The following is a 143,136-nucleotide window of genomic DNA, read 5'->3' as shown; positions in this document are numbered from 1 at the left end:
GGAGCTCAACCATTTGAGTATTTTCTTCTATGTTTCTTCTTGGATATCCAGACTTGAATTTGCATTTTCAAGCACCTAAGTCCCACACTTCTGCCTCTTAAGTGGTAAGTGCATGCCTGAGGATGAAAGCATGTGGGATAACAAGTGTATGCATATCATGCTGGGAGAAAAGCAGCTTGTTCATCAGCTTAAGTGCTGCTTAGTCTTTGTAAGATGCTCTGACATGCCAAGAGTTAGAACCTACTGCTTGGGGAGGATGTGGATAAATCCCTGTGGCCTATGCATCATGTCTGGGCAATAGCTCTTGTTATCCAGCAGTTCTAGCAAACACAAGAAGCAAGCCGGAGCAGGGCCTCCTGGTATATTCCTTGGTGTGTTCCCACAAAATCACTTCCATTCCTCCTTTGCAAGAGGAAAAAAATGCAAAGAAGGCTCGCCCCCCCTCCCCCTGCTATAGGTTGTAATTTATATCAACATCAGAGCAGCCATGGTGAGTCTTGTCCTTTCCAAGTCACTTTCCTGATCCTGCACAGTGAGAATTTCCATGCAGTGGGATGGTGCTTTCCCTGCTGGGACAAGTGTTTTGGTGAGATGACAGAAAGGAAAAGATGTGCTTATAATAATGGACTTAGTAAGAATTTGCTGCAACTCAAAAAGCCACTCAACTAGATAAAACCAAGCCAGAGGTAAAGACCCATTCGTGGGGGCACACTGGGAAAGGAAAGAGTTGTTTTTAAGCTTTTAAATTTATTTTCCATCTGGCCTCGTCACTCTGAGTTCCTTCTCTTTCAGAAACATAGTTATTCAAGTTTATATTCTAATAAAACCAGGATTTGGAGTTCAAAAGCCCTTTCGATCTTTGGAGAGAGAAAATGTGTGGGCAGATATGCCTCTTGTGCTCTGGCTGGCGCAGGGTTCCCATATCAGTGTGCCCTGCAAAAGCAGCCGAGCACAACACCCCGTTCCAGTGCAGGCACGTGTGGGTCCCCTGCGAGGCTGGTTTGCCGGAGGAGGCTGGAAGGCTGGAGCAGGGGTGCGGGCACAGCTGCCCGGCACAGACCGAGGAGGAGCAGGAGGGTGAGGAAGCAGCCACAGGAGCACGATGCTCTGGGTTATGAGGGGTCTGGGGAGCTGCTCTGGCTCAGATTAGCTTCTTGATTACTGCACTGTGTTCTCATCAGAAGAGAAGAGGGTTTGATCAAAGGAAGATTACATCCAAACGGGAAGAGGAGGTTTCATTAGAGTGGCTTAGATGATGTGAAGTAACTTAACTCATCTTCTGAACAGCTCAGCTTAACCCTTTGGGAAGGGTTGCTCTCTGCTCCTGCCTGTTTCGGCAGGCAGCTCTCAGCACAGACAGATCGCTGCCCTGAAGGGGGCCCTGAAACTCAGAGATGCTCCAGGAATGACACTTGGCCCCAGATGTCTGGCCTCAGCTTGCAGCATGCACACAGGCTCTGTCTCCTTCTGCAGTGCTTAATCTGGGCAAGAAGACTCTTCCAAGCCCACTCCTGAAGGTTAGAAGTAGCAATTCAGCAATCTTGTGCACTTGTTAGGCCAAAACCCAATCAAAGACTGTGTGTGCAGTGTCCAGCTCACTGCTGCTGCTGATCATCAGGAATCTCCTGCTCCTGTCCCCTTGGTATATAACCCTGAGGTGTGCCTGCAAGAACTGTTAGGTTTGAAGACATCACCTTCAAGGAGATCCAACAACTATTGTTCACCTCCAGAGCCTGGTATATTTAAAATGGGAAATAATTGGTTGAGTTTCATCTGCCTGAACACAGCTGTGTGCAAAGTAGATGCATTCCATTTTATCCTGCTCTCCAGAGCTTGTCATCTTGGTTGCCTTTACAGTTGAAGGAAAGAAATTGGAACTTCTGGGGCATGGGGAATCTCTTGCCATGAGAGATGTCTGAAGAAATGCAGCTGAGCTGCTCCCAGAAGCACCACTGCTCCCACTGACAATGGCAGTGCAGACAGCTTGCTCCAAGGAGGCAGAAAAGAGGGCAGTCTGATGTTTACCATGGGCATCGGGTCAAGTTTGCAATTGCAAAATGTGGAATGAAGTTATGAAACCACAGGAAAGTGTCAAAAAATCCTAGAGCAGACCTGACAGCAAAACCCCTCTGTCTCCTCCGGAATTCCTCACCCAGGGTCCCCGAGGCATGTGTCAGCCACGAGAGCTGGAGCCACCTGCATGATGGTCCCTGCCTGAGCTGGAGCTGCCCAGGGAGCCGGGACTGCACTTGGCTCAGAAACTCCATCTTCCCTCTCTCAGTTCAGAGTAGACTCTGTCTCCTCACCCTGCTTTCTTTTATTTATAAACCTGATTCAAAGTGCTGCATGACAGAAATGTACCAATAGCTTCTCTTGTGGGAGCAATATCTTTGCTGTTCAGAGGTCTCTCAGACTGTTTCCTTACACTGCAAACCATAAAAGTGTCCACTGTGCACATGTTTGGTCAAGCAAACAGGCTTTAATTTGACTATAGAGGGTGTCCTTCACAGTATGTTCAGCACTAGGACAGGTTTGGAAAGAGGAAGTTTTGTCCAGGCTACCCCTGGATTCAGGTGTGCTGGACCTTACACTCTCTGCCTTGGAAGAGTTCTCAAGGCAAGCTAAGTCCTGATGCAAATCTTTACAGATGAGGTGAGGAAAGGGCTCAGGACATGAATTATGACATTTCTTAATATCTGAGGGCTTCACTCCGCAGTGTGAATAACACCCTCAGCGAGGTATCCTATATGGAGCATCCCTTGGCTCCATATAGGTTTGGCATACTTCAGTCCCTATCTCCAGACTTAGGGCACAAACAGGATTTTACAGCGAAAGGGAGGCTGTGTGAAAATCTGAGCTGTCAGAAGTCTTACAGAGCTCTCCTCTGAGATCACAGAGGGCAAAGCAAGAAATCCAGACTGGAAACAAATGGACAGACCTTGTCATGCCGTAGGCAGGGCTGAATTGTTAGAGGAAATCCAAACATCTGTTGGTTTGTTTTAGGATACTTTTAAAAGAGATGTAAAGAAACGATCCATCAAGACAATGACAGACTATAAGATATGATGTCTGCCATTTTTAGCATCCCACTACTGGGATGAAGGAATCTGTCCTTCCATCATCCAGCTCCTGATAAACCTTGCCAGAAATGGTCGGTTCAATACCGACCTTGTGTACCTAAACCAAGCCTTGAAAACGCTGGAAACACAGTCTTTTACTGCTCTTGTCCCTTTGTGCTTTTCTTCCCTTGCCCTCATTCCTCTCCCTCTTACTTTTTGCTTATTCCCCTCTGCATAGCAAGGATCTGGCTTACCTGGGTGTAATTACATCCCTTGCGGTGTTGCTGTAAGCACCCAACCAGTGAGGCAACTGAAAGGGTTAAGCAACTTCATGGGTGATGTGAATTTGCCAGGTCTCAGAAGGATGGATCACTGAATGTACTGAACCATGTTCCTCCAAGAGTGACTCGCAATTTAATCTCTCACTAGAGACATATTTTCTGTTTTGCTGTTCTTTTTGGCCATGTTAATGCATTTTGAGCCTTGTTTTTCCTTATAGAAAGCAGAATCAAATTCCAGCAATGATAGCACCTTAGCCTAATATAATTCGATTGATTTATTCCCCCACCCCAGAAAGCACAGCTATTACTTTCCTTAATAACATCAAAGAGGCTCTCAGACAAGGGACCTTTCTCTATTAAGGTTTTCTATTGCTGAAGAAAAGTTAGAGATGCTGTTATAAGAGAAGGCTTACTTAATACATAGCAAATGCTTTAACTACTGTTCCTTATTTTCCCCCAGAGCTCCTCACTGAAGCTCACATAGGCTCTTGATGGTGCTCATTGCCCTGAGAATAAATATGCCTAAGCCTTTTTGTGCTGAAAGACCCACAAAAAAGTCCCACTCTGGACTGTGGCATGGTCTTCTTCATAGTTTTTGACCCTGGAGACCCTGATGTCTTTGACCCTGAAGAGGGCACAGGAAAGATTTTGGTAGCCAAGGGATTTCAGCAAGTGTGGCGGGACTGTGGCAGAGGCAGGACTGAAAAGAGAAGGTGGGACAGAATAGCTGAGAAAGGACCAGGAGCTACAGGAAATGCTGGAAGGTTCATGGCCACCAGATAAAGATAACTAGGGACTCCTGGAACTTCCCACCCCTGAGCTCTCAGCTGCATTTCTTACGCAGTAAGTCTGTTTTCTCGCTGAGCAGCCCTTGAACAGACTGGAAGGCTGACCCTATATCCCCCAGCTTGTTGGTTTTGCCATCTTCACCCTAGCCTGGGCTAGCAGGATTGGTCGATTGCTCTCACTCCTGGTGCTTAGCCAGCCCTGCAAACATGTCCTCTGGAAATCATAATGTATGAGCATCCCTGCCAGAGATCAGTCACTGTGTTCTGTTGGTAATCTCACAGGCTGAGCACAGGGCTGGTGTCTTCTGTGTGCAAATCTCCTTGGAAGATGAAAAATCAGAGGAGGGGGATTTATTAAACGAGCTACGGATAAGGGCTTCAGATTGATCTGTCACAGGCAGACATGAAATTGATAGAACTGGCCATGCTGCACTAGGGAGCAGATTATGGTGCTTCTGCTGCACCTCCACATCCTGCCGCAGCTCCCTGACTCCATGTCCCAGCTCTTTCTGTCCATCCCTTGGACACAGATCATCTAACAATGCTGAGATCAGTCGTCATGTTTGTTGGGGACTACGGGTATGTTTAGTGGGTAGACCTGCCCTTTCTCAGGAGAAAATTCTTCTTTTCTTATCTACCTGCCACACTACACCTCTGACTGCAGTGTCTTCCACCTGAAATGGTCTCACTTTTAATTAAATCAGTATCTCTGCCAGGGAGGAAGCAAAGCAGTGGGATTCTTCGTCCAAGCTTTTGGGACACCTGGGGTAAAGGGGCAGCTGGAGCTCCTGATCCTGCTCCTGATCCTGCAACTTTTTCTGCAGTCTCTCCAGAGCTTAATTCAAGGGAAACAAGATGCCCAAAGAAATAGCAAAACCTTTAGATGGACACCTTGGCTTTCCCCTTACCAGTATGTAACTATGAAGTAAATGTCATGTGCCTGTTGACCTGAGACAAACATAATGATCACAGGTCATGGAAGAGTAGCCTGTTATTGCAATGTACCCATGTACTGAGACTCCAAGTTCCTCTCTGTTTCCATTGCCCTTCTTTCATCCCTGTAGAATGGAAGGAAAGAAGAGCAATGGAGACAATGCCACTATAGGGGCGAGATCTTCATTTCCTCCAAGGACAACACACAGATCCCAGCAGGTTGCTCAAGACCAGATAGGTGCAGAGGAGACCAGCAACTACTTTCCTCTCTGAGGAGTTGTCTATTCTTCCCCGCAAACTGATGCTGACACTGATTTCTCAAGCTGGATTGGTGCTTGGCCTTGGAGGTCTCTGGTGTTGCTCAGCTAGTCAGTCTCTGTCAGCAGCTCCACTACTTCTTTCCTCAGTAATTTCACCATCAAGCATACTCCAGACTGGATGTCAACTCTATCCTGGCCATCAACAGCAGGAAAATGCAGATCAGAACCTTAGAAAATTCAGGTAAGGCTGTGGGAAGAGGCAGGCAGGTCTGGGATTCCACCTTGTCACACCTTGTATGCTAAAGGTACACAGGGCCCCTCTGAAGTCCCCAAGGGACTATGCCCGGGAAATGTCTTTGGTTTCTCCCCTTCTTCCTCTTACCGTCCCCTGTGGAGGGGGTTTTGGTAGATAAAGACTTTGTTGATGAACTAGTCTGGCTCAAGGGAATCTCAAGGCCACTTCGGGAAGCTGAAAACAGAGTCTGCTGTGGGAAAGAGGGACGTTCCACAATCACCGGGGTCCTGGCGTGGCGTGAATCATCGGACGTATCATCAGTGAGACTCCAGCGCATGGACAGCCCACGATACTCATTTAGCATATCCATGCTTGGAGCGTGGACGCGTGATTAGAATATAGTTACATATATTAGGAGACTTGTTTCTGTAATAAATGGCTTTAGCGTGATTCACATTGAATCAACTTGTTTTGCTGAGTCCTTATTTCGCTCCAACAGTCCCCCATAGTGGAGACTGGTTGGGATTTCCTACAGCTCCTTCAGGCAGCTCAGGCATGAGGATGAGGAGCTACATCCCCACCCCTCCGAGAGGCACAGAGGAGAAATCACAGCTCTGTGTGTGCTTATGCCAGAGACCTCGTGGAGTCAGGAGTCAAACATAGTTAGCATTACTGCACATTAGAGACAGTAATTTTCTCACAGAAAAGGTATTGCACCCAACATGAGGTAATTTATTTTGGATCTCGTTATGATGGATAAAGATGAATTAATCACCATGCTGAATGTTAGTGGTTGCCTAGGGACCCATGATCATGACCTGATTATATTTAATATGGGCAAAGAGAGAATAGTCCCAACCAATTCTATATATCTATAGACATACACACTCACATCGTGCTTTAAAAAGACTCATTTCCTAAAGCTGGGGAAAATTATGAGTGGAATTAATTTGGAGGGAAATTGTAATACAAAAAAAAAAAAAGTGAATGAAGATGGGAAGTTCTTTAATGAGAGCTTATTAGGTCATAATTTCACCTCAAAGAAAGAAGACAATTTTGTCTAGAAATCCACACTGATTTAGTGGCAAAATGAAGGAGGCTGTTAGAAACAAAAGTGCAACATGAAAAGAATAGAGAAAGGGAAAGAAGCCACAGCTTTTTGCAACAAGGAAAGGTAGGAAATTTTTCAGGAAAACTGAAGACAACAAAAATTTATCCATGGCTGGCAGGTCAGTGAACCACAAAGAGTTTCTGAAGTGGTTTAGGAACACAAGAAAACACAAGTACGAGTAGACTCTTTCCCAAAAGGGAAGAGTTACAGGATTTTGACCTGTAACTGGTAATGTGGCAAAGCAGAGCTCAATCAATAGGATGCCTCTGCCCAGGAGTCCCACACTTGCTGCCTTGTGAAGCCTTGGCCCAGTGGTGGTAACTCTTGACTGGCTCTAGCAAAGGAAAAGACCCTGGAGATGTGGTAGATGGTAATGCTGGACAGCAAGCAAAGCAATGCGACCAAGGGACTCCAGGCCAGCAACTTCCCTTCCAATGGAAATAATGGAGACAGACACAGGGGATCTGAGTGCTCAAGGAATGGATATGAAACCATATCCATAAATTGTTCTTGGTGAAGCTCATTTGTTAAGTAGGGCTTCACTTCGAGGTGGCATAAGCCAGCATTACTGCTAAAAGAGGCAGTCTTGCCTACCTCACGCCAGGATGTATGTTCCGGTCTGGTGGCATCCTTGTTGACACCAGGATTTGAGGCAAACTGGGTCAGTTTCATTCTACGTGAAGTTGACCCGAGAGCTACAGCTGAGTGGTTTGTTTTAAGCCAGCTCAACTCCCCAGTCTGGCAAACTGCCTTTTTTTTTTTTCTTTGTCTTTCCAGGAGCAGAACTTACCTACATGAGCTTAATTTGTTTCTCAAACTGGGAGGGTTTAACATTTTCTTGGGTGTTTGATTTACTGTCATGCAGTATTTTGTTTAAAAAATAGCTCCACAGGCAGCAGAAATGATCACGCTTGGCTTCCTGTGGCTGCCTCCTGTGTGCTTCCTCATGTGTCTGGCAATTTGGTTGATCTCAGAATGAAGCCTCTCTCAGCAGAGCACCAATTTGGGTCTGTTTGCTCCAAGCTGGTTACATACATTGATGGTATTTGTAAGAACACACATAGTAGCTCTACCTCTCAGCTGAACTTGACGGAAGGTGGCAACAGCAGGATGAACAGGCAGTAGTATCACATAATTCCTGCTTCCTTAGGAAACCTGGCTGAAATTAGCACCAAACTGCATCAGTCAAGCACTTGATAAATGGACTAAGAACTGGCTGACAGCTCTCACAATAAGAGTTCCTGGAAAATCAGACTTTCTGCAGATCAGGATACGGATTAGCACTTATTCAACACTTTCTCTCAAGATCTGGGGGCAAATAAAAAATACTTTAAGGCAGATGGATTACAAAGACAGTGGAAGCAATGGGTCATATCAGCATCATTACGGGGTGATGGGAGCCCCTTGTTGTTTGTGCCTTAAAAAGCAAAAAATGTGTTTTACTATGGCAAATTTACCAACAGCCAAGAGTTCAGATCAGCTCACTGCACCTTGGAAGGGAGATGTTGGGGTGATGATGTTGGTGTGATGTCAGAAGAGCTCATATGTTTATGGTCAAGCAATGCAGGGTGCTCAGGAGGAGCACCTCTCTGCCTATGCCACTGGGGAGACTGGCACTGAAAAACTCCTTTTCTGGTGCCCTGCTTGGAAAACCACTTGCCCTTTGGTGGGTAGCAGTATGCACAAGCCTACCTGAGCCCTCAAGGAGTTCTGGTTTCATGAACACTTTTCATTCCTGCTTGCTGTGTTTGGTTGGCTGTAATGACATATTTGGACATCATCTACATTTCTGTGTCTCCTGACTGGCAGCATTATTTGTACCAACGACACTTTCCAGCTGGTGCACCAAAGTAGTTTCAGGCTAAAACAAGGAGCCTTACCCAGAACTTCTGCCAATTTCTCCTCTTCATCCCCTGTACACGGTCCAGTACAACCAACTGACCCATCACAAAGTCTCCTATCCATTTTATGTACATCTTATCTGGCCTGAAGGCAAACTTTTCCTGCTTCCATTCTGCCAATCTGCAAGTTGCTAACCTCCCAGGGACTGTGAGACCACATGTCCCTTCCTGCATGCCTTCTGAAATGGCTTATCTCCCTCCTACAGTCAAATTACCACAAGACATGGGACATGACAGAAGTCTGGCTCTTGAACACTTTGTATTGTACAAATAATCCCAGCCCTTATGTTCTGGGGACTACAACATGGTTTATCATGCTCCTGACAGGGACATGTGGAGCAGGTAGTTCCTGAAAGGTCCAACCACTGCCTTTCCCTCCAGAAGCCCATGAACTGGTGCCATGTGGCTGTCAGATCGCTGCCAGATCTGGAAGCAGCCATGTGGACCCTGTGACAGACAGGTCTGGATCCTCACTGCTGGACCACTGCTAGTGAGGAGAGACCAGGACCAGAGCAGGTGAGTGCTGGCAGAGTAAATGGCATGTGGCAGAGATGCAGTGTTGGAGAAGGGTGAGACAAGGTCCAAACTCATTGCCAGAAAGTGCATGGTTCCAGTTAACTGTGTGTGCTGTGGACATGGGGTTATGTGCAAAGAGAGATGTGAGCCATCAAGGCTTGGTGCCCTGGGTACCAGTAGTGAAGGTGGTTTGACACCTGCAGAAGGGCAAAGGATGGGAAAGTCACTACTCACTACAGTGGGGCTCAAGAACGATCCTTTTTTCTGGTGGGGTTTGAAGGTCCCTTCCAACCCAAATTATTCTGTGATTCTATGATTCGTGCACACGACCAACTTTGGGCCTGCCCTGCAAACATCAGTGTTTCCGTGCTCCATGAGCAGCAGCTTCGGGACGTTTCAAGTGAAACAGTGCTTCATTCATGACCTTGTTGGCTTGAGCCAACAGCTTTACCCCTCCGCCAGCTGCAGCACGGACTCTGCTGCCAGCCCTGGGCACGAGACCCAGATCGGTCACTCGGAGACAATTTATTCTGAAATGGCAGAAATGCACAGGGATGAGTTAGGCTGGAGCATGGAGGGCTGAAAAATGCTTGAGCCGACCCTGTTCCCAGCTCATGCTGTGGGCTGAGTGGGAAGGAGCAAGGACTGTGTCAAGGGAGGGATTTTCCCAAGTGCACTGGCAAATTTTACTGAGCAGAGGTGGTGGAAACTTAGCCCATGCAGCCAAAGCTGCAAGCTGCTACGATGTCCAGGGTAAGACATGGGAGTTCCTGGGAGAGATGAGAGCCCTGGGTGCAGCCCATACATTTACCGGGTTAATCAGTGACACTCAACTTGGCTGATACATTCAAGCATACCAGTCTGGACCAGTTCACTTCCAGATGCAGTAGTCTGGAATGATCCAGAGAAGCTAAATCCCAAAGCTGGTTGAGGCTAATCCTGAACGCTCTGAAACCATCTGCAATCTACAAGTTTCGTTCAGCAGATGGTGATCACAGCCACTGCCTAAGCAGGAGCAGTAGGGCTGGTCAGGTTGGGGTTGTTCCTGGCAGTTCTGCAATATTGTTTTAGTCAATAGCTGACAAGATGCTGCAGGCTGTGAATTGCCAATAAAACATTAATGAGCATGTAAAAAAATACAGGGCTGAATTATTCAAAGTATGTGGATGGAGAGACAGCTCCCAGGACATGCAGACACACACCTGCACCAGGACAGCTTAGGAGATGTTAGCAGTGGGTCCTGGAAGCTGGAGAACAGACCTCAGGGGACAAAAGACAAACCCTGTATTTGCCCTGTGGCTCAGAGTCTGCCTGCTTCCTCCAGGCTGTTCTTAAGCCCGAAGTCTCATTATGGGCAAAAGGGAAGGCACTATACATATAGAGCTAAGTCCAGTTAATATTTTGGCAGTCTAATTGTCCAAGTCATCTAATTCATACAGAAACCCCATTTAGTAATGTAATCAAAATTGTTATACAAAAAACTCCCCAATGTCTGTCTTTTTCTCTGGTGCTATGCTCACCCTTTCAGTGTTCCTCTGGGTCTAAGTGCACTTAGACCTGGCCCAGAGTGCCAGGTTTCCTCAGGCAGAGGTGGTGGGGAGTCACAGAGAGCCTCCAGCATCCTCAGTCCTTTGCTGGGAGAAGTCTAATGCTCATGGCAGGGTTTCTTCTTCCTTGGGGGGCCCCGGTGCTACTCTTTGATGCTCCTTCCTCATCAACTGCCAGATACAGTTTGAAATCTGCACAGTAGCCTCCCACAGCCCCACTTAATGTAAAGGGTTCTATTTCATGGATTTGTTATGCCATTAATGTATGTGATATGCACAGAGTTTAGCTAAAATGGTAATAGTTCTGTAATTCCTAGGCAGTTGTTAAAACAAGCTAAAAGCAGCTCAGGCCAAGGCAAGACCAGACCAGTCCTGAGACTCCACACTGTTAGGTCAATAAAGCACCTTTGGCTTTCTACTAGGAATGAGAAAAATTATATTTACTGGGCTACTCTGCCATCATGATCAGACACACACACAAATTAATGTTACCATGACCTGGCTGCTAAATTTTGTGCCACAAATGGATCAATGTTTTTCAGCCTCAGGCTATATAGAGCACCTATTTCATTGGCATTATAGACCCCATTATGCCGTGAGCTCCCTGCATTTCCCTGCAGGCACAGGCCTGGCATAGAATGAGGCCAGGATGAGGGTGATCAGCACCAGATCAGGATAGGGTGCTGCTGAGCCCATTTTCCTGGCCAGTTCATGAGTGGTGAGCAGGGATCTGTGATCTCCTGGTTGCACCAGATGCTGGCAGATTGCTGGGCACAAAGATGTGGATGTGAAATGTGCAGTTTTCTCTTCCTTCCCTTCTCTCCACCTTTCTTTCAGAAATTTCCTGTAAATCTGTTTTGAATCCTTGCTCAGACCATTAATGCTTACTTCAAACCTTTTCTTTGAATTGTACAGTACTCCACACATCTTACGTTATAATATCCAGTTCATTTTCAGTCCTTACTGAAGACTGTCTACCCCTCCCTTTGTCAAATCAGAAAGACTGTCTGATAAAAGCATGTGCCTTGTATCCTGAATAATCCCTTCCAGCAAAACACCCTAACCCACCTGCGAACAACGGGCTCCAGTACGATACAGGGAAGCTCAGAATGCACGGGTCTTGTAGGCAATTCCTACTGAAAAGGCCCCTCAGCTTCCCACTTGCTCATGACAGAGCATGAATTTCAGAGGGGAGATGGAGGTTGCAAAATAAGCCCATTCCTTGTCAGCGTGGCAATCTCTGAGTCATTGCACTCATTGCTGTCACCTGAGGACACTGATCCAAGAGCTCTGCTAGCTTGAGGGCTCCCAGGGATGCTCTGGGTGAGGTGAGTGAAGGATGCGCTTCTTTTTCTCCATGCTGTGTTTGAACTGGCTGCAGTGCCTTTTCTGCACAGCTGCTCTTTAAGTTGCTCCTGGTCTGCTTCAGATGCTGGTGGTGTCTGTCCACCACACAGCCCGGCTGGCAGCACTGACAGAGAGTATCGGGGCACAGGAGGGGCAGGAGGAGGGAGCCCACAGCGTGTCACACAATCACAGAATCACAGAGTGTCACGGGTTGGAAGGGCCCTGGAAAGCTCATCCAGTGCAATCCCCCCATGGAGCAGGAACACCCAGATGAGGTTACACAGGAAGGTGTCCAGGCGGGTTTGAATGTCTGCAGAGAAGGAGACTCCACAACCACCCTGGGCAGCCTGGGCCAGGCTCTGCCACCCTCACCATGAAGAAGTTTCTTCTCAAATTTAAATGGAACCTCTTGTGTTCCAGTTTGCACCCATTGCCCCTTGTCCTGTCACTGGTTGTCACCCAGAAGAGCCTGGCTCCATCCTCCTGACACTCTCCCTTTCCATATTGATCCCCATGAATGAGTCCCCCCTCAGTCTCCTCTTGTCCAGCTCCAGAGCCCCAGCTCCCTCAGCCTTTCCTCACACGGGAGATGCTCCACTCCCTTCAGCATCTTGGTGGCTGCGCTGGACTCTCTCCAGCAGTTCCCTGTCCTGCTGGAACTGAGGGGCCACAACTGGGCACAATATTCCAGGTGTGGTCTCCCCAGGGCAGAGCAGAGGGGCAGCAGAACCTCTCTCACCTACTGACCACCCCCTTCTAATCCACCCCAGGTACCATTGGCCTTCCTGGCCACAAGGGCCCAGTGCTGGCTCATGGTCATCCTGCTGTCCCCAGGACACCCAGGTCCCTTTCCTCTACGCTGGTCTCTAATAGTGTCCTTGTGAACCAGTCACAGATGAGGAGTGCACCAGCTCCCTGCCCTGCTGCTCCATGCTGTGCTGGGCTCAGTCCTGCTGCTGAGCCAGGCTTGTTCTGCCCAGCTCTGCAGGCTGGCTCTGCCCCAGCTCTGCCAGGCCCTGTCCTCACCTGCTCCCCACCAGGCTGAGGTGCAGGGGCAGATGGGGGCTGCACAGACAGCAAGTCATGGTAAGAGCCACTAAACTCAATTTTCCAAGTCTTAATTTCAGCTCCTGGGATGCTGAGGTGTGTGGATGTGCCATGCTTTTTGATTCAACTCCTTCTACAACCTTTTATTGGAGACAAGCACTCTATCACACTAAAAAAAAAAAAAATCATATGCACCAGCAACATATCAGAAACACCATCAGGGAACAGACACACTGGATGGTGGCTTTGAGACAAGCCTGTCTACAGCTCATTATCTGATTGCAATGAATGTGGGCAGCAGAGCTCTGAGACACTCGGCAGCTCCCTCACCAACTCCTGGCATCCAAAGCACTTGACTCAGGTCTCAGAAAACATTATGCTGTCCAAAAATAATGAGATTTTAAAAATTAATAAACTCCAGCTCTGTTTATTTGCCTTCTATTTTTTGGAGCTATTAGGAAGCATGTTTCCAGCTTTTCTCTGCAGTCACAAGTTTGGCTTTGATACGATTTTCATTCAAGACCAAGTGTCTTGTGTAATCCCCTGACTCCTGCAGCTGGGGCTGTAAGAAAAATAACAGCTCTCTGAGGACTGAATCGTCAGAGCTGCCAACCCTGGCCAACCTTTTCATGTTGGTGAAGTAGTGATGGGGATGAGGATGCTCTTACGGACACTACTGACTTTGACTTGGAAACTAGTGAATTATTTTACCTGTAAATGCTTCCCCTGTGGGATTCATGATCCTTCCTGGGACACAGGGGTCTTTTTCTGCTCCTTAGCAAAATCCCAGGGCATAGTTCCCCATGATGGGAATGGTTCAGAGCATGAGCACCGTACCAACTTGCTGAGCAGTGTTTGAAGCTCTCACAGGGATGTGAGAAGGACCTGGCTGGTGCCATAGCTGTGCTTGCAGAGAGGCAACTGGCTTCTTTGCCTGTGATGGCAAAGCATGTCTGTCTCCGCTGCCACCTTTGCTGCATTGTAAGGCTTGGTCTGGGTAGGTGCTTGGGAACAGCCAAAACCATCACTGATACTTGAAGCTTGATAAATTTCAGTAAGTTCAAACATGTACCCAGTGAATAACATCAAATTCACACTCGTTTGTCCTTTGCTCTTCTTCCACTGACGGTTCATTTTCTTACAATGCCAGCAGTGCTGCTGTGAAAACTGTTTCTCCAAGGCAGCAGAGCAGGACTGGCTCCATAGCTGTCCTTCTGGCTGTCCTTATGTCTTGTGCTGGATCCAGGTCCAATGTCTTCCAGAGTGTGCACCAATCCAAATGACATAACTTAGTTCATGTGCTTCTCCTTCAGCCCCATGTAAGACAGATTTGCTGAAAAGTGCAACAAGTGAATTGATTTTTTTTTTTTTCTGAAGGCTTAAGAAAATGAGAACAAGGGCTCAGTATTCTCTAGTGAAAAATTTGTGCATGCTGATGCTCCCCAGTGTCCAGCTCTCTGTTTGTACTCAAGAAACAAAGAGGCTTGAGGGGAGAAGAGAGGTTGCTACCATCGTGGAGAGCTCTGCATTCCCAAGGTACTAACAAGGGTGTTCACCAAGGCTCCAGGGCTCCTGACCAGCGGCAGGACGACTGCAGACACGCACCTTACCTGGGAGCGGGTCTGACTCATCCTGGTTTGGATCAACTCCACAATGTCTGCACAGTCACTAGAGGAGAGACCTTAAAGAAAAGGATCTTCAGTAAATGTGAATGTTTGTGCACATATTGGTTTCCTGTTTTGTATCTCTGGCAAACTGTGAAATCGAGGTTTGATCCATGCTTTGATGGATTAAAGTAACTTTCATTCATCTTTCACTTTGCCCTGCTGTGAGAATGATTTCCAGGTAATGTGGATTCCCACACACCAGCATGTGCCTCTGGGAGAAGAAAACCCAACATCAGACAGACCAGCTGACTTTCAGGGTGCAACTCACTGCAAGGCAGGCAGCTCGCCAGAGCTGAAGCACTTGGTCTGGGGTTTTCCAGCAAGCGGCGCTGGAAAACCAAGGGTTTATAAACTCCATAAATTTTGCTTCTTTATACTGAGGCCAGCTCTGGTGGATGAGCCATGGTCACCCTCTCATCAGATGACGGACACCTTGCTGAAGGACACATTTGCACAGGAAATTGTCATTAAAGACCAGCTGAATCTTCAGTGGGTGCACTGGGCATCAGCAGGTTGCAGAGCAGGGTGCATGCAGAGAGCTGCTCTATTGTATGCTGTAGCCTGCGATGTAACCTGTTGCACTGAATATTAGCAAGAGGAGCAGGAGAGGCTTGCACAGGTCTGTGGTGTGCAGGGGGATGTGCCAGGACAGAGAGACAAACCAGCACTGACAGGTCACAATCTAGCAACCTGAATCCTGCTTTTCTGCACCCCAAGCTGCCAGCTGAGCCCTGCACAGCGTGTGGTGCCAGCCCCATCTTGCCTCACATTCAAAAAAAAAAATGTAATTTATATCACAGCTCAAATCAGTGTCTTAAAGGCTGTATAGGTATCTATGTATACAATACATAAACACATACATATATGCATTACATAAATTATATACGAGTATATATAATAACTCTGTTTCAGATATATGTTATTTCAATGAGGGTGAAAAAGGACTTTCCCTTCTCCTTCTTATTTTGCAGATGATCAAGAAAACAAGGCGGGCCCCCATCCAGAACAACCGCTTTCACTCCATAATGAGCATGGTACATGGGGCAAGACCGGGCTGGCACCGCACACTGCACGCTGTGCAGGGCTCAGCTGGCAGCTCGGGGTGCAGAAAAGCAGGATTCAGGTTGCTAGATTGTGACCTGTCAGCGCTGGTTTGTCTCCCTGTCCTGGCATGTCCCCCTGCACACCACAGACCTGTGCAAGCCTCTCCTGCTCCTCTCGCTAATATTCAGTGTTCTCTACAATGTCAGTCATTCTTTAGGTGAAGAAACTGAGGGTACATAACAATGACATGCTGATACAGGGCAAGGTCAAACAATTATTGTTTAATAATTTAGAGAGGACTTCTTTTCAAGACTGTTGGGGGGGCAGCAGCTTTTCTTAGATTTTTTTTGTTTTGTTTTGTTTCTTCCCTCCAGCAGTTTTTGTGGGCTATTTTTCATTGTTTTTTATTCATTTAAGTAAAGGGATTTTGGTGTTTTTCTGTTTCTTCTTTCTTCTCCCACACCTCACATGCAGTTTTCTATGGGTGCATTTGTTGGTAGTATTATCTGTCTGTCCATCTAACTCTTTTTATCTCTATTTTTCTATCTGTTTATTTTTCTTAAATCCAGTTTGTTGCTTCTGTTTTCTTCCAGTATGAGTTTCTGCAGCTAACTGCTTCTGTTGGCTGTTTTCCCAGCTGACGGGTCCTCATTAAAAGGGCTTGCACCAGTGGTCTGTAACTGCAGGGAGAGGCTGATGCCCCTCATGGGGCTGGGAGCGATGGTGGGGTCCTGAATGGGAGGCGAATGCCAGCTGAGATGCTGATTTGGCAGATGAAGGAGCTGTGGGGGCAAGGAGCAGACTGCACTTGCAGGGAAGATGAACACGAGAGTGACAGGGTCTTTACAGGGATCTTAAAAAGACAAAAAAGCCTGAGGTCTGTGATGCAAAGGAGGAGGGAGAGCAAGGGGTGAGGCTAGAAAGAGTTGTGGATAAAGATTTCCTTGATGGGGAAGACTGGCCACTTCTGACTTTATACAGCATGGGAAATGACTTTCCTCTGCTTGCTGATCAGTGTCAGCAAATTGGTGCAGACCCTCCATAGCCAAGGCAGGGGACCAAGCCCCATGACAGGACATTTCATCCAGACCTGAACAAAGCATTAGGAGCAGGAGGAAGCAGCTGGTGCTGGTCATTACGGGTTCCCTCCTGTGCAGAATGGAGGGACACATCTGCTGACCCGAGCTATGACGTAGATTTGCAGGTTGGCAGTGACCTGGATCTTGGGTGTTCTGGAGATGCTGCTGAGGCTTTTTGGCCTTCAGACTGTTATGCCTTGTTGCACATGAGTATGGACACAATTCTGCTGCCAAGGGATACCTGTAAGAAATCAAGAATGACTGTGGGACTGCAAGGGTGAGATACAAGGTTTCCAGGAGAACAGCTTTCAGTAGCAGAGGGGGATCCAGTCAGGAATCTTGAGAAATCTCAACCCAGCTCAGTCTAAGGACAAGGCAGGATGTGTCAAGGGTGCTCAGAAAGCCAGCTGTTGGCAATGTCAGACTGCTCTCTACCTTCTTTAAAGGGTGAAAGTGATCAGAACCGGTCCCCAACAACTGCAGAAAGCCTTCTGCCACAGACAGTTTCTGAAGAGAGGACAAAGAACCTGGGAATTCACTTCGGTCCCCAGGAAAGTGAAGCAGAATGTATAGAAGGTGGAAGGACCTGGTGAAGTTTGCACCAGCTGCCTCCATCTCTGAGCCAAGCTGTATCTTCCAGAACTCCTCTAGGAAGGCAGGGGAGGACTGAAATAGGGGAGGATGGACACAGCAGTAAGAGGGTAAATGGCACCACTGGCTTAGCCTGGCTCTGATATCAGAAATAAGAAAGAACAAAGTACAAAGCCTTCAGTTTATAAGCATGTATTATATCTCTAGGTGATGGAAAAGAACCATCTGGGATTTGTCAGAAACAAATCATTTCAAATTAAACCAATTTTTTTGACAGTAACTGGCCCAGTGGATAAAGAGAAGCAATAGATGTGAAATATATTGACTTCAAGGCTTTTAACACAGTGCAACAGGATATTCTCTGAGCAAACTATGGAAATATATTCTAGATTTCTTAAGAGAATGGAGGGGCAAGTAGGTGAAGGGCTGTTCTCAGAGAGCTCCTGACAAGCTCCCTGTCAAACCGGGACGGCTGTTCAGATACGTCTGTCCCGAGACTGATCGTCTTTTGACTTTTGATTTACAGGACAGAATTGAGAGGATGCTTCCACTCCTGCAAATAATTAATTAATCCTGGCTGGAATGAACAGCACAATCAAAACTAGAGTGGCCATGATAAAATGCAGAAATGGCCTGAAAACAGTTACCTAAAGGGTGGCTCAGGACAGGATGGAGCCAAGCTCTTTCCAGAGATGCATAATGAAGATTAGGATACAATGGTCATAAGTTGAGAAAATTGCAATTGAGAAAATTCCCACTGGACATAAAGAAAATATTCTTTGCCTTCAGGACCAGGGAGGTGGGATCTCCATCCTTGGAGACTGTGAAAATACATCTGTGTGAGGTGCTGAGAAACTGGTCCAGGTTTTGTGTTAGCTCCTCTTGGGGCAGAAGAGTTAACCAGAGATTTCCAGGAGGCCACTCACAACCTAAATCTTTCTAGTATTTTATAATAATGGTTTAGCTGGTTGTTTGCCAATATCAGCTGTTCTGAGCCAAAATAATGACAGAAATTCTGAGAAACTCAGGGGGCAAAGAGAAGATAGGATGTGCAAAAGCCAAAGAAACTTCAGAGAAGCTGAGACAGTAAACACCAGTGCATCTGAAAAGGAACAATCCTTCAGCCTAAACAGACTGGCTGCAGGTTTTAATTTCCCTCCCAATGGCTGTGATCTTGGTCACTGCTCTTTAACTGACCTTATACATCATCACTAAATAGTACCCCTCGTTTGGAATGCAATGGCTGACTGTAAATGAAATCGTTACCCTGTTAGGAGACATTATCTAGTCCACTTGCTAGTTTTCACATCTGTGATTCTTTTAAGCTCTTTGGCCTACTTGCATGACAAATATCATGAAGTTTTTTGAAATGCCCAGCTGTAGCCCTAGATTCCTCTTCTTCAAGGCTGTGTGTGGTTGGTTGGATAGCAAAAATTCTCTCCCTAGTTCTGCTTCTCCCAGGGATTAAGCAAAGAAATTATCAATAATGGTCAGGTATCTTTCAGGTCTTTTGGGTTTGTTGTTTTTTGTTTGTTTGTTTGGTTGGTTTGGTTTGGTTTTTCTTATTTGTTTGTTTTGTATTGTTGTTTGTTTGTTTGTTTGTTTCACGGTGCCCAGGGTTGTTCACAGGGACAATGTAAGAGGCGACAGAGTTCCTTAGTGCGCAGGATCACAGGCTGCAGCTGGGTTTGGAAAGGCTTCCTGAGGAGGTACTTTGGACACAAGACCTTGTGATGTGACATCTCTGCAAGCTGGCTTCTCCACAAGGTGAGAAAAGCACAGATTCAACCAGCTGCACTTGTCTTTGGGCTGTGGAGCACAGGAGAGGCCCTGGAGGTGGAGAGGGGGAGGCAGGATGCGGTGGGTGAGTCCTGTGCTCAGTGCACCAGACATGGCAAACTGGGTGGGCAGCCAGTCCTGCTCCTTCCAATGGAAATCCCTGGTCAGCTCTTAGGGGGTTCCCTAGGGCACAGGGACAGCCGGCACTGCACCTTTTAGCAGCAGGATGGACAGAAATGCCCAAGTCCGTGAGATCTGTGATGTTGCTGAGCTGATGCTGGAGTCAGGCTGCCTGTGATTTCATTGACTCCCCATACGGAGGGCTGATACAAAGGACCAAATGCTCTGACATGTCCTCCCAAGAGACAGGTAGCCTTGATCCCTCCAGGAATCCACCCTTCTCTCCCATCCTGCACGTGAGGCTCCAGGTAGCCGTTGTAAACCACCTGCTCTATCAAGTAACAAATCCCTATTGAACGTCTTTTTTCTTTTTCAACTTCTCTCTCGCATTTGGCTAAAACGATAAGAGAGAGTGAATTCCCCAAGGTCTCAAGTCAAATCGTAGCTGAGGGCTTATCTTCATTTCCTTCCCCAAATTAACAGCAGTGAGATAAATCCTAGACTTACACACTGTCTCCCAGGTTTTCCAGGAGCAGCAGAGATGCAGCACCACTCCATCGCCAGCCTGGCCCAGGGAGAGCTTGTGTAACATGCCCCTCATCAGGGCGCTCAAAGACAGCCCAGCTGGGACAGACTACAGCAGCATTTGTTTCTGGACTGCAGATTACAAAAGGTTCTTAGGAAGGTTTTGCTATGGAAGTTTTTCTAAATCTTTTGTATTCTGCTCAAATGGTGCTTTTCTCAGAGCAAAGCAAGCTCCCTCTCCCCCCCCAGAAAAGGAAAGGTCAGGCCAAGCCTCTGCACAGATGAAATCCCTGAAAGAGCTGGTTTCATTGTGCAGCTCAAATGCTCCATTTGCCTGACTAAGACACAACCATTCCTGCTGGTCTTTTGCACTGGTCCCAGGAGCTTACAGTGGATTGCCACTAATGGCAAGTGCTGTAAGAGAGCCTGAAGTCCTTGAAGGGAGCATTTCACTAGGGCTGCAGACCAGCAGACACCTCCTTTGCCTTAATTGCTTAATTAATACTCTGCGCAGGCATCCAGCAGCATGAAAGCAAGCAGGTGTGAGGTTGTGAGCTGCCCTGCGGAGCTCCTTCCCATTAACATTCACTTGGCTTTCTGCAGCGGGAAGCAAAAGAGCACGGCAGATAAAGCATAATTAAAGGGCCATTCATTCAAATGTTACATTTCCATCTACTCGAGTGCTATCAGGAAGGCTCTGGCCTGGCGCGGGGTGCCAGCATCTTGATTAAATTTTCAGCCGTGCCCACTTGGATGGGCTGGCAGGGACTGGGTCTGGGAATGATGCTGACCCAGATGGGACTGGGACAGTGTGGGAGCAGCCTCCTTCAAAACAGCCACCGAGGGGGAATTACAGAGCTTGGAATGGAAATGTGAGTGCAGAGAGAGAAGTTTAAGATGATTTTGTTCATTTGTGGACAAAACTGTAGCTAGCCTTTATGCCTAATGAAATTAGTGCTGATGAGAGGAGTCACAGCAGCAGCCGGGCTGTGCACGGGCTCTTCTCCTGCAGCAGAGCTGTGATGGGCAGCGTGAGCTCCCCATCTTCCCCCTGGTTCTGCTCTGCTCAGCATCCGTGGTGGGGATGGTGAAGGGACAACCTGTCCCTGCACAGAGCATCGCAGTGACACCTGAGGGGGCTGGCTGCTAGCCCACACTCTCGCACCCCTGCAGCCAGTTCACGCTGGCTGCTGGCCCAGTTTCATCTCTCATGAGCAAGATCCAGAAATACAGAATCACAGGATAGTTTGGGTTGGAAGGGACCTTCCCATGAGCAGGGACATCTTCAAGCAGATCAAGTTGCTCAGAGTCTGCTAATTGCAGATTCTAGTAATAACTGAAATAACTGTGGCCATCGCAGTGTCCTGGTGGCATCAGGTCCTGGGTTGCTGGAAAGCAAGGCTGGATTTCTCTGAAGCTGATGTGTTGGGGTATGTCCACATTGACTGTGTGCCGCGTGTGTTTTCAGGTGTGATGGCTGAGGGTCGCAGCCCAGAAGACATCTTTGTGGACACAGCTGGCAACTGCCCGTGAATCTCCCCAAGCTGTCAAATCAGAAAGAAGTCCAAAAGCAAGCAAGCACCTGCCTGACTGTGTCAGGAGGCAGAAGAGCTGAAGTTGTTGATATTTTTTTGCTGAATAAAAGACACTGTGGGAGTTTTCCTACCTACGGAACATGTTTTCCCACCTACAGGCTACATTGCAGAGATGCAGTCAGTGACACACTGCTCCCTTGAGTCTCTGCTGTTCCAGGAGAAGCCCCACACAGAGCTGGATTAACAGCAAATGCCCAGTTGGCTTCTTCCCTGCTGTCAAACCCAAGACAGACAATTTCTGCTTGGAAGTGGCAGAAGTCTCTTCCCTGGACCTACCTGCCATAGGAAAATGCTGCCTGTCCTTTCCCTTCCCCACCTCCTGGGGACCGAATTGTTCCAGAGCCACCCTGGACCACCTGCAGGCACAGGCTTCCAGGAGATGGGCAGATTTCTTCTCACTGCCCATGGAGATAGCTGCTTGTAGGTCAGAATCCTGACTAAACCTGATGGGACTGGGCGTCCACTGCCAGCAGCAAGGAAAAACAACCTCTTTCTCGGCAGAGGCAAAGACGTTCCTCTGTTTGCCTTAACACTCTCAAAAGGGGATGGGAATGTGGCAGACTTTGAGGAGCACAGAAAAGAACTCAAAGCTCTTACATAACCATCTGATAGTGCAATGTGGAGGAAAAAGGATGTGTTTGCCTGTCAGGTGGGCTGGTCACTTCCCAAAGTTGCCTGTGTTTTGTCTGCTGGAAATACCACCTCCTGCATCGGTGGCCTTGCTGTGTGTCTATGTCATCTGTGAGAAGGCTGACTTTTAGAGTAGCATCACAGGCTGCCTGGATGCGGCCAGGAGCCCTTTCCCTGTGCGGGAGAGCAGAATGCTCCACACGACCGGCTGCAGGACAAGGACAGGGAGCAGCTCTCACAGGTCCAAGGGGACAGAGGACACAGCAGTACTGAGTGGGAAAGCTGGTGAGAATGAATTCACTGAGAAATGCAGTGGAATTAGAAGAAAATTTATAAATATTTGAGTTAAAAATAAAAATAAATTAAAATAGTATATTCCAAACATCTTTCATTTTTATAATAATTGTTCCTTTTTTTTTTTTTACTGAAAATATTTTCCACTGATTCCTTGTCTCATAACCTTATTTAGTCATGCCTGTCTAGCATGGGAGCACTGAATGGACGATGGAGCTTTTCTTGGAAATACTGAAGATGCTGCCACCCACAGCGGTATGGGCTGTTCTGCATCCTGCTCCAAGCACAAGGCACATTTCTGCACTTTGCTCCCTCCGAGAGAAGTGTAGACATAGCTTGGAAATACGGACGGTTTCTCCTTGAAACACCAGGCTGAACAGGCTTCTGCTTTGGGACAGGATGACAAGACCAAACCTACTGCATTTCACATTGCCTAGTGCGCTGCTGGAAGGCACACCAATATGATTGGGAAAGGGTCTGCTGTAGGATTCAGCAGAAACCAGAGCAGACACAAGGGCTGCAATGTCATTTCACAGCTTCAGCCACCCCCAGACACAGCCACCAGGCAGAAAAAGACAGAAGAGCAAGATGTTGTTTTGCAAAGGTAGGGAGTGCTTCCACCCCTTCCTCAGCACGGGCCCATTAGCACAAGGCCAGGACTAAGGCAGCCCTCACGGATCACTGTCCAAGGGTGGAATAAAACAAACGGGCACTGTCTCAAACCATGGCTGCCTGCCTGCAGCCATAGGGGTTTCCACAGGTGTTTGCAGATCCATGAGTTACATCTTCTCACATGTGTGCACACAGAGATTATATGCTTGCAAGGACCCAACAGGCATCTTTGCTAGGATCAGGAATCCCAGCTGCTGTAGAACAATAACAAATCAAAACCGTTGAAGGAAGAGGGGAGGGGGCAGCAGCGAGACAGAGAGCAGCAGACACACAAATGGTATCTCAGAACTCCCATCACTTTGCACTTAAAGAAGTGGCCTTTTGCAACAAAACAGATGGTTGTGCTCTGCTTTTGGAGGTGCTGGGGGAACAGGCAATCTGGGGCTAGACTGGGGGAACTGTCTCATCTCTCACTTGTGGTCACACTTGCATGGATAACTTCATTTTGGTGGTGACCAGCTCCCGTACCATGTCAGTTCCAGCACTCACTGCAGGGAAACATTTCCCATGACCCCCATATCCCTCAGTCCAAGTCAGGAAAGACTGTGGAGCCTCACTGCAGAGGAAGGCATGCTGTGAAGCCAGTGAGCAGCTGCATGGTGCAGGGGCACTTTAGTCTTTGAAAAGGCTAGCCAGCTTCCAGGAAAGTCTTGGGCTCATTTATGTGACAAATCTGCCAAGGGGTATTCACCAATACCAATGCCTTGGTGTGCCAGGTGTTGTTGAAGAACATTACAAGGATCATCTGGTGCCTGAAAGCTCTCCTGAAAGAGAAGGAAGGTGTAGAGGGGAATGGAGCTATTTTCAAAAGCATCTTATTCCCATTGCTCTAGGTGAAAAGCTTTCTTGATGGTCTCACATTTGGCAGGTCAGTGTCCTGCAGAGGCCTTGGACCATAGACAAAATATGTGTTGTTTGGTCTAGATGATGGAGAGTCTGGCTGTCATCTCCAGAGCTGGCTGAGCTTCTGCCAGACATCACTGGTTCTTTCGTGTCCTGCTCACACTCAAACCAGCTGGCTTCCCACCAGGTCCCTTCTCTGCTAAACTCTCCATCTTGGAAATGTAATATTAAGGACAAACATCTCCTGGTGCTGGTATAGAAAGCTGATGCAGCCACTTTAGGTAGGTGTGAGCTCAGAGCGGCATGAAATCCAGGCCTGTGACCCAGCTGCACAGTGCTCATGGCCACGTTTGTTCCTCTCTGGATGGGCAAACAGCACACTCACACTTCTGGTTCCTCCTTTGACTGTTGCCTCTGGCTCTGAGGCAGCAGGTGAGCACATTCACACCCTCTCCTTGTGCTTGGGAGCAGGTGTGGATCAACCCTTTGAGGTGTACATCTGTATGGTGATCTCCATCAGTGCTTCCTGATTCACAGACATGAATGCTAGACAAGTCAGTAACAGATGTAGCAGAGAGAAAATACCTCTCTTCTCTCTCCTCAGCATGTCCAGCTCCCCAGCCTTGCCAATGCAGTCTCCTTTAGCTCCCCCCTGCCTTCCCAACAGCTCTGCTTTACCACCTTAATTGCCCCTGTGCAAACCCAGCAGAACAGTATAGACACTGTACAGATCTGGGACCTGTCATGCCAGTCCCGCAGCCCACCCTGGGGCAAGGGAAGCTTTCTGGTCTGATTCCTTTGGGATTCGACACCTCCACAAGCAGTCCAGGGGCAAACATGGACTTAATGACTTGAAGAGCAGAGATCAGTCTGGTGAATGGCAGAGGACACCAGGAGTTTACCAAAGACCTACTACAAAGTGACAGACAGGAGAGAAACTGCTACCCCAGCTCTGGAAGCTGCACAGCCATGGCAGCAGGGCAGGGTCCACCACTGAGGAGCAGGTCTGTGAGATGGGACAGCATTGCTCTGGTTTTGCTCTACAGCTCCCAGGGCCCCAGGCAGCTCTGGAGCCTGGGTGAGCCCTGTGTTGAGCTGACATTCACAGAATCCCAGAATGTCAGGGGTTGAAGGGACCTGGAAAGCTCATCCAGTGCAATCCCCCCATGGAGCAGGAACACCCAGATGAGGTTACACAGGGAGGTGTCCAGGCGGGTTGGAATGTCTGCACAGAAGGAGACTCCACAACCTCCCTGGGCAGCCTGGGCCAGGCTCTGCCACCCTCACCCCCAACAAGTTTCTTCTCAGATTTAATTGGAACCTCCTGTGTTCCAATTTGAACCCATTGCCCCTTGTCCTGTCACTGGTTGTCACCAGAAGAGCCTGGCTCCATCCTCCTGACACTCCCCCTTTCCAGATTGATCCCCATGAATGAGTCCCCCCTCAGTCTCCTCTTGTCCAGCTCCAGAGCCCCAGCTCCCTCAGCCTTTCCTCACACGGGAGACGCTCCACTCCCTTCAGCATCTTGGTGGCTGCGCTGGACTCTCTCCAGCAGTTCCCTGTCCTGCTGGAACTGAGGGGCCACAGCTGGACACAATATTCCAGGTGTGGTCTCCCCAGGGCAGAGCAGAGGGGCAGGAGAACCTCTCTGACCTACTGACCACCCCCTTCTAATCCACCCCAGGTACCATTGGCTTCCTGGCCACAAGGGCCCAGTGCTGGCTCATGGTCATCCTGCTGTCCCCAGGACCCCCAGGTCCCTTTCCCCTACACTGGTCTTTAACAGGTTGTTCCCCAACTTATACTGTCCCGCTATTTCTGCACACCCAACTGCCCTCCTGCCTGCTTGGCATATGCTTAAAGCTGGGAGAGGCCTTATTGCCCCGTGATGGCCACACACAGCCCCTTTCTCTGCCAGTAACACCTGGAGCAAACAAGCATCACGTCTTTACAAATGCCCTTCAGGATAAGAGAACTGGATACATGTGATGCTCTTTCCTCCTGTTTCCTAAGTCCAGCTGCAACATATTGATTGAAGCCATGACCCTCCTGCCCCAAGCACCACTTATAATAAATACACAAGTGCTTCAAGTGTAAACGTATTCCCTCAAAGACCAAAGCTCTCAACTTGCTGAAGTGATCCCCAAATAAAAAGCAGAGCAATAATGGGATGGATGAGTTTGCATCAGGCACAGTCAGCTTCGTAATGAACACCTAGGGAAGCATGAGCATGTTAAACGGGGCTCGCTTATGCTCTATGGGGTCACTATTACATGCCCTTCATTATCGGAAACGTGTAAAAGGCAGATGCCTCCGTCTAGTGTGAATTAAGAAAAAAAAAAGACATGACATTTATGCTGCTCACGGCACTATCATTTGGAACCCAAAGAAGCATTCTTTCAGCAAGAACTTATAAAAATAATGAGCAGGTGACTCTCCTTGCAATTTCTTGACATTTATTCTGAATGTTCATAACTGCCTCATTTCCCAGAGCACTGACAGTAGCACTCACCTGCTCCAAGCGGGTATATTTCTGAAGCTTTTCTTCCCAGTGTCAGACATCCCATGGAAACCCTCCAAGAATGAATCTGAACGGGCCAAAGATTTCTGGTTTGCATGCAAACCACCAGAAACCTTCAGCAGCTGTGAGACACACTGCAGAGCCCCTGGTACATAGCACATGTAGCCAGCCCAGAGCCTGGCTTAGAAAAACTCAACCCCAGACTCTGGGCAGTGTGTGGATTTCATCAAACTCATCGTTACAAAACATCTGCGGGCACCTAACACACTGAGTCTGGCCAGAAGGGAAAGGCTAATGCCAGAGACATCTGAGGGATTTAGTTGGGAAAAAATTACTTGGCTTTAAAGCCTGGGTTTTTAGCAATATTTAGGTATGTATTTCCAGAACATCATATGGTAGATGGCCAAGCCAGAGAACCTCTAGATCCATCATTCTCTTCCTGGACCCACTACCAACACTCAACACAACCCCATCTTTGCTCTTGTATTGTGGCAGTCATTGACACAAGACCTCAACCCCTGGCAATTTGCTATTGCTTTGCCCACAGTGTCCCTAGGACTTTCTTCTTGTCTTTAAGTGGAGTCAAATATCTCCCAATTTTTCCAGCCGACCTCAAGGGCAGCTCTCAGCCTAGATCGTCCTCTTCAGACACCCTACTGCCCTACTCCACAGGCCTTCATTCCATCTCCCTCCTCACAAGCACTCACCTTGGCCTACTTTCTTGTTGGATTATACATCAGGTCATGTCTCCAAACTCACTGGCAATTGCCTCCTAGGCAGTGACAGTGAATAGCTTGGGTTCTGGGTCCCAATTTGTTTTGAGATTTTTCCTGGTAGTGGAATCAGTTCAGATCCCTGTTGAGGTCAATTAAACTCTACTGCTGTAACACACAGAGGAGCCACCCTAAAACACACCCACATGGCCACCCAAGCCCCAGAACGTGCAGGCTCTGAAGTGCTTTCCAGCCGGCAGGGCTGCCAAGGCTCTTTGCCAGGTGGGTGCATTAAATGCTTCATCCCAAAAACTTATCCCAAGACATTGTTCAGCCTTGGTCAGCTGGCTCACTATCAGATATTCCCACCCTACAACACCTTCCTCTGAAAGCCTGGGCCACCCTCATTCCTCCTTCAAGCTCACTAAAACACACCATGATGGCTCATCTTAAACCTTCTTGCTCCCAAAACCCAGTCCTCAAAGCTTTCCCAACCTGCTCCCCAACGAGGGCTCAGATCCAAACCCCCTGTGGTCAGTCTGCTGCTGCCCACCCTCTGCTAACCTCAAACTCGTGTCCTGTACTGCTGCCCCTGAGTGCTCACACTCAGTCATGTCCCCAAAACACATCTGCTACATAATAATCATCTACTCCTTGCTGAATTCTGTCTTAAAACTGCAGCCCAGTGAACTGCCCTGGAGTGCTCACACCAGGCTGTTCCACCCCACCAAGTTTATTTCGGTCTGTCTGAGTGAGAAGGAACCACAGCAGTCTCAGCGCAGACTTGACCTAAGGGGAGAGAAAGCTGGCGTGGGGGAGAAGAAACGTGGTAAGAAACAGAAAGGAGGAAAGAAGGAGATAGATTTGTCAACAGGAAAGCTGAGGAACCGAAAATAGGGGATTGTGTATTAAAAGGAGGGCAAATGCAAACAAAGGTGAAAGGGGAACAAATTTGCCAGTGAAACATTTGTAAAAAGGATCAGTTGGCAACAATGGGAATTTAGAAAATAATACAAGCAAGTAAGAAATAAAAATAATGAAACACAAAATAGTTCTTTGCAGTTGACAGCCATGAGACAGCTTGACTTTTTTTCTCTGAAACTTTTCTAGAGGACAGAGTTTGTCTTTTCAGTCACATTTGTTCCTGCGTCTTGAGTAGCTTCAGTGCTCAGAACTTTCTGTTTCCACAGTAAACACTGACAAAATCACAGAAAAGGGATCCCCAGCTTCCTCCTTCTGCCCTTTGTACACTCTGCGGGATTAGGGGAGAAAGTGGTGCAGTTTTCTACAGTTTTTGCTGTAATATACTAGATGATAAGGGACAACAGCAATTACAATATTCAATGTTGATTCTCTCTTGGGTCCCCACAGATGCAGCAGGTGTTTGGTTTCAGAAATCATGTCTTTTCCTTTCTCTTCTCATCCCCTGGACAAATAATTCAGGGTGGTCGGACTAATCTGTGAGTGGGTGTGCACCCCCAGGGGAAGGTGGGTGTGCAGGTTGTTCCAAGCTCTGGTCACTCCTCCAGTGACAAGGACTCCTGTGTTGACCCAAAGTCTGTGCCCTGTTGACAAAGAACACCTTAGCCTGGAGGAAAGGAGGCTGAGGAGAGACTTCCTCCCTCTCCACAACTACCTGAAAGGAGGTTGGAGCACGGAGGGTGTTCGTCTCTTCTCCCAGGTAACAAACGACAGGACAAGAGGAAATGGCCTCAAGTTGCACCAGGGGAGGTTTAGATTGAATATTAAGAAAAAACTACGAAAGGAAAGGGCTGTTGGGCATTGGAACAGGCTGCCCAGGGCGGTGGTGGAGTCACCATCCCTGGAGGGGTCTATAGAATCATAGAATTATAGAATGTCCTCAGTTGGAAGGACCCACAAGGATCATTGAGTCCAACTCCTGTCCCTGCACAGGACAACCCCACAACCCTGTGTCTGAGGACACTGTCCAGTCTCTTCTTGAATAGAAACAGATGCAGAGATGAGGTTCTCAGGGACATGGTTTAGTGGCAGAGTTAGGTTAACGGTTGAACTCAATGACTTCGAGGGTCTTTTCCAATGAAAATCATTCTATTCTATGAGTCTATCCTACATTCCCCCAAAGCAGAGCTGACCACCTGGGAGATGTTTCTTCTGATGTGTCTGGCGGGGGTGGAAGCCTTGCTCTGGTGCTCCCCAGCCAGTTCTCATGGATCGAGCTGCTTTGCTGTACACGGCTGCTGATGGTCCAGCAAACAGGCTGCTCAGCTGCTGTGCTGCTCCAGAACAAGAAATGAGAGTGTTCAGCAGTTTCTGCACAGCACAGAGGAGAGGCAGTGGCCTGAGTCATTGGTGTGATTTGTTCCACTTGGGACACTGGAGGCTCGGTCGCTCAGCTGGGATCCCTCCGAGAGAGGAGCAGGATCCTGTGCCCTGCCAGGGCATGGACTCCAATTTGCATCAAAATTTACAGACTTACTGTATGCTTGTGAAAATGAAATGGCCCTCTAGCATTTACAGAACCGTTTGTTTTTTTTTTTTTTTTTTGTCAAGTTTAATATTATTCTGAATATTTTATTAGTATTAGGATTGTAGGATCACTTCGTTGTGGAATGTACTCCTAGTTTCTTGCACAGAAATGGGAGATGCATAGATTTTGAAGGGTAAATACAATTTTTCTTTGCTATTTACCCAGAATTTTTCTGTTTGCCTTGTAAAAGCCTGGGAAACCTGAGAGTTCAAAAATTATTTTTAAAATGGTCCTAAAAAATTAGGAAACTGACTTAAAAATAGTTAGATTATTTTTCAGAGACTGTTGCAAATTTCCTTGAGTATTACAGATTTTTTTTTTCTTCTGTCCTCTTTTCCTCATTCCTGCGACTTAGCCCTTCTGCCTTGACAAAAGATAAAGCAGCTCCCCAATAGGCACAAACATTTGCAAATTTAACTCCAAGCTGTTCGGACTATTTGTAGTAATTGTGTTGACCCTCCTGATGGCGGCAACCAGGGCCCCTGAAGCAGAAAATGAGCAGCATGTCTGCACCACGCACCAGCTGGGGACTCGTTTCTGCGTGAGCCTGTGGAGGTCCTGAGTCCATCTGGGATGACGAGGCCAGAACATAAAAGCTTCCTATCTGGAGACCATCCTGGATGCTGCTCCACTCCCCTCTTTCCAGACTAACGGTTGCTTCTTCTCATGTCTAAGAAGTCTCCTAAGTGCAGGAGCTGAGGCTTGGGCCCATATTTGCAAACTTATTTCAATTAATATCAGTCCAATTAGCTTCAAACATAAAGGGTTGTATTTTTTTTTTCCCTGTCATTTTATGAATTTTCAATTATATTCCCAGTGGTATAATTTGCCCACAACTCTTTTGACTACTGGAAGGCATCTCAGGCAACATAGTCAGTGCTTATTTCTCCCGAATTGCACAGTAAACAGCCCATTACAGTCATAGCTCAAACCAGTGCAAGGAAAAGTCCTCCCAGTGCTTGCTATGCCAGGCTTGGGCACTTGCTCAGGTGGCAGCTGGCAGGTGGTTCCTGCTGGCAGCAAGGGTGCCAGCCACTGAGCAGGGCTATTTGAGAGGAGCCTGAGGGTCACCCAGAAGAGCAGGACACCCAGCAGAGAAGATGTGTCCCCATGGCTCCTTGTGCTGTCCCCTGCAGACTGACCACAGGAGTGAGGTGCTCCCCTCCCTTGGGTCCGTGGTCTTCTGAGCTGGGTGGGCACGTGCTGTCCATGTCTGACAGACAACAGCGGTGGCAGCGCCAGCTTTTCTTGGCTTTGACTCTCCCTGCAGCTCTCTGCTGCTACTATCAAGCCATCAGATGACAGCTGTCCAAAGGGCCTCAAAGTCATGTGCTTAGGTGGAGGCAATGCTTGTTTTTGGGCATTTGGGGCTCTGCCTTTGCCCCCTGCCATTAGGATATTTGACAGTCCAGTATTTGGGGTTTTATAATAATCCTTGCTCTAAAGAGCAAACCCTAGAAGTTTTAGAAGAGTGGTGAGACACAGCTGGCATCCCCTGGCTCCAGTCTCTGGAACTGCCCCAAATCTACCACAGTTCCTGCCATGTACTCTGGATACTGCTGGAGATCCTGGGTGACCTCAGCTGGTTTCAGGTTGGCCGGGTTGTTTATTATCAGAGCCAACCTGGTCCCTCCATTTCCCCTGCTCAGGATGTCGCAGATGGTCAGAAGTGCGGTGCAGAATCGATTGCCAGTGCAGGGTTGGTGCCTGGCAAAGTGGAGCAGCTGAGCAGGGAAACGCAGGATGCTTTCCCAGCTGGGAATCCAGTCTCACAAAGCATCCCTGAGATGCAGAAGGGAAAATGCAGGTATCCGATCCACTGCCAGTGGAAATGATAGCACAGGAGAAGCTGTTAGTGGGATGCACAGAGACACTGTCCTGCTTGGCACCATGAGGAGAAACAAGCCTCTGTGGGAGAAAGTTCAAAAACACTGAGAGCTCAGAGCAGAGTCTAACTGCCCTCCACATCACTGGAGTGACCGTGTTGTAATGGGAGCTGCTCTTCCATGGAAAGATAGTAATCTGTTGTAGATAAATTAAATCCACTAATCCCTTAAATGTGTCCAGTCTTTATCTCAAGATGGCGTGTTCTAAATGTGTACAATTTGGATCCTCACTGAGCTTCTCTTTGGCAGTACCAGGGGCGATGCTGCAGGTGAGATGCAGATATCCAGTGTGAGAACGACCCAGAGAGGACACACTGTGTGGCACTATGAACCAGCGTTCCACTGTAACACACTTTGCATCATTGCATGTGATGTGTGATTGTGGTTAAGTGCAAAGAGTTTGTATCTACACATTAGATTATTTATTAAGACTTCTTTTTTTTTACATATGGTTTCCTTTGTGCTGGACAGCTGTGGGGGAAAGCCTCACTAAGTCTGCTTAACCTCTGCACAACTGTTTGCACCAATGTGCTGCTTCTGCTACTCGGTGTATCTATGGCAGTTGGATCTCTCTCCTCAAGCCTTTGTGCTCTGGGCATGATTGCCCAGAGCATCCCCCTTCCCACATTTCAGCTCCAACTGCAATGAGTAAAGCCTCCACCGAGCCTTCATTGTTTTCTTGCCCTTAGTACACTCCACGAGCTTCATCCCCAGCTGTGCTCTGGGTGCCTTTGGTCTTGGGTGTATTACACAACCTGACTCTGAAAGGAATTGGTAGGAGATACCCTGTGCTGGGTTGTTGGTGCTCACACTGAGTTGGATAAACTCTCATCTCTTGCTTTGGTGACTGACAGTCTCTTCAGTTAAGTTTGCCACGAGTTCTTAGTGATGCTTTACTAGTTCATAAAAGGCTGTTTCAAATAACACAGTTACTGAATGCTTCGGATTAGACCAGACAGCTTTTGGGTGGTGGTGGTGAGTTATGTTCTGGTTTAAAAATCACAGAATCCCAGAATGTCAGGGATTGGAAGGGCCCTGGAAAGCTCATCCAGTGCAATCCCCCCATGGAGCAGGAACACCCAGATGAGGTTACACAGGAAGGTGTCCAGGCGGGTTGGAATGTCTGCACAGAAGGAGACTCCACAACCTCCCTGGGCAGCCTGGGCCAGGCTCTGCCACCCTCACCGGGAACAAGTTTCTTCTCAGATTTAAGTGGAACCTCCTGTGTTCCAGTTTGAATGCATTGCCTCTTGTCCTATCACTGGTTGTCACCAAGAAGAGCCTGGCTCCATCCTCCTGACACTCACCCTTTATATATCTGTAAACATTAATGAGGTCACCCCTCAGTCTCCTCTTCTGCAAGCTAAAGACACCCAGCCAAGACTACTTATGACAGAAAGGTAAGACAGACTGCTTTTCCTGGACAAATTCCTATACTCATTTCTATTTCCTGAAGCAGCTGAGAACTCTGCAGAGGAACCACAAGCTCTTGTTAAAACAAACAGGGAGTGTCCTGAGCCTGGAGTCCATCTGAGGCAGCACAGCCTCGCAAGAAGGTTTTTTTCTGCCCCAAGGATTCTCAGCATGGGCTGTCTCTGGAGATCAGAAGACCAGCAGAAACATGGGTGATGGTGCCATACCTGGAACGGGGTGCCACTGGGAGCCTTGGGGTGCTACCAGAGGTAGCTCACCATCAGGGATGAGCAGCCTACAGCAATACAACCTCCTTGGCTTGTTCTCTGGACTGCTGCACAGGAATTGTACCTTTTAATAGCTAAGAAGCCTTGTTGACTCTCTGCCCAAAGCTTCAATGAAGGAGGCTCCATCTTTCCGCTGTACCATCTTTGACAAATCAATACTGTCTGGGCATTGGAGATTCCCAGTAGATGAAGTGCTAATTATTAATTTAATAGACAGAATAAAAATCTCTCAGGTCATAAAGATAAAGGCACCTCCGCCTCAAAGGTGAATACAGCAGAAAGCAGAACGATTAATAGAGCTAATATATCACCAAAGAGCTATACCATCTTAACAGTTTTTCTGAAAATGCTGAAGGCACCTCTTAGCCCTTTCTCTTATTTGGGTACTGTCTACATTTGGTTTCTTAGATCCAGCAGCTTTGTTGTGAAGCAAAAATGTATTGTGAGGGAGAATGTTAACAGCAAAAGTTCAAGTGATATAGTAAAAAATCTGTTTCCACTCTTCTTGGAAAGCCCATGCAAAAATACATACATATGTAGAAACAAAGCTAAGAAATACATCACTTGGAACCAGAAAACTAAAGCTAAAAGCTGTGGTTGCTCTGCATCTTAATCCAGATGCCTTGGCTAAGGTTTTATTTTGCATTAGTGCATTATTTAGCAGCTAAAACATAACGGAAGATGTAAGCTGCAATGCCTAACACAGCCTCAGAGAGGCCTGGTCTGGCAGCATTTACAGTGCTGTGCATGCAGACCAGCCACCTGGAAAGCTTACTCCAGATTTAATGAATCACCAAAAAATTAAGGCATACCTGAGCATGAGGTTAGAGATCCTGAACATGTGAACAGAGTGAGAAGGGACAGTCCAGACCTACATGAGTATTTTTGCTGTGTAAAGTCTTAGCCATGTATGGCGTGAAGCCCCCAGTGGAATCCCGAAAGCATTTTCTGTCTGTCCTTCCTGCATCTGAAACTCCCCCTGCAGAAGGAACTCCTTCTGCTGACGCCTGAGGTCCTTCTCTCCACGCTGCACTTCCCTCAGGAGCCGAGGTCTTCTGCAAAATGATCCCAAAGCAAAGTACCACCTACTGAACAGGGGAACAAATACCAGTGCTCCAACACATCCTATCCATGCTCACCTGGAAGAACCACAAACAGCCTCCATCTTTACACTCTCTGGCTCTCACCCTGACCATGACTGTGTAGTCATGGCTGTTGAGGAAAACCAGAGCCCCTGCACTTGGTTTTCAGTGCCTGGCATCTTCCCAGCCAGCCAAGAGCACCGGTGTTCCTGCAGTGTCTAGATGTGATGGTGAACTGAGCCACCAGGGCCAAAGCAAGACACACCAGTGTCCAGAGAGGAGGCATTGCTGAGCTCTGCACATGAACAGGTGAAAGGCACCAAGAGATTTTCTTCTGCATATTTAGCCCCTGAAATCTCTGTTCCCTGTCTGCTGGGTGTCAGGGCTGCCTGAGCTCTCCCAGCACTGTCAGGCAAATAAAACAGCAGTGGCTGCAGTTGTGGATATTGATGTGTGCCTGTATTCATAGCTCCATAAAGCTATTTTATGGTGATATAATAACCCTAAATATAGGATGTATTGGCAACAGAGAGTTAGCAATTCTAAGTGGTATATCTATAGTGAAATAAATGCCTCCCAGTTATCAATAGAGGAGCTTGATGGAGTCAAGTAAACAGCCACTTTTCAATATTTCTCTCTGCCGCAGATTCACGAGGTATCAATATATCTATTGGAGTCCTTTGTGAGTAAGACATAAATCCAGGCGTTTGTTTCCTAGGAACAAATGCTTTATTATTAGCAAATTGTAAAGCGGGGTCTAGGCACTTTGCTAACAAGTGCACGATCTGCAATTCTAATGGCAGTTCATCTCCCATTTCACATACACATGCATTCACACACACACGCCCCTCCAGTAAACACCTCTGTGGGAGTGATTAGTATCCCCTGATGACTGATAGCCAAGCTTTCTTCTCCCGCTTACGCTGCCAGTTCAGCTGCTGAAAATAAGATTTGCAGTTGCTCCAGGCCTGGCAAAGGAACACGTGGAAGAGCTGGGCAACGTTCTCCATGTAGAGAGTGGCAGTGGAGCATTTTGACATTTTGCCAGGTTTCCTGAAAAAGGAAGGGAAAAAAAAAATCCATTTCCATCGGTCCTTTTCTGTTCATTGTTATTAAAAGTGAATGGGTAGCTGTGTTTGTCAGGAGCCTCAAGCCAGAACGGCTGCTCATCACTCACGCAGTACAGAGGACAGACAAAGCCTGGCTGGGAGATGGACACGGATGTCCTTCGGGGCTCTCCAAATGAGCCCACCTGCATTACCTGCTTGCAGTATGGACACCCAAAATGACCTATCTGGGAAACCCCACGGGGCAAGACTTCACACCTGGGCGGTAGCCACCATCATTTGTCAGCAGTTCTGGGAACTTCCCTCAGTCCCACTCCACTTTCACAAGTGCTCTTCAACTGGAGCCAGCAGGAAAACCCACTCGGTCCTTCTTATCCCTGTAAAGTGGAACTGGCCCAGGAGGTTGACACAAGATCCTGCCAGTGGATGCTGAGGGATGTGCCATCTACTGTTTTTCTGTTTTCCCAAGGCATCACTATCCCTGGTGTGGAGGACAATCCAACTATGAGCTCTGCAGCAGCTCATCAGATACTCTACACAATTTGTAAGGCAAAAATGCTCTTGTGACCAGGAGTTGAAGGGCTGTTGGGATAATATTAAATGTGACTTAAGAAGGCTTTCCTCCTGGAGCTCTCCAGCAACATGCAGACTGCGGGGCTGTCATGTCAGGGACACTGAAGAAGTGTGGCTTGCAAAGCTCTGATACTCACAGCAGCTCCTTGGGAGCACTGCAGAAAGGCACCTACCACCCACTCCTCTTAGAGAACAGCAAACACATCCAGATATTTGGAAACTACCTTTGTAAAGCTTTGAAACAGTTTCTCAAGTAAATTTTGATAAACCTATCAGTGATTTTCCTCACTCTGGAACAATTTCATGTATTTCAGAGCACATTATCACACATGCACAGGAAGGCACCCTTCAGAGATGCCTTCTCAGTTACATTTGTGTGACATCAAATTGTCTGTGTGATTCACAGACCCTCTGGAGCCTGAAGAAGAGAACAGAGCCAAGGTCTGTCCAGATATCAAAGGTCCTTCCACACCCAAGCAGTGGTGCAAGAACTTCCCAGCCTGCAGTTTTCCAGTGCACGTGACTGACAGCCCTTCTCCACAAGGTATCTGTTAGGCCAGATCAGAGATGTTTGCCATGAAAACAGCTGTGGAAGGTTGAGGAGTGTTTACATGAGGACTTCCCCTGCTGCTTTGGTGGGAACTCAGCCAGGGTTAGTGTGGGCGAGACAACAAACAAGACCCAGATTAACCGCTGGGTAACCTGCTTAGTCCTGTGGACCTGCTCTCTTCCAGCTTCGATGTAATCAGCTGCACAAGACGAGCTAAAGATGGATGGGATTCATCCTCATACAGGCTCCTTCATGGATGCAATTGTTGTCCTTGGCTGCTTACAGCTATGGGACTGCAGCAGAGGTGAAAACTGAACCAAGTGCCACAAAGGGAAGAGGCAGGACTGTGAAGTGTGGGAAAGGCATTGGGGTGGGTGCGTTAGCCAAAGGGGTCAGATGGGCTCTGTGCTTTGGGAGGAACGAGGAGTCAGCACCAAGTCCTTCCCTTCTCCCAGTGGCAGTAGCAGGGAGCAGACCTCCACCTCCATGGTCCCAGGTGTATCCATTGTGAGGTCTTGTGCCCCCCAGGGCAGCTCCTCTCACCAGATGCCATGCACAGGAGCAGAGGTAGATCCTCCCCCCAACACTCAGGGAAGGAGCTTCCTTCTGTGTGCTGAGATGCTGAGGCTTTCCACAGAGCCCTCCCACTCCTCACTGCTCTCCTTTGCATAGCAGCCTCTGCAGGGGTGGCTGGGGGTGAGAAGGGCTGGTCTCCTCCACACCGGCCCTGCTCCTGTACTGCTCTCCTGCTCGCTGTGAGATGCAGCTCCGGCCATGGACAGACCCAGGAACACGTTCCTCTGCTCCAAACCAATTCACAGGGAAGGTGCCTTCAGCCGTGCCCATCATCTCCAAGATGCCCAGGACAGCAGCCCATTTTCAACACTGCCTCCTGCCTCCAGCCCGTCTACCGCTGCTTCAGCTTGTGCCGAAGCCAAACCTTCAGTGCTGAGCAAATATAGTAAAAGTGGTTATTTCCAGCAGACTGTGGGCAAAGTTCCTGCCCTGCAAGTACCACTCACAGAAGAAAAGAAGACAAAGTTGCAGCTCCTGCAGCATGGAAATGCTCAGGACTGTCTTGCCTGGTACTTGCAGCTGTCTCTCAGCCTTGTGCCCTGTGGCTGGTGGCTTTACTTGGTGTCCCCATCCTCACACAGGTCAACACACACACACACATGATCCATGCCAGGCACCTGGAGACCTCATGCCAAGCTACTGAAAATGCTGTGCTTTGAAGGAACGGAGGCAAACAGCAGAGCAGAAAGCAATGTCCTGCCCTCATCCTGCCATCCCTTCTGCTCTGGGAAGGCCAAATGCAATTCCTGTTGTCACCGCACAGATGGCGTTGAGCTGTGCTCTGCAGTTGCTGTGTATGGCTGAGCAGAGCAGCATGCCCGCATGTGCATGGGTTTGTAAGGCCAGATACATACACATTTATAAATGAAATGTTATGTTTTGATAGTGATCAGCCATCAGTGATTTGAATGGTTTCTCTCTGTTTCGTGCTTAGCTCTGCTGTGCTTAGAATTCACTTCACCGCTGTCACCCAGGGCTGTCTTCTGCTGCTTCACATCTCTCCTTTTTATTCCCCCTAATAAGGCAATATCATTTGTACCTCTGTACCCTGCTTAAGTGCAGTGATATATCTCGCCTTTGTGCTGCTCACACCATGTGCCTGCACTGATGCTCTCTTGCTTTCTCCGTGACAGCATGGTTGGATCGCCAGCACCCTGCCATGCTCCATTTTCTCTGCCAGCTCCCCCCAGGTCTGGCCCACTGTTTCCTTGAAACTTGTCCTGTACTTTACTTTGAATGCAGCAGGGAGTCAGAATTACGCCCACTGTTCCCTTCTATTCTTGGCCCTCTGCTTCCCTCACCTCCCAACCAAAATCTGTTCGCCTTCTGAAAATGGCTTGTATTTTCTGACTATGAGAAAGCATCTCTCCCACGGGGGTTGCGGTGCCGTTGGCTGTCACACTCCGGAGCCGAGCAGCCGGGGCAGGGTCTGTGCCCTTCCTCTCCCTGACCCCTCTCTCCAGACATGCTCAAGAGGCAAGTGGCTGATCTGCCTTGTGGCAGCAGGTTTTGTGGCTCCTCCAATCACTGTTGCATTTATGGCTTGCTTTATGCCAGCATTGCTAAATTTACTGGAGTTGTCACCAGGAATTATTGGTGTGTCCGTATTTCTCTCCTTTAACGCTTGTGATTGCTGGGTGAGGCGGAACATGCTATTTGTCCCCTTTCCAAACAACGTCTCTGTCGAATCAACAAGAACAGATTACTCATCTGCTGCAGGAAGCTAATTGCAAACAATTGTAAAACAAAATATTATTTAATTGCAAAGTAATGGACAGCACTGTCTCTGTGCCATATGGCACCCTAGTTCAAACACGGCCTGATCTGGTCACCTGAACACAGCCCTTGTGCAAACCTTCTCCCTCTCGCTTAAGGGGTATTCACCTAATGGGGCATTTTCCTTATCAAGGCAGCAGCAGAGTGATGTTATTCACAGTCCAAGGAGAGCACCTGCAATGCCAGAGCAGGGTGACTTGCATCTGAGGAAAAGCAAGAAGCCCCAGGCTCACATCAAGGCACAGCTGTAGCATCTGCACCAGCTCACCAGAGCTTCTGAATCTCTGCCTGCAGCATGGGAGTGAGGTGCTCTCTAGTGCTTTGAGATCTCTGGAACAAAAAAAAAAGCAAAACCAGCATCCTCGAGTTGCACATTTTATGATCCTTAGCCAAGGGGCAACAGAAACATCAGGAGTCAGAGCAAGGAGGAGCATCATGGAGGCAACTGGAACATCAAGAAGGAACAATATTTCTGACCCTTCAGTTCAGAAACGTTGTAGCAGGGTTTTGCTGGAGATGAGGTTTGCATGTCTCATTCTCACAGCATCCTCCAGTACTCATGGATGGACCTCACCTCTTATGATGCACTGTGACATCTACCCTTGATGAGCAGCTAGCATGGTGTGAGTGTCCCTGTGTGCCTTCACCTGGCCAAGAACGGTCAGCATGGCCTTGAGGAGTCTAGTTTTATAGGAGATGGGAACAAGAGATGTTGGTTCACAATTCTTACTGCTGCTGCTGGGTCTCTAAATCGAGCAGCTGGTTTTCAGATAGTCAAATTTTCAATGAGAACTGATTTCCATGGGACGCTGAGTCTTCCCACAGAGAAGCATTATGTTTACCTCCAGCCTTCTGTCTTTTCCTGAAAACCACTTTCTTTAGGAAATTACGTGGGCACTTTATTTTTCCTGGGGGCACACTATGCAAGAACAGGCTTTTAGTCATCTCTTCAGTCTCTTAACTGAGATATGAAAGAACTGATGACTGAGTGGCCACCAGATCAGTGGGGTTCACAAGGTGGCTTAACGATAGGACATCTTCTAGGCTCAGGTCACTGCCAAGACCATCACCTCTCTCTCACTGTACATGGCAGGGTTTTTTTTTCCCAAATGCTCACTTCCATGAGTTCTCCTTGCCACTTCTCCATTTACCCCTGTGAATCAGGCACCCAAAACTTCACCTGCCTTTTGTCAACAGAGCCAAGCCATTGCCTTGGCAACGATATTTGTAAAGTCTTCCTTCAGAGCTGGTTAACAATGTTGCCAGCATTTTCTTTGGGTTACTTCTTAAAGCTGAAATGGTCTTGAAAAGACTCAATAGCTTCAGCACACATCTTCCCAAAAAAAGTGGTGGTCCAGAGCAGCAATAATGCAACAGTAATCCTGTTGGCTTGGTGATTAGTGTTAGCTGGGCTGAGATAGGCAGCTCCAAAAGGACAAACACTGGCATTTGGGAAGATCACGGTACTTTCGGACAATAGTTGCCAAAATGGATCAGGGACAAATCCACCAGATTTGAGCTCTCTGTGCAAGTATTACTGTAGTTCCTCAAATACAGAGCAACTTTTAGGACAGAAAAAAGGTTTGAAAAAGTCCAGCTGGCTGCAGATTCTATCCAGGTGATGTCTGGGGTCACGTTTAATCTAAAACCTTCATATATTGTAAGCAACACATTGATCCTCAAGTCTTCTGCCCAGTTTGGCATGATCAGGGACAGAAAATTCTGCTCTGAACTTTGCTCTTCCACATGTCTGCTCAACATCCCTAACCTACGGTTTCAGGAAAATGCACACAATAATTTTGTTTAATTGTTTGATTCTAACAAAAACAGACAATAGTGCCTCACACCTGTGAAACACCTTAATGCACTCCAGTTCAGTCTGTTGTTTTACATGACGAGTTTTGAAGACTTGTGATTGCACTACAGTTTTTAGATAACAGAAGATCCATCCTGTGGCATCTGAAGATCCATGGGGCACCAACAATCAAAATGACAAAGCTGCTTAAGCCTGGTCTGTCCCAGCTGAAGGTCCTGCATAGGGGGACTCATAAACAGCTCAAGACACTTCAAAGGGAGCAATCTTTGCAGATGACTGAACAAATAATCACTGCCATATCCCAGCTTCCCATCTTGCACCTTCCTCCAGCTCCATATGTTTCTCTTTACCATGTACAGTTTTTCTGCGCTTTAGCCAGTTTCTCATGCATCAAGCCATGCCAAGTCCTAAACTCATCAGAAAGAATGCATGGACATGGGACACTGAATCCCTCATGCCATTCAAACACAGCTTGCTCATAGTCCTCATCGCCTGGGCAGTCTGCCTGAAGTCAGTGGTGTTTGTTTGGTCAGAGGTGCCCTCAGGAAAGCTCAAACTGCTCTTAGGGAACTCATTCTTCTTAAGGGCAAATTTCTTCTCCCAAGGCTGTTTGGAAGATTTCCAAAAGATGGCTGGGTGCAGTTCCTGGTTCAACACACGGGTGGGCTCCAGCATCCAACACACATGATGGGCACATCTCTATGTCCCACACGGTTTGGTCCAGCTTGCAGTTATAATTTGCCTCCAGGCTGGCCTGCTCCTTCATCCCTCAGCGGTTGGGCTCTCCTTCCCCCTCAACTCCCCATCCCACCTCTGTTTTGTTTCCTGCTCCAGGGCAATTCCCATTCCTCCATCTCTCTCTGACGATGTCAGCAGAGAGAGGGGAAGAGTACAATTTTTGGCCTGGAATAGCCTCACCTTCAGTGTCTCTGGACAACCCATGGAGTTAGTTCATGTTTGGTAGCAAATCCACATTAGTTGGCACAGATAAGGGCTGGACAAGTGGTGACAGTTCACCCCTCTCTGCCTCACCATCATTGTGTCTGCCCCCAGCACAGCACTGCTTATGGTACAGGAGCATCCCTGGAAATCTCTGCAGGCCCTGTAGGATTTCAAGTTAAGACATGAGATGGGAGAGTAATCTGAAATGAATAATTTATTTTGGTGAATTTTCTTTCCTTCTGTTTACAGATTGTCTAGGAGCAGATTGCAGCTTTCACACCTCAATTCATTATTGGAAACTATTTGCAGATAGTTCCCGGTCTGCAACTCATTTGCTAACTCTGTTGGGAGTACTGCAGATATGAAATCAGAGCTGTTTTGATTGGTCATGTGGTACTGCCATGCTCTCTTTCCTCCACGAAAAGTATGTGACGTTAAGAATCAGGCTGTAAGGGCAGATGCTCCTAGTCACGAATTAGATGTTCATTTTCTGCCAGTGCTCTCCAGTAGCCCTTCTGTGTGTCCCTACAACTGCCCCTGACAGGACACTCATCAACATCAAGAGAGTAGGAGTCAGCCTTAAAAAAAAAAAAGAGTAACTCCGTCTCATCTTAGACTGAAAAACAAACAAAAAACAAAAAAACCCCAAACCAAGTGGGAGAAACCATCTCTAGTAACTCAAGGCAGAGAAACGATATGCAGCAGCATCCATCCAGGATTGGCACCATCATAGTGGGGACACTGTCAGCTTGGAGGAAAATAAAAAGCTGACCTCTTTAAAGAATATATGAGCTACAGCCCACACCATCACTGTGCTGTATCTGGGAACAGCAGAGCTCCTGACAGGCAGAACTGTGACCAGTTACAGGACCCGGAAGGTCACCCAACCTGAATCATACTGGTGTGGCTGTGATGGAGCTGCCATTCTTCAGCTTCTGCACTGGAGACTCTTCCCACTCCTTGGGCACTGTGTTCAACATGTGTCCTGGTGGTCCAGGGAAAGCCACAGAGTATGTGCAGGATCTGGTCACCAGGTCTTACTGAAGGGACACTGGGAGGGGTTACCACCCCAAATACCTGCTTGTTTTGGATGCTTTGCTCTTCTGGAGAATTGGCATTCATACAGGTGTGGATGAGAGCTGACAGAGAGCAGCAGTGCAGAAATGGAGAGGCCATGACTCTGTTGGGCTCTTCTGGGCCTGTGGGAAGTGCAGCCATGCCAGTTCAAACCAGCCCTCATTTACTCTGCAGTCAACACACATGGGGTGCACAGGGGTCCCCTGCTTCACTTCCATGGAGGAGCAGGTTTTCCCTTGGTCCATGTTTGGACTTTTGCTGCCCTCTTCCCACACCCCCTGGTTCAGTCTGATGCTGATGAGATTCTCCTACCCTCACATGGTCCACGCAGTCATGAATCTTATCTGGTTCATTATTTGGAAGGAAAAAAAAAAACATTCAGCTCAGAAATCCAGGGGACAAATCTACCCCTTGAGCTGTTAATAAGGCCAAACACTTGGGATGCAGATCCTTTCTCAGCAGAGCCTATAAGTATCCAGAGCCATCCTGGAGTACCATGCTTTGAATCAAGAATCTGACCAGGAAGACACTGAAGAAACCTCTTAGGGCTTTGTGTTTCCTCTTCTTCAAAGTTCATTTAGCATCTTTTACTGTTCCCAGTTGCTTCACAGTCAGTGCAGAGTGAGCTCAGGGCAGCTGCAAGACATGTGCAAGCTCTCATCCAGTTAAGTCCCCCTAAGGCTTGAAACTGAGCAGTTTTCTGCAAGGGATGTCTGAATAAATCTATGGTCCTTTCTGCATTGCCCTATGATGCTCTGAAGGATTCTTGGTGCATCCCAATCTCAGCAGCACCGCCAGGACCAGGTGGGAACCTTTTACTGTGTGAAGAGAGGGGATTGATGTGTCAGGACGAAGCGAGTGCTGAGATGATTTACAGGAACAACTTGTCCAAGCCGACCCTATTTCTCAGGCAGAAGAGGCCTGAAATCTGAGAGAAATCACGAAGCAGAAGCTATGAGGCTCATAATTCACCTTCCTGGGAGAGGCAGCATCCGTGGGGAACCGCTGGCTGTGCAGGAGGTGGATGCACTGACAGAGGGGAAGCTTTTCTCACTCTGCCTTGCTCATACAGGCTCTACAAGGCTCTGGTGCAGTTTTTCATGGCAATAGGAGCAGAACAGCACATAAGAACAACACAGACATTTAGTGCCTTTTCCTGAACTAACGTGATATGGTAATGAGCTGAGACAATAGACAGAGATGGAATGTCGTGCCCGCTGTAGCGGGGTGGATGGTTCAAGCCAATAAAAGCTCACACCAGAGTCCAGCATCTCCCTGGGATGACGCCTCTCTTTGCAAAGGAGTCTAGGAGCAGCCAGCCATGCTTCAGTCTTCTGCTTACTGGGCTCTCCCCACAGTGTGATGTTTGCTCATGCAGCCATCTGGGGCATTCTGGTACCCAGCACACATTGCTCAGTGGGATATCCTACCGCAGGCGACAAATCAGACCTGATGTGTAACCTGGGACTGTTTATATAGATATATGTGTATTTATATATGTATTTGATGTGCTGATAGGGTGATCCAATATTCATGGTTGTCTTGTCTGCTGGAAGAATCACTCTGTCAACATGCAACTTATCTGCCCACCAGTGTGCACCAGTTCAAGTCTTGAAAATGGAGCAGTATCTACTTCGGGTATCCAGTTAAATCATGCCAGTACAGCATAGTTCATCCTCATGTGTGCAAACCTGGCCAAGGAGCTTTGCTGATGTAGAGCTGCCCTGTGCCTCCATGTTTGGCCCATCTGCAGGGGATGTGTTTCAGCTGCTGAAAATGTCCAGGAGAGACCCATGATCTATGTGCCCTTCATGTAAGACAATAGGTATAATATATAAACTATGTCAATAGCCCCAGTGTTGGTGGGGTTAGGGAGCCCTTTCAAATTTGTATTCGAGGGTCTGAACCATTGCATGCCCATGCCTGTCCTCAGAGCAGGTGAAAACTACTTCAAGATAAGGTCTTCTTGGATCTCCAGAAGGATGACTTGTCCAGGGGTCCAGAGGAATTCTTATCTAGTGGAGCAGGTAATATTCCCTGACCTGCTGATTGCCTGTGCTGCATTATGCACCACGTGCTCAAGTCTGCTCCTGTCTCCTGCAAGCACAGGCAGTTCCAGCCCTGTCCCAGGCACAGCAGCAAACCAGCTGCTCCTTTAGTGCCCTTTTTTCTGCCTCCTTGTTCCTCCAAAAGGTATTTCCATTGGTCTTCTTATTAGCACCGAGTACAGCATCCAAGGAAAAATATGCAGGCAAAAACTCAGAAAAGTACAGCCACCTAGAAGAACTTAGCTGAAAGGAAAAATCACTAAAAGTGAACTGGTCTTGTTTCTAACAAAACCAGGACAGATGCTCACATCCACATGTGACACAGGACAGATGCAGTCACAAGGCAGTGGGGAAGAACGGTACAAAGGCTTTATGGGGGTAAAATTTTGGGATTCAGGAGTTAGGAATCAACTCCATTAGGTCTTATTCTAAAAATGAGGTGGGCGTGAGCATGGCAAAGGGCAATGGTTTCCCATTTTATGTGCCCTCTCTACCTCTCTGCATCCACCTCCCTCTTCCACCTTCTCTTCAGCACCCTTAGACCCACGAATGTGCCCCAAACGCATGTTAAAGCCACTCTGCTCACAAAGGAGGGTTAGAGAGAGCAAGTGAACAGTTGACACTTTGCAAACAAGACTCACAACCTAAAGGAAGAGAATTGATCTAAGTGTGATTAAGCATTAGGTAAAGACGAACATGTAATTATCCAGTCAAAGCAAGGTGTCTCTTGATCTCAGTGAATGCTGGCTCCTTTCCAAGCTGCAAATGAGCTGCACAGAATTACTCACGCTATAATTGCAAGCTACCTTAGATCCCTCAGGAGAGGGATCCTGACTCCTACTTGGGAGACTCCTTCTCCTTCACCCAGTCCTTACTAGACAATGCTCGGATGTGTTGGGAAATGGAAAGCACAAATGTCCAATGTGAAGGAACAGGAGGAGAGCCAGTCTCCTGTACTTTGTAACATAAGCTTAGAAATCCAGCTGGTGCGAGGGCACCCGCCATACTGTAAAGCACCACTTTGCATGCCAAGGTCACAGCCACCATGTTATTTCATTATGACCTGTGTGTAACAAACTTTTGGGTCTGAAACCAGCCCGAAGTGGTGCAGAAATCTGCAAGAAAAGTCAGTCACAGCCCTTTACAGATGTGCTCTCTCCATTTTAAGATTAACCTTTCAGAAATGTCAGCCAAACAGCCACACACAGCCAGCTGCCTTCCTGGTAGAACCTGTAATTTTCAGCCTTGTGACTGTAGCTTCAGTTAACTCCTTTGTTGCTTGTGTTCACCTTCCAGCCCTTTCCCAGGCAATTCCAGCTCCAGAGTCCTTTTATTTGCAGTGATTCTCTGCATGTCGGTGACCTCTCTCTCCTGATGCACCACTTGGGATGGCCAAGTCAGAGGGCACTACTGAAACACGAGTGCTTGAAGTGTTTAAAAGTGAGGAGGAGCATATTCCTTACCTGTGGTACTTGGACTGTCACCGCAGAAAGAGCAGGGCATGATAGGATCATCCCCCTCCCCAGAGGATGTCCACAAATCAACACAAGGTGTGCTGCCAGCTGATTGCATCAGAATGCTTCTTGTCCCAGATCTCTCCTTTCCTTTACCTCTGACACCCCCAGTCATCCCTCACATTGAGCAGGTCTGCCACAGACTGGCCCACGCATCCAAAAGAGACAGCCGTGTTCAAAGCCACAGTCTCATCTGAGGGTCCCAGCCTTTGACCTTGTGGGCACAGTGCTCCCTCAGCAGCAGGTTCATTAAGTGCTGCCTTGGGCTGTGTGCACAGGACTTGCAGAGAAGAGGGAGGCTGTGTGGTGCCAAGCTCTAGCACGTGCAGAGGTAAAGCACACGATGGTTAGGGTGCAGGCATGGATACAGAATGGGCAAGGATGCAGCTGGAGAATGCCCTTATACAGAGCACATAGAGGCAACAATGCACACTGTATCTACTGATCTGCCTATATATCCTAACAACAGCCTTTTCCCTGCTCTACTCTTACACTTCGGTTGTGGATGACTGATAAAATGTCAGCAAAAGATATCTAGAAGACATCTGGAAGACATATCTCCTTGGTACCTTCGGACAGCTGAAGCCATTTGCATAATTAAAGCCCACACTTGGTAAACTACTTCCATCTGGCTCAAATGTCCAGTTAGGCCTTCCTTTGGTTATATTTCTTTTCCATAGTTTATTGGGGTGTCAGCATGAAGTACCCCCAAGATCTTTGGGTGGGATTAGATGGGTTGTTGTCCATAAGAGAAATGGTTTCCTGGCTCATCTTGGAACAACACCTACACAAAAAGATGCAAACTGGGTAGGCCTTCAAGAGATGTGGCTATGACACAAGCCCTGAGTGTTGCTCTGGAGATGGTCAATATTAGGGGGATAAGCCATAAGAGAGGAATGAAAGTTGAACAGCATATGCGTACAAAGATTTATACACATATCTGACAGCAGTTTGAAACCCCTCACTAGCAGGGACAGAGCCACCATGTCTTCCTGATCAAGATGTTTGGCTTTCTCTGGCACCATCCTTCCCTCCTCCCTTCCCCACCGAGCAAATGAGTTCGCTTAATAAAAATCTCTCTTTCTGCTTTTCAGGACAACTGCAGATGGGAGTCGCCTATGCAGTGAGCACTTGTCCGCTGCAGGACAGGGAAGGAGGGAAGCCTGCGGGAGGGCTGAGGAGGATGGGAAAGCCAGTTTCACCCTGAGTCATCTATAACCCGTGTATACCTTGTGCTTTTTGGGTAAACTGAGGTAAGCTATTGTCCTTCCTGTATATGCGAGGGTGATCCCTAATGAGCAGGGGTGGGAGGTGGTGAGAGGGCTCAGACATGCAAGATGGGAGGATGAGTTCTCTCTTTCGGACAGGCCCCTGTCTTTACCAGGCTTCCCCCGGGAACGCAGAAGCAAAACCTGGCGATGGGGCCTCGCCAGCACAGCGGGCAGAGACGCGGCGGTTTCAAGTGTCTCTGGCCGCCTCCCCAGAGAGCAGCCCAGCTCCCGGGGACCGCAGCAGGGGAAAAACCACCCGCCGAGGCCTCCAGCACCCGGGTGCCTCCCGGAGGGACCGCCAGAACTGGGCAGCCCCCGGGGACGCCGCAGCGCGCCGGGCCGGGCCGGGCCGTGCGGGCGCGGCTGCCGCGGGAGGCGGAGGGGAGCGGGCCGGCCCGATGCCCGCAGCCGTCCCGGCGTCCCTATCCCCGGCTTCCTTTAGGTGGCACCTCTCCTCCAGGAATGAGCCGCCCGGAGCCGCCCGGCCCCTCGCAGCCCTGCCCGGGCCGCGGCCGCGCACCACAGGGGCTCCGCCGCGGAGCTGCCGCCGCCGGAGCGGCCCCTGCGCGCTCCGTCTGCCCCCGGCGCGGCCCCTCCCTCCATCCATCCCGTGCCCGTCTCCCCCGTCCTCCCTCTCACTCCTCCAGCCAGTAAATCCGATCTAGGCTGATTCCTCTCACGTCAAACCACATGATCCCATAAAACATTCATCGCCTCTCCATCCCTCGCTCGCTCGCTTCCCGGGATACAGTGCACCAGGCTCCGCGCTCCCCGCCGCCGCCGCCGGCTCTGCCGCCGCGGGATCCGCCGCAGCCCCGGCCCCGTGCGTGCGGCGGGCGGGAGGGAGGAAGGAAGGACGGAGGGAGGAGGCAGGCAGGCAGGCAGGCAGGGAGGGGGAGCCTCGCCTGGATGCTGACTCCAGCTCGGGGGCTGCTCATTCCCCCGATGAGCGAGAGCGCCGGCACAGGGAGAGCCCCCTCCCCGTGCGCCGCCGCTCCGCGCTCGGGCTGAAGTTTTGCACGAGGATCTGCCCCACTTTCACAAGGATTGTACCGCTGCCGTTCGACTTTGCGCCTCCAGACGTGCCTTCCCCGACCCCTAAGATGAAGAGGGCGATAGCTGAAGGTAGGTGCACCCCCGTCGCCGTCCGTCCCCCCCGACCCCCGCCGGCGCTCCCCGCTCCCGGGGAGTGGCAGGGCAGGGCGAGGCGGCCGCGTCCCCAGCTTCGCACCGGACCGGGAACTTCCCTCGCTGCAACTTTTTTTTTCCGCCAGGTCTCGTCGTGGGGGAGAGGGGCCGGACCCCGGGCCCTGGTCTGGGCCGGGCTGAGCGGGGCCGGCGGGGGCCGAGCGCTCGGCCCGGGAAAGGATACGAGGAGGGCGCGGGGGGAGCGGGAGCGCCGCGTCTGCAGGAGCGGAGGAGAGGCGAGGCCGGAGGGGGAGCGAGCACGGGGCTGCGCGCCGGCACGGCACGGCACGGCTCCGGCCGCGGAGCAAGGTAGCGGGATGGAAGAAAAACAGCGGGCTTAGCCCCCTCCAGCCTCAGCCCCGCGGGGGGACCGATCGGCCACCCCCTGCCTCGGCTCGGCCTTGGGGTGCCCGGGCTCCTCTCGAAGTTGGAGTAGGCAAAGTGCCGCCGGGAGAAGCGGCATGCCGCGCTCTCGAGCCCGCATCCCGCGGGGGCGCGAAGCTGCTGCCCCGGCAGAGAGGGCCCCAACCGCAGCTCCCGCGGGGAGCGAGAGGGGATGCGGAGAACCCGGCTTTCCCCCTGCTCCCAGCCCGGCTGGCGGGGGAGCCCCGAGCCCGGCGGAGGAGCCCCGGGTCCGGCTGCCTGCGGGTGCCTCAGGCCGGGATAGTTTGCGGAGGCTCCGGGTGCCCCGGGGGGACGGCGATTACCGGGATGCGACGGGTGCGCCCCGCAGCGCCCCTCCCTCAGGGTCTCCCCCTGCTGCTTCTCAGCCCGCTAGTCCTTTAGCCAGAGGCTGGAAGAGCTGGGAGTTCAGAGGGGGACCCCACATCTGCTGGCCCCAGCGGGGGAAAGGCACAGAGCATGTGGCGGGGCCGGCCTGGCAGAGCCTCCTCAGGCTGAAAATAACCCTTTTTCATCTGCTTTGGCAGCTCTAGCCGTAGTCTTTGCTTCTCAGCTCCCGGTGTGGAGGGATGGGGCTGGGTCAGTGTTGGCAACAGCACCCGGGAGCTGTGGCTGCTGTTAGAGCTGCCCCGCTGTACGGTCGTGCCCTTTTGCAGTTGTTCTGGATGAAACCCAAAATAAAGACCTACATTTGGAGAAACACATGCTCTCACGCTGCAGGTTCAGACCACTTGGAGAAGCATGTGCCACCCAGGCGTGTTTGCTGGAAACCCAGCTCATGGGTTGCAGTTTTTAAGTTGAGTGATCAACCCATTGTAGAAGCTCCACCGCTGTCCAGGCTGCTGGTCAAAGGAGTGTTTGTCATTCAGAGCCTCTTGCTGCACGGAGTCTTTTTCTGTGTGTGCCATCCCCAGCTTGCTTCCTCTCTCTATCAGTGACACAAATATAATCTTCTTCTTTTTTTTTTTTTTTTTTCTTTCTTTTTTGGAGGGCACTCTGGCTGATTTATTTGTGATGATCAAAGGACAGATCCAAGCTCTGATCCAAATGGCACACCGCCTCCTTTAGAGAGTTTGTTATCATTTTTAATTCTGAAATAGCCAATTTATTTCTGCTTAGGAAACACCTTGGGAGCAGGTTGCAGTGATGCCTTTTCCTGGGGGCCCTCAGGGGATACTGATATCTCAGCATCCATTTACTATGTGCTGCAGCGTAGCCTGGTGCATGGTCACCCGTTGATTTGAACCCAGTGGTTGTGTGCTTGTGCACAGACTCACGGTGCCAAGCTGGTGATGCGGGCTTGTGTGTCTACCGTGATGCTGTAGGACGATGTCAGCTGTGCAGAGCAGCATCCAGGTGATGGGTGTGGTACAGGCACCCAGGATAGTCCCTCCTGCGCTGTTTGCAATCCTGCAGCACAGCACTTTCTCTACACTGTGACATTCCCGGCTGCTACCAGCATCATGTGAAACAACGCAGAAAATAATGAAATATAAAAATGGTGTTGCAACAGCTTTATTTATAGAAGAAGGCTTTGAGGGGTTTGGGTTTGAATAGTTTTTTTTCCTGCAGTTTCTGAATTGCTCCTGTGAGAGGCTGGGTAGCCTGGATTGCTAGTAGGTGTGACTATAAAGCCCTTACGAACCTTGGGAAATCATGTTTAGGTGACTGACCATCCTGCCGTATCTGGACTACATTTCCCACTATGGGATGCCAGGATGCTTCAAGTGCCTTGTAAGCCACAAATAGCCACCAGGGGCAGATCGACAGGTAGAGCTTTCACCTGGTGTTCTCAGCACTTACTGCCTTATTAACACAATTTATTTATATTGAAAGAAGTTTTCCATGTTTATTTTTTTAATAAAATCTATTAAAAACAAAACCACTCAAAACAAACAAACACACAACCCTGTAATATGAGAACCTGACCAGCCTCAGAGACTACCTGATATGAGAGCAGTTCTTTCTTTTTCTTGAGAGAAGACACCATTCATCTGCGTATTGTTTTATATTTCCTTTCTGTATAATGTTCATTTGTATCAAGGGGCTGCAGCATTTCCTGGGCTGGTTCCCCCTTCCCCATCACACAGCACATACCTCAGACCGATGTTCTGTGGGACCATCAAGGGGTATGTTTGGAGAGGTTTTCTGAAGAGGAATATCAGGGCAAAAAGGTGTAGGTGCCACTGCACAGCTCCATGCCTGGGCTCTGTGTCTGCAAATGTCATTGTGTCAGTGCTGGTTCTGTGATGTGTTCCCTACTAAGAGCACTAGAGAAGGCTGGTCCAGAAAATAACCTAATTAGAAACAGCGAGAAAGCCACCGCTGCTCTCTGAACTGCTGTGGCTTGTGGGCAGCATGTGCCTGTGCTGCTCACCACTAGCACGGGGAGCACGGCAGTTCTGTCATAACAAGCCACATCTTTCATTAATTACCTCCATCCCATGTTCAGATGCTCTTGGCTTTGCTTGAGTAAAATCCTCCTGGGAGCCTCTGCAGAAGACCATAAGTGTGAAGCAGATGGTGGTGGGAAGGAGCAAGAGGAGGAAAAGGGCAGTTTGCTACACGACTGAGATACCTCCCTCTGCTTTCATCTGCTACCTGCCCCATTCAGGAGACTTAAGGAGAGAGCAGGGAGTGGTTGCTCATCCATACACTTGGCCTAGTGGCTCACCATGGCACTGGAAGCTGGCAGGGGATGTGGGGCTCCACAACTGACATCTCCACAGATGTCTTGATTACTCCATGCCAATCAGTGCTAATAATGAGGGCCTTGGGCCTGTGTAATCTTTTTCTGATGCCAGCAAAGGCTTTGGCCATTAAGCCTTCTAAAGGAATAAGCAAAATCTGCAAAATGCAGCAGGACCTATGTGAATTTTCCACCCTCTTTGGCTCAGAATCAGGAAGGAAGACTGTGAGATGGGGGCAGGAAAGGGGAAGGATGCTCTAAAGGCAGCTCTTGGGCACGCTGCTGTGCACCCTGCATGCACGGTGACTGTGGCTGTGGGGAGCTGTTGCCTACCCTGGAAAACACAGTGTCTTCCTTCTCTTCCCATCCTCCTGAGCCTTGAGAGGGAAAATCAGTTGAGCCAGAGCCTCAGCACACAGCAGGACAAGGAAGATTGCGAAGAGCTGAGCTCTAATCTCCGCTCTGAGCCTGCACATGGCTGCTGTGCCAGTTGCTCACGCAGCTCGGCGGGTGCATCCCAGAGGAGAGGCTGGAGCTGCAGCCCTGGTGCAGGATTCACCCGGTGCAGGATTCACCCTGCGCATCCAGCTGGAGGCGGGACCGAGAGAAGAAGAAAGGAGTCCTCTAATTAGGTGTGCATTCTCTTCCCCTTGGATTTGTGATGCTTTCTGCTGCTGTCACCTTCATTAAGACATATCTTTGAGTGCCAAGCTCCTCTTTTGATGTTCCTAAAGAGGTTTTTTATTTTTTTAATGCAGGAGGCACGCACACAGTGGAATAGGAGTATCCTGTACCACTGCAAAGAGGTGCTATAAGAGGCAGTGTCACAGTATGGTGCCTGCAAGGGCTGGGAATTGCACAAGGGCTTCTCCCTCCTGTCAGTACAGAAAGCTTTGTGCTGTGTCCTGGAGCCAGATGGATCTCTCTGGGATTTGTGAGTAACAAGGTTTCAGGGCTTCTCCATTACAGATGCACACAGAGGTGTGGGAGGGAGGAGGGAGGCTTGTGATCTACAAAGCCCAGCCTCTCCTCCCCTTTCATGCTTGTGATTGCAACTCTTGGAGGTTTCCAGAGACTGAGAGAAAACGGAGACAGTTGTACTGAAAAGACACCATCAGCAAAAAGAAGCAAAGGCTGGATCCTTCCATGTTTGTGCAGAAATGCCAGAGCAACTCATAGAGGCTTTGCTAAAATGTGCAAACTCATCTCAGCCTGCTCTGGTATTTCATTATGGCTATTGGGATGCACAGCAGCATGAGTTTTGGGTGGATGATTATCCATTATAGTGGTGTTCAGTGATGAAATGTAGGCTCAGAGCAGAGTGCCATGAAAGTGACACAGATATTTCCTATGGGGTGTGTGCAGCATGCGTGGATGTAAGGCAGAACACATCTGGATGTGGTGTTGCACAGACTCTGTCCATACTTACTTCGCCCTTAGAGAACTGGAAGTCAGGGCTTCTGGAGTTCGGTCTTGGTCCTGCTTCTTGTATCCTTGAGCAGGTTGATGAGCCTTTCTGTGATTTAGTTTCAGCTTTTCCAGCTTTGTCCCCTTTTTCCCCTTTGTCACTTGGCCTAGGTCAGAACCATGAGTGGCCCTTGTCCCTTTGGTATGGTTGGGGTACCTCTGGTCTGTCACTAGGCATGGCCATGGTGGAGCAGGAGTGATGGTGCACATAGTGCCTGGGTCCATGCTTGATGGAAGCAGATGGTTGTCCCTGTGAGTTCAGGAGCAGGCACTGAGGGAGATTTAGTTTCAGCTTTTCCAGCCCTGACACTGGGAGAGCGATGCTGAGTTATCTCCTGAGGGACCCAGAATATGCTTAAAGGTCAGTGCAGAGCTAAAACGTGCAGGTCTGTGCAATTGCCAATCACTTCTTTAGCAGTGACACAGTGTCAAGGGACAAGACAGATGATGTTCTCCTTAGGGGTGTTGCTGCATCAACAGCAGGTTTGTCTCTCTAGCCTGGCCTGCCTTCGTCACAACCTTTGCATTGTAGCTTGGATCAATAGCACCAGCAGATTTTACAGTATTTTTTGTCTCTCAAGTCTCTGCTCCTGGAATCAGGAGATTAGAAAGGCACAAGTGTTTTATTTTGTAGCCTTCCTGGTTGTCAAGAAAAGCAGAAGCATTACACAAACATGTGCAAAACACTAAGGAAGTTGGAAGCAAGAAAGTACTAGCATGCTGTGATTTTTAGTGCAGTTCTTGGTAGCTCACCATGAGGCATTAGCCTGATGACTGGCAAGCAGATGGCTGCAGCCCTTCTCCCCGGGCAGCCAGCAGTGCAGGGTCCTCTGCACAGGTCAGGCAAAGCAGGGGTTACAGAATATTTGCTTTCATAAGATCATAGAACAGTTTGGAACAGACATCTGGAGGTATCTAATCAACGTCCTGCTCAAAGCACAGCTAATTTCAAAGGTAGGTCAAGCTGCTCAGAGGTTTGTTCTGTCAACTTTTGAGTATCTCCAAGGGTGGAGACATCCTCTTCTCCTCCATAGCTTCTTGGCCTGCCTGGCCAAGGCTGCTCAACCCCTTTGTCACTTGGCCTAGGTCAGAACCATGAGTGGCCCTTGTCCCTTTGGTATGGTTGGGGTACCTCTGGTCTGTCACTAGGCATGGCCATGGTGGAGCAGGAGTGATGGTGCACATAGTGCCTGGGTCCATGCTTGATGGAAGCAGATGGTTGTCCCTGTGAGTTCAGGAGAAGGCACTGAGGGAGATGCTGTGGAGGACCTGAGAGTGGGGTCACAGTCTGGGTCCCTGGCAGGAGCACTGGAGAAAGCACAACACTTCCAGACATTCCTGCCTTGCACCTGTGTGTTTGCTTTCCTGACTGCCTTTGCGGGTGAAGCCCTTGGATATATTTTCTGTGTACTGGTTACAGGTCTCCCAGCATGGTGTCCCGCATCAATGTCAGTTAAAGCAGAGTTTCCCAGGAACTTGTTAGTTCTCAAACACAGTCTGTGCTGGAAGCCTTTCCTGGACACCGGGTAGTGGCAGAGACCTCTCTGAAGACATGGTTTATAATGGCCAAATACCAGAATCCTGGAGGTGTTTGTGGGAAGGACCCTCTGGAGGGTCCAGACTCCCACCCTCAGCAGGACTATTGCTAACGCAGGTCAGGTCTACTGACACTTTCTCTAGCCAAGCTTTGGAAACCTCCGATGATGAAGACTTGCTGGCCTTTCCCAGAGCTGGAGCTGATTAAGAAGCTTTACCTGATGTCTGAACCAAACCTCCCAAGCTGCAGTTCTTGGCTATGGCTTCTTGCTGTGTCATCTGGCCTCACAAAGGCTTATTTGGCTCTGTCGCCCTTATAACTGCCTTTGAGTAGCTGTAGGCTGCAAATGGATTTCGACTTCACGTCCTCTTTGCCAGACCCAACCAACCCAACTTGCTTTACCTGAGTAGGACATATACTGTAGGCTTCTGATCGTCTAGCTCACCCTCCACTGGACCTTTTTGGTTTCCCCACATTAATTTTGGATTCAAGGGTCCACAACTGGGCACAGTATTTGAGGTGCAGCCTCCACAGTCCTGAGCAAAGAGGGGCAGGAACTTCCACCACTCTGCTGCCCACACTCCTCCTAGCACAGCCCAGGGCATAGTTACTGTATTCATGGTAAGACCAACCATTGGTTCATACGCACCTTGTTGTCCACCAGGCCATTTACAGCTCACAGTTTTCAGGCTGGTATTGATGAATGGGGTTATTCTGCCCCAGGTGCAGAACTTCATGCACTTCTTGTACCAAATGAGTGATTCTTAATACTATTCCTCTTTCACTCATTCAAAAAGCTTTGTAAACAGGTAAACAGATGCCTAACTGCAAATGAGTTTATTTATTTACTGTACTGAAGTGTTATTTAGCATTGAGTTAGAAGCATTTGAAGAAGTTCAAGGTTCCCATCCTGCGCTTGGCTTCTCCAAATCACCCTGCTGAATGTTTTGTTCCCCATGCTGCTGCCCAAGTTCCACCATGGGCAGCTAAGGAGAAGCTAGTCCTTGACATGAGTTGTCTTCCTTCCACCATCAACATACTCAGGTGATAAAAGTGCTTTTGTCGAATGATGCTCGTTTTACTGCTTCCTTCCTGGAGTTGACTCAGAAAAACTTTCTTGTCCAGCATGTCTGTACTTTATCCAAGGTCTCTATGAAGATCTGGAGAGTCTTTATTGTCAGCTATGCTTTGATCCCCATCCACAGCTGCAATTGCACATGGAGATTAAAAAAAGACCCATAGAAAGCAAATGCAAATGCACCAGTACAGGGGGGTTCACTGCCTGGGTGGGAGTTTGCAGCCCATCACAGCTTTGCTCCATCTCGTGGGAGTTCAGCACGTCCTTCAGATGGCTCTTTGAGCCTTGTTGCCTTTTTAACAGTTGTGTTTCTTTGATCTCTCTGTGTTGCACCTTCTGCTGGAAACAAAGGAACGTTTGCATTCAAATTTGATGCTTTCTTTTCTTCCCTGAGTGCATGGGATAATTACAGTGCCTTGTGTGGACTCGTAATAATTGATCACTTATTAGTGATAATGATAATTTACACAAAGGGCTAGGAAGAAGGGGCATTTCTATGGTAGAAGTGATGTTCCAAGATAACAGTTTGGAATTGCTTGCTGATTTGTCGGGTCATCTCCTGTGTGCTGCTCATTGGGGAAAACTGGTTAACTTTTTTTTTTCTTTTTATGTTAAGAACAAATCTTTTGCAAGAACCATCTGGCCGCTAAATTCTTTTCCTGGAGCTGTGCAGTTTGCTGGGAGTTCATTTGTGTCTTTAGCTACTAAAGAGAAAGTAAAAGTGACTGATTAGTCTAAGACTGAGACCATTCACATCAAAGTGACAGATTTTGTGAGCTGGATTTGGGAAAGTGTTTAAAACTGGTGTGTTTTCATTAAATTTTGAAGGCTGTGGGCAGAACTATGCTCCCGGCACTCCAGCACCACTCTCAACTCTGCACCCTACATTGTTATGTCAGAGTGAATTGTGTGGCTGTTAAAATTTGTGTGTGCTTGTTTGGTGACTTTAAATATTGATTTTAATTGTGTGTCTTTCTTACGGCTGTGAGTGATGATCAGAGCCACATACGACACCCCATGTGCACAACACAGCAATGTGTGCAGGGAAGGGATCAGAACTCAGTCTCACTCTTAAGCAGAATGGAGGAGGGAAAGGAAAGGAAAAGTCTTTGGAGGCCACAAATTCATCCTTCCCTGCTTCCAGGCACTGCAGGGGGCTTGGTCGGAGAGATGGCATCAGCTGCCGGGCACATAGGGATTTCAGAAGCCTTTTGCGAGCGCTGGTGTCAGCCTGTGAAGGCCACGTGCTCTCCTCTGACAAAAGGCATCTTTTGAAATCCTCAGAGCAAATAGCGGGTTTGTTAACATTGTGTCTCTGCAGGGAAAAGTAATCACCTGGAACCACCAGGACCTTTAGCCCTTGCACGTCTCCATGGTATCCGTGTGTTTTGAGGGGTGGTGGGATGTGGCCAGGGAGCAAACCCCTCTCCCTGGGCACAGGTCCCTTCCCGAACACACGCATCCAGTGTGGACCTGGCCGTGATTAATGCTTCCTGTGCCCGTGCAAGCATGGTTAGCATTGGCTTTACACTAGAGGGCTGTCTGTCCCTTTCCCTTCAGAGAAAAGGCACGAGTCTGTGGCGCTGCCAACACTCTTGTCGTTCGTGGTGTCCACACAATGTGACAGCAGCCGGTTTTGTCAGGTGGGTAATGCGTTGCGGGTTTGTATTTACTGCTCACCACCTCCCTTTGTGCCACACAGGAACACCCGTGTCCTGGTCTGGAGGATGCTTTGAAGCTGTTTGTCTCTAGTTACATGAAGCCTCTCTGATTTTCTCTGTCCTCCTGCACAGGTCAGCAGCCTTTTTGCAAGAACCAGCAGGCTTCAAATTGGCGGTTGTCTTCCTCTCCTGTTCATTCAGACCACTTTAGCTGTCAGGACTAATAGCACCGAGCATTAGCACAGAAGCTTGGTCTGTGAGAGTGGCATCTCCCGCTGCTGCCCCGTGCTTGCAGCCCTGGGCATTTGTAGATCCAAGCTCTGAAGTGCACCCCAGTGGGCTGGGAATGGCCACTCTGAGGGCAGGAGGAGGGTCTTCAGTGTCCTAGAGATCGAAGAGATTTGGCAGCTTTTGTTCCATAAGCTCAGGTGGGGCGGCTTCCTCTGTCTCTTCTGCTAACAGCAGGGCTGGGACCTTTGTGGGGACCTTGGCCACCACGAAGGCCAATTGCTTCAGGTCTTCTCAGGCAGTCGTACCACAGGTTTGTTTAATTCTGTCCCCACTCACCTTCATCCAGACTGGCTTTAACTCAGGTGAAGATGAAACCAGCTGAGGTTTGCCTCCACTTAACAAACTTGATTTGAATTCAGACCTTTCCTTAAAGTGATATGGCTGCCTGGAGAGGTGCAACCACAAACACAAGCCCGCAGTGACTTTCAAGTGTGTTGTGCCAGCTGCATTCAGGACATTTGTTCCCATTCCTGGATGCCTTTGCAGTCAATGTTTGGCTTAGTTTGAGCAGAACTGGTGTTGAGAGCAGCCAAGTCCCTCAGATTTGCCAGCAAGGGTCTGGTTGAATGAGCAGGGCTGGAGAAGGGGGAACACGGTGAAGTGGCCGGGAGCCAGGGCAGGGGGCACAGAGGGAGGGAGCGCGGTGCTGGACATGCTCTGGGGCTGCATCTTGCACACACTGAAGCACAGACATTGCTTTTTTGTCAGCAGCTGTTTTATCAAGCCCTGGGACTTCTCTCCCTCCTTCTTTTCTCAATTTGCAGCTAATATATACTGAAGGGAGGGGGGAATTAATAATTGTAACTACAGCAGCTCACAGTCCTGAGCAGAAGCATTATCTACGTGCATAGTGATTGATGGTGAGGACTGCTCTGCCACAAGGAAGCTGGACATGGATGTGGCCTGTTGAACTTGCTCTCCATCCACGAGAATCCATGGGCTGGGATGGCAGCTGCTGCCAGATGTGAGGTTGAAGGGGACTGGCAGTGGGAGCAGACTGAGATCTGGTGTCACCTGAACTCAGGGCAGAAATGTCCCTGGGCTGAGCATCAGGGATGACCCATTTGCTGCTCAGGTCTCAGCTGCTGCGGGCAGACATCGCCTTGCTGTCTCTGCTTCTGGACCCTCTCCTGCTGCAGGTGGGCAGGAGGGCATTGCCCAACTCCTGATATCACACATCTGCCTTGACTTTTTGCTCTGGCCCTGCTCATGTCCCTACCATTTCTCTGCAGACCTTGCCCTGGGGTCTCCATGGAGCACGTGAAGGTCTGCAGAGCAGCACAGCTCTTTCCAGAGACCAACAGCCGTGCATGACCAGCATGGGATTTTGGTGTGCGAAGGCAGTGTGCTGGTGCTACTGGTCCCTGCCTATGGTGTGGGACATTGCCATACGCAGGCTGGTGTGCGGGGCAGTTTGGGAAGTCCTGGGGAGCTGAGCTGCATCGCTCCAGACACATTTGAACTGCTCTGTGGAGACCGACAGCTACCGAATCCCGCGCTTGGCTGGTTCAATTTCAATCCACAAAATTAATTTTAGGCCCTCTGGGTGAGACAGCATTAGCAAAGGGATTCTGCCAGACAGGCCTGTCCAGGCATTATGGGGGTGTTAGCTCTTGCAAGCTTTGACATGTTGTCTTTAAGCCTCAATTTCTGACATCGTCTGGTGAAGTGAGACTAGAGCTGGGGCTTGGAGGAAGAGCCTGGCCGAGGGCCTGTGGCTTGCACCTAAGACTGGAATAGGTAACACCTTTGGGTTTGATGTTATCCACAGGACAGATGAGCCGTCTCTCCAGGTCTTTTCAGGAACAGCCATTTCTGACACGACATGCTGTTTGCTGCTGGGGCACTGGCTGTGGTCCAAGGGATATCACAGAATCACAGGCTGTTTGGGGTTGGAAGGGACCTCTGGAGATCATCCAGTCCAACCCCTGCTCACGCAGGGTCACAGAGCAGATCACACAGGTGGGTCCAGGGGGTTTGAATGTCTCAGAGAAGGAGACTCCACACCCGCTCTGGGCAGCCTGGGCCAGGCTCTGGCACCTCCCAGCAAACAAGTTTCTGCTCATGTTCACATGGAGCCTCCTGTGTTTCAGTCTGTGCCCGTTGCCCCTCACCCTGGCGTTGGGCACCACTGAACAGAGTCTGGTCCATCCTCTGACACCCACCCTGAGCTATTGATCCATTGACCAGATCCCTCCCAGCTTCTCTTCTCCAGCTCAACAGCCCCAGCTCTCTCAGTGTCTCCTCATCACAAAGTTGCTCCAGACCCCTCAGCATCTTCGTAGCTCTGGTGCAGTGTCTGGAAATGAGGCAGTGATTGTTCAAACCGTGTCCCCACGTCAGTGGGCACTATTCCTGTTTTCCCGAGGCTGCATCCTCTCTGGTGTGCAGCAGGGTGGTCCCGAGTCCTGGGAAGGGGCTCTGCGTGGGGCCAGCATTGCTGCTGTGCCTGGGCTCTGCTCTCCAGCTTGGGGAGTGTTGTCATGTCTGAATCACAGTCCCTTTTCTCCCAGGCTGGAAGGAGGACCAAGGGAGCAGCACAGCCAAAGAGAGACGTTTATGTGAGTGGCACAATAAATGAATCCGAGCTACCTCGTGGGAACCAACCCAGAAGAGACTGACTTTGCTTGGCCATGGCTTTCCAGTGGGAAATTCTCTTATTTTGCTGTATTTATTTTTGGCTTTCCTAGAGTTTCGCTAGGCTTACAATTAATCCTAAGCTTCTGGGTGGCCAGCTGGGTTGTGGGGACATATTCTTCAAAGCAATTTGCTTGGTCGTTTCCTGAGGACCTTGTATTTACTATGAGCTTGGGAGAGCTTGACCTGGGTCCAACTGGGGCATCTGCAGACACCGTTTTTGGTGGACAAAAGATAGAGAAGATATATCCATCACTGCAGCCTGCACAGGGAAGCAATTGGAGAAGCTGCTTATTACTCTCCCATCAGATGGATGGGGAATTTTCTCTCCCTTGGGAGAGCTGGCAGCCGGTGTGTTGCTCATGGGAGCTGGCACATGGGGAAGGGACCAGCTGTGTGTTGCTGTGTGCATAGGCTGGTGGCAAGCTGGCATGGTGCGTGATGCATGGGTGTTAGAGCTGAGTTTACTTCTCACCCAGGTGCACCTCGCAAGTTTTTATTGTCCTGAGGATCCCTCAGAACAGACTTTGCCTGCTCTTGCCTTGCCACCTGTGTAGTATTGTGTGAAATGTCTCGGGATCGTGCTGTGATGGATGGGCTGCAGGACTGGCAGGCATTGAGAGGAGCTGTGCTGGGCTCCTCAGGACTCCCTGCACTGCACGGTCTCTGCTTTCGATGCTGGAGGGGGATCCCAACCCTCTGACGTATTTAGTGCCTGCCTTTTGAGCTTGTTTCATTGGCAAACACCCAGCGAGTGCCAGCCAAGGCAGCTCTCTGTGTGCTGTGGACTTGTTTCCCTGCTTGCACCCTCTTCCCTCCTCTTGCTGCAGCTGAGATGGAGCCTTGGGAAGTGTTTGAGCTGTGTTGGTTTTGGCTGCGTTTCTGAGCCTTTCTAGTTTGCTGCTGTTATCCTAAAATGAAGGTTTCGTTGCTGCTCATCTAGGCATGACTCCCTTGCCGTGCATATTTGTGCCCAGTTTCCTGCTCATAAAGACACCCCGCAAGGCATAGGCTGAATGTGGGGAAATTGCTGATGTCAAGACAAGTTTGGGGTTTGCTCTGCTCTATGGGTGCTGGTGGGAGGTGGGTGTAGTTGAGTTTGGGTGTCTGCTGCTGTCTGCTGCAATGCAGACAATGCACAGGCCACGAGCAGAGCACGGAGCCCATCTCTGCTGGTGACCTGCCAACAGGTGAATGATTTAGTGTGTGACAACATACAGAAGACACGGGCCAGCGGCTCCCACCACCTTGTGTGACCAAGACATGTCGTCCCTCCTGATAAATCCTCATCACCATCTTGTGGTCCTTCTGTCTGGGGAGGAGGATAACAGTCACACAATCACAGGATCACAGAATGTCAGGGGTTGGAAGGGACCTGGAAAGCTCATCCAGTGCAATCCCCCCATGGAGCAGGAACACCCAGATGAGGTTACACAGGAAGGTGTCCAGGCGGGTTGGAATGTCTGCACAGAAGGAGACTCCACAACCTCCCTGGGCAGCCTGGGCCAGGCTCTGACACCCTCACTGGGAAGAAGTTTCTTCTCAGATTTAAATGGAACCTCCTGTGCTTCAGTTTATACCCATTGCCCCTTGTCTTATCATTAGTTGTCACTGAGAAGAGCCTGGCTCCATTCTCGTGTCTACCTGTCCCTTGCCTGTTCCCACATCTCCCATGTTCAGAAGAGACCAAGTACAGACTGAACACCACCGAGGAGGAGATCGGGCAAACTGGTGGCCAGCAGTAGTGCAGGTACCAGGTTCCAGCCTGGAGAACACAGCACTGGACTGCTAAAAAAGACATGTGAGCTCTCCCTGCGTGCAGAGCTGGGTCAGAGCAGGTGTTTGCTGCTCTCTCTGAACCTGAGAGTTCCTGTGAATTAAAGAAATGAGCCTGACATTTGGCACCAGGAGACGTGGGAAGTGATAATGGGAGAGAGGGCTATAATGGCACAGGAATCTCAGTATGATGGGAGCTAAATGACACACTAAAGAAAATTGCACCTCGTCGTGAGTGTCAAAATGAAGAAAAGGAGCTGAACAGTGTTTTCAAGTGCACCCCAACAGCTCCTGTAAAAGACCCTTGACCCATCTCTAGCTCAGGCTGGTGTCAGCCTGCCAGAGCAACTCGCATGATCCCCAGACTCCCCTCCCGCTTCCCCCAAACCTCGTGCTTGGGAAGGGTGAAGTGATGGGTGTCATCGTTTGGCCAAGTGCACTCTCAAACAGCCTTGCAGGGGCCCTGAGCTGCTTCTGGATTGTGAGGCTGTACACATGGTTGTAAGAACAAAATGCCCATCCCAGCATGGGAATGTGGTTGGATGCGTGATAATATGTGTGTGTGGGGCTGTGTGAGCAGAAGCCATACATGTGTTTGGTCATTCAAGAAGGGCATGGTGAGTGCTGCACGAGGGGCTGCCTTTGTTCCTGCCATGGGATGGAGGTGAAAATCATTGTTGGATGAGCACACGGCTTGGGAAGGAGAAGGCACTGCAGCTTGTTGTCTTTTAAGAGATGGGAAAACCAGAGAAACGGAACAAAAATAATTGAACAAATGGCTGTGCTGAACACAAGCTGATGACAGGCTCTGCCAAGCACCTGGGCAGTGGTCTGCATTGCTGTCTGTTGCTGAGCCCTGTGTCATCTGGTGGTGTTGGAGCTGATGAGGCAAGAGGCTCAGTGCTGAGAAAAGCAGAGCAGAGCAGAGCTGCCTGTCCTCGGTGCCTGCTGGGTGCTGGGGGAGCTGCATCCCACTGCACGTCTTGGTGGGGAGCTCCAGCAGCCAGAACAGGAGCATATTTGAAAGGGGATAAAACTGGATGTGGAGAAAATGAAAGGTCTATACATAAATGAGTGGTGCCTCCTCCCTCGGAAAGTCATGGTTCCTTCCGCCTCCCTCTCTCCAAAAAGAACTAAATTAGTGAGGACACAAAGAAAGTTTGACATGAAGAGAGCTCAACGGGACTAGAGCTGCTTGATGTCAAAGAGAAATGGAAAAGATGGGCCAGTATAGAGCAGAAAGCACAGTGACAAATGGCATAGGAGGATAGCTTGGCTATTGCTTCTGATACAACAGCCAGATGGCAACACACTGAAAAGCGTAGGAGGAGAGTGTTTCACTTGCAGGAGAGTCCTCCAGAGCTGCCTCCCACGAGGTCCTGCTGAAAGTCCATGGAAAGTGCAGCAAGGGCCATGTATTTCTATTTTCAGGAAAAGATCCAGCAATGTCAGCCTGCAGGCTCTCCCGGCTCCTGGCAGGGCTGGAGGAGAGCTGAGGCTATGAGATAACCCTGCTGTCTGCAGAAATAAGGAGAGGGGTCATCACCAGCCAGAGCATCCCCTTCTGGAAAAGCAGCAGTTGGTGCCACTGGCCTTGTCAATTTCCCTCTTTATACCCTGTTTTCTCCTCACCTGACAGTTCTGCGTGCAGGTGGATGCTCACAACCTGCTCCCTCTTCAAGCATTGCCACCTTAGTTTCTTGCTTCAGAGGAACTTGCTAAGGAGATGAGAGAGTGGATTGTTCTTCAAAGCATAGCACCAACATCTGGAGGTGCAGAAACAAGGCCTGGGAAACAGAAGGTGGTAGGTAAACACGAATACTGAATAACACACATTTAACAATGGTGGATATGCGTTGCTCAATGTACCAAAGGACTGATGCTGAGCTACGTGGGATTGCTGAGCTGGGAAACTGGTACTGCACGTGGTCCTGTGCTCACACTTCGGGGAAGCCCCCTGTTTCTCCCACCATATGTGCTGCCAAAGAGTTTCTCCCTGCATTTTAGTTGCTTGTGGCTGATCCTGAGCCCTTTCCCACTGAGAGCCCTCCTGACTGCAGCTTTGCTTCTGCTTAGCTGAAGCCAACCCTTCCCTGTTGGGTGATTCACTGGTGGCTTGTTCATTTGAATTTGTAACAGTCCTTCTGCACACACTATAAAGAGTATTTAATGTGCAGCATTTTGCTGAGCCTGTAGTCTTTGGAGCTTTCTGTTGAGACTCTTTGTGGCTTCCCTGCACACATTATTGGAGTGATACAGTCCCAGGCACACTGTTGAAAGCAGATGCCATGCTAGTTAACACAGCCTCCATTGCTTCTTCCCAGGATGCGTGCAGTCCTGGCCATTTCTCATATGGGGTACTGGAGGCAACACTGGCTTCCCCCTTGGTGCCCTGGGCTGCTCTACAGATGGGTGGCTAAAACTTCATTCTTTCCACTGCTTCTGGTCCTTGGGTTTGCTTCCTTTCAGAACTAAAGGAGAAGCTGCATGGTGTCACCCGAAATGGTTCCCTTGGCCCTGGTGGGCACAGGGTGTTTGTGGTCCCTGTGCAGCAGGTTGGCAGCAGTTCATCCTGAACGACTGTATGGCTCTTCAGAGCAGCACCGGGAAATATGCAAATTTAACCTTTGAATTAACTGTGCTGTTCTTTTTCTGGGAAATGTCACTCAGGGCATCAAGCTGGGATCGCCTGGTCTCAGGAGGGCAGTGGGTGTCCGTGGCAGATGCTCTGTCTCTGGGGATGCATCTGGACGGCCCAGAGGATGGGACGCTGGGTGTCCAGGGAGACTTTGGGTGCTCCCTGTGAGCAGAAGCTGCTGTGCCTGGGAAGTGCTGGGAGCTCACATGCTCTGCCTTGCTGTCAGCAGAAGCCACCCCAAACTGATGTGATTGATGTGATGTGATGGGTGGAACATGCTTTGGTGACTTGACCTGGCTCCTGAGTGACGTAAGGAGGGTTATGTCCCCATCGCTGGCGCTAGGCAGGGGAGCTGTCAGCAGTGACACCTCTCACAGCAGCGAGAGGGCCTCGTGGGAGCCAGCGCCGGGGACAGCTCCTCTGCCTCGAGGGAGGGCAGTGCTCGCAGGGTCAGATCCAGACGATACTGCTACGGCAGGAGCTTGGGTGGATGTGCAGCAGATGAATATCTGAAGGGAACTCCAGCTGTCAAAGCTAGCAGTGAATGATACAACTGTTTTAGCTCAGGCCAGAGGTTAAGATGAAGGGTTGAGGCTACAGGCTGCCCCGGGAGGTATCTGTGGAGCAAAGCAAAGGTGCGATGGCAGTGCGGGCAAGAGTGACTGTGTGAAGAACATGGATTTCAGCACAGGTGAATAAGCAAAGACTGTGTCAACATCCCTGGAGGGCTTTGTCCTGGTTGCTGGACTATCCATGTCTAAGCCTTTCCTGCCACATCAGCTCTGTTGCTTTTATGAGCTCCTGCCAGCACAGATATGCCTATCTCTGCAGCGTTTCCATACTTACGTGGGCTGTGCCAGCTTCAAGTGTGGCTTTGCCAGGGCAGAATATACCTGAAGAGGAATGTGAGTGGCTCTGGCTCTGTGGCCCTGGTGCAGAGTGTTCCCCTGCAGCTTTTTGCAGAATTATTACAGTTACCAGTTCAGATCTGTCTTTGTTTAGGACAAATGCTTCAGGGTCAGCAGAGCAGGAGCTCTTGAAGAACAAGCCAAGGTGTGTAGCTGGGCTCTCCTCCAGGACCCTCTGATAACAGCCAGCATGGGCAGCTCCAGGCTAGCAAGACCCTGAAATAACTGAGCGGAGAGCAGCCTGCCTTCACAAGCATCCCTAAAAATAGCGAGGCAGGATGTCCATGTGATGGGCTTCAGTAGGAAAATAGATTAATTTCCCAGCTCCCAGAGGGGTTTTTGGAAACAACAGAGAGTAAATAAGGGTTTTGAAAGTGATGACGAATACCTTGGAGGTGCCCTTCCAAGCAGCTTTAACTGTTGAGATTACACTCACATTTTCAATGGCTCTGGAAGGGGACTGTGAGGCCCTGAAGATCTCCAGATCTAGCATGCTTTTATTTGCTTGGACACTAATTAAGAGAATGTCAAAGCTCTGCTATTTATTCTGCAACTCCCTGTAAATTCAGATAAGACCCATTACAAATCCATCACAAGGTGTTCTAAAATCTCCTTAATTAATAAACAACCAGCACAGCAGTCTCTGGGCTCTGAGCACTGCAGAGGAATGCACGAACGACAGGGGTGGACACCAAGTTGTGGAGCAATGAGGTGAGGTGGGGATGATGCTGCCCCCTCAGTGCTCATCCCCCAGGGGCAAGGCAGCACAGCGAAGGGAGTTGTGGAAAGCTCTGCGCAGGAAAGATGCTGGTCCCACAGCTGACAGCTGAGGGCTTGAGCTACTGCCAGAGCCCTTCATTTCCCTGTGGCTGCTTGGGGACCAAAAAAGCTTCAGTCTTTGTCTTGGCAATGTGGATGGAAAGATGAGAGCACTGCAGGGACGGATTTCCCTGTCCTGTGCAACTTGAGAGTGTATGGCCAATGACAGGTGTCACCCAAGGGACACTAGGCCAAACCCCTGTGGCAAGAAGAGGACCCTGTGCCAGATGTGGCCAGAAAAGAAAGCCCGCCCCAAGGCTACACGGGCTTTCCAGGCTCAAAGATGCTGGATTAATTACACAAAGAAGAATAGCTCCAAATGGAGATGGGAATTAGGGTGTTATCACCTCACAACAATGGCTTGCATGGAGCATGTTTCTGATCTGAACTGGCCCAAAGCCTGGATGAGCGCCTTGACTACTAGTGCAGCTTTGGACTTTGTGCTCCTTGAGCAGAAGTACTTTCCTGCTCCAGAGACCCTCCTGCTCTAGAAACACCCCTTCCTGATGAAGTTTTTATGAAACTAGCACTAATGTGTGGAGCTTCCACAATATTCACATTTTCTGATTAAAAAAATCACTTCTCAGAAGGGGAGTCCTCACTTGCCTGAAGAGAAAGAACATTGGGGTTTGAGCTGCAGGTGTGGTTAATACACAGATGCAAGAAGGAGATGGGTTTCTGGATAAGGAACTCAAGGCCCTAGTTGCGGTGGGTTTATGTCCCTAGAAAGCTATGCAAAGAATTGCTCTACTTACAGATGGAATGGTTCAAGGAAATCTCATGGATTGTCCTTTCAGGGAACTTGGTGCCATCCTCATCTGGGTGTTCCTGCTCTGGTGGGGGGATTGGACTAGAAGATCTTTCGAGGTCTCTTCCAATCCCTAACATTCTGTGATTCTGTGAACTTAGGTCCTGAGAACAGGGGCTTTATCATCCACTTCTCCTCTGAGACCTGGCGAGGAAGGTCCACAGGCTTTCTGAGTGACATGCAGCAGTTTCCTTTCCTTTGTCTCCACATCTTTTTGCAATACCTCACTGAAGAATATTTCCATTTTAAGATGCATTTCCTCCCCCAGATCTGGATGCTGTACTGATGTCACCCAATTCTCTGATATGCTGCCTCTGGGAATATAGCATTTGAATTCACATTACTGTGCCCATATCTTGGGGAGAAGTGTCAGACCAGGACAGACCTACTTCTCTGCCCCTCTTCTCCATCTTTCTCTTCTACCAGACAGGCTGGGCTTTTCTGGTCTCCACTGTCTTTAGGACATCAAGGGCAATAGCTAAGAGGGACATGGCATTACTACTGGGTGGGAGTGAATCCAGTAAATGGAGGTAGCCTGCTTTTACTAAAGATATCTCAATTCATGTGTTGGCACTAATGGTGCAGTTTCTTCAGGAGCAAGAAGGAAGTTGTGTCCCTTGCTTGGTGGGTTCAGAGGTCTGAATGTCCCTGACAAAGTTTATTACTTGGCTGATCCTGATAATGTGATGTTTAAGCCCATTGTGAAACATGCCTTGTCCAAACTGCCTTTCACTCCCTGCAGTACTCCCAATTTGTGTCAGTCAAGGGTTGATGAGCCAGTGTGTGTGACAAGCGTCTGGGTGCTGTGCTCACAAATCAGCAGGGCTGCAGGAGAACTCACTAGACAAAGATGCAGAATCTAAATATTCCTCACATAGCATCTTAAAGCCCTGACAGGCTCCAGATAAATGGTTTCCATAACAGACTCCATTCTCCACCTGCCCTGTTTTCTGCTGGCTGTGCTGGCAGACTGTTCATCTCCTCATGAACCCAATGGTTCCTTCCTCCTGGCACCTGCACCCTCTCCTGACCATTCCCTGTCCCGGATGAGCGTGTGTTCTGCTGCCAGCTCTCCTGGCCCCACGGCGCCTTGCAGGGCAGCTCCAACAGCCTCAAGTTTGTCTCTTAGAGACAGAGGTTGGGACCTTGGAGTCTGGCCTGAAAATAGCAAAGTACATACAATAGCTGTGTTTCTGTAAAAACAAATCTGTCTGGTTTTGGGCTTCACTGTCTGGATGGACAGTGGTCTGGCTGGAAAGAAGCAGGAGGTTCATGCAGTGGAGACACTCACAGGTACCACTCCAGCTGTGCTGACTTGGCCATCTCCAGCTGTTCCCGAGGCAGCCGTGCAACCCGATGAGTGCCCATGTCCCCTAACCCTAGCAGGGGGACCCTGGGAGGTCACACCAGCCCAACTTGTTGATTACCTATGCTAAAGGCACCACTGTCTATTGTAAATCCATTTCAAGGGAAGGTGACAGGTCCAGTGTCAGTGACCTGAGACTGGGACACTCACTGTGCTTGAGAGCTGTGCTGTGGCCTCACTGCACCTGCAGCAGCATCACCAGGATGGAGGAGGGGTGGCAGAGGGCTTTGCACAGGGGCTGCACGTGCTGATGGGGCTTTCACAGATAAAGCACTCCACAGTGTCCTGGCACTGGGTGATGCTGCCACGCTGTCCAAGAAATTATTTGAGCAGCCTGTGGCCAGCCAGGCAGGTAGGAGCATCTCTTGCTCCAGCTGCAGCCCAAGGGCTGTCTGCGGAGTGCTGGGGCAGCCATTAAACCTGGGACAGCAGAGGATGCACAGGTTGGAACAGGGAGTGCAGGGCCCTGTCTGGAGAGCTTTGACTCCTGGATGTGCCTCGGGCTGGCAAGAGGGGCTGGATGTGCTCCAGAGCAAGCTGGGGGAAGCCAGACCCTGGGCAGGGCCAGAGACTCTCCATCTCATGTGCTTTGCTTCCTATGTGCTTTGCTGCTTTAAAAGTCTGTCTAGAAGTTGGATGACCATCCATACAACCTCAGAGGTTGTCTGTGCCACCAGGGCACCCTGTACAAGCCAAGGTTGTTTCTTGGACATGCATCCAGCATCAGAAGCTGTGGGGATGAAGGGGTGTCTGTCCCTGTTCCCATCTTCTTCACGCTGCATTGCTTGGCTCCAGAGATAGTCTGCTTCTTCATGTCTGCTGTGTGATATCTGATCTGTATGTAATATCAGCAGGTCCTCCGCTGTTTGAAGAGACGTGGGGCTGCTTAGTTAAAACGACAAATACTAATTGCTTATCCTTGTGCAACTGTCACGTTTATCTGAATTCAGAGAATCACAGAGTGTCAGGGCTTGGAAGGGACCTGGAAAGCTCATCCAGTGCAATCCCCCCGCTGGAGCAGGAACACCCAGATGAGGTTACACAGGAAGGTGTCCAGGTGGGTTGGAATGTCTGCAGAGAAGGAGACTCCACAACCTCCCTGGGCAGCCTGGGCCAGGCTCTGCCACCCTCACCATGAAGAAGTTTCTTCTCAAATTTAAATGGAACCTCTTGTGTTCCAGTTTGCACCCATTGCCCCTTGTCCTGTCACTGGTTGTCACCCAGAAGAGCCTGGCTCCATCCTCCTGACACTCCCCCTTTCCATATTGATCCCCATGAATGAGTCACCCCTCAGTCTCCTCTTGTCCAGCTCCAGAGCCCCAGCTCCCTCAGCCTTTCCTCACACGGGAGATGCTCCACTCCCTTCAGCATCTTGGTGGCTGTGCTGGACTCTCTCCAGCAGTTCCCTGTCCTGCTGGAACTGAGGGGCCACAACTGGACACAATATTCCAGGTGTGGTCTCCCCAGGGCAGAGTAGAGGGGCAGGAAAACCTCTCTGACCTACTGACCACCCCCCTTCTAATCCACACAATATTCCAGGTGTGATCTCCCCAGGGCAGAGTAGAGGGGCAGGAGAACCTCTCTGACCTACTGACCACCCCCCTTCTAACCCACCCCAGGTACCATTGGCTTCCTGGCCACAAGGGCCCAGTGCTGGCTCATGGTCATCCTGTTGTTCCCAGGACCCCCAGGTCCCTTTCCCCTACACTGCTCAGTTGCCACAGAACTCTCTTGCACCTCCAGAGACAAAGGACCTCAGTGGTGGCCAAGCTACATGTGACACAGCCCAGTCCTGGCAGAGAGCAGGGTAATGTGTGCAGTTGAGATAGTGGCTGGGTTTGCACCAGGAGTGTGTGGAGTCTTCGCAACCACCCTGCCCCCGGGGCTGGCTGGTGCCTGGGAGGAGAGCAGGGTGCTGTGTCTGTTGCTGTACCTGTGAGCCATCAAAGGCATTGTGCATGAAATAATTCTTCTGGCATTCACCTGAGGACGAACAGGTGATGATGGAGCCAACTCCTGGCTCATCTGTGCAGTGGGAGCTTTGCAGGGAAGTTCTTGCATATGTTGTGTGTTGGGGTGCAGACATGGGGACGTTTGTAACTTCTGTGCCACAGCCCGTGTGCGCACAGCACGACTGTTAGGTCTCCTGTATTTGACAATATATTGTGGTTGCACACATCCAGAGCTGGAAGACATTTTAGGTGAGAGCTGCAACTGCAGCAGAGCCTTCTGTGCTCTGGGGTATAAGCAATTCTTCCAAAATTCATTTAAGAGCAAACGTGTGAGCTGCTTGTGCACATGTCTAACTGCAGCTGTAAAGGAGAGCAACAGAGATTTCAAATGGCACTGCCTGTTTTACCATTTCAGGAAGAAGTGTGTCTTATTATAATTGCCTTGCTTATTTGGAAGAAAAAACCCACTGTAGTTACTAGAAATTCAATATAGAAATTACCAGTTACTACCCTCTGTAGACTAATTTTGAGGGTAGAAGAAGAATGAGGAATTTAATGCACACTATAATGAATGTCAATCTTCTCTCCTAATGAATAGGAATCACAGTTTGCTGCACATTGTAGGGAAATGAAAAGCATCCAAAGTTCAATTCACTTTTTTTTCTTCTTTTCTTTCTTTTTGAGAGAGATAATACGGTGCACAGCAGATGGGAACATTCATTTGTGAATGCTAAGGATTTTTATCTCTCACTGTGCAAGTCAAGCTTTTCCTTCAACTGAGCTTTGTAAAATTTCCTATACAAGCCGAGGCATGATGCCGTTTACAGAGATGGATCCTTGAGAGCAAAGTGGTTTTTTGTTTTGGTTTGGGTTTTTTTTGCCTTACTCCTGTAGCAAATCATCCAGACAATTAAAAGCAGAGATGACCCAGCTTGTGTTTGATATATGCTTGCTATTCTCAGCTGTGGCTTTACCTGCTGCATTTGCAGGGGAGTGTGTGTGTGGGTGTGACTCTAGTGTAATTAGGTCCCTTGGAGGGGGCACAAGCCGCATCCTATCACAGTACATGAAGGTGTCACCTCTGCTTCTTCCTGAGCTGCTCCCCTTGCCAAAGGATGCAGCCAAAGGATGAGTTTGCAGCAAGAGCTTTAAATTTGACAAGGCTGATGCAGTTAGCATGGAACAACCTTGTTCCTGGGTGAGGAGACTGTGCAGGAATTTGTGTTGAACAGCAAGGAGATAGTGGACTCTTTTCCATGGTCCGGGTCTGTGGTCCACAGGACCATGATTTGAGAGCCCTGAGAGTCATATCTCTGAAGGAGCAGGGCATCTTGAACTCACAAGGGACAGGATGTCTGTGGAGCGTGGAGCCCATCCTGGTCCTTGCATGTCCCCATTGGTCCTGTTTTCTCAGAAGCTGTGTCATTGTGGAAGAACCACCATCCAGTGTGGTTTAAAGGACCTCCTGTTTGTGATCTCAGTTAAGCCAGGATGGATTTCTATGTGCCTTTCTCTATGGCTCCATTAATGGCATAACTAGCTTGGAGCCAGTTTTAGGAGACCTTGCTGTAGCCTGTGGCTAAAGGCCAGCAGCTGGCTGTTGTGATGTGGATTGCTTCTTGCATGCTGCGGATTTATGCTATTGAAGGTGGTTTTAAGGCATGAGCTATGTGCTGTGGTCACAAGCTGGAAGGTCTGAAATGGTCCTGAACTCTATGAAGGTCCCTTACACAAAATCCCATGGTGTATGTCTCCTGCTCATTTTGTGAACCCCCTTAGGCTTGAGCAAAGACAGAGCTAAATATTTTTTCTGGCACTAATTCTACCTGTCTTCTGCTCGAAGGCTGTGATTTCCTTGGTTTGCCCAGGCAGCTGCTCAGTGACCTGGATCTGCTGGACCAAATAGTAGGGGAAAGAGGCTTTGGGATGTATGTGAGGGTTGGGGGTACAGGGGTTCTCCCCCTGCAGATACAAGCACCCAGGGCTCAGGTGTGAAAGGGTGTGTGGTGTGTGGGCACAACAAGGGAGAAGGGGAATTTTTAGAGACACCCGTGGGGCAGTGCTGAGAACTTGGCACCATCAATCCAGGGCTGAGTCCCAGGAAACATCCCTGGAATAGATGTGCGAGCAGAGCCTGATTAACCCCTGAGCCAGCCCAGTGTGCAGGTGCAGACCTCAGAGGAGGAGCTGGCTTGCAGGGCCACAGGAGCCCCTGTGGAAACTGCTTTGGGGGCTGAAGGAGGGGGACAGCGGCTCCCACCAGGCAGAGATACTCCACATAGGGCTAGAGAGGTTCCTTGCTGATGTGGTCCTGGGGATCCGGAAGGTGGTTTTCCGTCTATTTTCTCTCATGTACAAATGCAAACTCCAGCTGAGCAGATCCCGGCCCTGTGCCAGACGAGTTTAGAGTTCCACTGTTTTAAAATATTTATTAATGTGAAGATGTAGTTAGCACTTAAGCTGAGGCAATACAGTAGAAGTCTTTTTGTTGGAATGGAAGTTAGTGATGCTGAAAAGCCATTAAGCTGTAAATATAAACTATATTAAGTGCTCAGTAGCAGCCTTAAATATCCCTTTGTTGGTTGCTTTTCTTCTGCGAGGCAGAGTGTCTGTTGAGGGGATTACTCACTGCTATCGCTCCGCAGCTTGCCCAGCTCTGCCCGAGAGCTTTGAGAGGGGCATGAATGGCTTTGCAGATGAGATTTCCTGAGCAGCACAGCACAGCGCTGGATTTTCAGCGACTGATTATTGAATAGAGCAATGGCAAAGCAGCTCTGCTCCCCCTGGAGAGGCTGTGCTGGGATGCTGCGGGTGTCTGCAAGGCCTGGGCTCACCAGCCACAGACTAGTGCCTCATTTCTCTCTCCTTGGTTCCTGGCATGTTGCAGCAGCTGCTTGCTTGCCCTTCTGTCTGGCAGATTCCAAGCTTTGGACATGAACTGGCAATGTGCGTTCACAGCCCAAAGACCGATCGCACTCTGGGCTGCATCCCCAGCCCCGTGGGCAGCAGGTTTGGGAAGATCTTGCCCCTCTGCCCCACTCTGGTGAGAACCCCGTGCAGTGCTGGTCCAGCTCTGGGTCCTCAGCACAGGACACACATGGACCTGCTGGAGCCACAGAAATGATCCAAGGCTGGAACAGCCCTGCTAGGAGGTCAGGCTGAGAGAGTTGGGGTGTTCAGCTGGAGAAGAGAAGCTCCAGGCAGACCTTAGTATGGCCTTTCAGGACTTAAAAGGGGCCAATAAGAAAGATGGGGACAGACTTTTCAGCAGGGCCTGTTGTGACAGGACAAGGTGTGATGGTTTTAAACTAAAGGAGGGAGATTCAGACTGGACATGAGGAAGTAATTGTTGTCCCTGAGGGTGGTGAGAGCCTGGCCCAGGTTGGCCAGAGAGGTGGTGGATGAACCATCCCTGGAGACATCCCAGGCCAGGCTGGACGGGGCTCTGAGCACCCTGAGCTGGTGCAGATGTCCCTGCTCGTGGCATGGGGGGTTGTACTAGGTGAGCTTTTAAGGTCCCTTCCAACCCAAACCATTCTATGATTTTATGATTCTGTGATCCCAGGCTGTGTTCCCACCTTGCCTTGCAGGCACCAACACCAGGACAGGGTAAGTCCAGGCAGAAGGAGGGCTCCGAATGAGATCCTGCACTGCCTGGATGAGTGCAGCCCATGGACAGGACTCACATTCAGCCTGTGCTGAGGAGCTTCTTCCCATCCAAATGGGCTCTTTGCCTAGAGTGGGATCAGCTCTGATCCTCTCGTCCTTGTGGATAAGTCAGAAGAGATGGGCTTTTCTCAGAAAGTGCTGGCAGAGCTCAATGAGAGTGTCTCTTGTAATCACACTGGCTCTGAGCCTTCCCCTGTCTCCTCCTTCTGTGCAGGCTACGCATGGTGAGAGCAAGAAGGGGAGGAATGGGGTGATGCTGGCCATCCTCGGTGGTCTGTGGGTCATGACTGTGCTCGGCTCTTCTGCTGCTGCATTTTAACCCTCCTGTGTGCCCAGTCCCTGCTGCCGTGCCAGCCCAGTCCTGCTGCCCGGAGCTTCACAAACCTTGTAATTTCTGCCTGAGCAGGGGCTTGGCTCTTCCTTGGACCTTCATCCCAGTAGCTGGTTTTAACTGTGTTACCCCAGCCAAAAGGGATGTCTGTGCAGCCTGCTCTGCATCCTTCACAACCATGGACCTTCTCTGCACCCTTCTCAGCCCTCCCATGGACCCTCTGATAACACGGCACCCTGTGAAGCAAAGGGAGGCAGCCTGGCCATGCAGACCCTGCCTGCATCCACCATTTGGCCATGTCTTTCTGTGCTCCCAGTCCAACAGTGGCACTTGATTTAGTAAACTCCCTGCACCTGAGAGAGCTTATATTTCAATATTTAAAACCAACCTGAATAAAGATTGCAAAAATAAGAAACCATCACTCTGGCTGCTGAGAGCATGAAGCTATATGGATTTCTTAGGCAATTAAATTTTACATAATAGTATAACTAGATCGTGCAAATTTAAGAGGACCTGGAACATACAGGCATATTCTGAAATTTCTAATCCCATATTTCAGCCCTAGACCATTAATCTGTCACATTTCTTGCCTCTATTTCTTTTCTATCCACACTGCTTCAGAGTTGGGATATTGCTGGTACATGCAGCTTTTCTACATTTGCCTTTACCTCCTGTTCTGCCAGGTGCTTCTCCCCTATGCAGTGGGCATGAGCACCCTGTCTTCAGATCTTGTGCTTGCTATTGTGTTTTGGTTTGTTTTTTTTTTCAGGAGAATGGAGCATAGCTTCTCAGCATAGCTTGTCACTTTGCCTCTACCTTGCTGGGAAGCAGTTCTGCAGCAGAGCTGGGACAGCTGCCTGGCGATGGGAGAACCATTGGCAGGCACAGCACACACCTTCCTGAGGAGAGGGGCTGCAGCCTTGTGACACCATCACATGTGGAGCTGATGTGCTGCTGGGGCGCATGGGCTGGGTGGGCAATAGAGGGAATAAGCAGGTGAGGATGGGTAGGTCACAAGAACCCACATCACAGAAACCTCTGACAAAACCCACTTGCTCACTTCCTGCTGTCTCTTCTGCCTGGCTGCTTGGTGGCTGAATGTCACCACCATGCGTGCAACCATGTCTCCAATTTGCACACCCTCCCGTGCCCTTCAGAGCTCCCTGAACATCCTGCAGACCTCTGGGTATTGTAAAAGTAAAGGTGGTTGCTTCCCCTGGTGATTGCAAATGCCCAGTTGGGCCGTGGTCCTTGCAAGGTCTGTGTCCTCCCAGCTGCAGAGCCCCGTCATCCCCAGCCCCTGAGCCCAGCCATGACTTCTTCATTCTTCCCATCCCAGCTGTCTGTTCCCTGCCAGCCTGGCTGCTGGCTTGCCCTTGGGACATGCCGGAGCCTGTAATCCCCTTTCCATTGCACAGCTAATTCTGGTGTGCTGGCCTGTTCCCTGCTGCTCTCATCCCTGTGCTTACCCCTAAGCTGCTTTCCTGGGTCAGGCTGGGAGCAGCAATATTTCTGCTCGTTCAGAAAGAGCTCAGAGCAGGAGGGTGCTCTGTGCCTGTGTGGAGGTCTGTGAGTGTGAGCTGACTCCAAGAACCAGAACTATTGGTTATTCTTGATGATTTAAGGCTTGAGAGGCAGCCAGTGGGATCTGGCCCCTGAGCCTGTGGAGAATTGCGGGGAACATCTGGATGTTTTTTGCGTTCCCCAGTGTGGTGTTAGTGGCTATGGATGTCTCTCCTTCACGGAGGCCCTCTCCTGCCTGGCATTAAAAATTCCTTGTTGGCAAACAGTTCTAAACAGCCCAGCTATATGAATCCTGCTGCTCTGAGGGCTCAACAGGCTGCATGGCCAGTGAAGAGACTTCTTTGGCAGGCTGATACCCCAGGGACAGTCTGCATTTATTTGTGCAGTTGCAGGTTTTCTCCCAACTGCTTCCCTTTTGGGTCAGGCAGATTATTCCATTTACTCATCACAAGAGCGTCCTCCCAGCTCTCCAAATAGACCCTTGAGATTTTATTTGGGGTTGCAGATGCTCAGATCTGTTGGAAACAGTAGCTGTTGTAGTTTTGTGCATTGCTTGCAGGAAACCAATGTTCAGCAGTAGACTTTATTCTAGCAAAGCAAAGGGCTGAAGTTGTGGTTATAATGTTGAAGGCTGTTTGCCAGAAGATCATAAGACAAACATGAATTGCAAGTCATATCTGTTGTTAAACCTCATCCCTTGTTTCTCCTGTGCCTTGGATAGCTGGACAAGTTGGCAATCTCACCCCTTTGCCACCAAGCTGCCATGGGAGGTCTTCCCATGGTAGCAGTGCAGTACAGCTCCTGCCTCCATCCGCTCTTCCTGGGATTAATCCAGCTGGTTTTGGTAGGAATTGTGTCTGTAGAAGCACTGGACATGATGGGGGCCTGACTTCGGTTTGGTACTTTGGCTACTTGTAAAATGCTCATGGTATTTAAATGAAGAGACCCTGTCAATGACTAAGGGAATTGAAACCCTGCTCAGCTTCATCTAAAATAGGTCACAGGCTGAAATGATCGTGCAACGTCCCTGCCAGGCGTTTCTGGGAAAAGCCTGTGGGGTAGCTCTGAATTAAAGGATCTTCAAAATGCTTTGGCTTTTTTTTCCCTTCTCTGCTGGGGCAGGAGAAAGGTGCCAGCCTGGGCTGGCTGCAGCCCCGTCCCCGAGGTGCTTCTGGGGGCTCTGGGGAACAGGACACATGGGACAGCAGGTCCAGGAGGCCGTGACACACATCCTACGATGCATCCAGATGTCTCTGTGGGCTCAGGACCTTTCCAGCCCTTTGCAATGAAGCTTCATTCAGCTTCAGCTGAAGCTGCATCTACCTCTGGGAGCTCATTTGAAATCCAGCTGGAGGGAAAAGGAGAAAAAATGTAATTGACCTGTTTTTGTTTGCCTGGGTGCAGAATCCAGGCTCCTTTGCTGCTTTAAGGTCCTGGCCTAGATTGTAAAAGACAGATTATTTTCACATGCAATTGTTGGGGAATGAAGACAGGTCTGGGACATTAATTTGCTCTTTGTTGTTGGTGAAAGAACCAAGGGGTTTTGGAGCGTGGTCGCTCTGTGAGCAAGACAGGTAGGTTTGTGTTGTTTTATTTTTAAAACAAAGTTGGAGGGATCTACTTTGCAGAGCAAAATGAGAAAGAATGGAAGAAAATATGTGAATGCCGCCTCTGGAGAGCATTAAAAGTCTGAGTACTTCTGAGATGGTTTAGAAATTCAGAGCTGACCTTGCTCACTTTGTTTAAAAAAATAAAAAATAAATAAAATACCCCTGTCCCCCCATCTGCAACGTTCTTTGTGTGGACTTCAGAAAGACTCTGAAATGCACTGGCTGCTGAATAAATTATAAACACACTTCCTCTGGTAGCGCACTTGTTTCAGGCTGCACATCCAAAAGCAAATTAAATACTCTTCGGTGTAATTTCAAATGGAGCCGTTTGCTTCATTTTGAAGATTGTGTATTCAAATTATTTATCTTTTTCTCAGGCTGCTCAGGAGGGGGCTATCTCTGGCTGAGAGCCTGGATGCAGCGTGGGCTGGAGGGATGCGCAGGTGTGAGATGGTGTGTGCCGAGCAAGGACCGCTCATCCTGCCTTGGGCTGCTTGTGTTTGGGGAGGGCTTGGGAGGCAAATGTTTAAATCATGCTGCTTTTTAAAGCAAGTAGAGCCCAAGTCCTGTGCTTCCCCAGTGCTTCCATTGCAAGGTAGGGATACAGCACAGAGATGCTGCTGTGTGTCTCCACAGCACAGGGGTTGTGCTGTAGGGAGCCAGACCTGTTAAACAAGTTCTTCTTGTCTGCTGTGCTTTGCAAGAAGCTTGGAAATGGCTCAGCAAAGAATTGGGAAGGTCTTGCCAGAGTGATCCGTAAGGAACCTCACTGGAGGGGTGTGCATTTCACAGCCAAGTACCTCTTCAGTGGAATGGAACACTCAGAAGCAGGGGTGACATTATCCCTGTGCCTTCTCAGGGCCCCAAACTGCCCACATCTGCACGGAAAGGTGATGCTCCATTTCTGAGTTTGCTGAGCATGGAGGAGCAGTGCTAGACACCTCTGAGCTGTGTGTGAGGCTTTCTGGGAGCCCAAGAGTGTGAAATGCTTGGAGGAAAGTGGGTCCAGGGCTGCTCTAACTGCTCTAATTCTCCACGGGCGACAGGAGAGTCAATAACTGAACATTCGTACATTAAGTTATGTAAGGATATAATAGCACTTTATGTCATAGAGCAATCCAAACTGCACTTCATCACCCCTTCTGCTGGACTCCTGCCTGCGGACTGGACGCATGGCATGTCAGTGCCAGCCTGTGTCTGTCCCCAGCATGAGCTATCAGCTCAGTTTCAGAAAAGGCTTTAAGTATATTTGAAACATAAAGGGGAACAGAATCCCCTGTATCTTCCCCACGAACAGAGTCCAGTCAGAAATATTACAGATTGATCCGTATTTTATCTGAGAAGGAGGATGGCTTCTTAACATCATTAAGTGGTGACCTTTAAAACTCATATTCTCCTGCCAGCCAGATCAGGCAATGGATGGAGCAGAGACGGATGGCGGCGGTGGGGAACAAAATCAATTGTTTGCTGAGATCAGTGCGTGTGTGTTTTCAGTGGCGTGGAGGTCCCTGGGCCACTGTTCACCGCCTCTTTCTACACATTTCTTTTTTACAGCAGAATAAATTCTATGTGGTCTCCAAGATGAATTTTCAGAGTCATATGTCATGTTTTACAAGGGGCTGACAGCACAAATTGGGGGAGAATAATGGTGCCCAGCCCTAACTCACCTCAATGACTTTATTAGATTTCTCATCCAGAAGCAGATGAGCAGGCTGGGTTCTTGGGGCTGTTTTCTGCTGGGAAGCTTATCTGTTTAGTTTCAGCTTTAAATTTTGGGATGTGTTAACGTTCTGCCTGGATGTGGCTGTGAGACATGCTGTGTGGCAGCACCAGAGCCAGGGGTGAGGCTGCTCGTAAGGAGCACACAGTGGCTTTATGGCTGGCTGCTCCAGCTGTAGATCTGGATTCTGTCCTCTTCATCCCTTGTGCCACCTGCCTGTAGCTTGGGAAGGAGAAGGTGTCAGTCCCATGCGGATCTGGGCAGGCCTGCCTTGAACACTCCAGGTTTATGGCAGCCCACGGCAGCACGGTGATGGGAATCTGCTATGTTCTGCCGTGCAGGTGGTCGTGTGTGTTTTAAGATCATGCACATACATTGCTGGTGCTGTGAAAACGAGACCTCTTCAAAACAGAAAGCTGGATCACAGCTGGCAAGTGTTGTGGCAGTGCATGGCAGTACAGTCCTGCCTGGCACAGGACATTTGTCACCTGAGCACTTGCAGATGATCTGGGAGTCCAGCTGTCTGCTGATGTGTGGGTTGTCACTTGTGCCCGAGTTGTGTTTGCTGCAGCCTTGGAACCCTCATGCCAACAAGATCTGCATCTCTGCTGGGGTAGCAACTTAAGACCCACGGCAGCACAGCCCCCCAGGAATGCCTGCACCCCTCTGCTCCCCCCAGCCTGGTGAGTCCAGCCTTCCAGGGGGGCAAATCAGCCTTACATGCCATATGTTTGGAGGGCTCAGTCTGCTGTGTTCCCACAGACTTGGGCTCATGTAGGCTAAGGTGGGTTCTGTAGAAATGGGCCTGGCTCTCACGCTTCTGCTCACAGCCTCACACAGTGCCTGGCAGCAGGAGAAATGCCCCAAGGGAAGGAAAGAGCAAAGTGAGAAGGAAACATGTGAAGTCTCATGTAGAAGGGGTGTATCGCTGTGAGGGATTTCTGCTGCCCCGGGGCAGTGGGTGACCCGTGGGTTGTGTTCCCATGGGACTCTGGTCAGAAGCGTCACTCCTGCCAGCAGCCTGGAGCGGGATCCAGTGAGCTAAATCCCAGTTTGGTGTCTCTGTTTCCATTTCTGTTGTCTGCAGCCCTGGAGGTCCCAGAGCAGCCTGGAGCATCTGTGTGGGCAGCAAGGATGCGGTTTGGGATGTGGGGGTGGAGGGGAGGATGAGACAGGGCAGAGTGAGCTGGGGCAGTGTTGGTGTGGTGAGATTCAGCTGTATGGCCGGATCCTGAGCACCAACACATGGGAGTCACGTCTGGTGGAAGAACAGGCTCTGTGCTAGCACAGAGCTGCCTCCGCTCCTGCCAAGACACAGTGCAGAGTCACTACAGGGTAACATGCTTCCAAAGATGAGCAGGGAAGTGCTGCATCATTTTTATAGCCCTCTTCTTTGACCTCTGAGAGGTGATGGAGAGGACTTGGTGCTCGTTCCCATGCATTTGGTGGAGTAGCAGTTTGTTGTTCCACAATGAGACAGTTGCTCATCCAAACTAGAGGCACAGGGACAGTGGCAGAAAGGAGATGCATTGAAAGGAAGGCAACAGATCCTAGGGACAGCAGGAGTGGCACAGAGACCAGCTTTGGTCTCCCATCTGAGGACAGAAATTGTGGTTCTGCCCAAGCCCTGAGCAAATACAGCCATTGGCAAGGCTGCTCTGTGTCCCTGAGCTGGGATGTGATTGCTCCTGCCCTGGGCCATGGTCTACCAGGGAAGTTAGGACAGAGTACTTGCGTCTTTGGTGAGGATCTGCCTGACTTTGGGATGTCTTTGCAAAGCTCAGACAGCCCTTAAAGCAGAAGGTTACCCTAATTTATAGTCCCTGAATTTATGGGAGGTATATATCAAGGGAGGCTGTAATAGCTTTCATGTGGCCCATCAGCAGAATGTGGCCCATCAGACTGTCCTGAAGTCGCTAGGAGCAGGGACAGCAGTGGGATCATTTGCCAATGTAGCTGCTTTAACTCTTTCACATCCGGAGCTGGGAAGAGGCAATCCTGCTGCTGCCTCGCAGCGGCATTGCAGCTTGCTCCGTGCACTGCTGGTGAGCAGACGTCGGGTCTGTGCTGGGAAGCAGCAGAGGTGGTATCCAAAGCTGCTTGGCTTCTAGCAATGGGTGGGGAACTTTAGAAGCTGAGATTTCCCAAAGCTTCTCCAATGCAGCACGTGGGGCCAGAAGTCTTTGTAATTCCCAACAGACTCCCTGCCCTGACTGGCAGACTTTCTTGCATATGCCCCATCCCACCCATTCTCTGTGCTCGTATCCCCCACCATGGGCATGTTTGCCCTTCCTGACTCTCTTTGCATCCATATGCAGAGCTAGTATTGCTGTTGCTGGGCTCTCTCTGCCTATTGCCCCAGCACTGGGGACATGCCCCAAGTTGTCCCTTCAGCCAGCATCATTTCTCGGTGCTCCTGCCTGTGAAAATGGCTTCAGTCTCCCTTGGTTTGTCTGACCTGAGCAGAAAGCTGAAACAGCATGTGAGCTCCTGTTTTGCTCCCCACAGCTCTTCTAAGCAGAGGGTGGGAATAAAGCTGTGGGGTTTGATCTGTGCTGCTTTCTGTCCCTGGCGCAGTGCCCCATTGCTCCCACCCAGAGCTGCCCCAAGTGATGCCCTGACTGTTGAGGTGACCTAGGCAGAAGAGAGCTGAGGTGCTGGTAGGCTGAATCTCTCTGTTTGCTTTATGTAGCAGGAATGCAGGGTCCTGAGTGGCAGCCCCATTTGTAGCATGCACCAGATCATTCATATCTGGAAATTATCTGGGAGCAGCAGTAGGCAGCCCCGAGCTCAGGGGTGAGAACTGTCTCCTCTGGGTTGTGTCTGGCAGTGCTGGGGCTGGGAGAGCTGCACGGACTGAGCTGAGCTGGAGCAGACTGTATTCCCTGCACAGGGACCAGCAGAATAACTCCCTTTCTGACTCATTCCTGAGGCTGCAGGCAGGGCCTGAAGCAGCTGTTGGGTGCTGAGGCACTGGAAGGAGCAGGGAAGGGAAGGGTGCGAGTGTCAGGGGGTGTAAGCAGGGTCTCAGACACTGGGTGCTGCATCCATCAGCACTGCCAGCCCCACGCAAGGTTGAGAGCATGAGCCTTCCTCATGCATCCCAAAAAGCATAAGTGGCTGGAGCATCTCAGCTGCCTGAACCTCTGCTCTTACTGTGCAGACTCTTGAAAACAGGAGGAATCACTTGGGTTTTCCTTATGGACAGTGTGGGGCAGGCTGAGCCCTTTGCAATCCAGCTGACCCCACCAGCTGCAGCTGCACTTTTAGGTCTGCTTTGCTGTGGGCGTAGGTGGTTACAAAGCTGCTATTCCTGGGGCCCAGGCTCTAGCATCCTTCTTCCTCCTCTGCAGTCCCTGTGTTGCCCACTCTGGAAGCTGGCATTGCTGCTAGAAGATGTTCTGCTTCTTTAGCAGTTCAAGAGCTTCAGCAGTTACAAAAACTTCTCTTTAAAAATTCATGCTGTTCTGTATCATGTTAAATATTTATTCTTAAGGAACAATGCGTTCCCCCCTCCCCCATTCTGCTATGATACCTATTTTGCATATGAGCTGATTAATAATTAAGCATCTACATTTATTTTGACTAACAGAAGATGTGCTCCAGCCAATTGGATGCCTATTGTGTTCTGCTGAGCTGTGAATTCACCTTCCCCTTCCTCTCTGGTCATGTTTTGCAGCACTCCCATGCTGGGAAGCCACTTTGGCCATGGCCAGTCCTGGGCCATCTTCATGTCTATAATGGTGCATGGCCCAGGCTCACCTGTCCATGGAGATGGCTGTAGGATTTTCCCTTCCCTTTAAACCCAGCAGGAAGCCAAGGTGGTTTCTTCAGCTACAGCTGTGTTTTCTCCCTGCCTTGTAACTTTGCTGTCATCAGGTAAAGACAGTGCATTTTTTCTGATGGAGAGGTTTCCTTTGAGCTTGGACAGGAAAAGGGTGGTGCTGCTCTGGCCAGGCAGCCAGTGTGGCCCATGGCAGTGGTGAACGCCTGGGTGTAAACTTTAACCTGTGCCGAAGCAGGAAACGGGGCAAGAGAGATGGCATCTGGAATATTGTGTCCAGTTGTGGCCCCTCAGTTCCAGCAGGACCGGGAACTGCTGGAGAGAGTCCAGCGCAGCTGAGGGAGCTGGGGCTCTGGAGCTGGAGAAGAGGAGACTGAGGGGTGACTCATTCATGGGGATCAATATGGAAAGGGGGAGTGTCAGGAGGATGGAGCCAGGCTCTTCTCGGTGACAACAGTGATAGGACAACGGGCAATGAGTATAAAATGGAACATAGGAGGTTCCACTTAAATTTGAGAAGAAACTTCTTCCTAGTGAGGGTGGCAGATCCTGGCCCAGGCTGCCCAGGGAGGTTGTGGAGTCTCCTTCTGTGCAGACATTCCAACCTGCCTGGACACCTTCCTGTGTAACCTCATCTGGGTGTTCCTGCTCTGGCAGGGGGATTGGACTGGATGAGCTTTTGAGGTCCCTTCCAATCCCTAACATTCTGTGATTCTGTGATTCTGTGAAGATATTGAGCATCCTGGCCCAAAGTCAGGCATGTCCCACCTGGCTTGAGCACAGAGCTGCTGCTGAGCCACTGAACACCCCTGTGATAAACATGGGATGGTGGCATGAGGTCTCTGAGGACAGTCTCCTCTGGCACAGCTTTGAACTCCTGTGACCCCCTCTGGGTAAGCCACTGCTGAAACTGAGACCCAAACTCCCTATAAATGTTTCCCCAGCATGGAAGGGGAGACCTGTGTCCTTGAAACAGGGACCTGGTCTGGTCACGGCAACAGGGCTGCTTAGTCCCTTACTCCACTGGATGCACACTCCTTTGGAAGCGGTTGGTGGGTCCATCTCTGTAACTGGAGCCTCCCTGCATAGAATTTTGTGCAAGAGGGATGCCTAGTGTCTACAGCTTAGTGTGGCTGGGCACACAGCAAGTGGACCTCAGCAAACCTGTGCAGGTGGTGAGTATGAGTCCCCCGACAGGCATGGGGCCCTTACCATGAAAATCTATCTTCAGGAGACAAGGGATAACTGGAGAAAAAGAACTTTCAGCAACCTGGGACTGGTCCTGCTGCAGGGGCAGCTGCCACTCTGGCACTGCTAAGCTCAGGAACAAAGGTTGAGTGAAGGGCTGACACAAGGGCAAACTGTACCCTAGGATTATGAGGAATTAATTCTGATAAGAAAACTGGATTACTCTTCAGGAGAGATGCTGAAAAAAACCAGCATTTGTATCCTGTGGGAGATTTCAGTGTTAGCCCCCTTGTCTCTCCGCCCCAGGTTTCCCAAAGAAGAACAAAAATAACCGTTAATTTTTCCCACGGAAATACAATCCTGGCTGCTTTGCAAACATGGGAATGTCTTGTTTTCTGTAATTCCCAAGCAGAGTAATATATTCTCTTTTCACCAATAAAAATGAAGCTACAGGATCCATTTTGGAATAGATGTTTGAGTGTTCGGGCAATGAGGATATTAAAGCAAATTGTGTTGAGGTGTTTGTTTGGGGAGCTCTGGCAAAACAGATGTGATTCCTCATTGTGATCCCTTTCAGGAGTGCTGCATTATCTAAATGCTCTGTCAAAAGCATCTCAACTGGGTCAGCCCTTTAGACTGGAATTACAAAATGAAGAGCCTGTGCAAGACTGAGATTTACTAAAGCACATGGTGCAGATTCGCATGAAATCTTTGTCTCGGGCTGAGTTTTAACAGCCTGGGTTGTAAGCGCTGTCATAAAGAGCGAAGATTGCCCGGGGGGCTGCGAACAGCGGGTGGCGATGGGGAATGGCAGAGCGCAGAGTGGGGCGTTGGGGCTGTGCGTGGGGCACGGGGGACGCGCACGGCAATTGGTGTTTCTTATTTAACAGCTTCATTAGCGAACTGGAGGCAGGCACACACAGCATGGTAATGAAAGGCGCAGATGGTGCTAAACTGGGAGGTGTTGCAAACAACAGTTCAGCGTGCGACGCAGAGCGCCTGGGAGAGGCTGGAAAATCAGGCACAAAAGGGTGATGCTCAGCTCAGAAACTAGTGGCCCAGGACAAAAATGGCCCAGGGCAAAGCTGACAATGAAACAGCAATGAAGGCCAAGGCAAGAGTGTGCTCAGGTTGGGTAGAAGGTTTCATTTGCCACATGGTGCACATGCTACAGAACCCTCCTTCCCTCCTGGAGCAGGGGGAAGCTGTGTGCATCTGCAACACGTTGTCTCACTGGCCACACTGAGTTCAGGGCACGTTTAACAGCAAAATCCTGAAAACCTGGGAGCAAAGAGGGCAGGCCCTGGGGAGAAGTAGCTGTGTGCTCTTTGCATTGCTGGGGTTGCTGTGTGCCCCTGCTTGAGTGTGCATGTTGTAATCTGCTTTTAGGAGGGGAAGGGACCATGAACTCGCTTTGAAAGGGCCAGTTTTGGTGGTGTCAGGCACTGACTGTATAATACAGGGCTGTAGGATCATCTTGAGGACCTGAAGCTGGGGCATCTAATTAAAGAGTCACAAGTGTTAAGTGCAGGCTGGGCCTGCTGTGTTGCAGGGACTGGCTGCCATGTTCCTCACATCAGTCAAACGAGGCTGTTTACTATGGGGCTTTGTTGAAAGAGAGGTGCACGTTGGTTTTTAATTATACTGTAAATAATAGTTTCTGCAATATTACATATTTCTAAGTCTATATCCGAAGAAAGTTCCAAAGTTTGGGGAATACTTTCAGTGCATTCTGTGTAGTCACTTCTATAACTTCTTCAACTGGAATTCCTTTAATTTTTGCAATATATTCTGCAGCAATGTAAATATTTTTTTGGTTAATTTCTCATCTGTTTTTTAGGCCCCGGAGCAGGAGAGTCAGTTTCTAAGTGGGGTCCCCCAGACATGTGGTGGGAGAACAGGAAATACTTGCAAGGGCAGGTCCAGAGCCTTGTCTGCCTCTATGCCAAGGCTGTGTGTATGAGGAAGAGCTCTCTAAGAGAGCAAGAACTCGTGTTTCCCACTGGTAAGGCTCAGGAGTGATGCACTGCGAGCTGTTACAGGCCTTAGGCCCTGGTATACCTGCAAAATTGAGTGTGGGAATGCAGCTTGTATTCTGGACACTTTGGCTTTGAAGGCACCAGTAGGTGGAAGAGCTGCTGTTTCCCTCTGCTGTTCGTGGTTGTGGTTAATCACTGTGACTCATTTCTAATTTGAATTCTGTGGCTGTAACCTTAAGCCACTGGATCTTGCTTTGCCTTTCTCTGCTAGATTAAAGAGTCTTTGAGTACCCTGTAGTTTTCTTCCCTGAAAGTGCTTGGGTGCTGTTATCAGGTCACTTCCTTAGCTTCCCTTTAGAGGAGAGGCAGACCATGTGTCTTCAACCTCACACCATTTTTCCTGGCTGTTGGTGTTGTTTTAGGGTCTTTGCCACTCCTCTTCACTGGGAATTGAACCCCCAGCTGTGCCCAGGCTTGTTCCTCTCTCTGACCCACTTGGGATGGTTTTGCACTGGAGCGACACTGCAGTCCTGCCTTCCTTGTGTTGTGGTATGGGCCAATTCCCTCCTGGATTTGCAGAGGCCACCGATCTGTGATGACATTTATTGCTGGCGTTCAACTCCAGCGCTTGTGACGAGCTATGACACTGTCTGAATGCTGCCGTTTTGATGAGCAGTTATTGTTTTGGACATGCCCTGGCAGATTTGCAGGCCTAGGGAACAGGGAGAGCTGGATCTGGTCTGTTTGGACATGGAAAATGAAGTTTTGTTTCACTTTATTCCTCTCTGTGAGAAGCTGTCTGGCCCTGTGCCAGCAGCTCTCCCATCCCACCCTCTGCTTGGACAGCAGCCTCTCTCCCTCCTTCCTCTGCAGTTATCGGCCGCTCAATGCCAGCGCTGGGTGCACAGGATGGAGAAGATTTCAACCCTCTTTCCTTCCAACCTGGAAGGAGGCCATGCCTGCAGCCTCCACTCTCTCACTGGGATTTCAAGGTGTAGCTAATGCCTGGGCCCAGGCCTTAAAAGGAGGTAGCTGAAATGGTTAAAATAGAGCATCTTCCTTATGAAGAAAGGCTGGAGGAGCTGGGTCGCTTTAGCTTGGAGAAGAGGAGACTGAGGGGCAACCTCGTTAATGTTTATAAATATATAAAGGGTCAGTGTCAGGAGGTTGGAGCCAGGCTCTTCTCGGTGACAACAGTGATAGGACAACGGGCAGTGAGTATAAAATGGAACACAGGAGGTTCCACTTAAATTTGAGAAGAAACTTCTTCCCAGTGAGGGTGGCAGAGCCTGGCCCAGGCTGCCCAGGGAGGTTGTGGAGTCTCCTTCTCTGCAGACATTCCAGCCCGCCTGGACACCTTCCTGTGTAACCTCATCTGGGTGTTCCTGCTCCATGGGGGGATTGCACTGGACGAGCTTTCCAGGGCCCTTCAACCCCTGACATTCTGGGATTCTGTAGTTAAAATAGAGATGAACTGGCTTTAGTCATACATGTCCTTTCTCTTCAAAGGGAGGGAAATATTATTCTCCAGAAGAGGTCAGAAATAAGACATGTCAGGGCCATTGACCTGGTTTTGTTAAAAACAAGTTTCTCTTTTAGTGAATTTGCCTGTCAGCTAAAGCCTTCGTATTAGCTGCATTTTCCTGGAAAACCAGATACATGTTTTGGTAAACATAGCAGTGGAATGCAGAGTTATTGATGACAATAGATGCACCTCTTGAGAGAGGGGCAACGAGAAACAGGTGACCAAGGAACTGACAAACAGAGTATAACATCCCATTCATGTGAATACCTCATATAAAAGCGGGAGATCACGAGGATCTCGTCCCTTTTCCTTATGGATGACATTAGGAGAGGACCTAGTCGTCCCTGTGAAGTGAGGCCTAGTGACAGACTGAATCCAGCTCCGGTTGGCTGCAGAGTCCAATCCAGGACTTTGGGTGCCGGCTCTGCAGTTGCTGGGACTTTCAAGATTGGTTTTGTATATTTTGTATTAGTTTCTCTGTTCTTATTAGTAGCATTAGTAAAACATTTTTAATTTTTCTAACTCTCTTCTCTCTGTCCTTCTTTCTCTCCCAATCGCCTGTCCTTAGCGGGAAGAGGGGAGAGGAAGGGGCTGAAGGGGGAAGCAGGGGGGAGAGGAGGTTAACAATACATCTGCCACGGTTCTATTGTCACCCCACAATCAAAACCTCGAGAGCCATATACCTCCCAAGAGAGCTGAAGACTATGGCCAAACCAGGGGACCAAGCCAGCAAGACAATGAGCCTGCACGCTGGCACTGTGCATCCCTCACAGTCCTGCTGGGCTGTGTCTCCTCTTAGTAGCCCAGTGTCTCAGCTTATTTGTCCTGCTGGCAGAGAAAAGCCAACTGAGACTAGGATAATCAGGATAATAGAATAACATGCCAATGTCAAGGGAGAGCAGCACCAAGACTTGGACCAGGACTGACCTGGGACCTGCCTCCAACTTGCGGAGATCAGGGTTTGCCCTGGCATGTGCTCAGCCACCTGCTGCTCCCTCCCAAGCCAGTTGTCACTCCACAGTTTTGTTCTTGGAGCGTGACTGCCGTTTCCTCTGCCGTGTGGACTGCAGGATCAGATCAATGGGTTAGCAGGTCCCCCTGTTTTGTTTCATCACTGGGAGCTCTGGTAGGTGCAGGAGAATTTCCCAGTAGCCTGCTGGACATGGTTATCCTGGGATGTTGTTCTAGAACCATGTTCTAGAACCTTCACTGGCCCTGCATTCATAGCAGTGACAGTTTTAATTGACAGTTTTAAGTAGTGGGTGCCTAAATTGCAGAGTCATAGAAGGAACTGCACACATGGCATAAAGCAAAGGCAGATTTACATGTGCACAGAAGTTTTTCCCTCTTCTTTCCCTGCCCTGCAATTCTGTCTCATGGAAATCCCTCTGGTTCTTCTGATTCCTCCTCCTTTGCTCACACTGAGCTCCTTGAGTTCTGCAGAAATGGTCCCTTTCACTGCAAAAACATGGGCAAAGTGAAAAATCAGTATTTTCGTAGCACTCAGGGTGGGGAAGTGGAACGTATGAGCAGGGTTGGAGGTGGTCAACACCTCTTCTTTGACTCAGGACCATTTACTGAGATTTCAGATGCTGTCTGTAGCAAACACCAGTGAGTGGACGACCTACCCTTGGTCTCCCAGGAAGGTCAGGACCGCTGCCTGTGACCTGACCCTCCCTCTGCTGCCGTTGTCCTCACTGGCCACCAGTGGACAGGCTGGGCTGCAGTTCCCTGTCTGCAGGGGGCGAGCAGAGGCATGAAGGTGCAGAGGTGATGGCTTTGCAGACATCTGAATGGAGGCAAAACCAGGGCAGCTCGGCAAGTGTTTGATTTTAGACCAAATGGGCTCAGATTATACAAAACCTCCATCCCAGAGGGAATGACACCCACATATCCATGGTCCACCCATAAGAGGTTGGTGCTACTGTCCTCCTGCGCTGAGCTTCTTGCTACCTATCTCCTTCCCAAGGCACATGGTGACTTTGAGCTTTACCTGCCCTGCTGTCCATGTCCCTATGTAGATGGTCCCATGTTGAGCTCTCCCCATTGTCCCCATCAGCAAGGGGAGCAGCAGTGAGTAGAGGCACCAACAACATCGTGGCTGGTGCAGAAAGCATCAGTGAACCTGAGCTCAGCTGGAAGGAGCTCAGGTCCATATCTCCCTTCAGCAGGAGCTTGTTCCTACTCCAGCTGACAGACACTTGGGTCTGCACAATATCTCCAAGCAGGCACTGCTTGTTCTTCTCCTTTTCAGTATTCAGCAACACTTTCTGCAGAAGTTTACCCCTCCACAGAGTCTGCAACACACATTTCAGGCACTTCCATGAGTTTCAGGCAAAGCCAGGCCACGGCTATGCCAGCAGCAAAGCTCTCCTAGACAATGTATAGGAAGACTAATATAATAACTCCTTCCTCTTCTATTCTCTTCACCAAGCTTGTCTCCTGGGAAAGTCCCCTCTTTAAATAGCAGGCTGAGTGTTTTTAGGTTGCAGAGTGGTTTTGCAAAGAATTACATCAAGGACTCTTAGTGCTTGACCTTTCCCATCTTGCTGCAATTTCTGAGTCTGAGGCTCAGGCTGTGAAATGGCTGGAAACGCCACTGACCCCACACAGCCCATTCTCCTCAGCAGAGACCAGAGCTGCAGCTGCCTCCCAGCAACCTGCCCTGCCGTCCACAACTGTTGCTTGTGATGGGGCTCATGGAGACCAGGACCAGCCTTTGCATGGGTCGTGCCAGTGAAAAGTGCTGTGCCTCCTGGGAGGGCTGTCAGACCACAGCCCCAACACATGGTTCCTACCGTGTTGCTGTGCTTGTGCAGCTTCTACTCTGAGAAGACACAGCATGATGGTGCTGGCTGGCATGCACTGCTGTTTTAAGGTTTGGATCTGTATGTTCCTCTGGCTGAAGTCAGCTGAGCCAAGTGGCACCAGGAATGCAGACAGTGTGAGCTGGAGGAGGCAGAAGGCACCCTGAGGGATTCCAAACTGGGGACAAGGTCACACCAACACCATGCAGGAGATCAGACCTAGGACAGGCTTCCTTCCCATGGTCATCTTCAGAGGGTCTTGCACAGAGCTGTGGATCCCATGCCCACCATGTCTACACCAACCCCAGCTCTGATATCTGTCTTTGAGTTGGCTGCCTGCTGGAGTGGCTCACGGCTGCTAAGGCCCACATGGAAGACAACACCCGAGTGAAAAGGGCTCTTCAGGCTGGTGGGAAGAGGCTAGATAAGGGTTGGTGTCAGGTGCTGGAGCTAAAGCCCGTCTTGTTTCATAAGAACAGGACCTTCTGTGCCAAGGCGGGTGGCAGGTCTGGTGTCACTGGAAGGTTCAGTGGACAGGTTTTGCATTTCTCTCTTGATCAGCTCTGAGCTTGAAACAGAATTAAATCCAGGTAGTGTTATCGCCTCTGCAATGCAGGAGGTTGGAGACAACCTGGTTGTCTCCTAGGCCTTTTCAGCCAGTGACTGTGAACTGGGAAGGGATGCTGCCTTGGGGAGGGTTTATTCACCCTTCAGTTCCCTGACCTATCTCCTGCATGACCAGACCCCTCTGCTCACCCCACAGAATCACAGAGTCATTTGGATTGGAAGAGACCCTCAAGATCATCGAGTCCAACCATTAACCCAACTCTGGCACTAACCCATATCTCTAAGAAACATGACACATGCATTTGCTGGATATCAGTGACCAAGCTTCTGGACTCCATCCCTTGCCCTGCAGAGGATTGCAGGGGACTGCAGGTCTAGAGGAGGAAGATTCTCAGTAAAGGCACGTGAATTGCCCCCAACGCTGTTTGTAACCTTGCTGGAGGATCTGGTGGTCCAACGAGCACAGATCTGCTTCAAACCCAGCTTTGCAGAGGAGGGCCAATGTGTGTGTGAAACGGCAGTGACTGAGCTGTGGCCAGGGGCTGTTATGTGCAGAGAAATCAGGGTAAGCACAAAGCAATTGAAGGAAAAAAAAAAAAAAAAGACATTTTTAAAATTTAAATTAGTTTTATTTCTTTTCATGTTGTGGATCTGCGGTTTCTTCTCCTCTTACAGGCTTGTGCTGCTAAAGTGGTTGTTTTGTGCTTGTTTCTTTAATTAGTTTCTCAGCAGTTTCCCAGCTTTTCCATAGAGACTTTCTTCTGAATAAGTTTATTTTTTAAGGTTAGTCCTTAAAATGCTCATCCATATTGAAAAGCAGTGCTAAAGCCCAAGGAAAAACTCTGCCGTAGGAATGATACAGACACATTTGCTGAGCAACAAACTCAGCTTTCTGATGCACTGAGGAGTCTCCCAGTGAGAGAGCCAAGGGCCTTTGATTTGACCATATTCCATCATCAGAGTTTGCAGGTTTATTGGGACTTTGTCTCCTCAAGCAGTTAAATGCTTTAGAAAAGCCTTCGTAATTCCCTGTGGCTGGGAGCATGAGGCTAATTTTATACCGCTTTGTTTGGAAATGTCAGCTTGCGTGTACAAGAATTTTACAGCAACTTTGTTCTTGCATTGAAAACTGAGATCACTTTTTAATGTTAACAAGGAATCAATTTGTTTTGAATGCGCAAAGATTTTATGCCACTAAGAGAGAAGATTTTTTAATATATATGTAATAAGCCCGTGCTATTGTCCGTGTTTTGAATAATCCATACCTATCTTGTTGTCCTGCCTCAGAAAAGATGCTGTAGTAAAGGAAAAGCCTGTGCGAAGGGCAGCCAGGATGACCAGAGGTACAAATAGGTCTTGGATGGGGAAGGACCCGTGTAGAGGTTGTTACACTTATAGAGACCTTTTACACAAAGGTCTCCAAAGCAATGGGTGGGGCAGGGCAGATGGGCAGACAGTAATTAGTCGCTATTTTTAATACTGGCAGCACTCAGTAAAACGATGAGTCTGGAGTCTCAGAGCACATCCATCACTTCTGGAAATCTTTGCCCCAGGATGCTGTGGGAGTCAAAAGAAAGTGTGAGTTTAAAGAGAGGAAAGGCAAACTGGATTTCCAGGATCCACTGGTGGCCATAAAGTGGATGGATTTTGGAATTCTCCAAGCCACTGACTTTAACCTCTGACAGTGTGTCAGGGGAAGTGTTACCATGTTCCTGCCCTGTTCCTCCTACTCTTACCGAAGTGGAGGCTGCTGGCTGTGTCAGAGACAGGATGAAAGCTCTGATGATCTTTGTCCTGGTTCAATATGCCAGGTCTTGTATAAAAAAAAAAAATATATATATATATATATATATGTTTAAAAGGGTTCACAGGATCAACTAAGACCCAGAATCAGAGCTTCTTCAGCATTGCAAGAACAGGGTTTTAACTTTTAGAAGCTTGAGATCTTTTATCGGTCTTTTCAATTTTTTTAACAGTTTTCTGCAATCACAATAAAGCATCCCATGGTGATTTTTTTTCTGGTTGGTTTATCCTGTGTTTGTGCCTGTGAAAATCCACAGTACATTGGTGCCAACTGCTTAGTTTTCAAAGACAGACAGACCATGCAGCTGCTTGGTGAAACGTATATAAATCACACAGCGAACATAAGTAGCGTAAAACATTGCGAATATTCTGAAACAGGATGAATTATTTTTAAACAAAAGCTCCCAAATAATAGTTGAATTGGCTTTCCTAGTTTGTTGTGCTCTGATCTATCAGTAGGAAGTTTTGCTGTGAGTGTGATGGGAACGGCAACTCGCTCTGTGTCCAGGCTGCAGGGGCCTGGCTGTCTCCTCCCAAGGACATTTATAGTCACGACATCTGATGTTACCAGTTGACAAATGCCTCTTGGAAGATGGTGACAAGTGTCTGCCCCAGATCTCCAGACTCATTGTGTGTGCTGGGGCGGGAGCTGGTCTGACTGGATCACCAAGTGCCTTTAGCAAGACACCATCACCATGGGACCGCTTGGCCTGGAGGTCACACCTGCCTCTTGAGGGGGGTTAAAAGAATAAAAGTCTGGCTGATTTCACTAAAGACAAAGGGATTGTCCTAATGTCAGCCTTCATAATCCCATTACAAAGAGTTAACAGAACATATCACATAGGTGACACCAACCAGCAAACCCAGCTCTGTTCCTCGCTCTTAATCTGGATGAATCCCTCTGGCCTCTGCTCCACCACAACCACCCATCCCAGCATGTCCTCCTGGACACAATGGGAGTGGAGACACCAGGAGCCTGACTGGGCTGGCAGGATCCAAAGATGTCCTGGGGACATACACACCACAGACATCATCTCAAGGATCTTGTTATTCAGCTGCTGTTGGAGCTTCCTTATATCGGGGTCTTGACAGTTGCCATTGAGCATCTGCAGGCCCACTAACAAAGTGCTCTTAAACTGATTTGGGAAGAAACCTCTTTGATGAACAAAACGGGACCCTTAAGTGCTGATTTTCAACCCATTTACCTCTTCTTGCAAGAGGTAATTGAACTTCAGTCGTAAGAACATATTGTGACAGTTTGCAGATTATACACCACAGGAGGTCCTTGGTGTCCTCTTGCATTTTGAACTGGCATTTCCCTCTCCTTACTGACACATCCTGCAACAGGGAGGTTTACGGTACTTCACAAAGAACTTACAATAAGAGTATTTCAGGAATCATTGTTTATTTAATATTCATGACAACCCTGGAATTCAAATCAAGTTGCAACAAATGAGCACACAAGTGGTTACTGTGTTATTACACAATGTCTAAATTACCTTCCTAGAACTCTTATTTTTCATAGTTTCATAGTCCCCTCGTTACAAAGCTCTGATGCCGTCCTATAGCTCTGTACTTCGACACTCACCCTGATTTTTATTTCCACACATTTCCTCAGTGCCTCCACCAAGAATGTGTTGTCCCCTCACCTCGACTTGCCACAGTTTGAGCAGGAATGTGGTATGCTGATCTCTCCCAGGTTTCTGACCCAGGTCAGCAAATAGCTTGACATCTCCAACATCTTGGAGTGCCCCAGGATTTAGCAAGTGGTCTACAACAGCCAGTCAAATCTGTCATTTGGATACAAAGTGTCATGGTCTTTAGGACATGTGTAGATATCTGTATAAGTGATCTCAGCAAATTCTTGGTCTAGACATCAGCTTCTTAATTCCCAGGCCCAGCAAAGCCTGGTATGAATGTTGGGCCATTCTCTCACCTCCTTGATCTCCTGTAAGCAGCTACCACCTTGCTACAAGACCTGCAGGATTCTGTTCTCCTTCTTGTCCCCAAACACACGAGGCTGGGCATGAGCCCTTTGTTCAGGGCTTCCTGAGGTGTCACCAATGGAGATGGCACCCTCTGATGCCAGTGTTTGCATTCTCCAAACCAGTGCTTGCATCATGGTGCTCGTGACTAATACTGGGTTGAGAGGTGTTAGAAGATGCTCATTTACTCTGTCTCTGCAGTTATCTACGTGTGCCAGTCCCTTCCAGAGGTCCAACCTATCATTTGCCAAAGCAAAGAGTAAAAGAGCAGATGTGTTTAGCTTAAACTGGGCAGAGAAGAACCTAATGAAATAAAACAAGGGCAAGTGTAGGGTCCTGCACCTGGGGAGGAATAACCCCAGGCACCAGTACAGGTTGGGGTTGACCTGCTGGAAAGCAGCTCTGCAGAGAAGGACTTGGGAGTTGTGGTTGACAACAGGTTGACCATGAGCCACCAATGTCCCCTTGTGGCCAAGAGGCCAATGGTACCTGGGCTGCATTAGGAAGAGTGTGACCAGCATGTTGAGGGAAGTTCCTGCCCCTCTACTTTGTCCTGATGAATCCACATCTGCTGTACTGGGTCCAGTTCTGAGCTCCCCAGTTTAAGAAGAACAAGGAATTACTGGGGGAAATCCAATGGAGATCTACAAAGATGCCAAGGGGTCTGGAGCATCTTTCTGACAAGAACAGACTGAGAGAGCTGGGGCTGTTCAGCTGGAGAAGAGAAGCTGAGAGGGATCTGATCAATGGGATCAGTATCTCAGGGTGGGTGTCAGAGGATGGACCAGACTCTGTTCAGTGGTGCACAACACCAGGGTGAGGGGCAACGGGCACAGACTGAAACACAGGAGGCTCCATGTGAACATGAGCAGAAACGTGTTTGCTGGGAGGTATCAGAGCCTGGCCCAGGCTGCCCAGAGCGGGTGTGGAATCTCCTTCTCTGAGACATTCAAACCGCCTGGACCCACCTGTGTGATCTGCTCTGGTGACCCTGCATTAGCAAGTGGGTTGGACTAGATGATCTCCAAAGGTCCCTTCCAACCCCAAACATTCCATGATTATGTGATTCTGTAATCCTTTGAAAAATGAATCAAGTAAAAGCTGTGTTTATGGCACCAAAACTTTGCTGCCTTCTTCTAGACCACTCTTCTCTGGAAGCTGGAATGGCACACAAACCTAATCAAGATTTAATTCAGCCTGTGACTTGGGCATGATCTCTGTACTTTGTTCTGCAGCCCTTTCCCTTCCCCAGGAGTCAGTGACACTTTTACTACAAGTCATCTGCCACCCCTGTGTGCATCTCAGCATGGGACCAATTCCAGCTAGTTGGATGTGGTGGAGTTGCTGCACAGGCAGGGTCCACATCTTGGCTATTTTTTATTGCTTGAACATGCATTTGTTCTATCAGGTGGTGTGGAGAAGGAGCAGCTGTAATGTACCCCTGTCCCCAGTTCCACTGTGCCCTGCTGACCCTGGGAGAAAGCCAACCCTTCCCTATGCTCCTGCGGATGATGGTCTGTCCTGGGTTTGCAATGTGGGTGGAGGTGTCCTGACCAAGAGTTCTGGACACCTCTCTCTGCACTTGCTCAAGCTGGGATAACATTTTTGCAGTCCCCCAAGCTTGCACTTAAATAATTTACAGCAGATTACCAACACATTTATACGTGCTGTGGCACCTCCCAAGCACTGCTTGTTTTCTGCCTTGCTGGAGCATTATGCAAAACACACATGACAGCATTTAGGCTGGGGCTGCCACTCTGGGCTGCTGCCAGGGACCCTGTGGTGTCACAGGTGTATCCCTTCCCCTTGCCCTTGAGCAAAACCCTTGGGATGCCTGAAGGTTCACCTGCCAGGTGAAAAGCAGCTCTGCAGAGAAGAACTTGAGAGTTCTGGTTGACGACAGGTTGACTGTGAGTCAACAATGTGCCCTTGTGGCGAAGAAGGCCAACAGTACCCTGTGGTGCACTTAGAAGAGTGTGACCAGCACGTCGAGGAAGGTTGTTCCTCTCCCTCTGCTCTGGAGAGGCCACATCTGGAGTCTGTGTCTAGTCATGGGATGCCCAGTTTAAGAAGGACAAGGAATTACTGGAGGGAGTCCAGCGGCAGGCTACAAAGATGATTAAGGTCCTAGAGCACCTGTCATACGAAGAGTGACTGAGAGAGCTGAGTCTGTTCAGCCTGGAGAACAGAAGCTGAGAGGGGATCTCATCAATGTTTATAAGTATGTCAGGGTGGGTGTCAGAGGATGGACCAGACTCTGTTCAGCAGTGCCCAGCAACAGGATGAGGGGCAATGGGCACAGGCTGAAGCACAGGAGGTTCTGTCTGAATATGAGGAGAAGCTTCTTTACTTTAAGGGTGCCAGAGCCTGGCCCAGGCTGCCCAGAGTGGGTGTGAAGTCTCCTTCTCTGGAGACATTCAAACCCGCCTGGACACCTCCCTGTGTGATCTGCTCTGGTGAACCTGCTTTAGTGGGTGGGTTGGACTGTATGATCTCCAGAGGTCCCTTCCAACCCCAACCTTTCTGTGATTCTGTGATTCACCTCCATCCCTTGCAGTGTTAGCACTGGGCACACAAGGATGTGGATCCAGGTGTAGCAGCCCCTGGTCATGAGGAGAGGGAGCTCCCTGGAAGGCAGCAGAAGCCAAGGGGGCGCGTTTCCCTCTCTGGTGGTGTACCTCACCATGGAGAAGGTGCTCTCCCCTCGTGCGAGCTGCAAAATTCATCTTCCTGGTGCTGAACCTTGTCCTTGGGTGTGAAGGGCTCAATGTGATGTGCTGGCATTGCAGCACCCAGCTCTCTGTGTTGACAGAGGCTCCTGGGAGAACAGCATCAATACTAGGTGGATATTAATACTAACATGAAGAGACAGAACCATTGTTTACCTTGCTTTTGTTAATCAGTTTGTTTCCATTCGTGATCCCAAAATGAAATTAAAAGGCTCTGTTTACATTGCTGAATTATCATCTGCTTCAGCAGGTAAAGCACTTTGGCAGAGAATTCATGGAGCGGCGGACAGATTTGTGTCAAAAATATGTGCATATTTTCCCACTGAAGGATTTGTTTGAAATGAGCTGTATTCTCATGCCTTTGTGTTTAAATAAAACATCATCCACCAGCCGCCCACACGTGCTGCTGGGATGCTGTGGCCCTGAAACAAGTTCACCTTTAAAACAGCTGAGTTGAAGGCTTTTCCTGTGCTAGATTCAAAGGTGATTTTCCAAAACGAAAGATGGCCTTGGAGGGTGGCTTAAGGATTCAGAATATGCTTGAAGGAAAAAGCCAGTCCTGATGCCAAAGAAAGACAGGAGAACGTGCACAGGGGTTCAGTTTGTCCTCAAGAGCTTGCGCTAAATTGTGCTGGGGGGGAGGATGGGTATTTCTGTCTCAACAGCAAGAGCCAAATTGTCTTCTCTGATGCCGCAGTGCAACCCAGCACAGAATGTGGCCCTTGCACCTGCCTCAGAAGGCTGGAAAATCCAATTCTGATCATTTTTGCTCCAGCAGCACTAAATTTATAACCCAGCACAAGGTAGACAAGATCTAAAAAACAATTTAGCAAAAAATAGCCTCTGCAACTAAAAATTAATGCTTCGAATGGCCTAAATGAAGCTTGAAAATAGCTTTTTTTTCTGCTCCAACCGATGATTCACGTGCCTATTTGCAAACAATTCAAATGCAGTAAATTGAGAGGAAATATAAATCAGGTTCCTAAGTGAAGCTGCATAAATCCAATAAATGATTGATGAGAGAATCCTGTTTTAAGACGCTGCTGTCTGTCTCCAGTGCTGAGGCAGAAGATAATGGGGCCTTTGCTTCTTTGGGCCATGTCAAATGAAGCGAGTTTGTGCTGACCTCTGATCCCCACTCAAGGTCAGATGCAGCTTTCTCTCTCCACCTGGCCAAGCTGCCCAAAAAGAGAGCTGCAAAATCAGGCAGTGCTCACCCAGGGACCTGGCAGAGATCCTTACAGCCTCTTTCCCAGCGAGGAGGGGAATGGACTCACCAGCTGTGCTGCAGAAAACCCAGAGCTTGCAGTGCAGCCCTGCAAAAGTGGCCCCAAGGAATTTTGGCCACTGTCATGGACTCGCTCCTACAGTGCACCAAAAGCAGGGCTCAGGCCAGCCAGGAGCCCTGCATCTCCACCTGTTTTCAGGACAAATTTTGGCTCTGCAGTAAGACCATGCAATGCTCCTCTGCTCTTATGGCAGTTCTAGGACTGGATGTGCCATGGTGAGAAGCTCTTGGCCCATTTATGCTTTCTGCTGCTCTCTGCATATGGCAATGTGTGTCCTGGCACAGGGGAGGTCTCAGCTCTGATCCTGGAGCGCAACTTCCATGACAATGGAGCCTGAAGTGTGGCTGGAGTTGGCGTGTTCCCAGAGCTGGTGACTGTGGCAGAGAATGGGAGTGCAGAGACCTGAAGACATACCCAAAAATCTACCTGAGAATTACCCAAGTCCAGCCGAGGCTCCTGCATGCTGCAGGCTATCCCGGGGCTGCTGTTGCAGTGCAGCATCCAAACCTTTGCTTGGAGGAAATAACCCACTGTACACGGGAGCTGTTCATCAGGAAGGGGATTGTGGCCAGAACAGGTTTCTCATAGGAAGTTCTTGGTTTTCATTCCTTGTTTTCCATGTGAGCAGCAGCTCCAGTGACTGTGTGGGGTGCTGGGAGGTGGGTGCTTTTGCCCTGCACTGGTCCTGGCACAGAACCACCCATGCGATGTGCAGGACAGACAGACAGCAGAGCCTGAGACTCCGAGACAGCAGCTCCTCATCAGGTGACTGTACCAGATTCTTCTCAGCGATGAGACCAAACTCTGTTCAGTGGTGCCCAACAGCAGGGTGAGGGCCAACAGGCAGAGACTGAAACACAGGAGGTTCCATCTGAATATGAGAAACTTTTTTCCTTTGAGGTGCCAGGGCCTGGCCCAGGCTGCCCAGAGCAGATATGGAGTCTCCTTCTCTGCAAACATTCAAACCCGCCTGGACTGACCTCATGTGATCTGCTCTGTGACCCTGCATGAGCAGGGAATTGGACTAGATGATCTCCAGGGGTCCCTTCCAACCCCAACCATTCTGTGATTGATTCTGTGATTCTGTGACTGATGTGAGCACTGAGCCCATGGTGAGTGACGAGTCTTTAGCACACCAGCACCTCACTTAGCAAACTTCTGAGGGAAACTGTCTGAGAAATGGAGGGGTTCAGGGTACACCATCCAGCGCCCAGCGGCCTGCCTCCAGCACAGAGCTGGTGCTAGAGTATCCTGAGTCCCCTGAAGGGCCAGTTGCTTGTCCTGCTTGGACTGAACAGCTCTGCAGGCATTTGCAAACCAGGCTGTGTCACATGCTGCTGTTGCAGCCCGGAGGGCTGACAGTCACGAGCAGCTTTTTCCATCCACAGACTGATGGGTGCATTGGGATAAACCTCATATGAGTTGCTCTGCAGCTCTAGAGTGGAGTACGATTCTTCTGAGTGCCATCTTTCCCATCACTTCTAGGGATGGAGAACCCAAGAAACAGCAGGATCCTGGGAACCACAGCAGTCTCACACTGTTCCTGCTTTGAGTTTTGTCAGCTTGGTTTGTAGCAGAGCAGATCACCCCTGAACAGACCTTGCATTTCACCCCAACCATTGCCCTCATCCTGCCCCACCATCAGGCTGCCAAAAATGCGAAGGAAGATGAACGGTTTGCTTAAGAAGGCAGCAGGGCACCCAGCAACATGATGCTCAGGCTGACAAGGTGCTGTGATGAACTTCATCAAAAACCAGAGCCACATGGTTCCCCGCTTTGCACTGGTGTTGGGATGTTCAACCACTTTTTTCTGCACCTGACAGGTCAAGTCATCTGCCACCAGCTCCTACTTCCAGGCAGCCTGGTGTAAATCTGCATCACGGGAATGAGGTGGCTTGTCTCTGCTCCAGGTTGTTCCTGTTTGGATTTGGCTCTGACACAGTTTTCATGAAAAATTTATTTTGTGAGAAAATGGATTTTCAATCAAACCAGGCATTTCTGCATAAAATACTGTTTGCATTGACATTTTCCAATTTTTTTTTTTTTCAATGATACACTTCCCTTCCTTTCTTCTCCCACCCTCTTCCAAAGAGACAGGCACAAAAATAATTCAGAAACGGTGTTAATTTTTCAATGGAAGTGTCTGGGTTTAGGTAACGGAGGGCTGCATATTTTTAGAGAAAATCAAATATTTTTCATCAAAACAGAAGAAAAGTCGTTTTTCAGAAGCAAAACCAACAGCTGATAATGTAGTGGGGAAATTATAACTATCTGATGAATACTTTGCAGAGGGAAATTGGGGTCCATAACTGGCCAGTCTGTGGCACAGAAGGAGGGTGCTGTGTCCCACCCAGGAGAGGTAGGAGGACAACAATGTCAGTGGCCTCGGGTTCCTCCTCTTGCTCATGGCCAAAAGCCCAGGATGACCTTTTCCCTGATGGAACTCACTGTGACCACCCTCCTGCTCTCAGCAGACTCTGCCCAGTTCTGCTTCTGATCCTAATGAGGCTGGATCAGGCACCAAATTAACCTGCTCTGGTGATAAAGAACATGTTGTGCACAGGAACAAGGAGGCAGTGCTGGGGTCCTGGGGGATGCCTGTTCTGTAATGGAGCTGATTTCTATGCACCCCACATGAGCTGAGGAGATTTCCAGCCCCCAGTGCCCTATATTCAGTTTCTTTCTGCCCTATTTCTGCCTGGCCCATTGATGGGCTGAGTAAGGCTCAGCTTTCTAAAAGCTCCGTGTGACAAAAGTCAAAGGCTTCATCAAGCCATGGTGGACCCACTCTGCATCCACCTGGGCACAAGGGAGCATTGGAGCATCCATCCCTCAACAGGGGCTGCAGGTCCTGCATCCTTTGAGTGTTTGGCTTGGCTGATGCAGGGCTTGGGGCCAGCACTGGGGAGCTCAGTGCCTGGGCTGTGGCCAGAGGGAAAGGTCTTTTGGGGATCCCCAGCCGTCCTTGCTGAAGTTATCTGATGATAATTCATAATCTGTGACACCACAACAGCCCTGATCTGGCTCTTCATTCCCACTCCCTGAGGTGGCTCATCCTGGGAGCAAAGGGTGCTGGTGCAAGAGCGGGGCCATAGGTATGTAGGGCAGCTGAAGGTGTCAACGCACTGTACTCTACTGCATGGGGGATCCTGCTGGAGCCCTTTAAAGGAGCAGAGCTACCTCTGGAGAGGCCTGGGTGAGATTCACCCTTCCAGCTGTGGCTGGCAGCTGGCTAGGCACGCAGCCTTGGGAAATTTGTGCCATTTTCCAGCTCTTGCTCTTTTGCAGGACTAGCAGAAATTCTCAGTGTAGAGACATTTGTCAATTTGCATAATTAAAGCACTGCAAACTCATCCAGATTCACAGATCCCTGCGCTGGCTCCCCTGAGACTCACCACTTCTCTCCCATGAATTATTTATTGGCAGCGCTGTTTCAAACAGGCCCCTTTGTCTGCAGCGTTTGCTCCAGATTTCATCTCTCCCGGGCGGAGACGATGCTGTGGTCCTTGGAGGCAGAGTGTGGGGAAAGGAACAACTCCATTTGCCACAGCCTTTCCTTGTACTCTGCCCATCACGTGAGAACAAGGGAACTCCTGCAAAACCGTGGGGGCTGCCTGTGGAGAGGAGCTGAAGGAAATGACTGTGCCCGCAGCAGAGATTCCCGTGGAGCTGCTTGTAGCAGGACAGCCGCAGCCTATGGCCAGGGCTGGGGTCTCCACACGGCTTCACACCTCTGGGTACATTATCAGCAGGGGCTCGGGGTGCCCAGGTATCCCCTGTGTGGGATGTGGGGGCTTTGCGTGGGCTGTGATACCTCTCCAGCCCTGTGTGCTGTGGGGAAGCGAAGGGGCAGCCTGTGAGCAGCTCTCCTGTGTGTTCCCCACCTTCTGGGTCTCTTTGCCTCTGGTGAGAGCATCCATTATCTTGCTCACTTGCCAGAAATGACATTTCCCCACTTCAGGCACACAAAAAACAGCCAACACAAGAGAGAACACCAGAGAGACAGAGGAAGACAGGAGCAAGTGGTAAGTACACAGAGACCTCGCTCATGTTTGCAGGGTTTCCCTGACAGAGCTGAGTGTGTGCTTGTAAATCCCACATCAGAGGAGTACAAATATTTGTGCTGCGGAAACACTTTCAATGAAGTCCTGGAGCTCCTTTTTTCAATTTGTTTTAGCCTTTCAGAGACCTGTTTGCTTCTTGGTCCGTGGGAGCCCTGCAGATAGGAAAGCAAACCCCTGAACACCCGAATGCTGCAGCTCCTTCCTTGTGTTGTGGCTGTGATGGCTCCATCCACAGCACCAGGAGCTCAGTGCTGCCCAGCAAAGATGGGCAAAGATGCAGCTGCTTTCCCTGCACTTCCCTGCAGCGTCTGAAGATCAGAGTGGGGGCCAAAGCAAGAGTGAAATAAAAACATAGCAGTCCCAGTGCTGAGTAAATCAGAATAAGTTCAGGTGTCAGCCTCTGTGTACAGCTTTGCTAAAGTGGTGCAAAATGATCTGGGGATGAAGCAGGAGAACATGGGATGGTGCTGGGGTGAGGACTGGTCCAGTGAGACCAGAGCTGTGCTCTCCAGTCTGATACGCTGGATGGACGTTACACCCGGGACCTGGTGAGGGAGTTTGCAGTTGCAAATTCAGCCCTAAAAAGTTACAGTCTGCCAAAATTATAGATGCTTGTGCAGCTCTCATCCTCTCCCCACCCATGAATATGTATGTATAGCGACGTGGCTTTTAATAACATAAGCACTTGCTATTTGATCTCCTGGAGCTGTGCCAACCCCGAGGCTGCCCGGGGAGGGAAAGGCAGTAGTGGGGATCAGCTGGAGGTGCTGGGGTTGGGTTCCGGTGGGAGATTTGTGGTGCTTTGCCATCACGGGCCCTTTCACCACCCACCGGGCAGGGCTGGGGAGGCTCCTGGTGATGCTGGTGGTGGCTTCACTGGATGTACAGCAGGAGGGTTCGAACTGGGAGCCTGGAGCGTTTATTCTGGAGAGTCCCAGCTCCGGCAGCGCTCATCAAAAGGTGTGATCACGCCTGCAGCAGCAAGGCCCGCATGTGTAATTTTCAGCTCCTATCCTCTTCGTTAAATCAGACGAAGTGAGAAATGGTACAATGCAGTTGGGGACTATTGTGAAAAACCTCTGCAAAGGATTTTCACAGTGTGATGGAAGGTAGAATATTCATCTGGGTTTCTTAGTTTTTATTTTTATTTATTCATTTATTTATTTATTTTCCTGAAGACTGCTGTGGCTGATGTATTATTTATACAGCAGGAAATTAGACTCTGAGGACTCAAGTATTCTTCAAATAAGCTTCCTAATTCTGTCAATTAAGAATGCACAGGCTGCTGGGTCTCTGGCTTTGGAAGAGATGCAGAGGAGTGAAAGCTGCCCCTGGTCATTGCTCTGATGTTCCTCATTGACAGCACACTACCGATATTTGCGCTGGAGGAAAAAGATTTTGGTCCCAAAACCAAACAGATGAGACGCCAGGAGCATTATGTACAGCAGCTCTTCCTGATTTCAGTGGGACAAATAACTTCCCTGTGCTCTGGCAGGGGAATACTGGAGCCCTGAATATGCGCTCTTTCATTGTTGTGTTCTGTAACGAAATCTGGTGCTTTTCATTGCTGTTAACAAATGGCTGCCAAAGCTCGGAGACCACTGTTAAGAGTTAGGGGTAATTTGCTCTCTAATTAATGCAGTAATTCTTCACGTGCTCCCGGTGTAGTTCTAGAGCAAATGACTTGACATGTAATTAATACACGAAAGAATACCTTCCCTCCTTTACAACCTTCCCTTAACAATGGGCATTTGTAAATGGGTTTGGAAGTCCATTCCTGCACCTGGGCATGGGGATTTGTTCCAGTCATCGATGAGGTCTTGGGCACAGGGCTGCAGGACAGGCTGTTCTCACCTCCCAGGGGAAAGGGAATGCCATGGGGCAGAGGAACGGAGGGAGCAGCCCGTCCCCAAAATGCAGCTGGGCACAGTGCCACACCACAGGCTGCTGGCACCAAGCTGGGAAACAGTGTTCTCTTCTACCTGCAAAATGCTCAGCCCTGATCTGTGACTGAAGATGTTCATTTTGTAGCCAGGAAAAAGCAACGGGGGGTTGAGGTGATGCTTGCCAGCACATTTACAAATGCTTTGGTGCCTTTTCTGCACAGGGATGTCAGGCGCAGGAAGAGCTAAATGCTTGTCCTCCCTGCAGTGTAGTGAGACCTCTCAGAGGACAATCCCTTTGCTCATTTGTCTCTTATGGGCTGGACAACATCCCTTCTACTGCCCCACAAGCACTGTGTGCTCTCCGGCTGAGGGAAGGAGGTTTATGGCTGCAGCACAGTTTTTCTTTTTTTTTCTTTGCTACAATTTTAATGTCCACCGCAAATGCAGATCTCTCCATCTGGAGGAGGAATAAATGCCTGCACTGTTTGCTCTGCATAGATGTGATAACTCATTCTGGAGGACAAAGACACATCGCTCTGTGCAGCTCTTGCGGGAGTCGTGCTGAAGGGTTCTGGGGACAGGACTGTCACTGCAGTGAACGCTGTCATTGCTGCGGGTCAGGGCCGGACGGGTGACCCCTCTGCTCCTGGGCTGCTCTTCAGTGTTGCCTGCCAAGGACCAGTCCAGAAATGAATTGATTCCTATGTGCCCTGGGAGCATGTGCCTGGCCCCTGTGCAGGCAGAGATGCCACCACCACCCTCCAGCTCTTCCCAGTCCCCAAAGCCTTGCGGATGGCACCAGAGTGACAGACCTGCACACAGCCTGTGTGAAGTGAGCTCTGGAACCCTGGTCACAGAGACAAAGAGAAATAATTTCTCTTGCTTTCTGTAACCCTTATGTCTTACTCTCCTTTGTCAGTTAAACAAGTTTTCTCTCACAGCCCTCTGTAACACAACCCCTTTGTTGAAAAACTTAGCTCCTGGAAGCGTGGGTTTAATTTGTAAAGTGGTTTATAGTCGTGATGGCCATGGAAAAAGATTAAATAATTAACCCATTTGGGTTCACACAGCAGAACCACAAATCAGTGGATCTACAACACCGATTAGCTGTGAGAAATGTTGTATGCAGTTTTAGTGCTTGTGCATCACATGGACTTGTCCATGGGGAGCTGGATGTGGGAAGTGTCCTTTGCACCGATTTCCATGCAGCCAGAGCCCAAAACGCTTATGTCCCTGTGCAAGCAGCTTCACATGAGAAACAGGGATACTGGAGGGTGAGTGTGGCCCCTGTGCTACTTTTGTGGCTGCTGTAGGATGGTAGAGCATTGATGGTCCAGTCTCAGCTTCCCTGGCAGCACAGACCATGACTGCCATCAGGCAGGTTGGTGCAGAGTGGAGCTGAGAATAGCTTTGATGATGAGGGTGTCCCACCTTTCTTAATCCTGGAGCTTTGGCAATGCCCAACCCTTCCCCAGGTTCTTTCCAGAATTTGGCTCTTAATTCCATGTGTCCCTGGAGCTTGCTTTCTGTTTTCCTGCCTGCCTTTGGGTGCAGTGCTCTTGGACATCTCCAATCTCATGTTCTCTGGCTGCCACACTGTCTCATCCTTCCATGCCTGCTTTAAGGTTACGGTGCCTTCAATTCAGTTTTGCCCTTGTGCTGGTTTCTGCCTTCCATTCTCAGCAATTCACGTGGGCCAAGAGCAGCAGATCCCTCCTCTATGCACAGCATGTCCCACCACTGACCCTTGGATGCTGCATGAAACCAACAAACCGATAAATAGGGAGCAAGACTCAGCTCTGAATCGTGAAGGTTTTAACTCATGTATTGAGTTAGAGAGAGAAAAGCTGCCAGCAGGCACTCACTAGCAGACTATTTCTGCTTTGAAGAAGCTCATGAAATATAAACCACACATGGCTTTAGATTTCTCCCTGTCCTTTATGCTTGTGGGGGAATAAATGCTTTTCTTTTCAGCTCCAGTAAATGCACGGCTGAGCCTCTCCATCTGAAAACGCTGGGTTTGCTATGGAAACCAGTCCCTGTTATGACAGCTCTCCAGTCCTCACCCAGGGAGGAATCAGAGACAAGGCTCCTGGGTTGGAAACAATGAACACGATAGAGGCACCAATCCTCTTCTGCACCTCGCTGGGGCAAGCGTGCATTAGCGTGGCTGGTCTTGCTCTCAGTTCAGGAACACAGTGATGGGGAGGGGACTCAATGTGGGGCAGGAAGCACAGCAGAAAGCTCCCCATTCTGCTAATTTCTAAACTGGTCCTTTTATTCTCTTGCTATTTCTATCCTCTGTTCTTCTTCTTTTTCAGTCCTTCCAGATAGGAACACGTAGAAATATAAGCCACAGTGTTTTAAAGAGGCAGCACACTTACAAAACAAGGATATACATGGTAAAGAGTTTGTATTCTGTTGGATTTTTCTCACTTTTCTACTTTTTGCCAGGAGACAGAGCATTGCAGGGACCTGCCAGCTGACTCCTGGGGATGACTGTGTGCTGTGGGTGAACACAAAGAGCAGGACAGCCCAGAAGAGCACTTGCCTCTCATTCTGGGATATCTCTGTCACAGGCACAATGCTCAGCTGAGATGCTGTGCAGTGGTCAGGAATGAAGGATGGAAGCCATCGGGGGTTTTCCTGCACATATTACTCAGACCCTGCCTCTGCTTCCAAGGCTGCCCATAGCCAAGCAGCTATCTGCAGACCAGGAGACATCCGGGAGGAGGGAACATAAAGTAGAACATATGTCCTGGGGAAAGACGTACCATGCTCAGGGTCCACAAAAGCTCTCACTTGAAGGCCCTTGCAGGAGTTGTCACTTCAAAAAAGACAGTTCATCCAAATATGGAAGAGTACATCTGATCTGGTCATCCAGTGACATTCATTGACCAAACTGAATGTCTGCATCTAAGAAAGTCATCTTTGTGTTCTTTACAGTCAACAGAGTACAGAGAATGATAATTCTCTTTCTAAACAACTGTGCTTGCTCAACTGAATTGTGCCCCAGAGTCTGTTGCCCAGACTGATCAGATCCCCTCCCCTAAATCAGAGCAGTGAAACACAACTGCAAACATCATCTAACCTCTGGGATCTGTGGTACACAGCAAAGCCATACTTGGATTGGAGCTGGGCCTTAAAGAGGGGACGAAACAGAATCTTGTAAGATTTATGGCTGCCACGGATCATCTCCGGGCAATTTTTGGGGGGGTCCCTGGCCTCGCATTCTCCACAATAACCTTCCAGCCAGTCCCAGCATCGCTGTGTGGGCAGGAGAGCCGCTGCTGCTTCTGCAACTGACACCAGGTCTGTAAATCACTGCAGCCCCTCCTGCCTGCCTGGCCTCCCCAGGAGTGCTTAAATCAACTCTAAATGAGCTCTTTTAAGGAAATGTAGGCAATCAGTGTTGAATTATTGTAAGGCACAAGGGTTTTCTTAAAAGCAATGAGCAACTTATTGGCCCTCTAGACCCCAGAAGGCACAGCCTATTAAATCAAAACCCGCAGTTCGGACGAAGCATTGCCTCTGCCGCGCTTCCTCGAGCAGAGGCTGCACCGGTGGGTTATTCGCATCTTCCTCCCTCCCTGCTGTCCTTTCTAACCATCCTTTTTAATATTATCCCTGTGCACTCTGCTCCATCCTTTCAAACTGATTTTTGCTAACTGGTTTTTGGTCTGAGGCTTTGGCTGGTTTTGAGACCTTTGAGCTCTTTCAAAACTACCCTGGTTGGAACCACAGGAGGCCAGCTAAAATCAGGAAAATCCTGGAAAAGTGTACCCTGTTGATGAGGAAAAGGGCATCACTTTCTTCAGGAGGGTGCCACGATTTCTGAGGCTTCCATTGATCCTTTCCTCATTCACCGTGTTTGCAAACAGCAGCTACAAACCTCAGATTTGAATCGGGAAGGAAATTCTCAGAAAACACACAGCTTGGGACATTTCGTTCACCTCCTTCTTTCTGAGGTTTGGGGAGATAGATGAATTACCATTTTCATCTTCTTTGCTAGGAAAAAAAATAATTAGCATTAGAAAGAAAGCTGTGATGAACTCCTGAATCCAAAAGCTAGGACTTCAAAAAAATTGCGAAATATCTTAAGATCAGTGTTAAAATCCTGAACCTTAGCAAGACCTGCAGCACATAAGCACCCACACGTCTCCCTGCATTTGGCAGCACGGCTGAGGCTCAGGATGGGCTCCTGCCCCTTTACCGAGCTGTACAAGTGAGGGCGGCAATGGGATCAGAGCAGCCGGCGTTTAATGTGAAGGTAAGATATTCATCATCAGTCTCATCCACTAATTTCCATGTTGTGCAGTGGCAGTGAGTGACAGCTTTATAATCTCACTTGGGGAAGTCCTTGTACGGGTCATATTCTGCCAAGGAAACCACAGGTAATGTTTTGACCTCCTTCTTTGAATTCCCCTGGTTTAAAAGCATTTCAGAGTTCTCTCTTGGCTTGTCTGTAATGTTGGTGTCAAGGAAGTCCTGATAAAGTGTCATCCCCCAAAATATTTTACCTGCAGATGAGAGCTGTTTCGATTTCTGAGACAGTCTGGGGCATTTTTAGGTGCAGAAGGGACTGTAGCTCAGCACCGGGAAGAGGATGCAGTAGCCATCACGGTGCACAGTTTGGAAACTGTTTGGAAAATGATGTATTGGGAGAAAAGGATGGCAAGCCCTGGATGACCTCTCTCTCTCTCTGTAGCCTGATGTCTTTTTAATCAAGCATTTATTAATTATTTCTCAACATGAAACCTGCCATATTTGGTGTCTAACCTTGCAGACACTTCGCTGGCACTGGTTTCTCTACCAACACCAGCTCCCTCTCCTGCAGTGTGCTGAGCAATATGATCCCGCTGTGTAATAGGACAGAGCAGTTATCCCTGCCGTTTATAGGATGTGGCATCTACATGCTGCGGTGTTAGAGCTTCTTAGGTACTCAGTGGACATGAAAAGTCCTGAAGTTAGTGAATCTCATAACTTTCCTCAGTCTGGGGTGTGGGAGATGTGCTCCCACGGGACAGTGACATGGGGGCTGCAGCGCCCAGCCTGCCCTTGGGTACTCCATGTATTTTTGTGCAGGATGTTCCTCTCCCCTACAGCTCTTACTGTGAGGGCAGACATAATCTTCATCGCCTGTGTCAATCCCACTGGCACCCACCTGCTGCTGCAGATTTGGGATACCTCTTAAAATCAGACTGGCAAGGGATGAACTCCAAGTAACTGATGGTAGCTTGAGGGTGAAGGTTGCCTATGCTTCTGCCATCAAGGGTGACAGAGAGGTTTAGGAGCCAAGACTGAGACAGAAAGCCCCTTGGTCCATGCTGCCTGGCCTCCTGGCTTTCAACAGCCACCCCCGAGTGATGTACTGTCGCTGAGGGAGGGGAGCGCTGCTCTGCAGGTTTAGCTTTTGCACCCAGATGCAGCCACCAGTGCCAGGATCCCGAGGGAGCAAACAGAGGACAGCATGAGCTTATTGCCCGAGCACACAGCAGGGGAGGGAGCCCTATTTCCTCATCCCTCCTCAGTGGAGCATTTCTGGTTTTTAATTCCCAGATGCGTCACGTCAAATACAAAAGCAGTCCTCTTAGCAGGTACTGAAATAGACCTTTTCACTTCTGCTTTCTGTCCTGGTCTCAGGTTCATCTCCTGCCTCTTTCTTTGTAAGCCTTCGTTGTATTTGTCATGGCAGACCCATGCTCAACACATTTCGTTTTTCAGTCCTTCCTGCTAAGGTTACCAATCCAGCCCTTCAGTGTGTTCATCAGTTCCTCTTGAATCCGCTTGGATATGGTTATGATCTGGAGAGTTCAGATGGCTGAAGCTGCCCCCCTTTCTCTGGATTCTCCCACCAGCCATTGAGATGCTGCTTGGTGATGCACAAGTATAGCTTAAAGATTGTGAATTTGCCAGTGAGGTGTAGGTAGACACTTTCAAGTTGCACAGGGCAGCAGGTCTATGAAGGAGCCTCTCCTTGTGCTGTGATGTTCCTACATCACCATCGTTATTACGAATTGGTGTCTTTTGCTGGAAATGTATGATTTATAACCTGCATATGGGATCTGCCGCCAGGATGTATTTGACTTGGACCAGCCCTGAGTAGCTGCTGAGGAATGGGTCTACTCTCTGGACAGGTGTGCAGGGCCACCATTTTGCTCTGGGACCTCGCCAGTTTTCATTGCCTGTTTAGACAGTCTGTGTGAAAAGCATCATCTTGTGACATTGTAATGAGAGCTTTACCTGGTCATCTTCAGAGGGACATTGTTGGTTTTTAAAAACTTTGCTTTCCACCTTTTCAAGTAGTCTTTCCATTTCTCTAGGATCTCTCTCATGTTCTGTCCACCAACTCACTGTTGTTAAAGGTGTCTAAAAATATATAGTACTCCTTCTATGCAAGAATATCTCAATTCACTTCTTCATTTTTGCTTAGTTAGGCAGGCCATCAACATCTGCTTCTGCTTGGAAAGTGCTGTGTTTGGCCACCTTCTCTAATTCATTTCTTCCGGAGTCCAGCCTGGCATACGAGTGCTGTGAACGTGACTGGGATGGCACTGGGAGCAGTGACTTGGTTGTTTCCAGTCAGACTGGATTTCTGTAGCCGACGTGTACTCTTATTGTAATCTAAAGTTGTTTTCTCTTTCTAATGTCAGAGTCACTGGAGGGGCCATGCTCTAAAATGTCAGACTATTTGTACTTTCTTTTGGGGATAACAGGTCAGTGACTTCATCTCAAGTTCAGCTCAGACCATTTCTCTTAAAGGTTGGTCCGTCTTCATGTCACATGAGTGCACTCATTAGTTCAAATTTCATGCAAATATGATTTGAAATATTCTCAATGCTCTTAGACAAAGCTATGACACCTTTCCTCGACTTTGCATGCTATTTCAGATAGTCCACAGAAGCAGGGTGATGGATAGCAAATTTACACCAGGGTCCAGCTGACCTCTTACAAGAAGGGTGGGTGAGAAAAATGCAGAAGAGCCAGAGGTGATGATGTGCCCCTTTAGGAGTCATGTCACTGGGGTGGAAGGTGGGGTGGGATCTTCTGCTCCTTCAAAGCCAATTCAATATGTTCTTTAAAGTAACACACATTCAAAAATGCTGATTTCATGCCTCCTGTGTATCATTTGTCTCCTCTGCTGAATTGCTTGTGTCTGGATGTGATCTGATCAGTAGTTACACAATCTGTATTCAAATGAGTGGTCAGTAGCTGACAAGTATTTATTTTTATATCTATCTAACTATCTATCTACCTACCTATCATCTATCTATCTATCTATATTTTTCTTTTTTTCTAAATCAGGACCCTACAGCAGCCATTTGCTAATTTCTGCAAGGCTCTGCAATTCTCAGATGCACCAAAGCTTAGAAGTATCTTAACAGAATCTTATAAGTCCCTTGTTGCAAGTGCTTTTCAATTCTTTCTCTTTCTCATTTAGATTTTCGTCTCAGTCCCTTGTAAATGTCTTTCAGCCATGGGCCTCACCGGTATTGTGATTATCAGGAATGGCTGAACTCCCCTCCAGGCATGAGGGCTCCTGTCGTTCTGGCAGCTGTGAGTCTGCTCCACCCAATATGCAGAAATTATTTTGCCAGCATTAGAGAAATTGCTTTGGTTTTGTGCAATAATGCTACTATCAAGTGTTAACACTTTTTCCGGAGATCATCGTTTTGCCTTGTCTCTGTTCTTCAGTAGCTGTTTTAAGTAACCAGACTTCCACATTTGCCTTGAATATCTTCTCCCTCTTTTTTGAAGTTGCTCCCTTTAGAAATGGTTCTAAGGACACTTAGTCTCCCTCTTTCTCAAAGAGTTTTGTCTCACGTTTGCTTCTACTCTGGAGAGGGATTTCTCGTGTGTCAGGGACCTGACTTCACAGACCACTCACTGCAGCTGGGTTAAATTTGCAGATTTCAGTGAAGTGCTGACTTGCGTGTGGAGCAGAGCTGGGGGGGAACATTTATTACCATCTGTCATGACCTGGGAGTAGTTATATCTCTGAAAGGTGATATTTTGATGTCCCTCTCTTTGCAAACATTTATTGGATCTCCTGAAAAATCTCTTTTTGTGGAGAACCCAACATCCTTCCCTTCTCTGGCATAAGGATGACAAAAAGGAGGCCCAATAGCATTGACCTCTAGTGATGGCTTTACATCCAGATGCTCTGTTCCAATCTAATGAAGAATTTGAGTTGGGGCTATTTTATCCAGAAAGATTTTTGTTTTATTTTTCTTCCCGCTCTCTGTAAACAACCTGCCTAGGATTGACCTGGCATGTGTTTGGTTCACTGGCTCTCTGCAGCTCTGTCTTCTTGCAGGTGCCAGCCTGACTACATGGGGTAGCCTGCCATTGCACAGCTCATTTCTGAGGTTCAGATTTCAAATACAGAGGATGGACAACATGTTTTCCCCTGCGGTCTTTCCATATCTATTTGTTGATGAATCTCACTATAGAGCCTGGTATGACAGTTGTTCTTCCTTCTGCTCAGTTGATTTGCTGTATTTTTCCAGGATTCTGCAGCCCTTAGGACACACAATTAGGACATTTCAGCCTATGCACAGAGCTGGTCCTCCAAGTTCACCTGTGGGTAATGCTCTTTCTCTCAACTCTTCCATAAGTTTCTTGGTATTTTGGTTAAGCAAGAACATCAGACCCTAAGAGCTGTTGTAACGGCGATCAATAATAACAATTGTATTCTTTCTGATAGTCTCTGGGAGCCGCAGGCAAGAACTAACATTTGGCAATGCAAGCACAGAGCAAAAATTCACTCCCAAGTATACCACCATCCCTGCACTCATTATCAGCCATCATCTTGCAGCTCTCTGGCAGCTCCTCAGATATGGCTCTTTTATCTATAGCCTTTCCCCTTCACACTGATTAATTGGAAGGCTGATCATTTTCTCCAGAAGTAGCTACATTTTTCTAGCCTATATCAATCTGCCATTTTTTTCCACAACCCTCCCTGTCATTTATCTATCCCCACTAATGCTGAAAGCTTCTCCAGCTCAGTAGGGGCAAATTTAATTAACCTGCTATTTTCTCCCATTCTCATCTAGATCATTAATGAGAGTGTCTAGTGAGTCTGGGCCTAATGGTGGTCCCCATAGCCTATCACAGCACACGTCCTCCTCTTGGTGTATCAACCAGTTAACACGAAGCTTCAATTGGGATCTTTCATTGAGTGGTAGTCATTCTTCCAATCCAGTACGAATTGCTGTTTCATGTGTCATATCAGGTGTGAGCTGATTGATGCTGTGGTGTGTGTCACCCATCAGCCCACTTTGCCCAGCCAACAGGAGATGAAGGTGCAGGTATCTGCCTCAGGTCAGGCATTGAGACGATAATGACAACCAGGTCTCTCGCCACACTGGGCTTCTGGATGAAATGGTTATACACCAATGGGCCCCCCCTGCAAGACTCTCCATGCTCCGTTGGCCAAGCAAACCCCTGCATGCTGAGGTCCATCAACACGTGGAGATGGATGCATGTACCCTTGTGCTCACAAGTGGCACAAAAATCCACGTGCTGTCAGCTTCGCAGGCAGCTGAATTGGAGAACTGCTGTTCCATTTTTGGTGCTGACAGTTCTTGGAGAGGTTTGCCACTGCAACATGTACCCTTGTCCCAGAGACCGGCCACTGTTGGTGTTTCACAGAATCACAGAATCCCAGAATGTCAGGGGTTGGAAGGGACCTCAAAAGCTTATCCAGTGCAATCCCCTCATGGAGCAGGAACACCCAGATGAGGTTACACAGGAAGGTGTCCAGGCGGGTTGGAATGTCTGCACAGAAGGAGACTCCACAACCTCCCTGGGCAGCCTGGGCCAGGCTCTGCCACCCTCACTGGGAAGAAGTTTCTTCTCAAATTTAAGTGGAACCTCTTGTGTTCCAGTTTGAACCTGTTACCCCTTGTCCTGTCACTGGTTGTCACCAGAAGAGCCTGGCTCCATCCTCCTGACACTCCCCCTTTCCGTATTGATCCCCAGGAATGAGTCCCCCCTCAGTCTCCTCTTGTCCAGCTCCAGAGCCCCAGCTCCCTCAGCCTTTCCTCACACGGGAGATGCTCCACTCCCTCCAGCATCTTGGTGGCTGCGCTGGACTCTCTCCAGCAGTTCCCTGTCCTGCTGGAACTGAGGGGCCACAGCTGGACACAATATTCCAGGTGTGGTCTCCCCAGGGCAGAGCAGAGGGGCAGGAGAACCTCTCTCGACCTACTGACCACCCCCTTCTAATACACCCACCTTGCTGCTCTCTAGCCAGAGAGAAGAGGATGCTGAGCTGTGGGAACCGGCCAGAGTCCCTGGGAAGATGAACGGAAGGACATTGAACTTATTTGATTTCAGTTCATGAGGTGATTTTCAAAAAATGCCGTCATCAGACACCCCCACCCTCTAGCCCGTCACAGGAAAACCCCAAAGGGACATTCCAAATCTAGGATTAGCTGGTTCCCTGATACTAGCCTCTGGGCACCAGCAGCTAACACGAGGGCTGAGAGGCATGCGTCACCTTCAGCAGGATTTAAACACGTAAGAAGAGAAAGAAATAGCTGCTGGATTTTAACATTAGCAAATGTCAAACCATACATTAGGGAATGGGGAAAAAAAATGTAAGATGACCTCTAGAGTGCCAAGAAAAGAGCTGGAATATTTTCATAATAAAGGGAATTTAGGGATTCAGAAAGCATTATCTTAAGGATGGGGATCGCATGGTGGCTTCTGCAAAGGGGGCTGTCTCCTGGGAAGAATAAAGATCCAGAGGGTACTTTATCAATGCAAGACCCGTGTGAAGCCACTAGCTGAAGCCACCAGCTAAACCCAGCAGCACACACGCCTGGAGACAGGGGGAGTGTGGATGGCTATGGGGCAGGACAGAGACCTCCCCAGCAGCTGTGCTCTGCAGAACTGCAGAATGGTGAGCAAAGGGGAGCGCAAAGCTTGGCTCAGGGCAGAGGAAGACTCGGGTTTGTGGCAGTATGAAGAAGAAAGGCTGCTTTGTGTTGACGGCTTGGAGAGGAATGCAGGCAGGAGACGCTGTGTATACACATCAGCAGAGATCAAGCGATGTGAAGTCAAGAAGAGGTTGCCCTCCTTTGGAAAATGTACAGGCTGGGTCCTCAAAGCACTGGGAGGACACCCTTCCCTGAGGTGACATTTTATCTGTCAGTGCAGATTTTTTCTGAAGTTTCCTCTATTCTCACCCAGACTTGTTTTGTGTGCTTTCCCCAGCTGCTTGGTGTGTTGAGCTGCTGCTGCTTGTTGCACGATGCTACCACATTGTGCCTGTTTAACCAAGCTGTCCAACAAGGGAAGCTGGTTTGGACTGTTTTCTTGGCAAAAGATGGAGGTGAAGAGGATGTCACCCCAAATGACATCTTAGAAGGAAAATAGCAAGGCAGAGGCCAAGGGTGTTGAAGCAGAAATGCTAGCATCTAAATCCTGGGTGGAAGTAGGTTTTCACGAGGATGTAAGTAGTGAAGCAGGAGCCTTTCTGGCTCTCTGTAGTCAAGGTGAGATTGTCTGAGTTTCCTTAATGCTACATCTCTGAAAAACTCCCTAGGGGAGGGAAGGCACAGGCAGAAGCAGTGGAAGAGAAGGACTATCTGAAATTCCTAAATTTGTTCTGAAGTATTCATGGTTTCCCTGTGTGATATCCCTGATCCGATTCCCTGCACGGGGCTGGAGTTTGCTGGGCTGAGCTGGTTTGCAGAGCAGTTTTTTGTGGAGTTCTGGTTTTGGGAGGTGATAGCACTGAAGGGGTTTGTAGGCCAAGGCTGGCACAAAACACGCTTTTTGGAAACGTGTTGTCTGGATGGTGCCCGCTGGAGCTGGCAGGATTTGTTTTCCTTGTCCTTGCTCCTGTCAGAAGTGGCACAAGCTATTTTTCGTGGAGAGTTTGCTTCCACTTTAACAGGGAAAAGAGAGCAGGGGAAATTGAGGAGTCATTTTTCTCTGTCTTCAAATCCACAAGATTTGCCTTTCCTTGGTTTGCATCAGATGTCAGAAATCCTGAAGAAAGTAACAATGAATATGGTGGGTTGAGATCTTTCCAGGCTGGAAGAGGTGGGATATTCTGCTTGTAAATGTATATGTTTCCTATGAAGTGCCATTTTGATACTTGATATTATTGCTCTTAACCTCAGGGGTATCCTGCAGGTTTGAGTTTCCTAGGTGCATTTTTGTGATTCTGATGTAATTTCTATTCACAATTTGACCAATTTCTTCCTTTTTTTCACTTCGGTTACTTCCTTTGATGACATGACTCACATTTCCCCCAAATCAGCAGTTGGTCCTTGGTCCCCCTCCCAGTGATGAGGGTGGTAAATTAAACAAATAAAGATGGCAAATGAAATGGAAAGAAAGTTCACTTAGTATCATGAAAAATTAATAGCCACTTAGTATTAGGGAAAATTAGTCTGGTTGCACGAAAACTGCTCTGCATGGAGTGACTGAACTGCAGGGTGTGAAGTCTGTGTCCCTGTGGAGGTGTGCAGGTCCTGGCTATAGGATGAAGATTGCCTTCAATAAGCTTGGTGGTTTGATTCTTTTAATTAAGTAATATGCTTCAGGGGCTGAAGCAAAATGTGTTGCTACAACATCCCTTTCTCAGACAAGGCCAGCGGTGGGACAGCAATATCTTGGCTGCTGTGGAAGACTAAGGAAAGGTTATTGGTTTGACAGGAGGGTGGTAGAGTGGTGTAACTATCCAATCCTGGAGAAAAATGAGTCTCACAGAGCCAGTGCTAATGAAATCCTTTGTTTTCTCTGAAATGATCTTGAGTGCTTAAGCAACTTGCCTACAGAGGCTGTGAAGTAGCATCTCTGGAGAGGGATGCCCAGCTGAGGTGAGACACCATCCAGCAGGAGCAGTTTATGGACAGTGACAGTAATCCAGCTGTGGATGGATGTGCAAGCCTCTTCCTTTGGAGTGTGCACAGGAGCACTGTCAAAATTAGCTGACAAGGTCTCAGTTTCCTAACAATATCAGAAAAACAGGGGGTCCCAGAGACAGGAACAGCCAGTGCCCACCACTGGTAGAAAGAGCAAGAGGGAAAGCCCAGGAGGTAAGGAGAGGTTTGTCTGTTCGATCTCGGTGCTGCGGGAGAAAAAGGAAATGTTAACATAGCTAAAGATCAAAGGCATAAAAATATAATTTCAATCAGTACATTTTCCAGAAAGTATTCTTAAACCAAGTCAAGTTCTAAATTTTTTCTGATTTTGTTTTTAAAGATATTGCTGTCACTATTATTTATTAATTATATTGCCACAACGAGAACAAACCCCAGGCATGGATTAATGTCCTGGTGTATTAGATGTGGACAAAAAACCTCTCAGTCTCCGCTCATGTATCTGGATTTTTGTAATATATTTAAACTTATGTCAGGCACTTGATTTTCTTGGTTGAAAATACACTCTCTGTTGAATCAATGGACAGTTATTAAATGGATTAAGAAACAGGCAGCTGAAAGCTCTCAAAATGTGATTGTTGTTGGAGGATCACTGGCAGACAAGCTGCTTGCATAGCACCTTTGCTGGATTCAGCTTTCACCTGGGTATATTGCACTGTTTTCATGAATGATCCTGAAAATATATATAAATTAGTTGCCTGTAAAGTTTGCAGCTGGCTCAAATTTTGCCATGATAAATAATGGTGAAGGCAAGTCTCTAATGCAGAGCAATTGCAATTGCTTGGTAGACTGGCAACAGTGAAACAACATGAATTTTAATACAGCTAAATGCTTGGTCATCCATCTCAGAGCGCAGAATGTAGGCCACTCCGTCAGACTGGGAGACTGCCTGCTCGAGGGCAGCGACTCTAAAATTGATTTAAGGGCCATATTGGATAACAGGTGATTATGAACATTTAATGCCCTGTAGTAGTGAAATGGATGAACATGATCTCTGGATGAAGAGAGGGAAGCCAAAGTCTGAACAGGGATTTTTTATCCACTTTGATTAAAAAGTAGGAAGGTACTGCAATCTGCTGTAGCTGTAATGAGACCCAAAGGCTGGAAACTGAACTGAGGGCTTTCAGCATGGAAATGTGCAAACCTGGGGACAGACTTTTCAGCATGGCATCTTGTGACACCACAAGGGGTGATGATTTTAAATAGAGGATAGATTCAGTCTAGACATGAGGAAGGAATTTTTACAGTGGGGGTGGTGAGAGCCTGTCCCAGGCTGCCCAGAGAGGTGGTGGATGAACCATCCCTGGAGACATCCCAGGCCAGGCTGGACGGGGCTCTGAGCAACCTGAGCTGGTGCAGATGTCCCTGCTCATGGCAGGGGGGGCACTGGGGAGCTGGGGAGGGCCCTTCAACACAAACTATTCTGTGATTCTGTGAAATTCCTGGTGGTATAGTATGTGGTCTCTGATTTCAGGGGGCATATCTGTTGTCAGCAGCTGCTGCCGTCAGTGGGGTTCAAGCCTCACCTTGGCTGTAGGCTGGGATCCTTTCCCCATTGCTCGCTTCCTGGTTTCCAAGAAAACAGGAAGGTGTATCATTAACGTCCTATTGTATTCTTGTTTAACTTGACTTCACAGTCTGCACATCTCAGAGAAATATGTTTATAGACTTGTGGGTGTTGCGCTTCTTATCTGGCAAGAGTGGATGAGAGAGCTGCAGAAGGGCAGGCAAGCATGTCTAATGCTGAAACTGTGAAGGAGACAAAGCCGACACCCGATAAAGACAGCGGCGGTTGAATTTGCACACTTATTAAAAATCAGTCCCAGCTTTTATCTGGGAATGAAAGAACGAGCATGTGAACGAAGCGGGGATGCGTGCCAGGGAGCTGGGAGGGATGCCAAGGGAGACGGGGAAAGAAGGTGAGGGGGGCATGGTCAGACTGGGCTTCTGTCCCACCACGTGGGTGGGCGGTCCAGGTGTCAAGGGAGTGCCAGAAATGCCACCACAGAGCTTGCTGTATGGCAGCTTCATGGTAGAGACTTGACATTTCATTGCATGGCTCTGCTACTCTACCATCCCCATCCATGGGGTGGTGTGGAGGGCTCTGATCATCCAGGCTCAGAAAGAAGAACTTTAAGTTGTGAGCAGGGCGGAGAAATATCATCTTCAGTCACACACAAGCATCTGCTTTCATGTTTTCATTTCTAGTTGCTCTTTGAAGAAGTGGTTGTGCCTAAAGTTGAAATTAAAACGTTCTACCTCTCCCCATCCCACTTGTGTTGCCCAGGGTGTTATCTCCTGAGCTGTTTCTTCAGCTGCAAGGTTGTCTGTGTCCATGCAGACAACAAAACCAAGGTCCTGGGAAATTTTTGGAGCAACTTTTCCTTCCAGGCTCTTTCCTAGACTTCATTCCCCTACTCCACATTATCTGCAGATGCTGGGTCTTTGAGCAAAAGCTGAGATAAGTGTCATTTTAGAGGAAAACCGAGAAAAATGCTGCCTAGTGCAGTGGGGCACTTCCAGTGCTGAGGAAGTGGGGGTGAGATTCGCAGCTGCCAGGTGGGGTGCAGTCCCAGATGGCTGGGGGGAGCAGGTGTAAATGCCATCTGGAGCTTTACCTCTCCTTTCTGTGAGTCACTCGCACGCAGAGCTGTCACCAGTGCCAGGTTTGGATATGCAGGAAACTCTGCTTCTTAGTAATGATGTTTTGAAACATTCCTGAGATAACTTTGGGTTTCATGGAGAACTAAGGCATCTCAGGAACCAGAGTTTACTTCCTTTGGACACCTGTTTGTCCCTGATTTTTTACAAATATGGCACAGCTAATAGTAACTTCTGTAGGAGCTAGTTGTGATTCACAATGTATATTTTTTCACTTCATTCTTTACAGTGTGAGGATTGAATGGTGGCAATGTCATAGATGATCCTGTTTATGCAATGTGCTGGGTGCATCCCACCCAGATAAGATGGAAATGAGGATCGTGACTACATATGATGCTCTCACCCACTGTGCTGGGGACGAGTCGCAGCTTCTTTCAGCCTCCTTTCTCAAGCAACCTGGGATCTGCCAGGATTTACTGGACTAGGTATGGATTTTAGTCATATGACACTTTGCAAAAGGCAATGAGGCAGGGACAGCTGTGATAATACCGACCATCAGTGGCCATGACTTGGAAAAAAGACAGATGTGACATTTCTCCCCAGGTGTGAGGAAGGAGCATCCTCTCTAGGCACTGTGCTCTGTCTGGCCAAACTCAGTGTTGTACCGTTGCAGCTTTGTGTGGTGGATTAGGATCACAACAGTTATCCAGAGTAGTTGTCCAAGGTGAATTAATGACAGGTGGATTTGGAGAGTTCAGCTTGTACCTGCGGGCTCTCCTGGATGTCTGCATACCCTTGTTCTGCTGGCTCTCCTGCAGAAAACCTACAGCTTTCCTGCCCATCCTCTTCCTTCTCCCTGCTCATTCCTGCTCACTGTTCCCAGGGGTGGTGCTCCAAATGCTCGTTCCAGGCCAATTGCTTTCACCTTCCCTTTGGGCACTGGGCATTTTCTGCCCAGACCTCTTGCCTCTCATCTGATTTCCACATCAGATAACTGCCTTGGACTTCTGGCTTTGTCACGTACAGTCCCCTGCATTGAATATCCGCATGAGATTTTTGCCTCTCCTCCAGCTCTTGCCATTGTATTTGGTAACGGGCACGGTATTGTGTCAAACTCACCTGCTCAGAGCCATATCCCTACAACTCAGTTCCAGCAGGACAGGGAACTGCTGGAGACAGTCCAGTGCAGGGCAACAAAGATGCTGAAGGGAGTGGAGCATCTCCCGTGTGAGGAAAGGCTGAGGGAGCTGGGGCTCTGGAGCTGGACAAGAGGAGACTGAGGGGGGACTCATTCATGGGAATCAATATGGAAAGGGGGAGTGTCAGGAGGATGGAGCCAGGCTCTTCTGGTGACAACCAGTGATAGGACAAGGGGTAATGGGTTCAAACTGGAACACAGGAGGTTCCACTTAATTTTGAGAAGAAACTTCTTCTCAGTAAGGGTAACAGAACACTGGAATAGGCTTCCCAGGGGGGTTGTGGAGTCCCCTACTCTGGAGACATTCAAACCCGCCTGGACACCTTCCTGTGTAACCTCATCTGGGTGTTCCTGCTCCATGGGGGGATTGCACTGGATGAGCTTTCCAGGGCCCTTCAACCCCTGACATTCTGGGATTCTGTGAACTACCACGATGCAGAGGGTGCAGAGGCTGATGCTGAGACGGGCCTGGGGAAGGGACCTTTGTGGTGTCACACTGGTGGAGGGGCCACTAGAGAGGGCCAGGAGCAAGGCAAAAACAAGACTGCATTATGTCCTTAGGAGAGCTGAACATGACCATGGCTATTCCAGCACTAACTAACCACATGTGATCACATCCTGAAAGGGGACACACTTGTGTAAACAGTGGGGAAACCCGCTTGCCTCCGAGGAATGAAAAAGAGATATTGTGAGAGCTTGCATGGGCCAGCAACATCTGGGACCTGCACTATCTGCATGGAAAGGACCAGGGCTGAACACTATCAAGGCTTAGACTGAATGGTATAAAGCCACATAAGAAGTTTTTCTATGGTTCTCCATTATTTTACTTTAAGGTCATAAACTTTTCCCTTTAAAAGGTCATGAGCTTTTGCCTTCCAGATCTGGAATAAATAGTTGGAAATAGGACAGATGGAAAACATATAGATTTATTATGTCTTACATCAGAATAACTGAAAATTCTGCCTCTGCTGATAGAATTGGCAGAGATGTAGTCCCACCAGGTGAGACGGCAGAGCAGAGCTGGCAAGAGCACTCATTGAAGAATGGCCTAGGATATCCACAGGATTTTACTATGCCTGTGCATGGGAGCAGTGATAACTAGGTCAGCTTTTTAATGCCTGAGAGAATAACCTCATATCAAAGACGCAAGGAAAGTTTATTCCTCTTTTTATGTAAACCATTTTAAGGAGCATCTTTAACCTGTGTTGACAGGTAGGGATTACCACGTCCTTATTCCTGTGAACTACTGCTGCAGCTTGGCTTGCTGGATCAGGAAGATGTCACTGCTACAACCAGCTTACATTTTAAGATTTGGGCACAACAGTGAACTATGATAATATTTCTGCTTGAAGGAAAGTGGATATTTGTGCCCATGATTTGTTACAGCAAGGGGTTTCACGATAAAATTCATAACCACAGACTAGATGGCAGATGCAATTCAGCATTTATAAATACAAAGTAATGTACACTGGCAAACAGCCCAGACCCTTACCTAAACAAACACAATGATGGGCTCCAAATGAGCTATTGCCACTCAGGAATAGGGACTTTGAGGAGGGCTCTCTCAAGCTCAGCTTGATGCTGAACGATGGCAGGTAGAGTGCAGGAGCAGAGACACCTGAACCTCTGCAGAGTCCATAATTCCGATGCATCCCGGCTATCGTCCTCCCACCCCAACAGTGAAGTGGACCTGGAAAAGATGCAGATAAGTACAGCAAAAATGTCTGCAGTAGCGTTCATAGGACTCGGAGAAAACCTGAGAGAGTGGGAAGGAGGTTTCATAGCCTGTTAAGGAGACAGGGAAATTCTGCCTCAGGCAGGCCCTGGGCCACTGTTTGCCTGGAGCCTGGAGAAGATGCCAAGGCAGAGCTCACACTGTTTAGGATTGACTTTCCATACGTGTCTGCTCCTGACCACTGTGTCCGCCCAGCCCAAATGGGCCCCATCTCACTCAGGGCAGCTCTTATGTTCTTGTTTAATAACAAGGGCTTTTCTCTTCATCATTTCCCGTCCTCACAGGGCATTACTAGGTTATAATAATTGATATTAGTGTTATTGTTATACATGGACCTAATGACTCCCCTATTTAAATCCCTTGATAATTTCCCCTATGAAGGTTTCTCGTGACCTTTTCTTTGAGACTCTTTCACACCTCCATGGCTTGCAGCAAGCCTTTGAAATTCAGCAGGAGGAAAACCCTCTGGCTAGAGAAGATTTTTTTCTTTTTCTTTTTTTTTTTTTTTGCTTCTCATCAGATTAATATTCAAATTGGCTGAAATATAAACTGTTAACTATCACCTTTTCCTTTATCTCCCTGATGTTGCTGAGGCAAGTGCTGGCAAACCACCAAACGTATAACCCTGCCCAAATGTTGTTAGGCTAAACCGATGCTGCTGCCAAAATTCTGGGTGTGCTGGAGAGCCCCTGGCAGGGATGGGGAGCAGCGCCGGCCGGGAGCTGCTTTGGCACATCCCGGCGAATGGATGGAGCTACCCTGGTTAAGGTTTGTGCTGCACTCAGCTCACGTAATGAGTCATGTATTTCAGCCCTAAGCGATGCTGAAGAATCAGCACGCAAACCTCTCTGGAGATTTGTGAGGATGGATTCTAAGAATTGCACATGATATAACTCGTTTTCACCTTCTTCCCTTAAAAATATCCCTGCAATATTAAGTCCAAAAATCACATTAAGGGACTATGATTTAGGTGGAAAAGATGAACACCTAGAAGTTCGGAAATGGCACATCGATTGCCTCCATCCCCTGCCTGGATGCATTACGGAAATGACCTTTCATTTCTGACTGCATATGGCATTTTTCCTGCTGAAATCTTGTCTCGTTCAGGGTTGGATGTACCAAAAAGCTGGACTGAGGCTGTGCTGTTAAAGGGAATGAAGACCACCGCCGTCCCAAAGGTTAATGGATCTGGGTGCAGTCCAGAGCATGTGGGATCAGAGACTGTACCTATAGAAGTTAGGGGTGGGGTTCAGGTGCCTAAATATTGCTGCCTGCTGCCATTTTTACGGCATCCAGCTCCAGCTGCTGGAAGAGCAGACGTGTCCTAGAGGAGCTGTGTCAAACCTGCCAGCACTCGTTTTGATGTCTCAGACCTTCAAGCGTGTATAAAGGAGAATTAGCCACATATTTCTAGGCAGAGGGGATCTGGCACTGGCACAAGATGTGGGTGTTTTGGTGTGAGCTGGGACCCTGAGCTCCAGCAGCAGCTGTGGAGATGGAGCTGACCCAGTCAGCCGAGCCTGAGGAGCAATTCAGCATCCCAGAGCAGGCACAGAGCTGTGGTCAGCTTGCTCGCTGCCATGACCCCACTGACTGTTCACCTGGAGAACAGTACCTGGCACCCCAGTATCCCCATGGAGCTGCAGATATGCCACAAGACCTGCAGCAGCCCCAAATTTTTCTTCTGCAGCTGTCTGCCAGGTGGATGCCCAAGGTTGTTTGCATGGCAGTGAGCACCTGTGTGCCAAGACCTGCTGTGTTTGTACCTGCTCCAGCTCTTTTCTCCAGAGCTGAAACACTGGATGCCTCTACCGGTGCTAGTGTGGTGGCAGAGCATCACTCCTCTCTTCTTCACACCCTAAAGCTGCACCATCATGAACCAGCCTTCCTCTCTGCAGCAGGGGGAGGAGGCAGCAGAGGGGAGGGAGAGTCCCACCTGTGGTGAGACTAGTCCAAACCAATTCTCCTTCCTCATTCACCTCTCAATTCACCTTCGACTTGAAATGCATAAAAGTGCTGCCCTCTTCCTTTTGGCAAACACAGGCTCACACATACAGTCCCTGCTTTGGCCACAGGGCAAAGCAGGAGACACTGAAGCTGCTTTGCAGAATGTCTCTCAAAGCCATGTGCTGAATTTCAAACAATATCAGTTCAGAATAGGGAATTAAGCAGCTATCATATTTCCACACTATAAACAAAGACAAAATGCTGTGTGCATCAGCAAAAGGCTTTGTATTGTAAAGTACTCCCTTTATGTCCAACCAGGAGAGAATTCAAATGATTATTGACCCTTCACTGTAGGAAAGCCGCATTATAATATCTCCAAATCAATAGAGACAAGTGCAGAGCGGCAGAGAAAGGCCACGGCTCTGCAAACTGCAGAAAATTGCATTTTGCTTTGCCCTCTTAAAAAGTTTGCAAAGCATCTATTAGAGGCCCCCAGAGCCTTTTCTTTCTAATTGCCATGTTTGACAATGCTATCGCACAGGGGACTAGCGGAAAGACGGATAATGGACCCACTTTAATTGCTTCCCAGTTCCATGAGTCATAACACTTCTGAGATGGCAAAGGGGAAGTGCGGCAGTTTGACTGAAGGAGGTTTCTGGCTTTTAAGAAAGCTCTGGAGGAACAAATGCAAAACTCAAAGCCAAAGTCTTGAAGGGACTCGAGGTTCCAGGTACTGGATTTTCTTTCATCTTTCGCATTTGACTGGAACTACCCAGTTAAGTTTTAATCATGTTCTGGAAGGGGTAGGAATGGCTTTCGTCTAAGAGATGAGGGAACAGATGTCACTCCCAAGACCCATTTTCTCAGGGATAGGCACTAAGGTTGAGTCCTGCAGATGGAGGAGTCCATCAGGTGATGGAGGGTCTGTCATCAGTCGGTCGGCAGTGGTGGTGGGAGCATGCCGTGCATGCAGAGCTCCACATGGAGTTATCTGGCACATCAAGGGAGGGAGGCTGTAGGTCCCCACTGGGGGATGAGCTTGGCATGTATTTCTGGGAAGAGGTACACAGTGGACCTCCTGACCTCATTCCTGTGACACCAGTGAATACCTCCTGTATTTCTAGCCTAAGAGCAGGGTGTGTTTCTCCTGGAAAATAAAGGAGCCTGCAGCCAGACCTGGATCCAGTGCTCCAGGAGAACAAGAGATGGTGTTTGCCTGCACAAACAGGCTGCAGAGTAGCTGGGCTGTTCCTCAACGGGTCCTCTGGATTCTTGTTTTCATCTGCACTCAACCAGGGCTTTGACCTTTCTGCTCAGGGCATCACCCACTGGGACCCCTCAGCATCAGGGATCCCTGGTGCCTCCCAAGAGGAGCAGGAGCCACAACACTCACACTAATCCTGACAAGATTTAAGCTGTGTCTGAGATATTTTTCTGGCCACCCTCTGGTGTGACTTATCCTTCCTCTCTGCTTTGTGCCAAGGGAAACAAGCTGCAGTGTGTGTTCAGGACAGTGTACAGGCTCTAGGCACTGCCAAGTTGTGTCCCAGGCTCTCTGGGGGTGAACTGGTTTGCCTGGGTGCTGCTTTCACCTCAGCTGGACAAGCCCTGGGACATGGTGGTTGTGAGGGAGGGCGGGAAAGTGGAAAAGAGGAGGTCAACAAAAAGGGGGAAGAACAAGGGCAGGTGGCCGTAAGGATAGAAGAAGGTGGAGAGCGGGTTTGGTGCCAGAGTGCCTGGCTGATGAGTGTTGGAGTTGCATTATGGTCCCAGCTCTGGGCAGGAGCACAGGGCTCAGTGTGGTGATGCTGCACACCACACTGCAGTGCTTGGCTCAGCGTAAAGGGGTTTGTCCCCAGAATAGGTGTCTGTTCCCAACCGATGGACTCCAGCCCCAGGGACACAGGGCAGTGATACCATTGTCCCGTCTCCATCTTGCAGGACTTGTTAAGTAAGAGATTACCTGAAAATACAGGAATGTATTCCAGGCAGACAGGAACAAACTCTGCTGTGCTTCAAACCATCCTAAATCCGTGCAGCTGTGTTAAGGTAGCTTGATGCCAGGTCTTAGAAACCTTCTTGTCCCAGGACACTACCTTGTTCTCAGGCCTGTCCTAAAGTGGCCACTTGGCACCTGGTCAGAAAAAGCAAGGTAATATTTGCTTGGAATTGTACGGATGAAACTATCCTGGTGCAAGGTCTGAGTAGCTTGTGGCACTTAGTGGTCACTGTGCTCTGAGACACACTGCGCACAAGGCACAGTTACAAGTTGAACACCAGTGATGGAGAAGCTCCTTGGAGGAGCAGGGGAAGGCCAAGGCGTGGTTCCTCCAGTCTCTGCCACACCATGGCCCCGTCTGGCTTAGGAAGAAAATGTCTTCAGCACCACTGTGACTTCCCAAGGCTGCCTGTGGACTGCACCCACTCCTGTACTTGCTTCAGACTCTCTGGTGGCTCCTGAGTGCTGAGCTTTGTCATTGATTGGTCAGGACATGGTTGAGCTGCACGGCAGGAAACTAACTGGAAAAAAGCTTTGGGGGATGATTGACAGTAACTGTCTCTGGTGGAGCTAATCTGAGCAGCTCATAAACACCAGGTCCCTAATTAAAGCACACAGGCTATCCCTGCCTGTAATTAATTTCCCTGTGCTGCTCCACTGGCAGCCGTCTCTCTGTGCCACGGGCTCACTGTTCCCGGCAGCCTCAGGGGCATCAGCAGCAGGAGAAGAAAAGCCCAGGTCCAGAGAGGAGCAGGATCAGCCCATTCCCTTCTGCTCCTCTCTGCTGGGGAGAGGCTGAGGTGCCTCCAGCTCTGAAGACACCCAGGGTCTGGGACAGGACCGTGCTGCCCAGCCCCAGCAGCTCTGTCCACAGCAAAGCGCTGGTGCGTGCTCGGGGCACAAGCAATCGAGCGATCCAGAGGTTCAGGAACAAGGCTATCAGGATGGGGTAGCACAGGGCAGGGTGGTATTTCATATGCAAGGCTTGTTCTCTGGAGGCTGCTTCTTGTTCTCTCTTTCTCTTCCTGTGTATACATATATTTATTATGCACTTGCCTCCCCTGGATGGAGCTGGAACAGGAGTGTCGTCGTGATTCCTCTCCCATAGAAATGCTTCTTCATTATCACTCTGATGTGAGCGTGTCACATATTTATAAGGCATGTGGGATGCATCTGGACTGTGGCTGTATTTTCTGAGTTGGCTGTAGACCTGCAGTGTTGCCAGCAGCTGGGAAGAGCCATGGAGCCCGCAGCGTTGTCTGCAGTCTGAGCACTGTGTAGTGAGGTGAATCCCACTGCTCCGGTGCCACCCTGGCCCCCACCATCTGAATCATGCAACTGAAGAAAGAGGCTCCAGAAAGTCGTATTTCTCTGGGTTCAGGTTTTCATTATCAGCTGGAGATGAATCGTGCTGGTCAAAGAGTTGCCAGCATTGTTTTAATTTCCCAGGAGGCTCCTTTTGGTGTGACATGTCTGCAAGAGGAGATTTCAGTTGTCTCGTGTTTCTTTGCTCCATACAATGGAACGTGATATGTCACAACATGACAAGCCAGCCAGAATGTGTCATAATACTGCACTCAACACACTGCCTTCCAGGGATGCTCAGCAGCTAATAATATCAGGCTCAAATTATCTCTGCATGCTGAGCTGTTATTTTTTCTCCCATGTGGACTATGATGTATAGGACTCTTCTGCCTATATTGGACTGTTGGATCACCACAGATTTATTTAGCTTCACAGAGTGAATTATTTTGTCTAGAGTGAAACTTAGGCCTGAGATCCCAGCCTGTTATTGCAGAAGAGAGCAACTTTCCCGCCTTGTCTTCTCCAATACCTTTGTTATTGCTTCAGTAAACAGTTTGGTGAGATTTCCGTATGATTTCCTCCTTTATTGTTGGCGTTTTGAAGTTGCTACTTTGATGCAGAGATTATGTGATTCCATTAGCTCCATGATTGCCTTTCAGGCTTTTCTGTGAGATGCAGCTGCTGTCTCCAGGATTTGGCCCCGCGGGAGCCGGTGTCGCTGCACCGTGCACGCGTGGCTGGAAGCCACCAGGAGCTCTCCTGTCTCCTCACTTTGCCCCAGTCTACGTCACTGTCTCTTTCTGCTTGACTTTTTGAACTCTGTTATTTTACCTTAAGGTGTAATGAGGCATCAACACGCCTGAACAGCATTTTCAGTCTTTCAACGAAGGGAAAAACCTCCCACAACAGCAAAGAGGGAAAGCTGCTGTTGTCTCTGGGCTGGGGATCCCAGCGATGGGGACAAACGTGTCTTTTTGCCAGAGGTGCTGTGATGAGCTGGGAGGCAGACACACGTGTCCCTGCTCACACGTAGAGCCTCCCCCTGCTACAGTTACTGCCTGTTCATTTTCACTACCATATGTGGTTTAGAGGAAGCAATCTAATTACTTGCTGTTAATTGCTGGTAAAGGATTGCTGAAACTGCCTCTTCTTCCCCACCATGGGTAGGAAACAGCAGGTCTCTCTGCAGGTCTCTCGGCTGGAGGTTCAGTCTGGTGCTCCCTCCCAGGTCCCCTTTCAGAAGATGGTGCTGGCTCTGCCCATCCCTGCCCACCTTATGGGTCCTTTCCTAGCAGCCCATCTGGTGAATTTAGTGAATCAAAAGGCTTCTTTGTGACTCCTGTGCTGTCCAGCTCCTGGGGAAGCAGGTGATCATCTCCATGAACAAGTGTTCCTCTCAGAGGGTCTTCAACCCTGTTGGGCTGCCTGCATGCTTAGGACACACAAAACCTACCTCTACCTTGCAGACTTTGAGGAATCCCTGAATCAAGCATTGCATATGATTTCCTCCAACAACAGTACTGGTCTCTGTGGAAAAACTTATTGTTTTCTGCTCTTCCTCAGTGACTGCATGGATTCAAAGGGAAAAAAGGGGAGAGAGGAAGGGAAGCAAGAACATGTGGTTTAAAGGTTTAACTGAGAGAAAGAAAGGATGCTCTTGGTCCTAAGACTTCCACAGGCAGGTCTGACCTGTAAGTTATTCTGGGAATCCATTTGAGTTATTCCTTACAGGAAGACCAAATCAGTCAGAAATTGCTCATAGAAACTGACAAAAGTGTCTTAAATTTTGAGTGCAACCTGTGAATCCCTGCTTATTTTGGAGAGTTGTTCAATGATCCTGAGAAGCAGGGAGCTGGTGGCACTGCTAGAGTGGGATGCAGGGTTGTCTTGTATAGTCCTGTGGCTGGAGGCATCAGCCACAGCTGGGCAGATGCTTTCCCATGGGTTGAACTGTGCTAAATGTGCCTGTGGCAAAGACAAATGCCCCCAGGGAGACACCTCCTTTGCTTGTTGGTAAGTTCCTTGGAACAGGTCTTGTGTTAGATGTGCATCCAGGGCCCACAACGCAAATACGTTATGATGATCTGAAGTCGTAGTCAGAGGCCTCCCAAGTGTGAAAGGATGAGGAATTGCTCAGACTTTGCCACTACAAGTGCATATTGATTTTAGCAATTGTGCTGAGTTGTTGAGCATTTTTTAATTCTGCATTTTAATTGTCTGGCTTCCCTGGCATATTTTGTTTGTGGTTAGTGGCAACACGCTTAGAAGGGTGATTTTCAGGCTCATCTATTAGTTGCAAAGAAAAGTGCTCTCCCATGACCCTGGCTAATTTGCATACTATTTTTGTTATCCTTTAGGAAGCAAACTGCTGATTTTGGTGCTTTGCTTGAACATCCAGTCAGAAGTGGAGTCTTGCCCTGGGGTGTGTGTATGCTACAGTGAACCGAAGATTACAATAAGTTGTCAGCAGCAAGGACTGACAGCAATCCCCGTTGAGATACCCATACAGAGCCAGCGCATCTTCTTGCACAACAACAAGATAACCCTTGTGAGGTCCACCAGCTTCACCTCCTGTCGCAACATGACAATTCTTTGGATCCACTCCAACAACATCAGCCTCATTGAGCCTGGAGCCTTCTATGGGCTCAACAAACTGGAGGAGTTAGATCTCAGTGACAACACGAACCTGAAATCTATCAACCCTATCACTTTCCGGGGTCTCATTCACCTCCACACCTTACACCTGGATCGCTGTGGGCTCCTAGAGCTCTCCACAGGGCTTTTTCGAGGGTTGTTCTCATTGCAATATCTCTACCTTCAGGATAATAATTTGCAGAACCTGCTGGATGACACCTTCATAGATCTCGCAAACCTCACCTACCTGTTTTTGCATGGTAACAAAATCAAGAGCTTGTCAGAGAACGTCTTTCGTGGGCTAATCAACCTTGACCGGCTACTTCTGCACCAGAACAGAGTCAGCGTGGTTCACCGCCGATCTTTTCACGACCTTGGGAAAGTGATGACCTTGTATCTGTTTAACAACAACCTGACCGTGCTCACAGGGGAGACCATGGCTCCCCTGGTGTCTCTCCAGTATCTGCGCTTGAATGGCAACCAGTGGATCTGTGACTGCCAGGCTCGGTCTCTCTGGAATTGGTTTAAGCAGTTTAAAGGATCGTCTTCAGAGCTGGAGTGCCACCTTCCCCCCCGCCTGGCGGGGAGAGACCTCAAAAGGCTGCAGAGCGCTGACTTGGAAGGATGCATCGACTCTTTCAACCAGATACGAACAAGCGTTTTTAGCACTAAGACCAGATCTGGTAAACTGCCAACCGGCATGCCCCCTTTCGGTTCGCACGATGGTTCCTCCAAGTGCTGCCAGCCAGAAACAGATAAATCTTTTATTTATGAAGCTAAAGGCAAAGCAGGTCCTTCTTCCCACAGCAGCCGGCCATCCTCCAACAACCCTCTCAAGGACAAGGAGAACATGTCCAAAACCAAGTATGTTGAGACGGACCCTTCCAAAAATGGCAGCAACAAGCAGATAAACGATTCCCCATTTGGGACCTTCCCCAGCATTGTAGACCCTCCACTGACCAAGTTGAAACCAGAATTTCTAGAGCCTATCGAACCTTCCACAGTCCCAACCAAAAAGAGGCAGGGCTGCTCAAAAAAGAACAGATCAAAGGCCCAGTGCCGCCTCACCCAGCAAGGAAACAGCTCCACGTTACAGCTCAGCCTAAGCCTTTTGATCCCCTCCTTGGTGTGGAGCTTACTGTTATTCTGCTAAAATTAACTCTTTTCCTGGGTTGATGACACTTTAATACTAGACTTTTGCTGACCTCCGTAAATGTTGCAAACAAAGCAAAACTACCATCCACCCTGAGAAAGCTTTGTTACACAAAACTTAACTGGATGCCTTTATAAAAAAAAAAACAAAAACAAAAACAAACAAAAACAAAAACAAAAAAACCCAACAAACAAAAAAGACAAACGCCAAGATGTACATAATTTATTTGTCCTGAAACCTGTGAATTATACCTTTGGTCTTCGGAACTGCACTTGCCCACAAAGCAGCTTTTGCTACAGCAGATGGTAAAGAAATATGGTTTATTTACAGGAAAAAAAAAAAAAAAAAAGTGTAAGAAATGCTCTGAAAAGAATGTCTAAAATCTGTTTGTAACTCGACATCACACTGAAAAATATTGCAGGTTCCCATTTGCAGAGGTAATGAATTTGATGCTGTTTTAATCCTATGTTTTTGAATATTGCAGTCTTTCTGTATTCATTCCATCACACCATGTTTACGGGCAGCATTTGTTAAAGAATGCTGCCTTTTCCTTCACAAGATTGCAGTATATATAGATATGCATTTTATTTTACTTGTGTACAAGTATACAAAAAAATATAAAATAAAGATTTCTTTTTCCTAAATGGTTGTCATCTGCAAGGGGTGAAGTGTGCTGACCAGCTGAAATGCTGAAAAATTAAAAGTGTGTTGAGTAATCCCTGAACTGAAGGGAGGTAGAGCGTTTAACATGACAGTAATAAATAAGATATAGTCGGCAGGGTTATGCAATCGTTAACTGCTGGCAACAAAGGGTTTCCTTGCACGAAACATGTTCTGTTAATGCTCCCATTTACGTTCGAACTGTCCCATCCACTTGCTCAACATCATTCATATTTCAGGATGCTCAGAACAGCAGGAAATATTAGCCCAGCCCCTTGGAGCTGTGAATCCAGGTCGCACGTAGAGGAACATAAGCGAGTAATACCAAAAAGATAGGCAGGGCCACTTTTCTTCTGATATGAATATAAAACTGGGCTCAGCTCTGTGATTAATGGACCAGAAGGTAATTCCAGAGTGGAGCAGCGTTCAGTTTCAGATTTATGAAAGTGGGTATATCTCCCCAAGGACACAGCCCCTGGCCTTGCAGCTCAGGCTGGCTGTGCTGGAGACCTGGTGTCCATCCCCGGCTGTGCCACCAGTGCTTCATGGAGTCACTGTGCATGTGACCTCATTTTCTACATGACCCCCTTCTTTGACCTTGGGATGCTATGAAAATAAAACCAATGTTGTCTGGGGGACCCTCTAGCACACAGTGGGCCATGGAACACCTGCCCTGATCTGGCCGTATACTCCTTGTACCGCAAACAGCCCCACTGTGACTCTGGATGTGCTCTGGGTTATGGCAGGATTGCACAGAGTTTGTCAGGAGGTTGCTTTTCCTTATTAAACTATAGATTTTCTTCTGTGCTGCTCTCTTTAGGAAGACTGCTGAGGTACTGAGGTCTCTAGGTGCAAAGCCAGCTTGTCACAGGCAGGTGGCATGTGGTGTGGGACAGAGAAGAGCAAGAGCAGTGTCATGGGTGTACCAAGGTGCTGGGAAAATGCAGCAGAAGACTATGTGTGCAAGTCAGGCTGAGGGTGTCCAAGCTGCACCGGCACCATTGGGGTTCACAACACTGGGACCAGAGCTCAGCTTCACAGAACAAGCACACATGAAGATGGGAGGGACCTCACAAGCCAGGAGTGAAGGACATCAGCAGTGCCATGAATGCCAGCCCTGCTCTGGGCTTGATGGTTGACGAGGAGGGAACAGCGACCATGGGAAGGAGCAGGGGAGGATGCTTGGATGTCTCATGTCCTAGAACGACCTTGATGCTGCAAGTTGGGCGACCAGCATGGCAGTATCTGAAACCCACCTGCAACAACTTCATGGGGTACTTTCTACCTCTGGCACAGCCAGTTTCTACCCATGTGAATGACATGTAGGACAGTGCCCAAACTGTTCCATTTGTGGTCTGTCTCCTCCAAACCCATCACCAGGGCTGCAAAAAGGATGTGGCATAGACTGGTACTGGTGAGCAGCTCAGTCTTGGCGCTGAGATGAGACTGATCTGCCAGTACCAGCTGTGTTGCTGGGCAGGAGATGCTGTGCAGCATGGCCCTGGGATCCCAGCAGATCTGACTGCCGACATTCCAGCTCCAGGACCAGAATCAGCCTCTGCAGAGAAGCCACGTGTGCTTCTGTGCAAATACATTGTCCTGCCCAAAAGACAAAGCAAAAAGTGCTGGGAGTCCTAACTTTCTCGGTAAGCCAGACATAGCCTTGAGAATCCTGATAGGCATCAGGATGTGTGTGTCCAGTTTGTGTGCATGATAATCCTCACAGACAGGTGAATGATCAGTACATTACCAGCTGCTTTCTGCCATACTGACCAGGACTACCCCTTCATGCCAGTGCTGAGGGATTTTCTGAGGTCCAGCATGCTGCAGGCCGGCTCTGCTACTCATACAAAAGCATCATTCATGGTCTTGAAGTATTCAAATTGAATCTACACCTGAAGCTGGAGCACAGTAGCAGGGAGCAACTTAGCCTGCCACAGGGTCAGCACCACTCCAAAGCTCATAGAACAGCCAGAGGAGGAATTGTTGGATGCTGTGATAAGATGCCATGGAAAGCCCCTTTTTGATCATAGTCTCAAGGCACACTGCGTGTCTCCCTTGTGCAGTAGTTAGTGAATCTTGTGGTAAAAAGTTTTGGACCAATGGTCACAAGTCTATGGGCATGAGGAAACCAGACAAAGCGGCAAAAAACCAGGATGAGCTTGAGGAAAAAAAAAAAATAATAATAATAAAAAAAAATAGGACAACAACTGTGTGTTGTGGAATTTCCTCACAGCAGCTAAATTGGCCCTGAACAGAGCTGAGATCTGGGCTTGTCCACGACCAAATCAGTATCACAGGGAGTTTGGCTTTGATGGTCCCTGTGGGTAACACAAAGCAGACCAGCGCATTACTGTCACTTATCCTGAATGGACTAGGAGTCACTTTATGTCAAACCAGTGACACTCTTCCTGCTTTCTAGAGCTTGACTCTGCTGTGTTTTCAGTGGCTCCTAGGACTATATATTGGCCACAAGCCCAGAAGAGTCTCTTGTGCTAATTTCCTAGATTTCCTGATGTCCAGATGCCAATTTCTGTATTTACAGGCACTAGAAGGCCATTTGAATGACAAATTATTGAAGAGGGAGATGCAGTGGACAGCAGGAACACCTGCAGGAGGTTGGAAGAGGCAGAGTAAGCTCTGGTATTGATGAGGGTAAGAGAGGGTTTGAAAACTTAAAAGGAAGGCAGTTTCTCTTCTGCTTTGTGCTTTGCCAGGGTTGGCACAAGTTTTCCAGATATTCCTAGACCTATTTTACACTCAGAAGTCACTGAGTTAAATGGGATTTACCCAGCAGTGCTCAGGACCTTGTTGACTGTTACCCATCTCATGATACTTTTCCTCTCTTCCTTTCTCACTGTGCAAGTCACAGACAATTTTCTGCTCACGTCCTTGATGCCAGGAGTGAAATCAAATAAACAAAGTTAACAACAAGGAGCCAGAACTGGCTGGATGAGGGATGCAGCCCAGACTGCCCTTGGAAGAATGGACTCCCCATCACAGAGCACACTACTGCACAACTCAGCACGTTGTGACCCCTAACCCTTGTCACCATGCAGACCCTTGATAATGCAGTGCACCCTATTGAAGATGCAGTATCAACAGAGACCTCCAGGCAGTGGTGGAAAGACATTGTGTTTGTGCCCTTCTCTGACAGTATTTGCCTCCACAGACCCACACTTATCCTTTGCTGCCAGCTCCACACCTGTCCTTGCAACAAGCAGGAACAGCACCAACAGAGAAACACTTTTTCCAGGTTTTCAGGTCTACCTGTAAGCACTGCTGGGCTCCAAGGTAGCCAAGGAGGCAATTCTGCCCCCACTTTGTGATGGTGACATGTGAAATGTATTCATCCTCTTCCTCCTCCCTCCATCTTCCCATCCTCATGCAGAGGGCAGAGAGACTGGTCTGCACCTCTGCCTGTGGATGAGGAAGTGGAGTCCAAAAGCGTGTGTCCCCAGGTGGTGATTTGTCCCATCTCAAATGAGGTGCTTGACACAGATATGATGAGCCTCACTCCAGAGGAGCCGATCTCTCTAACATGCTGCCAAGTTTCGACATCTGAGATGGACACATTTTATATAAAAGTGATTTCATTAAACTGGTCTTGAAAGCTTTCTTTTTCTTTTTTAATGGATAACTCTGATTCATTGAGATCAAAACTTTATACAGGGGTACTGTGGCTTTGACGCCACTTCCATCAGCAAGACCTGCTCAGTCAGAGCCAGGGAGGAAGAGAGGGGTAATTCAGTGTGAAAGAAACGCCACTAACGGCCTGGTTCATAAGAAATCCTGGATGTTGGTTCTAAAGGACTTAGCTGCTCTATCACATGCAGCTCAGGCAGTTCTAGTATAAGCTGTGATGTCCTGAGGATTCATCACCTTCCCCGTCCAGAGCCCTTCCAAACCCTCAAAAGATTAACTTGCTTGGGTTTGTGCATTTGAAGTCCCTCACGGATGAGGTCTGTAACTCATTGCTACAGCTGCTGAATCAGCCTGGCTGGAAACACATCACCACATCATCAGGAAAGGCTGCAAGCAGGACAAGACCAGCCAAAATTGACCATGTCCAGGCACTGGACCTGGTATCTTTGTTCTCTGTCTGCTGTGCACAGCAGATCGTGTTCCCAACGGTGTTTCAGGAAATCAATTTGCTGTGTGCAGGGGGTGTAAGAGAAGAGCATTGCCCTTAGGGAGACAAGCTCAAGCAGAGCTAGTGGCCTGCCTTGGCTTCAGACTTCAGGAAACTACAGTTTCTTCAAATGTGTTTGTTTCTTCAAATATGTTTGTTCCTCCTGTCTTGCCCCTGTTTTACTGGATATGAAACGACACACAAGTTGCCTTTGCCTCTGCTGCCCTTCCCCTGGGACAGGGGACTCCCATTTCTAAGCTCCAAACAGAATCACTGTGACTGCTAAAAAACATTACTCAGGGTCCCAAACTGAGATCAGCTAAAGTACGTACCTCTTCTTAATGAAGCTTATCTGGGTTCTGCTTACCTGCAGGCTTGGAGACTATGTTTCCAAGCTTTTCTCATCTGAGGCTGAAATTTCCCCACTCCTCCTCTGGGTCGGGGAACCTCAGAGAAAACACCAAATCTCACAAGACTCAGGACAATGCTGTGAGAGCTGTGTCAGGGACTGGAACCTGCTTCTGCCAGCAGTGCCTGTGAGGACAAGCACCTGCCGGTAACCCTGGACCTGGGCTGCAGGCATCTCTGCCCCATCCTTCTCCAACAGCTCACCGAAGATCATGGGGTAAATGCCCACCTGCCTGTGACTCCATAGGGCTGAGATCTCTGCTCCTACATAGGACCTCCTAAACCTCGTGGGGAAAGTGGTGTTTCCCCATCTCTCTGCTCTGACATGGAAAAGATTAACTGAGCTCCTGAATTTTGCTGTGATGCCTGGAAATAACAAAGCCTGGAAGGTTTTCTAAGTGCAAGCTGTGTTTCTGGATTAGGTCCATATCATTAGATTTGAGAGACGGGGGTGGGCAGAAGAACAGGGGAAGGCAAAAGAGAGAAAGGTTTCTTGGGGGTGGTATCGGACCGTGGTGACACAGTTGCTGATGGGAAGCTCTGGAGATACCATGAACTCCAGACACAATCATGGTGAGGGCAAGGAGTCTGTGAAATTATGTGGAGACCTTCCCTATAAAGCCAAGTCCAAACATTTGAATCTGGCTAGGGAAAGAAACACTAATTAGAGACCCCTTGATTTCTGCTGTAACTAGGGCACTGCATGGGAAAATGCTGAGGCAGGTGAGACTTAATGGAATTGCTTCCCAGGGCATCTATAAATAGGGAAAATGGAGACTTGGCAAAGGACAGGCACGATGAAAATAAAGATCTACACTGCCCACTCACTGAACGATGAGGCACTTCAAATCTTGAAATGACCCACCTTCAGCGCAGTTTGAGAGACTTGTTCTAGGTCAGCAGGTACCAAAAAGGCCCAGCTGTCATCAAGCATAAAAACAGTAACGTCTTTTGGGATTAAATCATAGCTTTTGATAGGCTGCCACACTCCGCATGGCACCAACACAGGCACGCTAGCTGGGATGAGTCACGGCTTGGGCTTCTTCACAGTGTTTCAGTTGTGGGTGGTTCCATCTGCAGTGGTTTACTTGTGTCAGGGTCCATCTGCAGTGGTTTGTTTGTGGGTCGGATCTGCTGGCAGCGGTTTGCTCATGGCTCAGCTCCTTTGTGGTGGTGCGGTTGCACCTGGCTCCCACTTACATTTGTTGTTCTGTGGCTGGTTTTGAGTATTATCACTTGGATTTAATGCAGAAAAGGAAAGATTGCAAAATCTGTTTTGAAGAGGGAGTGGTGGACTTTGCCATGTGGGTAGTTAGCTAACACTTTATGTCAGTGAAGCTGCACGTATTGGCTGGTTCCAGTCAGTCCACTTTAACCTGGCACTCCTGCAACTCACTGCATGTGTGTCTGCTGCTGCCCGAGCTATGAGATGCTGCTCTGCTTTCTGAACATGCTTCTCTACTGTAGTTGGATCCAGCACCTCTAAAGAAGGACCAGGAGCTTCATAACGTGGACAGCTGATGTGGTCCTGCCTGTCCCTGGGGCAGGCCACCAGGAACATGGCAGCATCTCTCACCAGGTCTGCTGTATGATACCTCCCATCACCCCAACAGGATGGGCATCAGGATCGTCCCTGCTGCCCATGAGCAGAAAAGCACATTATGCACCAGCGTGTCCATGTCTGGGAGGAGCGGCGTGGCATCTTTCTTTAACAGCATCCACTATGAACAGTCCACAAATAAACATGGAACTGCCTCCCCCAGACCTCCAGACATCAGCCTCCCCATCACTTCCTTGCTCTGCTTGAGGACCTCTGTGTTTAGCCTCTGAGCCTTGGGGTAAAGCAACAGAAACGGCTATGGCTGAGCTGCAATTTCCGGCAGTATCACCAACACAATATAAGACCTTGGGTGAGTCACTTAATCTCTTTCCCAGTGCCCACCTGAGTGTGGAGGGGCTAGTGGTAGGACACTGTGCTGGGTCTTCACACACATCCAGGCTTCTCTGTCAGCAGGTGAATAGCAGGATGCTCAACTGCTTTTTGTTTTTACTGGAGTGGGCTGACTGAGGACTCTTATTTAGCTGCATGCTTGCTAAACAAGGGCAGAGCTGCTCTTTTCTCCCACAGTATTTCCATTCAAACCACAGCAACTGTGGCAGCAGGAGCAGCTGATCCCATGGAATATTTATAAGCTGTTTGCAGAAATGTCAAGAAGAGCCAGTGGTTGTATTAACTCACTCTCAGAGCAGCAGTCTCAGAAAGTTATCTTATGTGATTCTTAGTCAAAGTGCTTTATGTAATAGCTGTAAGTGCTTACAAATCCCAGTGACGTTTTCTTGTTTCTTGACAAACAGCCATTCAGTGTCCTGACATTGAGACAGGAATCAATCACTTTTACTCATTCATTAACTGTCTCCATCCTCCTGTCCGCCCCACAGTGAAATTAACACCAAGTTACGTGGAAGGTTCAGTCCCTTCCTGCATGACAATTAGAGACCGAGATCAAACATGATGCAGCAAGGCTGGATAACAGGCATGCTCCTCACCCACCTATGTCATATGAATTTCAAGTTGACTCCCAGATACTGAGACTAAATGTTCCCGTTTGCTTTGGGTAGTAAAAGTTGAAATTTCAGCAAGGTTTTCAAGCAATAATATTAAATTCTGTATTTTGCTAAATCCTTATTTTTTTCTTTCGCCACTGACCCTCCCTTGGTGTCAGACTGACCTTGGCAGGACAGCAGAGATGAGGCTGGTGAGGATGAGGTTGGTGGGGATGAGGCTGATGGGGATGAAGTGTGTTGAAGGGAAAGCAACTTGAAGTCTTCCAAATAAGGAGTTTTTGGAATGTCTTGGTATGCAGACCTAAATTCTGTGAGTTAGAGGTGGGAATGGAAAGTACACTGGGATGTTTGATTTCATATGTTTTGAGGTCATGTGTCACTTTCAGGAGTGTTTCCAGCAATGGCAGCTCACTGGAGGGGTTCAATATCAAGGTCCTCTGGACTCCACGTGGAGTGGTGTTGTGTTTGGTTGGACCTGGAAGGTGCTTTGGTCTTTGACCAGATTGTTCTTGGCCAACTTTTGTAACCTGGAGATGTCAGGAACACTTAGGTGCAGTGAGAGGAGAATTTGGCTTCTGATTTTTTTCCACCCTTGGAATATATTACTTATTTCCACAAGAGTTGGGGTCTTTAAACAGTTTCAGAGATTATTTCCAACCACTGGGTGAAACAGGGGTCATTCCAGAAGGAATAGGTGTTTGTGGGGAAAAAAAGCTGTTTTTTCCTTCCATAGAAGAGAAATCCTGGGAAGGATTTCTCTTGTGACACACAGGCATCCCATTTTCCTTTGTGTGTTTCTCTATCCCCAGTGCAGCTCAGGGTGCTGAGTTATTTAGCAGCCATTTACAGTCCTCACTAGGCTTGTTTGGGGTCTCCATCCAAACTGTGGGCCTTGGAGCTCTATTTATGTTCAACCTTGTGCTTCAGTCCCCGTTCGAGCCATGCTGGAGGGGCACTAGTCTATAGCTCAGCCATAGCCATGTTCCTGCCTGGCTATGGAGCCTGCTCTCTGGAACCCAGGTATGGACTGATTTCATGGCTTGACCTTGGACCTGTCTCAACACTATAGGCCAGCCTGGTGATCACTGGACCTGGTCCTGACCTCTGGATTGACTTCTTGGCTTTATCTTGGACCTGCCTTCTTGCTGTGACTCTTGATTGGATGTGGCCACCTGCTCCTGGTCTTGTTTCCCCACTCAGGTCCTGTGGCTGGTGGGGCCCCTTCCAGCCATGGAAGGATCCCACTCAGCTACTGGATTGCCTTCCCTGGGGGAGCAGCCCTGATCTTGCTGCTCCCTGACACACCTCATGAAATTGTAAACCTTACAGATACCAGCTGTATGATGACAAGGGCCCAGCAGAACAAAGGGCAACCCGTATGGCCTGAAGCTTGTGTAAGATATGACCCCAGCCTTCTCCAGAGTCACTACATTTTGCTGCTTGCAAAACCTTTTGAGGGGCTGGAACAAAGCATATATGTATAAGGGGTGTCTAGTCAAGCTTTATACTTTCCAGGTTCTTTCTGGTTTGCTTGAAAAAAATGAGGAGGAGGGTGGGCTTCAAACCATGTACCAAAGACTGAAAAGAAAGCATCTGGTGTGCCCAGGGGTTGTCATAGTGAAGCTGAGTGACACATAATAATGATGAATTCAGAAACTTTCACCTTGATTTCCCTGCCTATTTGAGCTTTGAAGTGAGCCTCTAATATTATGTTAGCAGTTTATTGTGTGTGCTTCATTAAAAATACATCACAGACTTTTTTGAGCTAGAAGGGACGCAAATTAGGTCATCGAGTCCAGCCTCCCGCTGTTCTGCCAGGACTCTGATCTTGCTAATGACTCCAGCCCAGCCCTGACAGGTGCTCGTCTGGCTGCCAATTGAAGCTCTTGGCTGACAGGAGGGAAACAGGCTCCATCCGAGATTATTTCACTTTTTTAAAAGTTTCCAGCTTCTTGTTAAAAGGGTTTTTATTTCATGTTCCAGTACACCAGCCTGGCTGGTGCTTGAACTGCAGGGAAAGCAGCTTTGTCTCCTCTGATGTGTTGGAGCTCCCCTCCGTGCTTTGAGCCAGGCAGATTCAGCCACCGCTGTCACCGTGGAGCAATGCAGGCGTAGGCAGGTGCAACACAGGAGCTGCTCACCACTGGGAGCTCTTCTCGAATGTCTCTCCACAGTTGAGGCCGTGCTGGTGGGAAGGAAAAGATGCAACACAGACAGGATGGCTCCAGGACCCTGGTTGCAGTGGTCTTTTCTTCATGGTCTGTCCCCAGCCCTTTCCAAGCTTTGTTTTCCCCCATGTCAGTCCCCTGTAGTTCCCTTGGCCTCTCCTTTGGGATGCTGGTGCAGGCAAGACCTGAGGGAACAGCAGGAAAATGTGCCAAGGGAGGTTTAGGTTAAATATTAGGAAAAGGTTCTTCACCCAGAGGGTGCTGGAGCACTGGAACAGGCTCCCCAGGGAGGTGTCACAGCCCCAAGCCTGACACGATTCAAGAAAAGCCTAGACAACACCTTCAGACACATGGTGTGAATTTAGGGGTTGTCCTGTGCAGGGACAAGAGTTGGACTCAATGATCCTTGCAGGCCCCTTCCAACTCAGGACATTCTATGATTCTATAAGATGGAAGCCTCAGCACTACTCAGGAAAGAAGAATCCTCTTGCATTGAGTTCTGCAGTGTTAGAAATGTAGGGTTTGCCTCAAACTCTTTGTCAACCTAAGCTGCAGGACATATGATCT

The 143,136-nt window shown here is 48.9% G+C and overlaps 1 protein-coding gene across 2 annotated transcripts; it reads left to right on the top strand.

Moving 5' to 3' along the window:
• Window positions 1-47,351: 47,351 nt before the first annotated feature.
• RTN4R (reticulon 4 receptor) lies at window positions 47,352-133,280 on the top strand. 2 transcript variants are annotated; one of them, XM_065033975.1, is made up of 2 exons: window positions 47,352-47,467; window positions 131,207-133,280. In XM_065033975.1, the coding sequence occupies exon 2, from the start codon at window positions 131,431-131,433 to the stop codon at window positions 132,634-132,636; it is 1,206 nt and encodes a 401-aa protein (XP_064890047.1). In that variant the 5' UTR covers window positions 47,352-47,467; window positions 131,207-131,430; the 3' UTR covers window positions 132,637-133,280. The 2 variants fall into 2 exon arrangements, with proteins under 2 accessions (XP_064890047.1, XP_005502950.1); XM_005502893.4 differs by lacking the exon at window positions 47,352-47,467 and adding an exon at window positions 48,082-48,610.
• Window positions 133,281-143,136: the final 9,856 nt, after the last annotated feature.

The sequence above is a fragment of the Columba livia genome, chromosome 17, assembly GCF_036013475.1.
Source record: "Columba livia isolate bColLiv1 breed racing homer chromosome 17, bColLiv1.pat.W.v2, whole genome shotgun sequence".
Taxonomy (NCBI): Eukaryota; Metazoa; Chordata; class Aves; order Columbiformes; family Columbidae; genus Columba; species Columba livia.
Note: the sequence above shows the minus strand (reverse complement) of the source record. Positions and strands in the feature narration are given on the sequence as shown.

Coding starts and splice junctions, on each gene's coding strand:
- RTN4R (XM_005502893.4), top strand. CDS start 48,589: ATGAAGAGGGCGATAGCTGAAG. Junction 48,611..131,206: donor GAAGAGGGCGATAGCTGAAG/GTAGGTGCACCC, acceptor GTTATCCTTTAG/GAAGCAAACTGCTGATTTTG.